Consider the following 144,179-nt stretch of genomic DNA (forward strand, 5'->3'; position numbering starts at 1 on the left):
TTGGGAGTTTTAGATGTTCAGCTTATTGTTGTTACAGAGGCTTTCCTTCCCAAGTAGCTGCTTATACATTCTTCACTAGTACACATGGAACATTCTCAAGAATTGACCACATACTGAGACACAGAGATAGCCTCAACAAATATATGAGGGTTGAAATCACACCAACCATATTCTTTGGTCATAATACTTTGAAGCAAGAAATCAACTGTAAAAAGAAAGTGGGAAGAACCACAAATACATGGAGATTAAGCAACATGATACTGAAGAATGACCTGCTCAGATAAGAGGCAAAAAGAGAGATCAAGAGATATATAGAAACAAATATCTCCATAAAAAATTAGATGAAGCAAAAAAAAGAGAGAGAGAAAAAAGGAAAGAATGACTGAGAAGCATTACACTTTTATATTTTGTTAGGGAGATAGTTTAAAATAATAGGAAAGTTTTACTTAAAAGAATAATGGGACATAAACAGGAACAACCTAAGCTTTCAGGAGTTTGTGCTTATACTGAGCAGGGTCCTGCTGCTCTAATAATAATGTTAAAGCAAAATCATTATATTTTAAGTCAATATTTGTTTAAAATAATAGGAAAGTTTTACTTAAAAGAATAATGGGACATAAACAGGAACAACCTAAGCTTTCAGGAGTTTGTGCTTATACTGAGCAGGGTCCTGCTGCTCTAATAATAATGTTAAAGCAAAATCATTATATTTTAAGTCAATATTTAATGAACGAATTATTTCAATGTTACTCGTTTTATTTATGATTTAATTAGTTCTTTTTTGTGTGTGAATATTATGGTTGTCCAGATTTAAGTAGTAAAAAAACCTTAGATTTTTGTTGCGAATCATTATAACTGTATGCAATGAATCATATCTTTTTTTCTGTACATCTTTTTGAAATATTATATCATTCTTCTTCCTCACAAGAAGTGAAGTTTATCTTACCACCTTCTTGAATCAAGACTTGCTTTATGACTTGCTTTGACCAGTAGAATGTGACAAATGTGATCCTGTACAATTTGGAGTCTAGACGTTTGGCCTAGGCTCCCATCGTCATGCTCTTAGAACTTTAAGACCCACATGCTGACAAAAAGCCTTGTCTACTCTACCAAGAATAAGAAGCCATGTGAATTGAGACTTCCTAGCCAACAGCCAGCACTAACTGCCAAACATGTGAGTGACGACAGTTACCTTGGATACTCCAACTCCGGTCAAGCTGTCAGATGACTATAGGTGCATGAGTGATCTCAGGTGAAACCATGAAAAACCAGAATGTTACAATACAGAATTTTAATAATAAAGTTTTCATTTTCAGTTCTGAGGTGGATTGTTACACAACAAAGGCTGACTGAAACAGAACTATCACCTCAAAGTGTTTTTGTATGGGGTTTAGACTGGTAGATATAGCATTGTAGATGCTATTATCAAATGAGGGATATAATGAATATCACTTCATGGTAGGGTCTCAAATACAATTTATTATATATATAAATTTAGGATGAGGCAATGAAATACAATGTGAATTTTTTATGTAACTCTATTCATTCAATCAATAGATATATATCACACACATTCTAAACACCAAATGCTATTCTAGGAGCTGGGACTATAATGTCAATAAGATAAGACATTGCCCTTGCCTTCATATAGTTTACAGTCTGAGGAAGAAAGGCAAATTAAACAAGTAGTTTCAAAAAGTTTGAGAAGAAAGTACAGGTTGCTGCTGACTAAACAATTTTAGAGCATTATGGAAGGCTTTCTAGAGGAAGTGATCTTTAAGCTGATGAATGAAAGAGTAGAAATTATGGCAGAGAGGGGATGTAGAAAGCAGTGGTGTGGGGTCAGAAGAGTAAAAATATGTTCCAACAGAAGTAATGTTATCCGTGAAGGCTCAGAGGTGAAAGCATGGTGCATTACAACGACCACAAAAATTTCTGTGTAGTATATAGAAAAGCATAAGACATCAAGTTTGGGAGTAGGACAGCAAGTAATAAAGCATTTGTAATTGTTGAGTTTGAAGATGAAAAATGACAAGATAAATTACGGATTTTAGATACTACACTGATAACTGAATGGAGAGAGATTTGACAGCGGCAAGAACTGAGCTGTTGTCATAGTTTAGGTGAGAAAAACTTAAATTAGGACAATGATAATAAAAACGGATAGATCCAGGTGGATTTAAGATTATTAAGTGATAGACTCTCTCGACTTATTTCTCTCTCTCTCTCTCTCTCTCTCTCTCTCTCTCTCTCACACACACACACACACACACACACACACACACACACACAGTAAGGAAGCAGGAGTTAAGGATTATTTTTAGATTTCTGGCTCAGGCATCTGAGTAGATGGATGAAATTATTCATAGAAACTGAACAGTAGGGATTAACTATGAGTTCAAAGTACTTTAAGTTTATCAAGTGTAATCACCCAGTAGCTAGCTAGATGTACTGGCTTGTAAATTGGCGAGAAGCCTAGGCTGGAAATACAGATTTGGGAGTCATCAGGAAATTTAGGTCCTGGAGGTAGCTGAGAGTGCACAAGAGAGTATGAGAACAAGCCTTGAGAAATACGTTTTCGTTTCAACAAATATTTGATACTAAGAACTACACACTATTTCTTTATGCCTTTCTACGTTATTCTCCACAATTTGTAGGACGTGGAGGTGGACAGAAGCATACAGATTTTTGACGGGCAGGATCAGAAGAGTTGCCATAGCTTTTATGGCAAATTGAGAAAGGATTACGGAGTATTTGGTGCCAGAGGAAAGCGAAATGACTTGGAGGTTGACATCTCTTGGAAAAGCAAGGTAAAGAACCGTTGCTTCTATGGGGACAGAAAGCAATTCTGCCGGCCTGCAGGATTTTGGGGCACGCGTTCCACTCGAATTTGTTGTCATGGAGATAGGGCGGCTATAAAGCGGACCAGTGAGACTATTTGAACACTAGCAGTCAAAAGACTGAAAAAAGGGAGATAATCTCAAAAGTTTAGTTTCCAGGGAAAGAACAGACAAGTAGGTTAAAAACACGCTGCATACCCCCAGCAGCGAAAGGGTGTGCCCGAGTTTAGGTCGGGCTTGTTTTCCCGTCCATTTATACACAAAGGGGAACTGGCCCCTCCTCGCCGGAAGCAGAACCTCTGCCCTCTGGGAGAATTACACATTCCTCCGCGCCGGAAGAGATCGTCCGTCTCGGTTCCGAGTACTTTCCCCCTATAGGAGAGAGCGTGGGACCGTCAAGGTGTGCCGCTTAAAGTCGTTGGCTAGCGCAGAGCTTTCACGGACAAGGATACAAGGAGCAACACTGGGTTGTTGGGAAAGAGGAAGAAAGAAGGTGGTACGACGAGGCTTCGCGGTGCCGCGGAGGGATTCTTGGTGTGGCGGAGGGATTTTAAAGCACTTTAACTTCCGGAAAGTCCGGGCCCTGTGAGGAAAAGCCCCGAAGGAAACAATAACAAACGAGAGAAGGAAGCGATTCTGGGGTTCCTGTGTTGAGCAGTTCTTGTCTGAGAAGATGAGCTTCGGCCCCTGTCAGGGAACGTGAAAGGTTTTGGTGGGCTTCAGCCGGCCTTTCTCTACCTGCTTTCCCCCACGGAACCCCCTCCCCCCCTCGCCCCCGGTATTGCCATGGCGGGCGTGGGGACAGGGGGCTACGCGGCAGAGTTTGTGCCACCCCCGGAGTGCCCAGTCTTCGAACCCAGCTGGGAGGAGTTCACAGACCCGCTCAGCTTTATTGGCCGCATCCGGCCTCTGGCAGAGAAAACCGGCATCTGCAAAATCCGACCGCCCAAGGTACCGGCATCTGAGGAGATAGGGAGGAGAGTGGGGGAGTCGATACACTTGGTTTAGCTTTACTTTTCCAGTTCTTCTCGCCTTCCATATTCACTCTGCTTCATTTCTCAACGACCAGAAGTCAAGTTTCTGGATGTTTTTGCCTCTGTTTCTTTTGCGGTATTCTGTAGTTTTGTCTGAATGCGAGAGTGGTGTCTCTGGGGCCTTTCCGCCTAGAACTTGGGAACTGATACTTTTTTTGGATTGTGGGCAAAGGGTAACAAAAGGCTTTAGGCTTTTCGTTGTCCGATAAGATGTTTGAAGTGTTATGGCATGACGAGTCCTACATTCATGTATAATCTTCATTGTTGTACGATAGTAGAAACTGCCCTCTGTCGGATATTTGTTTATCCCAGCTAGGATTTATTTTTCCTAGTAATGCGTAATTTGTTAAATATTTGCAGGCTTCATCTCAGGCCTAAGGTTTCTTAAACGGTAATCTGAACTCTAGTTGTTCCCTAGGATGGTATCACCAAACAAGAACCTCAGACTGATAATTGCAGCAGTGAGAAAATGTCCCGGGGGAAGACAAGGAGCAGCATTTATTTTTAAATTAGAGGCTTAGGAAGAATTTGTCAATGATGGAGAGAAAGAAAACGTTGAAATATTTTGATATAAGGAACCATGGATCAAAATTTACAAATCACATTTATTGCAAATAACTGGGTTTGCCTAGAAGTTAATTATAATTCTCAATCATTAAGGTAAGGAAGCAGATATTACCCCTTGTTTGGGGAAAATAGTGCCCCCAAGAGGTTGAGTGATTTGCTCAAGGTCAAAAGATTTCCCATTAGACCAGTGCTTTCCAAATGATGTTCCTGGTGCATCTGCACCACGGTCAACCCTATGCTTGTTAAAATGTAGATCCCTAGGCCTCATTCCCAGACCAGAATCAATTTCTGAATGTGGATATCTAGAATCTTCTTTTCTAGCAAGAGATCGTAGATTCCTGATGCACATTAAAGTTTGCGAACTACTGCCTTAATGCTTCCTAAAGGAACACCTTGTTTTATGTTTTATGTTTCACCCTTTAAAAAGCATTTGCTTCCACCAGACTACCTTACTGGTGTGTACCACAGTGAATAAAAAGAGGTTAGATGGGAAGGAGGAGCTAATTTAGGACCTATTAATTATTTAATATTCTTTGAAGCGCTAGTAGGTAAATAAAGTTTTGTTTTATAGAAGATGTCTGGATCATTTAAATACCTCATCAGATGCTTGATCTGGGGCAAGTGGCAAAGTAAATTTTGAACCTAGATCAATCTGTTTACTTCTGAAACCCAGACATACTACTCTGATTATGTTAGGTGAATCTGATTAAGATTATAGGCTATCATTTGGAGGCAGAGCACAAACAGATCATTGCTATGATGAGCGATGATATGTGTGTGTGTGTGTGTGTATATATATATATATATATATATATATATATATATAGCCATCTTCCAAAAGCTTCACTTAATTTTTTTCTATCAAAATAACCTAATATTGACAAAATCATAAGCACCACAGTTTTTTCTAAACCATATTTTCATCTGTTCTGTTGCCTTTATGAATTAGAAACTCCGTCCAAGGTTCCTTTTGGTAAACACACACACACACACACACACACACACACACACACACACGTTTTTTAATTACTTGAAAGAAGGTTGAAATAATATACCTTCTCTTTGTCACATTATTGAAAATTTAATTTCAATTAACTTAATTTCAGTATTGGTGACTTCTTTAGTTTCCAAGATAAGATAACTTTTTTTTTTGTTACTCTTCAAGTTTTTAATCAGATTTATTATTACTTAGGTCAAACCAAATTATGTTATCTAGAACCGTGTTTGAAATGTGCTATCTCTTTTCACTTACACCACATCTCCAATCTGGAAATTGTCCTTGTTTATAGGTTTGCTTATTTTGTGTGTGTGTGTGTTTTTTAAATATTTAAGTGCCCAGAAGCTGGGCTTTGAACAACATATTTATGTAATATAGACTGTAAAGTGCTGTGTCACATTATACATGAATGAAAAAAACAGTATTCAATTACATAAGTAGCTTAAAAATTTCTTTTTAATTTTTAATTATTCCTTTTTTGCTTCTTTCAAATTCTGTTAAACTTGGATATTTAGTAGACACTGTATTGAGATACATGAGCTCACTGTGTTCCACTTGAATAATTGGGGAAAGCATAATTGTGGGATGTAAATAATGGGACTGGTGAGATTTAAGTATTTATAGATAAAATAATTTTAATACGAAGAATATTGGAGATAAGTAATATTTTGTTATTAGAAATAATAGTATTAATCTTTTTATCTGTACAATAAAGAAGACTTGTTAGTTGTGTTATGATTTGTGACAACTTATCCACCTACCCCTTAAATTAAGGGAAAGAATAATGCATTCCTTGCTTATATAGCACTATGCTTAAAAAAAAATCTTTCTATTTAGGATTGGCAACCTCCATTCGCATGTGAAGTAAAAAGCTTTCGTTTCACTCCCAGAGTCCAGCGCCTGAATGAACTTGAGGTGAGTGTTACGTCCCCATTTCTGTCTCCTGATTTATTCTTTATGTCAGGCCTCCAGGAAGAGAACTTTGAGAAGTTCATGTACCAGGGCTCAGAGTTCATGTTAGTTAATATTGAATGCAAAGAAGTTTCTGATTTAAAAAAAAAAAAAAAATTATTTTTTCAAGTAGTTATTAGTTTTTTCACCTAATTGGGATTATGGGAAACTGTCTCTAGCCATATTTTTCATAGTAGAAATATCCAACTTAGAGACCTGGAATTCTTAAGTTGTACTTTCTTCAGCAGTTATTAGTCTACTAAAATTTTTTGTTAATGCTCTATTTCCTGTGGTCTTTGAAAAGTAGTGTTTTAAATTCTATCAAAAAACCTAGTTTTCAGAGGTGGGTTTTTTTTTTTTGGCTTTAACAGAACTTTTCCAAGACTGTTAATCTGATTTAAGATCTCTTTAAATATTGCTGATTCTCTATTCTCATTTACCAGATTTTCTTTCTCTTTTTTTATAATTCTACTTACATGAACTATCTTTTTAATTTGTCCATTAGAGTTGACGTTTCATATTTTATATTGGTTTCAGGTGTATAGTACAGTGATCAAACATTTATATGATCTATAAAGTGATTCCTGTGATAAGTCTGGAACCACCTGGCATCATACATAGTTATTATAATATCATTGACTATATACCTATGCTCTTCTTTACATCCCTGTGACAGTTTTGTAACTATCAATTTGTAATACCTTCACCTTTTTCACCCAGTCCCCCCCATGCCAGGCTTTCAGAAGATTCTTCAGTGTGGTAGAAAACTGTCAGATTACAAAAGAGAAATTTTAGCTGAGGCTTGTTTAACATGTCATGCTGAGGTTTTGTTTTGTTTTGTTTTGTTTTTATTTCCCTGATGCTCCTGAAACATTTTCTGAGATTTTAATACATATTTTTTTCTTTTAGTCTCCTGTAATTAGACACTTAAAGGATCTTAATATCAGTGAGGTAGAGAGTTGCTGTACCTTAAGTGTGCATATTATCTACAGATGAAATGGCAGACTTAGAATGCTTAGAAAGAGAATAATCTAATTTTCTGATTGGCTTAAAGTTAAGCCAGCTTCTCCCAAATTTCTTTGGTTGATAATATGAGAACCATTTATGTATATTAGAGTAACTTTTTTACTTTAATGAATAAAATTTATTAGAAATATTTTTGCTTTTTTATTATTAGCTTACTTTATAGAGCCGGACTAAGCAATAATGAAAAGTCTGAATTTCTTTAGAGATGAGTTAAGTAAAAACACGTTTATTTTCAACTGTAACATAGGTCTTATTTCTCATTTTTATATCTTAATAATTTTAGGCAATGACCAGAGTGAGACTGGACTTCTTGGATCAACTAGCAAAATTTTGGGAACTTCAAGGATCTACTTTGAAGATCCCTGTGGTGGAGAGAAAAATCTTGGATCTGTACGCTTTGAGCAAGGTGAGGCTTTTATTTGGTTTAGAAATTGGAGCAGAGGGTAGTAAATTTATAAAATTAGGAATTTCAAATAGATTTGATGGAAAACATCACTTTCTATGTAGGATTTGTTTGACAATGAAATGCAAGCATGAATAAATGGAAATGAGAGATCTCAACATTATTTAAAATAAACTATTCTATAATTTGTTTGGAGATTAATATTTAATGACTCAGATTAATAGGCTCTGTGATAGAGAATAATGCAAAAGAAATGACACCAACTTACTAATGTTCTAGTAGTTGTATATATAACTAATATTCTAGTGTTGAGCTTGTCATCTTTTTTCCCTATTTCTTAATTGTAAATTTAGTATACTAAGGAGATTCATGTTACTCAGCATTCTTATATATGGTGTCTTATCAGTTGTGTGAATACCTGTAAGTGGTGTTTATGGTTAACCAAAGCCAGCCTTATCCAGTAGAATGAATAATAGCTTGAAAACCTAATTGTGAAGTGTTTAGACTAATTTTTGACTATAGTTAGCTTAACTTTGTAACATTACATTCCCTACTGTGAAAAACTGACATGCACCAGGGTTTATAATACCTTGAAGACATGTTTTGTTACACAATAATAAAAGTATATGATGGTTCTAAATTGTGAGTGAAGACAGCTTGATTATTTGAGGATTTTGCAAAACAACTTATTTATGTAGCCTATCCTATGATTGATACAGTATTTTGAAATAAAAATTTCATATTTAAATTGCAGTTAGTTTTAGATGATTTCACTTTCAATGAAAAAAGAATAATTACATTTACGTTATTTTTTATGATTTAAAAATTAATGTCAGATCAGAATTCTCAAATTTTTGTTTTATACTGAACATTCTATAGGAAGTGTAATCTTATACTAAAATACAGTTCTAAGTTTGTTTTATCAGTCAGGTAGTGATGTGAATAAGTAAGCACTGTGCTGAGACTTACTCAGTTCATTTGTGTGATAATACCAAAAGGCAAATTATAATGAATTTGGGAGTTGGCTTTGAATCTTTTAGCGAACCATTTAGATAAAAAATTTGTTTCAAGTTTTTTTTTTTTTGACAATTAAAAGGTAAACATTAAGTTTATTCTGATGGTAAATTAGGTTGCATTCTTGGTTTTACAGAGTTGTAGGATTTCAAAATTAGGAAGGGGCTTTAGATGTATCCTAACTAGAATATATAGTTGTTCACAGTTCTATATAGTGTTTGTCATTTGGGCTGTTTATTTTGAAAAATCCAATTTTTTTGTGTGTATGCAAAGGGAAAATACTAATAAAGTATATCTTGTTTAAGTTGTTAGAGAATGTATTGCAGATATGTTGATTAAAGGTTAAGTTTCATTGTCCTGGGTTTTATTGCAGTCTTGTATTTAAGTCCCCAGGACATCCCTTTCCCTTAATCTTTGAGAATGCTTATAAAACTGAGATTTAAATGTAAAAGGCAGAAAATTTTTGACTTTGTAGGTACTTTGTTTATACTTTATAATACTTTTGTTCTCCAAATGTCATAGCTTGCCGCCTCTCACCACTTGAAGTTTTTTTCTTTACATTGAGGTGTAACTTAAGTTCAATGTACAAATTTTAAATGTACAGTTGGACAAATCTTTACACACACACTCCCTTCCTCCTTTCTTCTCTCCCTCCCAGAACCACTTAACAGATCAAGGTATAGAACATTTACAGCACTGTAGCAGGCTCCTTCATCTCCTTCCAGTCAGTATTTTTCCCCAAAAGTAACTACTATTCTGATGTCATTGGGTGACTATTTCATTAGCATGACATTTTACTTTCTAGCATGAGGTTCAGGCTGAAAACTGCAGAAAATATTGAGAATTCTGATATTTTTAGGTCATTAGGTATGCTTTTTAAAAAAGATTATTTTTGGCTGACAACTGATGAACATCTTTTGAGTTTGTTGTTATATATGTGCTGCCGAAGCGAGCACAGTTTGTTATTATAGACATAGTTTTGAAACACTGATTCTGTCTATTTAATGGGAAGTAAATTTTCAGCCTTTTGAGTCATTAAATTATCAATATGATGGGTTCCCATTTTGATTAAATCATTGTCTTGTTATTTTTGATAATAAGTGTTACTCGGAATGTCTATAATTTAATGGTGTTTTACATTAACAATTACTGTTAATCAGTGCAGGAAAGAACGTTCAATTCTTTCTAAAGAACTTCTTTCTAAAGAAGCCCTTAAGTTTCTTTTTTCTTTTTGGTCAAGTAGTACATTTTAAAGCGGCTTAAGATGAAAACCAGCATTCTCTCTTCTCCACCTCCTCATTTTCATTCCCACTTCTCAGAGCTAATAATTTTCAGTTCTTTTAGCTGTTTCTGTTTCTGATCTTTATATTTCCAAATATGTGTTTGTTACGCTATTTCTTCATTTTTCAGATTTAAATATACCGATATTCTACTACCGATATGAGAGGTGGGTGTAAGAAATCTAAATCCTCACATATTTCAGGTCCCCTACTCCATTATAGTGTAGTTAGATCAATTTTTTATTAATCAATATGATTCATGTGACTGTGTGAATACAAATATTATTTGTACCTGAGCCTTGTAGTGGTGCTATGATTGTTTCCTTATACCAATTTTTCTTTTTCTTGGAGTTAATAATCCCCCCTTTTTACTTTGTATATTTTCTTTATAACTATCAACATTTTATTTTCAGATTTTGTAGCAGAAGTATAAATCTCTCAGTATGCTTATACTCATCAGATAATCTGTCAGTTTTATTTTCTTGAAGCCATTCCTCTGGAATTCTCTTTCCTGGTGCAATCCAGACTGGTTGTTTCTTAAGGTCAGCTGTCAGCCTGGAACTTCCTTCCACTATTATCATTCTGGGAATTTTCTATGCCCCTCCTTGTTTTAAGTCTTTCTTTTACTTAGTTTATGCCTATTTTAGTGAAACGTTTTTCTGCTAGTTTCAGGAGCAAGAAGGTAAATGGGCTGTAAATTCTTTCTTTAAAAATATTCTAAGACTTTATTGGTAGTTTGATGGAGTTAAGTCTTAAATTGTAAATCATTTTTCTTAAGTATTTTGAAACCTTTTCTCCATATTCTGGTTTCTAGTGTTGCTGTTGAAAAGAAGGTTTCTGTATTATTGTTCTTTTGTATGTGACTTTCTTTTCCTTGAAGACAGGAGCCAGTCATTATTCCCAGTGGTTTCAGATTTCACAGTAATGTGCATTGGGGATATGTATTTATTTTTATTCAATATTTTTATTGCAGTTGATAATCTCTCTAATCTGAACTCATGTCTTTGAGTTCTTATAATTTTTCTCGTATTAGTCCTAGGACAGTTTCTTCAACATTTTTCTCTTAGAACTCTTATTAGTTGGATATTAGACTAATAGCCTGATGTTAGACCATTAGACTGATTAGACTATTAGACTGATCCTATATTTTACTACCTATTTCTTTCTCAGGGTAGAGTCCCTTCTTTTCAAACTCTCTTGTGAATAAACCTTCAGTCTTCTGCTGGAATAGGAAAGGGATAGTTGCCTGGCTCTGCTGGCTGGTGGTGGTCTAATTGCTTTTATAAATGTTTTCAGCCAATTCTGTTTTCTGTTTATTGCCATCCCTAATTTTAAAGGTACTGTGCTTACATTTCTTAAGCCTTTTCAAGTTCTATGTTGCAGAAGCTTCTCCTTGGCTTTCTTCTATTGCAGGTGCTTGGGTTGTTCATTTGTTTGTTTGTTTTTTGTATTTTTGCCTGCTAAGTTATCACTCATTTACCTGCTTTCTGTTGGTCTATCATCTTGGGAGTATGCCTTTGTGCTCCTTCACTGTTTTTTTTAGTGGAGTTTTGAGAGGGAGCTTTTAAGTATAATATTGCTACTACCTTGTTAAAATTGTCTCTTGCTAGCCAGACTTAGTTTGTTATTGGACTGAACTTTTGGCCTTGATTGACATTGCTCTTTGGTCAGATTTGATCAAAGGCCATTCTTCATCATGTGCAATTTAGGTGCATGCTGTGTATCTTTTTAAAGGGCATGGTTCTTAAGTGATATATTTCTAGTGACAGTGGTGTAATATATTACAGTATATTGCAGTGTTGGGAATAAATGGTTTATATTTTGAAATTAAGCGTGCTAATCTTTGAGTCTGTCAGCTGGAGTAAAACTAGTGTAAAGTTTATGTTTTTATAGTATTAGGCCCAGTTAGATTTATTAGAGTGTTGTATTCATGAAGCCAAAGTCACTGTTTTGATTTTTTTGTGAGATAGCTTTTATACCCGACTATGCTGGCTGTCATTTTCACAGCTGCATGCCAGTAATCATCAGAACTGGATGGGAAAAGCGTGACTAGATCCATGCAGATCCGTCAATACTAATGACATTTTAGCTTGAAGTGCTTTGAATACAAAACAGGCTATTATGTAATGGTGATAATTGTATTGGATAATAAAGAATACTGAGAGGGCTTCTGTTTCCCTTCTGACTTCCTTTACTACTCCTTCCCACTTGCTTTAGCCACATTGGCTTCCTTATCGTTCCTCAAATACTCTAGGCATGCTTCTTAGGGGCCTTGCTCTGGCTATTCCCTTTATATCTGCTTGGGTAAGTGCTTTACCTCCTTCATGTCTTTGCTCACATTTCACCTTTGTAATGAGGCTTTTTGTGATAGTTTACCCTCATTCTGTTACTTGCGAGGCCTTTTAACTGCTTTTTAAAATTTCTTCCACAGGATTTATCACTTCAAAATTTACATGTTATGTTTATTGCCTGTCTTATCCCACTAGAATGTAAGTTCCATGAGGGAAATTCGTTTTATTCACAGATGTATCTCAGGCACTTAGAACAATAGCTGACAGTGTAGAAGCACTGGAAGGATATGAAAGAAAGTTGTTTTAATTTATCCATTTGCTTCCAAATAGCCTTCTCTCTAAACCACCCTAATTGTGTCATCTTCTACACTACAAAATTTGAAAACTACATTTTTTTCTCTTTATGAATTTCTCCTGGTTAGCTCTTAACAGGATTTTCTCTGAGGGTATAAAAGGAGAAGCTAAAGAGTTAGAGATGTATACAAATCTTATGCATATGAACTCATGTGGAAACACATGAGTGGAAACACATGAGCACGAGAGTTGAAAATATTTTCTTCACTTATTTATAGCATGTTCACACCCCCCACCCCAATTTGTCCACACACAGACATTTATAATATAGCTAACATTGCTGTCCTGGTGCTTTTCATGTTTTATTTATTTCGTTTGTCTTCACAACAACCTCATAATTAGGTATAAGTACTATTATTATAATAATAGTGAGGAATCTGAGATGCAAATTGTATAACTTACCCAAGGTCATCCAACTATTAAATAGTGAAGCTAGGATTCGAACTCTTGCAGTCTGGCTCTATAGTACGTGCTTTTATTAGTCTTTATTAAACATGATAAAATATACACACCAAATTCACTCTTTTTAAGTGTATAGTTTGATGGTATTAAGTACATTCAAAATGTGCAACTATCACTAATATCAATTTTCAGGACTTTCTCCCTCCCTGTAGCCCCTGGTAAAACCTTTATTTGGCTTTCTTGATGATTTACTTACCCTAGGTATGTTGTATAAGTGGAATTGTGTAATATCCATTTGTGTTTGGTTTATATCACTTAGCATAATGTTTTCAAATTCATCCATGTTGTCACATGTATCATTTCATTCTTTTTTAGGGCTGAGTAACATTCTATGGTATGTGTATGCCATATTTTGTTTATCTGTTAATCTCTTGATGGACATTTGGGTTGTTTCTATCTTTTGGCTATTGCGAATAACGCTGCTCTGAACATTGATATGCAAGTATCTGTCTAAATCTTAGCTTTCAGTTCTTTTGGGTATACTATACTTAGCGGTGGGATTGCTGGATCATATGATAATTCTATGTTTAATTTTTCTCCTCTTTTGATGGAGTAAAATAGAGTAATGTATATTCGAAGAGGAAAATTTGCAAGTTCAAGTAACTATGTCACAGTTCTTTTTAATTGTTATCAGTGAAACTGAAAACTCCCTATATATTTTATTTTATTTATTTTATTTCATTTTTTGAAAAAAATAGAGTGTGAGAGATGTATAATATCAGCTTCTGGAAGATGTGGAGCTTAGATATTCTGTACAATGCCAGGTTTGATGTGAGGATTCAGCCAAATTGGCCAGCTTATTTCATCACTTCCTATCTTAATACATTCCAGTAAATCTATGACTATAATGTGATCTTTCTGTATCCTTCCTTTATAATCTTATGTAAAACTTTTACCTTTTTGAAAAATTATAGCCTCTTTTTCAAAATATCCTCTGACTCCATTGTTTACTTGACATTTTTGTTAAATTTTATGTTATTCGATACATTTTCTAATTTCAGGAATTATGTTTCTTTTGTACTATATAATTTAAATTTATTCCTCATGTCTATTTTTGATCCATATTCTTATATTTTGAGTTCCTTGAAGATAAAGAGTGCATATACATATTTAGCTTTCTTAAGGTGTATAATGTACAAAGTCTAAATTCATTACATGTTGTTAAATGCCAGGTTCATTTAAGGTAGGCACAATAACATTAATTAAATAATAGAGTTTAAAATTTCCAAAAATCACCATCTCATTCAATATTTTAAAATGTTTCAGATTCATCAGATGGTTGTTAAAAGGAAACTTGAGATCTAGGCCCAGAATAATTTTTGTATTAGCAGGTAAGATGTACAGTCAGAATACATGAATCTGCCTTCTTTCCCTTAATAATTTTTTCTTTCTTTTCAGATTGTTGGCAGCAAAGGTGGTTTTGAAATGGTCACCAAAGAGAAGAAATGGTCGAAAGTGGGTAGCCGCTTAGGATATCTACCAGGAAAAGGAACTGGGTCTCTTTTGAAGTCACATTATGAAAGAATTCTCTACCCATATGAGCTTTTCCAGTCTGGTGTCAGCCTTATGGTGAGATGCGTCATTTTTTTTTTTTTTTAGGAGTGGATAAATCCAGTTTGCCAAGTGTAAACTTTAGACTGTGTCCACCATAACAAGTAGCAATTGCCTATGCATAGTAAATTGAAAAAGAGTTCTCCACCTACCAGAATTTGGGGAAGCAAGGTGTAGTTTAAAAATCAACTATTTTTGGTTGTTTACAAGATAAAGGCTAATGGGAATGAAGAATGTTTTCTTATTTAAAATAAGTCCTTTTGCTTAAGCTTTTTGAAAAATTCCTTCTCTTGATTTCATGTATGTGTGTGTTTTATTAATAGCTTAAGTAAGGTATAATTTACATACTATAGAATTCACTTGTTATAGGTACACAGTTAACACTTTAATAAAAATCACACACCACAGTCTAGTTTTAGAACACTTCCATCAGCCCAAAAAGTTCTTTTGTGTTTGTTTATAGTTGATTCCTGCTCTTATCCCCAAACCTAGATGACAACTCATCTACTTTCTAGTTCCATAGTTTTGTCTTTTCTAGAAATTTCACATAGATGTAGTCATACCACATGATTTTGTATCCGGCTTCTTTCCCTTAGCTTAATGTTTTTAAGGCTCATCCATGTTTTAGTGCGTATTAGAACTTCATTCCTTTTAATGGCTGAATAATATTCTATTGAATGGATATACCACTTTGTTTATCCATTTACTAGTTGATGGACTGTTGGATTGTTTCCGGTTTAAGGCTATTGTGAATAATGCTATGAAATTCATGTACAAGTCTTTGTGTGGACATATGTTTTCATTTCTCTTGGGTAGATACCTAGGAGTGGAATTGCTGGGTTATATGGTAAGTTTATGTTTAACTTTTTAAGAAACTGCCAAACTGTTTTCCAAAGTGGCTGAACCATTTTACATTCCCACCAGTAATGTAGAGGCTTCCAGTTTCTCCACGTCTTTGCCAGCACTTGGTATTGTCAGTTATTTTGCTTATAGTCATTCTAGTGGGTGTAGTGGTATCTCATTGTGATTTTAATTTTCATTTCCTTAATGACTAATGGTGTTGTGCATCTTTTCATGTGCATATTAGCCATCATATATTTTACTTCATGAAGTGTTTCTTCAAATTGTTTTTATTAGGTTGTTTCTCATTTTATACTTGTTCTGAGAGTTCATTGTATATTCTCTATACAACTTCTTTATTGGAAAATGGTTTTACAGATATTTTCTCCTAGTCTGTGGTTGACCTTTTCATTTTTATAATGGTATCTATTTCAAGAGTAATTTATTGATTATTTTTCCCCTCTGTATTTATGGATTGTGTTTCTGTTGTCATAGCTAAGAAATCTTTTCCTAACTGAAGACGACAAAGATTTTTCTTCTTTGTTTTCATCTAGAAGTTTTATAGTTTTAGCTTTTATGTTTAGGTCTTTGATCCATTTTTAGGGTGTGTGTGTGTGTGTGTGTGTGTGTGTGTGTGTGTGTGTTTCAAAGTATATAATTTTTTAGGAAGGAGAACGGGGTAAATGAATATCCAGTTGTGCCAGCATCATTTGTTAAAAAGACTACCCTTTTCCTATTGATTTACTTTGGCACCTTTTTTGAAAATCAGTTGAATTTAAATATATAGGTTTATTTCTGGTCTCTGTTTTGTTGCCTAACTCCAATACTGTGCTGTCTTGAGTACTATAGCTTTGTAGTAAATTTTGATAGGCAGTAGTGTAAGTCTTCCAACTTTGTCCTTTTTTCAGAATTTCTAAATAATTTGCATTTCCACATAAATTTTAGAACCAGCTTCTCAATTTCTACAAAAGTTTGCTAAGATTTTGATGAGTATTTTCTTGCATCTGTAGATCAATTTGGTGGGAGAATTATCTAGTTTCCTATAGTATTTATTGGAATTTATTGGACATTTATTATTTTTTCTGAGTCTCAGATTTGATCTCTTATCAGTGAATGTGCTCTGTTTCTGTGCTCTGATTCTTTAGGGTGTACAAATGCCTAATTTAGATCTTAAGGAAAAAGTGGAGCCTGAGGTTCTTGGCACTGATGTCCAAACTTCCCCAGAGCCAGGCACAAGAATGAACATTGTGCCGAAGAGAACAAGACGTGTCAAGTCTCAGGTATCAATTTCCATGGGCCTTTTTTAGTAGGAATTTTAAGTGCATCGACTGTGTAGAACAGTTATTTGGTTATGGGAGATTGTTCACATACTGTTCTTTAAAACTTAAAGAGTTTCATTTGCTTTTGAGATTTTTGTTTACTTCAAGATGAATGGGGAAGAAATCGTAAAATTCAGTCTGATTTGATTTAGGAAACTTTTTGCAAATTTTGAAGTTTTTGGCAGAAATGACAAATCAGAGGGTGACCCTGGATGCTGTAGGGTCAGTTTCATAGATACGCTGATGAATTCTAGTATATTTTATTTTCATAGCAGGAGTTGAGCGGAGTTTTATATTTCACTTGTTATTCTTTTATAAACTATAGTATTAAGTTTCAATGCAATTTCTATAGTGTTCTTGCAACCTAAAATAATTTTAAAGCCTAATGAATGCATCAGAAGAAAATTGCCCTCATTTCTTTTTGTTCACTCCACCCCTTCCTATTCCCATTTCTTAGTAGCCCTCAAAATTGTATTTTTAAACGTTTTTGGTAAAGACTAAGTCTGTAAGCTGGGACAATGAGGTGCCCTTAGAACTCAGGTATGGTCCATTTAAATTAAGCATAAGAGTGGACTGAAAAAGCAACTTAACTGAATCCTGATCATTGACTTTAACATATTTAAAGAAACAATGTGTTAAAAGACTGGAAATGGTTTACATTGATAGTGGGAATCAGAGAAGGAACATAGTCCACTACAAGAAATACTGTATATGGTAAGGAGTCCTGTCACTGGAGAGGCAGGCTAGTATACTTTTATCTTGTTTTGCCTGAAAGGCAAAATTGCTTTCATGCCATGTCTCCTTTCCTGTTCTGAGTTTATGCTTCTTTAATAACCTTGTGATTAATAATTTAGCTTCTTAGGTACTTGAATAGCAGAGAGGTAGGTGTCTTAGATGGGAAATATGAATTTAATGGAAATTCATTGGAAAGTGATAGCCCCACTATAAATTGGTAAACTCCAGTTTAGTCATTAAGTGATTTTTATTACTGTAGTTGATCTCAGAAGTTCTGATCATCTTTAGGTATATGGTGACAATTCTATTTCAAGACTTGAGACACTTGAAGACTGGTCTCTTTGACGTGATGACTCAACTCTGAACAGTTGCCTGGGATGGCCCTGTTCATCTAATCAATTGCCAGCTTGTGATGAAACCCCTTTTGATGTTCTTCTAAAACCATGAAAATATCCTATTTATTTCTAATTACCTTTCTTGATAAAAGAATGAGGACTACATAGAGTGCTTTTACCCATTGTAATAATTGTCACTGGAGTCAGATTGGTTGATGTCAGGTAGAAACTAGAACCATTTCAGGATTTGCAATTAAGAATTTCTTAAATTTAAAGTTTGTTCTTAATTACTGTATTGCCAGTCTGCCTCATTCTTGGTTTTGTATTTCAGAAAGAAAGAAAAAGGCTTTCTGATAGAACATTTTGCCCCATACACAAAACCATTGGTATTCATTCTTGATCTCTGTGGGCAAAGTGTACCTTTCTCCAGGGATCATCTACTTCCATTCTTTCTGGTTTCTTCAGTGATTTTAATGTATCATTTATGAAATCTTTTTCTTCTACCTCCTTTGTTGGCTAAATCCCTTCGTCCCCCTGTCCCCCATATAAATGTGTTCAAGTTTCTATCATCTTCAAAACAAATAGACCTCTTTCTAGAAGTGCCTTACTCCTTGCTGCTTTTCTTGGACAAGTTTCTTGAAAAATAGTCTATATTGTTTCAGTTTTATCAATATTGTTTAGTTTTTGTACTCTGCAATCAGACTTTGAGCCAAATAGATTTGTTGAAACTGTACTGTCCAAGTTACCACTGAACTAGTAGTTGTCAAATGCTGGGGACCTCTTTTCTTATCCTACTTCATCTCGGGTTATATATACATTTAGTATAGTGTCTTATTTCCTTGAAATTTGATTAACTTGATTTTTTTTGGTGCGGCTTCTCTGACCCATCTTTTGGTTTTCCTCTTCACTCTCTGACCACTCCTCAGTCTTCTTTGTTATCTTGTCTCTGATCTTTACATGGTATTTTCAGTACTTTCCTATCTTCTCTTTCCCTAGTGATCTCATCTACCAAGTGATTTCACTTACTACCTATACACTGAGGACTCCTAAATATGTCTTGACATCCATGCTTCTTTTCTGTTCACAAGGGTGAGTGTGTGTGTGTGCATATATGTACTCCTTGGTGGCCACAGCTCAGGTTTGCTAAATTTAGTATGTCTCAAAGATCATTATCACCTTTTCTAAGTCTCTTTTTCTTTAATATTTTTTAGCTTGGTGACATTGACAAGTACAACCATCCAGTAATCCCTCAATCAAGAACCAAGTTATGAAAGTTATCTTACTCCCATTTCTTATCTCTGTCACATCACTTTCCATACTCTAATTGTTTTTTTCATCTGTGACCTTAGTAGAGTGAGTTCCTTGAAACTGGCATCACAGTTGGTCTATATCAAGAATTAATAAACCTTTAACACATTTATACATTAGAACAAAGCCCATAATGCCAATATGTCCCATTATTGGTGGCATTAAGTTTGAATCAGACTTCTCCCTTATAAAGTACTTATTCTCTTTATAATAAAGAGTAATCAGAGTAAACCATGAGACGGTATGAATAACCTGTTTTCCAGTTATGTGGTTTTAACATTGATTGGTGATCCTTGCCTGAATTAATTGTTATGTTGGTGGTTGCAAACTGGTGGTTTTCTAGGTCTGTCATTCCTTCTACCTTTATTAGCCTGTTTCTTTAAAGAACAACCCATACTTTTTCTTGAGCTATGTTTTTCATACAGTAGAATGTATACATCTTAAATGTATATTCGATGAATGTACATGACTGGAACTATGATTGACCCCCTCCCCCATTTTGGTAGCACTGTAGATCATGGTTTTTTGTTTTTTTGTTTTTTGAATACATGTCTTACAGTCTTTTATCCCCATTTTATATCTTTTTGATAATCAAATTTTTCAAATTCACCTAATGGGAACTCCTACAAGCTGGTTCATGATATTTTTTTTGACATGTTTTTGAGCACAAAAAGCTCTTTGGTTCTTATCCTGCCTTAGACCTGGAATAAGCCAATTCAAGGAATCCTGGTTCATTTTAGTGGGCATTGGTATTTAGAAACCAAGATCTGAGCACAAGGTATGCTTCTTCTTACTTGGATATCATTGTTTGTTAAGCCCTTTTAGTGGTCAGAGTTGGGAAATAAATTTTAAAAACATTATGACTTAATGTTTTGAGTTCATCCTAATAATTCCATTCTATTCCAGCATCACAAAATTCTTTTGGTTTATGTTTTAGTTCTCTTCCTAGCATTTTGTGTTGGGAACTTAATTCATTTATTTCTATACTTTTGTTTTAATTGACATGTTTAAGACTATGAAATTTTCTATGCTCATGGCTTTTATTCCAGAGATTCTGATATGTAGTCTTTTTACTATCTTTTTTGAAATAGTTAAAAAATTCCAGGTGGAAGGGCCTTTTGATTTTTATTTCGTTATTTATAGTTTTATTGCAGTACGATCAAGAATTTTGTTTTATTATTTCTGCTTTTTGGAACTTTATTGCTTGTCCAAAAAGATTTTACAGATTGAGTAAAATACTTTGACAAAGCACACACTGTATATTCACTATGTTAGCTTTTATTATTATTATGTACTTTGCTTTAGTAGTAGTAAAGAATGTGTAGTGTCATGTTTATCATGTAACTGTAGAGGTTGATAAGTATATCCAAATCAGTTTACTAATGCTTAAAGGTAAATTCTGAAATGCCATTTTGGTTGGATTGATTCTTATATAATCTTTTATCACTCTAGTCTGCATACATCAGCTGTTACATAGCCATAAAGTAGTCTGTATTTTATCGTAGTTTATTTTTATTCTTATCGACTAAGTGTATTTTAAATAGATTTCGATTATTGTTCTGCATTCAAATGTGGTTCATCTAAATTCAGGGTATAACAGTGGTGTCTATCAGGATGCTCTCATCTTCAAGTACTAGAATACCAAATGACAGTACCTTAAACATTAACAACAGTTTTCACAGCAGGACACATTTTTCACGTAAGATTTTGAGAGCTGAAGGTAGTTCTAAGATTGATACTGCTACTGCACATTGTCATCAAGGGCCCAGGCTTTTTCTATCTTTCTGCTTTGCTTCCTTCATTATGTGGATGATGTAGCTCCTAATTGCAGTGTGGCTGTTGCAGCGGCCAGTATCATGCTTTCACCAGACTTAATCTCCTAGCAGCAGTAGGGAAGGAGGTTGGGGCAAAAGGACTTATTCTTTGAGAAGCTTTCTCTTTTATTAGAAGGGGACAAGGATGACAGTCCCTAGCTAGGTCATCTCCAACAAAGTGAAATCGTATTGGCATAATCGGCTTAGAAAAATCATATTCATCTCTTGGGATGGGCATATTGCCATTAACTAGTTAGAAGTGGGTGTCTATTAAATAGTTAATGTTCATTAACTATTTAGAAGTGGAGATTTCTATTGAGTTATTACCTGTATTATACCAGTTATTACCAGTAGTGTCTTATTTCTGTACCAAACCTGATTTAGAACTGCGCTTTTTGAAAGTAGATTTTCTTTTGTGGAAAGGAATCTGAGTGTTACATAGTGCTTTGAGGAAGTGTGTTCAACTGCTGTAAAAAGACAGGGAGTGAAATTAGAAGAAATCAAATAATTTTTTTCTTCATTTTGAAGAGGATCTTAAACTTTTCTTTGGTAAGAAATGTATGAAGCAGAATAATTAGACTAATATGAGTTTTATTTTTTTTTTAGTCAGAGTCTGGAGAAGTGAATAGAAACACAGAACTGAAGAAACTTCGAATTTTTGGTGCTGGGCCTAAGGTCGTGGGCCTGGCAGTGGGAACAAAAGATAAAGAAGGTAAAAACTTATTTGGTCATGAAAAGAAATAAAGTACAACCATACGGTTTTAGCAAGATTCACATGATATTTGAATTGCAGTCTGCCTTGGGATTATAAACTTGTTACATGGTTCCTAGACAAGTCACCTATTTTTTATGGCAGATAGTCTTAAATATAAGGCATGCGGAGCCATATCATGTTGAATTTTTATAATATTTTGGAGGGGAGAAATTTTCCTCCTGCATGTCTAATATGCGACACAGACATTGTAATTTCTAAAGGCTAGTTTATGAAAGAATGGTGAAATTAATGGTTCTTACTTCGTGATCTAAAGCTTTAACTTATGAATTCAAAGTGAAATCAAGGGTTCCCTGACTTTTAGTATTAAAAGATAGTAGGGAGAGTTTACGACTTAAATACTAACTGTAAATTTGATTTTTTTTAATAATTGCCTTTATATATTATCATACTTCATTTAAATAAACTCTGTGTTTAGGGAAAGCCTAGTACTCTCAGCTTAGTATACTTGAAATTTTTTGTGAATAAAATTACTAATGTAAAGATTGAGTTCTACTTTTCTCTCTGTACATGTCAGTTTTAAAACTCAACAAGGATTGTGTTCGACATGTTTTCACTGTATAAGAAGTCATATTAACTATACATTTTATGATATCAGTAACTAAGTCATAATTTAGATTTTGGACTGAACTCTGGAGGATCAGATAATATTGTTCCATCACTCTAAAATGTGTGATAAGACTTAACTAAATACATTACAGTATTTATAATTACTCTTTAAGAATTATTTATTCTTGATAACTATTGTGTTGGCTGGCAATGATCTTAAAACTAGTCAAAGTAGTCACTGATGAGTACCGCATACAGTCAGTAAAGATTAGTAGTTAAGCTCTCTGGAGCTTGATTGCCTAGATTAGAATCCCAAATCTGCCACTGGCTGTGTGATTTTTGGCAAGTTATCTAACTTCTTTATACTTCAGATTCTTTATCTTCAGTGGGGGATAATAGTATATCTACCTCATAATGTTGTGAGGTACTAATTTAAATAATTTTAAATAGTGTCTGGTCCAGGTTAAGCTCTCAACATTAGTTTTTACTATTATTATATAACTATTTTTATTTTAAGATGAGGTCTCCCGAAGACGAAAAGTTACCAACAGGTCAGACGCATTTAACATGCAAATGAGACAACGGAAAGGAACTCTCTCTGTTAACTTTGTAAGTGTTTTGAGATGCGTTAGGAGGGAAAGGATTTATTTTTATTTAGTTCTGTACTTTTTATCTTGCTCTCATATCTTGGTATGCCATTTAGTTAATTCATTTGGTTAGGAGACTTGATGGTGAATCTAAAGTTGCAGATTTAGTTTATTTAATGTTAACCTTGCTTTGTCCCATATACATAGACTATTCCCCTAAATCATAGACCATATGATGAGAATGAATATGAATCTGTAAATCCTTGACCTGTATTTTAGTCAGTTCTAAGTATTTATTCTCTACCAAAGGGTGTTTGTACATAGGAAGGATGACATGGTATATTTTATATCTATAAATTGACTTTCAGGTACCCTAGATCTGTAGTCTTTCTATATTCTAATAACTTGTTATGCTCTTACTAACTTGCCTATAGAAGCTCTGAGGAAATTTAGGAAGTTTTATGAAAGGCAGCTTAAATATAGTTACTTAAAATAGATATTCAAGATTTAAGTTATATTTACTTTTTAGTATACGTTATTTCAATTAAGGAGTTCCTGGTAAAAATTAAAATTACTTATTACATAAAATAGACTTTTACTTTGTTTTTTAACAGGTTGATCTTTATGTTTGTATGTTTTGTGGTCGGGGAAATAATGAAGATAAATTGCTTTTGTGCGATGGATGCGACGACAGCTATCATACATTTTGCTTAATTCCCCCACTACCTGATGTGCCCAAAGGAGATTGGAGATGTCCTAAATGTGTTGCTGAGGTACAGTTTATGGATCCTCTAAAAACTAAGAACAGTTAACACATGCCTACACACATATAGTAAACACATTTCCAAAAGCTTCTTCCACTTTCTTTGTTATTCAATCTTTAGAATTTCCAGGGTTTTTTAAGAGTGATAGTGTATTGTGGCAGCCTGCCTTTCAAAGGTTCTTTTCCTGTTTCTGGTTTGACAATTCTTTCTGTTGCTGCAGATAAATGAGATTTTTGCTCAGAATGTTCGTATTCCTGGAAAACAAAAATGAAGAAAACCTGTTTTATTATTTTTTTTAATTAAAAAGAATAAAAATCAGACATGAAACTCTAAAGCTTAGGAGTTATGCATTCAGTTTTCATGCTACCAGATAAACTGATAGTATCTATTAATGCTTGCTTAAATTTTGATTTGATTGTATAAGTTATCCTTACTGAAAGATTATAATGATGTCATTGTCATGAAATGCCTCATGTGTTTACTTATTTTATCAAAATGTGATAGGACATTGAAGGGGAGGGAGTTGGCTGGGTGTATATAGATGTATTCAGAGGTCTTTGAATTAGTGCTATTCTCAAGGTTAGATGATTTAGAAGCAGTTCTATGCTAAAGGAGTATTCATGTAAAAGTATTGGTCGTGTGGTTGATAGTGTGGAAAAACCATTCTTCTAGCTTGCCCTAGCAATCCAGTGGATATGCCTTTATCCATTACCTCTGTTTCCTCCATGAACATTTATATTCTGCACAGCTACATTCCCTGATACATACCGAGAGTGATAGGCATACCTGGGTTTGATTCCAAGTGAGTCATCCTGTAGGTGTTTATTATGGTGGCAGAGCTTAATGCCAGCTCCAAAGTTTAAAAGTATCTTATTACCACCTTCCTATTGGAAAACTCTGAATAATGTAGTTGAGGTTCTAGAACATTATTTTCCGATTCTATATTGCAAGTAATTAATACTTGCTTTGCTGTCTAGGGTTGATTGGATTAGCTTCACCTAGGAAAATGATCAAAGAAGGTTGTACATGAGAGCCTTAACTCTTTGTTCAGTTTAGTTTTAGTGAGTTAATCTTAGATATTTTTTTCTTCCCAGGAATGTAACAAACCTCGAGAAGCCTTTGGATTTGAACAAGCTGTACGAGAATATACACTTCAGAGCTTTGGAGAGATGGCAGATAATTTTAAGTCTGATTATTTCAATATGCCAGTCCATGTGAGTATCTGTCTTTAGGTCAGTTTGGGGAAGTATGAAGACCAAAACTTTTGATTTGCTTTTAACTTAAAATAATTTGTAGAAAATGGCATGAAAAAGAAGATAGACCACCACATCTAAAGACTAGGAGCCTAGCATCTGTTTCTATTTCTTTCATACTCTAATGTGGCACTGTGCACTCTTCTGTTGAGAAATCTACTTGAATCTTTGAATTGCTTATTGGCCCTCTAGTAATCTTTTATAGAAGAGCATGAAGTACATGGCAGTTGCTGCTTTTGTTTAGTTGTTTATAGCATAAGATTTGCTTCTTTTCTTAGGAGATCTTGAGCTTTTAAACATTTATATCAAAAAATATGCCAAAGCTATTAAAATTAAGCCTTGATTTTTGTTTCCTTTTTCCACCTTGCTGTCCTAGGTCATCTTTATCCATTTTAGTTAGGAAGCTGCTTGCAGAAAAAGGCAGTGTAAATTCATTATGTTTTTCTGAACATCTAAGTTTTCTTTAGCTTTTTCCCATCCTCAGTGGAAATAGCTAAAACTCTGGTCTTTTCAGCTCTGGAAAAGGTGGTTTTCTTTTATCACTGGTTTATATTCACTTGACCTGGACATTGTGTTACAGTGAGTTATGTTTATATAGTGAGTTAGTAATATGTTATTTTTGTTTTCCTTGTGTAGATGGTTCCCACAGAACTAGTAGAAAAGGAATTCTGGAGGCTGGTGAGCAGCATTGAAGAAGATGTTATTGTAGAGTATGGAGCTGATATCTCCTCAAAAGACTTTGGAAGTGGATTTCCTGTAAAGGATGGTCGGAGAAAGATGCTGCCGGAAGAAGAGGTGCAGAACAGATAGTAGTATCTAAACTTCTGCTTACTCTCAAGCTGATTTAATCTTTGCATAGTAGAAAAGCTACCTTTCAACAATTATAAGGGAACAAGTTCATTTAAAATATTAAACATGTAGGATTTGGACATTATAAATAATCTTCAGTTTTAAAAAAGTCAAAGTACCATTAAAAATTATTTAACTTTGCATTTTAAAAATAATTAGTTTAAAACTTTGACCCCATTAAAAAATTTTTACCTACCTTTTTCTGTTTGAAAATCTAGAAGGAGATTTAAAATTTAAGAAAAAAATTACATTTCATTGATAAGTACCACAAGTTAGTTTCCTTTTCAACACCTGAGCAGGTAGGTTTTCAAATATATATTTAAACTGTAAAACATTATGAAGTCACATCACATAGGAGATGACCTCCACGTATAAAACTGAATTAAGATGATCAGTTCTTTGTCTCTTTAAGTTGGTCCTTGTCACTTTTTCTTTTCTCTATAATTAACAGTGATTAAAGTTTTATCTCCTATTAAAAGAGTTATACATGGTTTTAAAAACTATATAATGCAGAAGAATTATAATTAAAAGTATAGGCACTCCAGTTCTCTTAAGGTTACTGTTTGCACGATATATCTTTTCTCATTTTTTTACTTTGAACCTGTTTGTATCTTAGAATCCGAAGTGTTTCTCTTGTAGGTGGCATATGATTAGAACTTTATTTTGTTTGTTTTTAATCTAGTCTGCTGTCCTTCGATTGGAGTGTTTAGTTTGTTTACAGTTAATATAATATTTGATATGGTCGATTTATGTCGGCCATTTTACTATTTTCTGTCTCATGTCTTTGTTTTTTCTTTTTTATGGTTTTTTTTTGGTGTTAAGCAGATATTTTTTGTAATACCATTTTAATTCCTCTCTTTTTTTTTTTTTGGCTCTATATTTTTGAGTTATTTAGTGGTTCCAATAATTATAATATACATCTTTTCATTTTAAATAGCTTTTTGACAATGTACGTCTTTTAATTTACCATAGTCTACTTCATATTAATATTGACTTAATTCTGGTAAATATAGCAACATCAAAACAGTTTGTTTCCTCCTTTCTTTTGTGCATTGTCATGCATTGTGTCTACATAGTATATAAACACAACACAGCAATGTAATTATTGCTTTCATCCACCTTATTTTTTTTAATTAAGAGAAAAAAATGTGCTTTTTTATATATTTACCCACATATTTGCCATTTCTGCTGCTCTTCATTCTTATAGATCAAAGTTATCATTTAGGGTTCTTTTCTTTTCAGCTTGGAGGACTGCTTTTATGACTGAACATGACTATTCCAGTCTGCCCCTTTATAAGCCAGACCAATGTATTTTGTCTCTGTCATTTACCTTCAAACCTTATCTTTCCTTTAAAGCTCTACTCAGGTTCTTCCTTTTTATAAACTTTTCTTAGTAGTTCAAACCTGTGATGATTACTATTTTGTTGTCCAAAGAACTATGGAATTTACTCTTTTGTATTATCTTGTCTTGGAACTTTTCATCTAGATTCATTATTTTTCTCAGCCAGTGAGCTGACCAAACAGCTAAAAAAGATTTCAAGTAGTATTTTTTTGAAAGCCTCTTTAATTTAATTTTTAGGCCACATTTCGAGGGTAAGAATCATGCCTTATTTTTTATTGGAATTTATAGTTAAACCAATGTCAAACTTTCTTATTTTATCCTCTGTGACTCTTAATTACACTTTTATAGTTTTTCTTTCTCTGTGTTGCATTGTGGATGATATCCTCAAATCTGTCTAGTTCACAGATTCTTCAGTTTTGTCACTGGCTCTTTAACCTCTTACACTGAGAATTTTATTTTTAAACTCTTACAGAAAGTCATAAACATATAAAAGTAAATGTAATAATGCACTTCCCTTCCTCTCTCTCAGTACGGGGCATCCAGGTTCAACAGTTATCAACCTTTTCACAGAAGGCAGTTGGATTCTGTTTTCTGTTTTACATTTCAGTCGTTGTGATGTCACATGTCATATATCATCTGGAAAACTCACATTACGTTCCTGCAAGAATGATAGTGAAAAAGGCAAATAACATCTTAGAATTATTATGAAAATAGTTTGACTTTGTAAATCCCTTAAAATAGTTGGGCTTCCTAGATCCTGCTTTTGAGAGTTGCTCTCCACAAGGATGATAAGAACTTTAAGTCTCTACCTTATGTGGCTTTAGGAGTGGGTGTTTGAAACTCAGTGTCCATTGCTTATATTCAATTAGGAACCTCTATGAAAATTTAAGCAACTGCTTTCTTTGTTTCTGGAAACTGGGAATTTCCTTTTCTTTTTAGTTTATCTATGAAACAGATATTTTTGTTTTGTTATAATTTAATATTTCTAGATGAGTTTGTAGTGGAGGCAATGGCGGTGACTGAATCATCTCAGTTTTCAGTGTTGCAGTTTTAGGATTGTGTATTTTGTTATGTCCTCTATCTGGTACCATCCTTAAAATACAGTAATAGACATTTTTGGAAGTTATACTACTGGGGATAAAGTAGAAATATAATAGCAACCTATTAAAATTAGTCTCACTATTTTACTAGTAAGCGGGGAGGAGTAATAAAAAGCCTTGTTTAATATTGTAATAACTGTGTAGAGCCAGGGAGATACTAGACTAATCGGGGGAATCACTTCACAAATTATATAAATGTATAACCACTATGCTGTGTACATGAAACTAATATAAAATAATGTTGAATGTCAGCCGTAATTGAAACAAGAGAAGAGAAATAGATAACCTTTAAAAAAAGCCTTGTGTTACATGCTTCAGCATAAACCAGAGGGATCTTAAATAATTAAAGGGAAATCTAAATATCACCTAGACAGGAGATAGGATTAAATATTTAGGCATATCTACATGTAATAGTGAGCAAAGAGCACAAATTGTATGTGTAAATGTAAAACTTTTTACTTTTTTGAAACTCAAGATTCTATTAGGCAGTTGTCATTTCTGATCTCATTTACATTTTTTTTTCTTTATAGGAATATGCGCTTTCTGGTTGGAACTTGAATAACATGCCTGTCTTAGAGCAGTCCGTTCTTGCACATATTAATGTAGACATCTCTGGTATGAAAGTGCCATGGCTCTATGTGGGAATGTGTTTTTCTTCTTTTTGTTGGCATATTGAAGATCACTGGAGTTATTCCATCAATTACCTCCACTGGTATGTGCAAGTTTTGTTAATAGCATACATACTTAGTAACCTTTTAAAAGATGTAATAATATTTGGTGATATATTAGGGAGAGCTGAATTTAAGTATTTCCTATCCAAAAGTAGGATAATCTATTAAGGAGAGAAGTGTAGAGGTCAGAGGGTACATCTCAGATACCTGTCCTTTTAAAGTGTGCACATGCCCAGAACCTAAAGTTTTAGACCTAATGATACTTGTTAGGTATACATGAAAATTACTTTGGTATATCTTTTGATATGGAAGGTCGGCTATTCAAAGTTTATATACTTAAGATCTGACTAAACCTTCGGTATTCGAACTTTTCAAATGATTTTTTTTAATAACATTATCCCTAAAAACTCCTAAGTTACATGTGTATTCATTAAATTTCTTTTGCTGAATTCTTTTTGTATTTCACCCACAGTATTTATTTACTAACCCAGGATTGTGATCTTAAGTAAATGATATTTTTCTCTCTGTTTGGAAAATACAATTCAGATGACACTGTGCAGTGGGAAACTCTAGTGATTGTCCTTTTCTGCTTTATTGCTGTTCTGTGTAATATGATAGTTGCTAGTTACATGTGGCTATTTAAATTAGTCAAGGTAAAATAAAATTAAAAATTTACTTCTTCAGATGCACTAATCACATTTAGGTGCTTTAGTTTAGCATGTGTGACGCGGGTACCCTGTACTGTCCAGTGCAGATATGGAACATTATGTTCCGTATGTTTCTAATAGGCAATCAATTCTATAAGAGACAGTACTGCGAATTGTATTAGGATTAAGAAATTTAGCTATTCTATAAATAGCTTGATGAATTAAATCCATTTCCCAGGAGTACAACTTAATATAAATGAACTCTAGTGCACTAAAGTATATCAGTGATGCCAAGTTTTTGGTCCTTAAGATTTATAGATAGAACTCTATTCAAGGTTTCAACAATATCTAGCTGTGGTTTATTTCTTTGGATAGTAAAATTGTATGCAGTGAAGTTATATAAAGGTATTCTAGAGAATATTGATGTTTACTTTAATCATGTGAAGGTTATTAACTTGTCCAATGGACCTGTGTGAATCAAGGAAGTATGTCAGTATCCTTTTGAACAGTACATATTGATAGTGTCTTTCCCATTTGAAAATACTATTTACCAATCCACATGTTTTGAATTGCTTTTCTAATAGTGATAAGTATGTATTTATCCATATACTCTTAGCTTACCTCTTGTTATGAACAATAAATAGCACAGATTTACGAGATTATTGCCAGCATTCAGAACAGATCATCTGTGGCCATAGAACAAGACAAAGTTAACTAAATTATATGGATTTGAATCAGAGACTGCGACCTCATTGAAACTGTGCTCTACCTAGCTGAACAGTTATTTTTTTTTTGCCAGGGGGGAGCCAAAGACGTGGTATGGTGTGCCATCTCATGCTGCAGAACAGCTGGAGGAGGTGATGAGGGAGCTGGCCCCTGAGTTATTTGAATCCCAGCCTGATCTTCTACATCAGTTAGTCACCATCATGAACCCCAATGTGCTAATGGAGCATGGTGTGCCTGTGAGTCTTTTTGTGTCTCTCTTCAGTATTTTTAATTTAAAATTATTTTAGCTTTTGTTAGGTAGAGTCATAATATATGCTTTGTTTTGTAGCTAGAAGTAAAGATCATGTCCTCTTCTAGCTCAATTAGAGTATACTCTGAAGGGAACAACATTCGTTTAAAAAAGAGTGTTCTAAAGTATGAATCATACTTTATGTATAGCTGTATATTAAAATAGCTTTCGGTTTTCAGTGAACCATTATATCCTGGTTTTAACAAAAGTCTTATATTTATTATCCCTATTTAATCAGAGTTTAAGTATTTTAGGTGATAGTTCTAGTATATGTACTACTGAAGCGAGCATTAGGAGGTAGTTCTGATAACTAAAACTTACCTTTTTAGAATCTCATTTCATATAAACATTTCACAGCTTTTTATGTGAGATGATGAAGTAAACATGAATACATTTTCTACTTTTCAACTTAGTTTTGCAAATGTTTATTAAATTTAAGCTACTAACACCCGATAAAGTGTAAATTTAGTAAGTTTGTTACATGTAGTACATTACTAATAGTATTTTGTCTTTAAAGAATGAATTTATACTAGAATTTGGGACTTTTCAAAAGACATCATGTTATAAAACAAAGTGAGGTACAGGAAAACTGATTTTTGTGATATCTCCCTATTAAATATAAACTAATCAATTAGTTTCCAAAAAATTATTTAAGAGTAGGTGGAAGTTCCTTTCAGCCTTTACCTCTGTTTATACACAATAAAAAAAGGAATTAAAATTCTCTTAATTATAAAAATTTTATCAAGTTGGCAACCTAGTAGCTCAGTGAGAGTAACATTTTCTCTGAGAATTGTTTTTTGGTTGCTGATTCTAATCATGAATTATTATACCTTGTTATCAGTGACTATTTTGACAAGGGTGAAGTTCTGGCTGTTTCTTAAACCTAACATTCTAGTGTGTGTAGGTTAATGCTTTATTGTTTTCAGTTTTAGAAAATGTTTCTGAAACTGACTGATAAAATCTGTCTTCCTTTTTTGTTTTTTTTGTTTGTTTGTTTATTTGTTTTGTATCACTGTTCCCGATTTGCATTTAGGTGTACAGGACCAATCAGTGTGCTGGCGAGTTTGTTGTGACATTTCCTCGTGCCTATCATTCTGGATTTAATCAGGGCTACAACTTCGCTGAAGCTGTGAACTTCTGTACTGCTGACTGGGTCTGTTCTATAGCAAGTAGCTGTTGTACGTCTACTAACATCCCTGGAAAATGACTCTTAGTTGCCATATTTCCTTAGCTGGGGAGGGTAGGGTTCATGAATATATCTGTAGACACTGGAGTGGCTGTGGTAATTTAGAAAGTTCAGTTAGAGTTTCTATTGTAGTTTTTATTTGGAAGATTTCATAGTTGGTCTTATTCATTCATGATTTTCCTCATTCTGATTGAATTTTAAGTGGTTAGTTGATATTTTTTGCATTTTTCCTGAGAGAATATGGTTTCTCTTATCTTTACTTTCTCTGAGCACTTTAGATTTCATAAAGATAAACCAAATCTTTTCAAGGATTATTTCTACTATATTTCCACATATCTAGGTCTATGATTTTTATTTTAAAATACCTTTTCTTATTCCCTTCTATTGAACAATTAGGTGATATTATTACAATTAGGTGATTTTATTTTTCCTGTCATTTTATGTTTTCTATATTCCCTTTTTTACAAATTTATTTTAAAGAGCAACTAATATGGAGACCTCCATGGCTATACAGCTGTGTAAATGATAATGCCAGTGATTGCTATTTTGCTTTTGTATGCGGTAGTTATCAAAAAATGGTTAAAATTGTATTGGTTGTGAAAAGTCTGCAAATATATAATACATCCTTTTCCTTTAAGCCTTAAATTTTCTCTTAGTGATTTTTTTTTGTCACCTCAACATTTGGGGGGATATTTTCAAGTAATATTGGACCTTATGTTTTCTGTAGGCACCTTAATTTATTAAATTTTATGATTAACCATTTTTGTTTCCTTGCCTAATGAATGAAATAGTAAAACGAACAATCTTATTCGATCTAGTAATTTTAAACTTCTTTCGTATTAGGCTTAGGACACAGTAAGAAAAAGACTAAACTTAGGATGTTGCCTTGGGCTTGTGCTCTTTTTAAAAATTCAGCTAACATTTATTAAGTGTTTATGACTTACTTGCTCTTTGGCTAGGTGGGAAATGGAGATGATTAAGAGATGAGTTAGAGATGGTTTCTACCTTTATTGTGTTCCATGTTATTGATGTTTGACCCTGGACACTTTTTTCATTTATATATATATTTTTTTATTTTTCAATTACAGTCGACATTCAGTATTATTTTATATTAGTGTTAGGTATGCTGTACATCCTTGCACAGCTTTTTAAATTTCACTAGGTCTAAAATTTTTACTTGGTATGTAAAGATGCTAAGATTCACTTAACCTCAAACATGCGAAATGATACATGTGAAATCCTTTGATGTCCTTTAGGAGAATGGTCTGATAATAAATGAAAAATTATAGCAGCTTTACATCTGGACTAAAATGATGGTACTAACTTTTATAAGCCACAGTGGGTAATCAGCTCTGTTTTATGTGGTTTCCTTACATATCATAATAATTAGGGACAGCAAATCCCACAGTTTTGTTTTTCTCTTTCTTGGCCATGTGTTAAGGCTATATGAGAAATGTTTGAAGAGTATATAAGAATATATATAATATATAAGAATTAAATAAAAAAGCTATATGTCATTAATAGACAAATATTTGCTAACTGTAAGTTCAATGTATATATTTTCTTGGGAAAGATTGTTTCTTTGAAAGAATATGGAAATACTGCTTGATTCAGAGATAGTCTCATACTCTTGAACTGTGATTACTTTCTGAAAATGGAGGTGAATTCTGGAAGATTCTTAAAGGTCCATTTTCTTATGTTTTCTATTTTGTATTACAGTTTTCAAATACAAACAAAAACTCCTTTTACCCACCCATATTTTTCAACTAGAGTATAGGAAAAAAGTTGGAGAGTGTATGTGTGCGTGTGTTTAGTATAGCTAATGTTATCATTTGGTTTAAAGTTTGATAGTTAAAAGAAATTTTCAGAATTTATCTTAGAGTATATTTGTTGATTTATGAAAAGCAATTATTTAGTGATTTATTTCACTTAGGGAAAATAAAGTATATAATCTCATGATTTCACTTCGAATTCTCTGTAGGCCAGACTGGTTGCTTTGAAAGGAATTTCTAGTTGTAGAAATCTAAATCACCTTTCACTTTGGTCCTTATAAAAAATAAAATGTCAGCTATTGTGACTTAATTCCTTCTCTCTCTCTCTCCCTTTCTTCCTTTTCTTTTTTCACTTCTAATAACATTGTTCGTTTTGTTTTGTGGAAACTTCAGTGCTGAATATGTCCACTTAACCATTTATAGCCTGAATTTTTTTTTTTTTTCTATAAGGGTAGCCTTATGTTATGCTAATAAACTAAAAGAGTTTGCTACCTCATTTATGTAAACCAAGGAACTTGAACTTCTCGATGTACATAATGAGCAGAAAATCAGTAGCTTATGCCAGAAGCTTAGCATGTAAAAATTATGTGAATCTTCTGTGGGAAGGCTTTTGAAATTTCTGCTGGGCCATAGAGGTTTAATGTTTACAGTTACCTCATGTTCAAATAGAGTTTGTTATTCTGTCCTCTTTATAATAACAGTGAGGATCTGGAGGGTAAATAGTGGTTCTTTAATGGAATATGCTATAAAGCAAGTAATTTAATTTGAGAATCTTGTCCTTTTCAGTTGCCCATTGGACGTCAGTGTGTCAACCATTACCGACGGTTAAGGCGTCATTGTGTCTTTTCACATGAGGAACTCATTTTCAAAATGGCAGCAGATCCAGAATTATTAGATGTGGGGCTGGCTGCCATGGTATGCAAAGAATTGACTCTCATGACTGAAGAAGAGACACGATTAAGGGAGTCTGTTATACAAATGGTGAGTTGGCTGAACACATTTTCTATGTTTGATAATGCTTATGGAATATAAAAAATGGAACTTATGAAAGAATTCATTTTCATCTTTGATCCCTTTGGAAGTTGAACACAAAAATTACTAGTTTGGAAAAGGTTTCTTATATTTATACTTGCTGTTTTGGTTTATTCAAGTTGAAAAAGTTTTAAGAATATCGATATTATTGCTAAGATTTTATAAAATGGAATCCTATCTGATAGAATTTTTTAGGTATATATTTATTTTAAAAAAAATCCTACATATAGTATATCTTTAAATGAGAAATTTTAAATTCTTTTCTTCTGAACTTTGTAATTGACTGAAAGTTATATTTCTGGTGATTGCAGACTTTCACAGTGAATTAATCCCCCATGAATAGGAAGGACTGAATAACCAAGAGTTAAGATTTTGGATGCTGTGAATACACTCAACATTTATCACATTGAAAAGGGAAATATGTAGAAAATCTTTGTCTTCAGTCCATTCATCTTGGCCCATTCTCTCTAACCCTCCCTACATAGCTAACCTTGCTGGATTTGTACCATGCTCCTCGTGCTCTCTTATACAGCCTACTTTCTCTACTTAGACATTCTGTTCCTATTTTTTAAACAATTTTCTTGATATATAATTGACATACAATAAACAGTACGTTTATGGTATATAATTTAATGTCTGACTATGTATATATCCATGAAACCTTTGTCACAATCAAGATAATAACATATCACCTTCAGAAGTTTTCTTATGCCCCTTTGTAATCCTTCCCTCTTGTCCCATCCCACCCACCTCTCATCCCTTCCAGGAAAACACTAATACATATTCTTTAGTTTGCCTTTTTAAAAAGTGTTTTATCTGAATCAAATTATATAATTTATACTTTTTTGTCTGGTTTCTTTCACTTACCATACTTACTTGGAGATTGATCCATGTTGTTGCATATAGTCATTGTTCATTCCTTTTTATTGCCAAGTAGTGTTACATTGAATGGACATAACAGTTTATCCATTTTTGAATGGACATACCATAGTTTATCCATTTACTTGTGACTGTTATGAGTTTAACTGCTCTGAACATTTCTGTATAATATTTTATATCAATATATACTTTCATTTTTCTTGAGTAAATATTAGTCATGGAATGGCTGGGTTATATGATATGTGTATGTTTATTTTTTTTTTGTAAAAAGTGCCAAACTATATTCCAGAGTGGGAGTTCTATTTGTCCTACATTCTCACTGATATTTGTATGGTTCGTCTTTTTAACTTTAGATAGTCCAATAGGTTTGTAGTGGTATTTCATCGAAGTTTTAATTTTAATGACTCATGACATTGAGTGCCTTCTAGTGTACTTATTTGCTATCCGTGTATCTGGTAGAAGATTCTGTTCAAATCTTTTACACAGCTCTTAAAAATTGGATGGTTTTCTTATTACTAAATTTCGAGAGTTCTTTATATATTCTGAATATAAATTTTTTATCAGATAAGTGATTTGAAAGTATTTTCAGTTTGTGGCTTGTTTTTTCCACTTTTTAACAGTATCTTTTTGAAGAGCAGTTTTTAATTTTTATGAAATTCAGTTTATCAGTTTTTTCTTTTATGGCTCCTGTTTTTGGTTACATTTAAGAAATCTTTGCTTAATCCAAGATCACAAAGATTTTCTCTTATATTTTCCAGAAGTTTTATAGTTTAAGCTCTCATATTTAGGTATATGACATTTTTCAAGGTGATTTTTGTATATGGCATGAGGTATAAATCAAAAGTTTATTGTCTTGCATAGTATGTTACTTATAATTTCAAGTCCACATAGGAAAATTCTAACCCAAGAATTTAATAACCAAGAATAATTGATAGGTTGAGAAGATACTTTATTTTTGACATATCCCAAATGGTAGACTATAATAGGAGCCTGTTTTCCTCTAAAATCAGAATTTTCTTGAAAACATTTTCAATTAGGAAAATTTGTATGATCACAAAATTAGTTTCTGTGTATTTTTAAACAATTTGTTTTAAATAATGGGCTCTGTGTGTATTAAGCTAGATTTAAAGTGTCTTAAGAGAATGAATATAGGTTTACGTTTAGGAGAAATATGGTAGGCTAGTGATTTGCATCTGGAAAGTCAAACCAATCTAGTTTCACTACTCTTCTTATAGGCATAATTGGGGGGGGGGAGGGGGAAGTCTGTAACCAAAATATAAACTAGACACACTAGAAATGATCTAAGTATTATTATTACAAAATATTTAAAGCTGGTTATTTTTAAGAATTCAAGTTGACTTAGAAATAAGCATTTTTACTAAATGGTAAGATTTCTTTTTCAAATTGGCTAACCTGTGATAGCGACAAGAAAGAACAAGATATAAGTGAGTCTTTTAAAAAATTTTACTTTTTAGGATATATGACGATATGACTGGGGAGTTATTATTCTCATTTTGTATCCATATTCTCAAGTCTTGCTTTTATTACATATTTATTTGTTAACTTTTTGGATTTTGTTTTTAATAAGACTTAATTTTTTTAGATTTGTTTAAGTTTCAGTGCAAAATAAAGGGAAGGTACAAAGATTTTCCACATATCTCCTGCCCCTACACATATGTAGTCTCCTACATTATCAACATCCCCTACCAGAGCAGTATATTTGTTACTATTGATGTACTTTCATTTGACATATCGTAATCACCAAAGTTCATAATGGTTTACTTTTGGTGTTGTACTTTCTGTGGGTTTGGATGAATATTTAATGACGTGTATCCATCATTATGGTATCATACAGAGTATTCTCACTTCCCCAAAATCCTCCTGGCTTCCACCTATTTATGCCCCCCGCCCCACCACCAAATATTCCTCACCTCCAAAACCCTAACAAACACTAATCTTTTTACTGTGTTTACAGTTTTGCCTTTTCCAGAATGACATATAGTTGAAAAAGTGCAGTACGCACCCTTTTTAGATTGCTTTCTTTCACTTAGTAATATGCATTTAAGGGTCTTGCATGTCTTTTTGTGGCTCGATAGCCCATTTCTGGCACTGTCTGGATGTACCACACTTTATTTAACCATTTACCTACTGAAGGACATCTGGGTTGCTTCCAAGTTTTGGTGATTATAAATAAAGCTGTCATAAATATCTATGTGCAGGGTTTTTTTGTGTGTGTTTGTGTATGGACAAAATTTTTCAGCTCTTTTGGATAAATACCAAGGATCGCAATTGATTGCTGGATCGTATTGTAAGAGTATGTTTAGTTTTGTAAGTAACCGCCAAACTGTCTTCCAAAATGTCGATAACATTTTGCATTTTGTAATGATGAACATTTCTGTTGCTCCACATCTTTACTAGTATTGAGTGTTCTTAGTGTTTTGGATTTTGGCCATTCTAATAGGTGGGTAGTGGTATCTCATTTATGTTTTAATAGCCTTTCCCTGATGACATGTGATGTTGAGCATCTTTTCATTTGCTTATTTGCCATCAGTATGTCTTCTTTCTTTAGGTCTTTGGCCCAGTGTTTAATCGGGTTGTTTTATTATTGTTGAGTTTTAAGAGTTCTTTGTATGTTTCAAATAGTCCTATTTCAGATGTTTCTTTTGCAGATATTTTCTCCCGGTTTGTGGCTTTTTTCTTCCCATTTTCTTGACATTGATTTTTGCAAAGCAGAAGTTTTTAATTGTAATGACTGAAGTCCAGCTTATCGATTGTTTATTTTATGGGTTGTGCCTTATGGCCATACCTAAGGTCATCTAGGTTTTCTCCTATGTACTAGGAATTTTATAGTTTTGCCTTTAACATTTAGGTCTGTCATGCATGTTAAGTTGATTTTTGTGAAGATTGTAAGGTCTGCGTCTAGATTCATTTTTTTGTATGTGGATGTCAAGTTGTTCAGCACCATTTGTTGAAAAAAGACTTCTTTCTTTCATTGTTTTGCCTTTGCTCCTTTATGAAAGATCGGTTCATTATATTTATGTGGGTTTCTGTTGCATTCCAATGATTGATTCATCTTTTTTTGTCAATACCGCACTGCTTTGATTACTACTGTAACTTTATTGTAAGTCTTGAAGTCCTCTGACTTTGTTCTTCTTCAGTACTCGGTTATTAGTCTTTTGCCTCTTTGTGTGGCTTCAGGATCAGTTTGTCGATATCTATAAAATAACTTGCTGGGAGTTTGATGGGATTGCATTGAATGTATGAATTAAGTTGGGACAAATTGACATCTTGACAGTATTGAGTCTTTCTATCCATAAACATGGAATTTCTCTTTATTAAGTGTTCTTTGATTTTGTTTATGAGTTTTGTAGTTTTGTAGTTTTTCTCGTACAGTTTTTCTCCTTGTTAAGGTATCTAAATATTTCATTTTTGGGGGTACTAATGTAAATGGTAATGTGTTTTTAATTTCAGATTTCCCTTGTTTATTATGATATATAGGAAAGAGATTGACTTTTGTACATTAACTTTGTATCCTGCAACCTTGCTATAATTGCATGTAGAGGGTTTTTGTTGATTCTTACAGATTTCTACATAGAAGTTCTTGTCATTTGTGAGCAGAGATGGTTTTGTTTCTTCCTTCCCAGTTCGTATACCTTTTATTTCCTTTTTTTGTTTTAATGTGTTAACTAGGATTTCTAGTACAGTGATGAAAAAGAGTGGTAGGAGGGGACATTCCTTCCTTCTACCTGACTTAATGGGAAAGTTTCTCACCATTAAGTATAATGTTTACTTTAGGTGTTTGCAGATATTCTTTATTAAGTTAAAGAAGTTCCTCTCTATTTCTAGCTAGTTGAGAGTTTTTTTCAGGGATAGGTGTTGGATTTTGGCCTTTTTTTTTTTTTTTTTCTTGCATCTCTTGATACAATCATGTGGTTTTTCCTCTTTAGACTATTGATATAATAGAATATGTTGATTTCCAAATGTTGGACCAGCCTGTGTACCTGGGATGAATCCCATTTGATCATGGCATATAATTCTTTTTATATATTTTTGGGTTCAGTTTGCTAATATTTTGTTGAGGATTTTTGCATCTAATATTTCATGAGAGATATTGGTCTGTAGTTTCCTTTTCTTACAAATGCCTTTGTCTGGTTTTGATATGAGGATAATGCTGGCTTCAGAATGAGTTAAGTATTTCTTTTGCTTCTATCCTCTGAAAAAGATTGTAGAGAATTGGCATAATTTCTTTCATAAATATTTGGTGGAATTCAGTAGGAAACTCCTCTGGGTCTGGTGCTTTCTGTTTGGAAGGCTATTAATTATTGACTCAATTTTTTTAATAGACATAGTCCTATACAAATTACCTGTTTCTTCTCATTTGAATTTTGACAGCTTGAGTCTTTCGAAGAGTTGGTCCCTTTCATCTCTCTGGTATGCCATTTGTGCACATAGCATTTATAGTATTTCTTTATTATCTTTTTGATGTCCATGGGATCTGTAGTGATGTCCCTTCTTTCATTTCTCTTAGTGATTTTTGTCCTTTCTTTTTTTGCTCAGTTAACCTGGCTAGGGTCTTATTGATTTTATTGAATTTTTCAAAGAACTAGCTTTTGGTTTTATTGATTTTTCTCTGTTGAGTTCTTATTTTCAGTTTCATTGATTTTTGTTGCTCTAATTATAATTTCTATTTTTATTTTATTTTTTCTTATTTCTTTACTTCTGCTTATTTTGGATTTAATTTACTCTTCTTTTTCCAAGTTCCCTAAAGTTGAAACTTAGTTTATTTATTTTATATATGTTTATTTAAAATGGATTTTTTCCCCCATTTCCTGTAATCTTTCTTTTGAAGTTAGAAATTTAAATACCATTGGTAGAGACACAGTAAGTTTCTGAGGTCTAGTCTCATATTTCAGATTATATTGGTCATTATTAGAGCATTATTTTTCCTTTTCTATAAAAATTTGATTACATATTCTCTTAGTCTTATTTATGATTCTGTGATTAAATTTCTCTGGACTCTTTCCCTTTAAACTTACCTTCTTCTTGTGCCCTTGTTTCCAGACAGTTATCCCTGCCCTTTCTTTGCAGTATGCACTAGTCCTTCTCATCTTAGAAAAGTTTTCACTTTATCTTTTCCTAAAAAGCTTCATGAGTGGGTGTTCTCTAGACAGTGCCTTCATTTCCTCTTTATCCCCTTAGCACTGTCATCCTGAAACTTGAAGTTTGCTAGCGACAGATTTATTGCCAAGTCCAGTTGTTATTTGTCTTCTATCCCCATTACCTCTATATTGCACTATGTATTGCTTCCTTGATTGCTTTAACTCTTGCTCTACTGTTTCTTCAGTCTTTTTATTTATTTTTATTTTTAACAAAAGTTTATTCTTAACTGTCCAACAGTCTCCAGAACTTTATTCTAGCTATAGGTTGCAGCAGATGTTATGGCACGAAATCCAGATATTAAAACAGGAATGGAATTAAGTATCACCATTGCTCCAGGCACAGATTTCTTAATTCCACCTGTGGCTTTCCCGGCAGCCTTTACTTTTTAACTCCTTGAGTTTCTTCTGCTCCTCCTTTTGCTTCTCCTTGAATGCCTTACCTCCTTGTCCTGCTTCTTGGGCTTCTTCTTGCCACCTTCATGGCTAGATGCGGCGCCTGCCGCCCCTTCCCCAGATCCTGCCCTCTTCAGTGTTTGGTAACACCAGTCACTCCTAGTTATCATTTTCTTCACTTTTCTGAACAACCAGTGTTTGTAGGGTGCAGCCTTTCACCTTTTGTTGTTTTTCTTTTGTGCTACTTCTCAAAGAATTCTAAGCCTTCTTAGGATTTTAATTTATTTACTAGTATTGTGGTTTCATTTCTAAACCTCGATGTTTCCTGTTCTTTTATGCAAACACAGGAATTATTGCCATTTTGAGAGAGATTGTATGTCCATTCACCCATTTATAGTCTGCGTCTCCATGTGATTACTGAACATTTCTATTTAGATTTTTGTCCTCTCAGTTTCAGCATCTAAAATAGAATATTATCTCTTCTCCCTCAAACTTTTTATAAGCCACTTTTCTAATTGCCTACCTCAGTAAGTGCCAAGATTATTACATAAAAACCTAATGTGATCCTTGACTCATCCATCTCCTTCATAGTCATCTGTTATTTAGTTTTAAGTTTTTGTTATTTTGGCAATGTCTCTCATCGCTTTCTCTTCCTCCTTTTTTTTCTTTATTGCTATCATTCTGTTCCATTCCCTAATTTTCTCACCTGGATATTTTAAATAGCCTTTTAATTTGTATCTCTGACTCCCCCCGCCCCCATTCCTTTCTGATAATTTCTGATTTTTCAAAGTTCATTCTCAGTAACATGAGCTATAAAATATGTTAGAAAGCATTGTAAGGAAAAATTGTTCTGTGATAAAGTTTGGAAAATAGTGAGTTAAGAACAAACAAATAGGATTCTTTACTGTGGAACTTCTCTGATCCTTTGATAAGCTGATGTTCATTGCTAATATCTAAATTAGGAATGATTTAATACATAGCATTTTCTCAAAAAGAATGTATTTCTTTATTTTTCACAGACTCTTCAAGGACTAGTGGTCCTTGGAGTACACTTTGGAAATGGTATAAAATTTCTTAAAGCAGTAAGGACTTTCTTAGTTGATGTATTAGCATCTTCTGTTTTCTAGCTCTTCTGAAAATGTGTAAATTCTTAGAGTCTAAGAAATATCTGCAATGCATTTTGGAATCGTTTCTGTATGAAAATAATTTTTAAAGAAAATATTAAATGCTAAAGAGGAAATGGAAAGATATGAGAGTATAATGAGGAAACATCTAGATTAAACCAATATCAGAAACAAAATATATGTTGAAAGAATTGCATTGTGCCTGCCAGTGAATAAATGATCAGGTTCACATCTTAAGTGAAAAAAAATTTGTTCTTAATGGAATTAGGTTTATAAGTACCTTGCTCAAGTAAGTAGAAACTGTAAAGGGAGTACTTGCATATTAACTGGGAGTCTTTGTAAAATGCCACTTCAAATGATCTTATTTTCTTAAACTGGCAGTTGCATTTGATTAACTTTCTTTTTGATGCCTTGCTAAAGTATGTTTTGATTTGCATAGTTTTAGGTAATTTTATACTTCTTTAATCTTGCATATGTTTGTGCATATTAGAGTTATTTTCAGTGTTATTACTAATGTATCTGGTTCAAGGGTGTATCGTCCGTATGGACAAGAATTTTTTTTTTCTTTTAAAGATAGATAACACCAAATAAGACAAATACATGGCTTTAAGAATTATTTTATGGTAAACTGGCCAAGAAATAGAACTTTGTCAGCCACCCAAAAGTATCTCCCAGTTACAACTTCCCTATTTTGACCTTTATAGTAATAACTTCCTTACATTTTAATAATAGTTTTATCAGTCAAATGTGCCTTCTTAGACAAAGGTTTAATCTTGCCCATTTGAAAAAAATTAGTATTGATTATTTTTAGAAAGAATTTTGATGATGTGCCATTGTAACTCCCATGTTTATGTCTTAAGTCAGAGATTTACCTGTAGGAAAAAAATATGTAATATGTTCTTTGTTGCTTGAAAGACTAGAAAGACTTGATTTAATGACATAAATTGTATTTCAGGGTGTCCTTATGTCAGAAGAAGAAGTTTTTGAACTTGTTCCTGATGATGAGCGACAATGTTCAGCATGCAGAACCACCTGTTTTCTCTCTGCTCTCACATGTTCCTGTAATCCTGAGCGACTGGTGTGTCTCTACCATCCAACCGATCTCTGTCCCTGCCCCATGCAGAAGAAATGTCTTAGGTATCCAGAAGTTTCTTGTAAAAAAACTTTTATTACATTATTGTAAAACCAAGCATTAATGGTGCTCTTTGTAATTCCTTTTTCTGTGTCTGGGCTGGTAACTTCTTATCTCTCTGCCTCCCTACTTGAGAACTAGTTCTTTAAAGTTGGCCTTGAACTTGGCAACTAAAATTTGTTTATCAGTTGATTTCGTACATTCCTTATCTGTCTATTGAAACTCTGTGGACTTCTTCGATTTTCTCTTTATGTGTACCAAGACCCTGTTCTTCTGGCCATTGTACTTTTCTTAAGCGGATTGTACTTACATTTTAATTTATGTCAAAGTTGTTAGTTTTTGAATTTTTTTTCATTTTTTCTATTTTTTTAGATATCGCTATCCATTAGAGGACCTCCCTTCTCTGCTATTTGGTGTGAAAGTCAGGGCACAGTCCTATGATACCTGGGTCAGTCGTGTTACAGAAGCATTATCTGCCAACCTCAACCACAAGAAAGGTTAAATTTCCTCCTTTTGTTTGCATACACTGAAATTGTTGTCACTTTGAGAAAGGCCTTGTTTTAATGTGTTTTCCTCCATTAAGCAAAAATATTAGGCTTCATATGAGTTTTGAGACTAATGGTTTGGTTGCTTATAGTCTTAATTTTCTATTTGAGAATCTTTTTTTAAGTGAAAGAGTTGGTATAAAATGATAACTAACTTACAATAGATTTATATTTGGGGAGCTATCGTTCTCAATGGACTAACACTTAAAGGCTTATTGAAAAATAGAAATTGCCTTATCTGAGAGACATTGTCTATAAGGATTACGAATAAGCACCTGGTCACAAGTTTTTATTGCATTGGTGAGATTTTCACAGCTGTGGCATATTTTTGCTAATAAGTTGGTGGCTCACTTGAGAGAGGTTGCTGAAGATTTTTAAGTGACTTTTTATTTCTGTGGTCATAGTATATGGCTCTTTATTTATTTTTACAGATTTGATTGAATTACGAGTAATGCTGGAAGATGCAGAGGATAGGAAATACCCAGAGAATGATCTCTTTAGAAAACTCAGGGATGCTGTAAAAGAAGCTGAAACCTGTGCTTCTGTGGCTCAGCTGCTTCTGAGCAAAAAGCAAAAACACAGGTAAGATTAAGAAGAGTTGAATTCTTCAGTGTTTTTCTGTTTTTCTTTTTTTTTTTCCAGAGTAAAAGCCAAAATTTTAAATGGATTGTGAGGCTCTACATTGCAATCTTTGACCTCTTGTGACCTCTTCACCTTCAAATGTCCTAATCTTATCTTATTTATTGTCTATCTCCTTTTTTCATTCTCAACCCCACTAGAAAGTATGCTAAACTAGAATGTCAGGCATTTTTATCCTTTTTTTCATTGCTGTATTTTTTGTTCTTAGAACAGTGCCTGGAACATTGTAGGTATTCAGTAAATATTTGTAAATAAACATATAATACAGGCTGAAGGCAGGTGGCAGCAAAGAGTAACCTTGATGGATGCAGGGAAGCTGTTAATAAGGAGCATAGATGAATGTACCTTCGATTTAATGTAATTTATCTATGTTACATTTTCTGTGGTTTTTCATATTCATTTCAGCACATTTCTATAGCTGAATGGCTTTTTCTATAGCAATTCAGGTTGGGTTTTAAATTACTTTGTGCATTTTTTATCTACCATTTAAGTAGAAAGCGTTTCTTAGAGACATCGATCAGTGAATCTTCACCTGTCCTTAGATCACTGACTCCCTTAGAAAATCTGGTGAAAGTTTAGGGACCAGAAAAATGCACATGTAAAAAAAGTTGGGTTTTTTCTTTGTTTGTTTAGAAAAATATACATACAATAAAATTTTGAATCAATTTCAGAGGGTTTATTGTCTACTTAGCCAGATTAAGTGCCCTTATTCCTCATCTTAAGCATGTTGAGATAGAGGATTCTGTTTTATCAATGAACTTAAACATTTACTGTGAGGAATTTATTGAATGTTTAAAATATTTAATACTTGTAAGATTAGAAGAACTGTAACTTGGAGAATTGAATCTTTAATCATTAACTAAAGAGCTAAAAACCTAATTTGGAAGTGATCACCAGTGCACATAGAATCCTTCAACCACTAGTATTTTGGGATTTCTTGGTGAGAATTAAAGAGATTTAGAAGCCCCTTTGATATTAGAATGATCGTGAATTTTTCTTACTTATGCCTCAATATTATTTTACATCAGGCAGAGCCCAGATAGTGGGAGGACCCGGACCAAACTGACAGTGGAAGAATTGAAGGCCTTTGTCCAACAACTTTTTAGTCTTCCTTGTGTCATCAGCCAAGCTCGACAAGTAAAGGTGGAGTATTACATTCCTTTCTTGGTTAACATTTTATTGTAGTATGGGCTACGGTTTTGGGTAAACAATAGTGTGTCTAGACTAGTTTTTTGTTCTATTTGTTTGTTTTCTCCCATAAGCGCTGCTATGTAAAGTTTTTAAATAGATAGTAAGAATCTTTGGTTTCATTCTTAGCCTGTAATTCTCCCTTTAAAATTCTGGAATTAAGGTTTAGAACTCTCTTTTTCTATATTAATTTTAGATCAGAAGCTCCATTTGACTTAAATGTAATAGAAATGCAAGAAATTATTTTTGAAAACCTGAATGTATCAGTGAGTTATTAGTTCATTAGAAAGAAGGGAAGTAGTAGGAGATAAGATTAGGGCATTTGTCAGGGCCCTGATGGTTTAATGAATATGTAAAATTTCAAGTATATATCAAGTATATTAATCTGTATAGTTAGTAATCTTTTGATAGTTTATGGTGTGTTTTTGTGATTTGGTTGTAAGTAGGGTTTCTGAAATGATTTTTATCAAGGTTATCAACTGTATTTTTGTATTATTCTGTGTCATAAGAGCATTTTAATAGTTGACCGTATTTTCCTTCCTGAGAGATTTTCTTATCTAAACATCTATGGCACCACACTCTGGTTTTCTTATTCACAATTCCTTCTCTTTAGTCTTCTTTGCTGATTTTCTCTTTGGCTTGACTTGTAAGTGTTGGAGTATATTATGAGTCTCAGACCCTTTTTTTATTCTTGGTCCTGATATCTTCTTATTTGTCCAGTCACATTAAATAACACATATCCGTTGAGCCTCAAATCTCCAGCCCTAACTGCCTTTCTTCTTTTCTACAGATTTGAGTATCCAGTTGCTTACTTTACTTTTGCCTTTGACAGACTAAAAGGCATCTTAAAAGCCTTTTTAATGAATTAAAATTCTTGATCTATTTATTTCCTTTATACCCCACATCCAGTCTCTACACAAGTGTTACCATTATCTCCAAAATGTATCTCAAAGTAAACCATTTGTCATCAGCTTTGTTGCTTAAGCTATCCTCTAAACCACTAGGACCTGTCCTTTAGATTACTGCAACAGCCTCTTAACCGGTCTCCCTTCTACTCTTGTCCCTGACAGAATATTTTCATGTAGTAGCCAGAGTGAGCGTGTAAAATGTAAATCAAAGCATATCACGTCCATGTGGTTAGAAATCCTCCAGTGGTTTCCCAAAGCCATTAGAATGAAATCCAAACTCATAATCTACAAGGCACTATGTAATCAGACCTCTGCTAATTCTTAAACTTCATTTGTCCCTCATCGACTTTGGACCAAGATACCAAGCCCATTTCTGTTTAAAAGCATTTGCAGTATTATTTGCTCTGTTTAAACTACTCTTTTCTTAGCTCTTCATAAGGTTCCTATATTTACCTTCTCATTTTTGTTTTAGTTCATCCGTCTTCTGAACAACTGTTGCAAAATAACATGCCCCCCCCCCCCCCGATCATTTTCATTGTGTTGCCTTGTCTTATTTTCATAGCACTTAAACTAACATTTTATTCATGTATTCAGTGTTTGGCCACTTATATTGAAAAATATATATATTCCTTGAAGACAAGTTTTGCATGTTTTGTTCAGTGTTGTGTGCCTAGAACGGTTCCTGCATCTAAGTCATTAAATGTTTTTTAAATAATCATTTTTTAAAAGTAGGACTATGTAAGAAATTATAGAGAAGCATATTTATGCCCTTAATATCCTGTCTGTTTGGTGCTATGATGGTGAGATTATTAGATGGTCTAGGATTTGATAGTTTTGCATATCCAAACTGTTTGTTCTGTTGCCTGTCACATATGTCTATTACACACTCATATTGTATCTCTTAAATTTACTATTTATTTTTATTCTTTTGACCTTTTTAGAATCTGCTGGATGATGTGGAAGAGTTTCATGAACGTGCTCAAGAGGCCATGACAGATGAAACCCCAGATTCTTCTAAACTCCAGACGTTAATAGACCTGGGCTCTAGTCTTTATGTGGAGTTACCTGAATTAGCCCGACTAAAACAAGAGCTACAGCAGGCTCGATGGTTGGATGAAGTAAGACTGACTCTATCAGATCCACAACAAGTCACTTTGGATGTTATGAAGAAATTGATAGACTCCGGGGTAGGGTTGGCACCCCACCATGCTGTGGAGAAAGCAATGGCCGAACTACAAGAGCTCCTTACAGTGTCTGAGCGATGGGAAGAAAAGGCTAAGGTCTGCCTACAGGCAAGGTGAACACATTAATTGGTGACTGTTGCCTCTTAAATAACTAAGTCAGAGAGTAGAACCCAAGGAGGAACATAAGGGTCTATTCCATTAAATACTTAGTTAAATGTTTTCTGCCTTCCCTGACCAATCACTAAGTTATCAAATGAGTCTGCTTATAGACAGTTTCAAATGTTGTGTGCATAGTATATGCAGAGTACTTCGTTAGGTACTTTAAGTAATACAAAGTAGTATTTTGTTTAGAGCCTTGCATTACTAATATTATAGTTAGGAAGTAAGGAATGTAAAGCTCATTACAATATGTTATTAACTGAGAGTACAGAAAAGTGCAGTAGGAATTCAGAAGAGGAGAGATCATTGGATGGTCAAAAGAGAAGCTTGAGAGAAAAGTACAAACTTATGTAGAGTCTTGAAGAATGAGTAGAGTTGAGTAGAAGGGGAGGTAAGAGAAATATCATAAGCTTAATTTTAGGAATGACTAAAGTTAAATATACTTTATTGGAGTGGAAGATTTATGCAGGAAAGAAGTGAGATGGAAGAATCAGGCATGAAAATGTTAAGCTGCTGCATTAGCATTGACACCCAATGGTTTGAGAGATTTAAGTAAATCATCGTATTTGACTGTATGTCAACTAATTTGACTGTAATGTTTTATATTAGTCTTTTTTTCAACAGCTGAGATTTATATTTATGTACTTTTCTATTGCGAGAATGAGGAAATTGGAATAGTTAATTATTAAATAACAGCTCAAATTTAAAGCCTTTTGTACTTTATTCTAAAAGTCTCTATGTACTTAAGTATGTTGCCAGCCACTTATTTTAAATGGGTTTGGTAAGAAAAGTCTTAGATGATTTAATTAACATAGTTTAACCCCCCCAAGAAAACGCTCCATAGATACTGGATATTTTGCTTTCCAGATGCTGTGGAGAATGCATATTCATAGCTTTTCATCTCTAGAACATTCAAATTACTCTGTATCTTAAGGTTCATGACCATTCCAGGAGGTGGGAGCATATTAAATGGGAAAAACTAACTTTGGAATGCAAAATTATGATTTGGTATATTTGATTATGGTCTGCTGAATGAAATTTTGTTGGTAGTAATATGTGAAAACTTTTTCCCCTTATTATATTTAATTAGCCACCAAATATTGCTGATTTTTGTCTCCAAAATGTCTTTCATATCTATCTTCTTCAATTTTACTGACACTGACCTAGTTATAGTAGTTGTATATTTTCTCTTGGCCTTTACAATTAATAAGTATTTACAGAGCACCTACTTCATGCAAGGCACTAATTCTGAATTCTTTAGAGACAGTATGGGAGAAGAGAAAGCCCCTGCTCTAAAATAGAGCCAGCATTCTAGTGGGGAGAGACAAGTGAAGGAATTTGAGACATTTAGTGTTTGAATTTCATCTAACTTCTTGGCTCCATTTACCATCTTTATACTGATTAACTCTAAATTCTCATCTATAACATAGATTTTTTTTTGTAGATACCATCTGCCTGTTAGATAATTCCATTGGATGTCCTGTCAAATTCCCATATTCAAATCGGACCCACTAACTTCTTTTCATAATCTCTTCCTTTGTTCCTCTTTTTTTAAAAATTATGCCCTCTTTCACTCATTTGAACAAGCCAGTACTTTGGAAATTAACTTTGATTCCTGCCTTCTATTTTGTTACCCTCAAACTCAGTTTAACAACCAAGTCATATGATTATATTTCCTTAATGTTTCTCACTTCCATTCTTTTTCTCTGGACTGCTATTATATCTGACCTGGATCACAGCAGCAGCTTCTGTCTATGATCTTACCTCTTTCTAATCCACTGTCCTCACTGAACTAGTATTTTTAAAAAAAAATACAGGTGTGACTATTTGATGCCCTTGCTTAAAGCCCTTTACTGTTTCTCATTCCCTACATGGTGTATTTCAGATAACTTAACCTGATTATAAGGCCAGCTATAGTCTAGCCCCTTGCTTAAATATCTAGCCTATTCCTTGCCGTTCTTTCTCTTGGATTTTATGTTTCAAATGTAGTGATCCCCTCCCTCCACTGCCACCAGTTCCTCAAACACGCCATGTTCTTTCTTGTCCCTGGACTTTTGCACCTTTTGTTTTCTTGTGGAACAGTCTTCCTCTCTGCCTATTCCCTGTGGTGCAAGTCTACCACCCCTTTCCTTTCCCTTCCCCTGGCTCCAGTGTTGCTGTCTAACTCCTATTCCAAAAGGATAAGAAAGCTTAGAGGTCACTCCTGGGAATCCTTTCTTCACCTGCCAAAGTTAGTCAGGTAGTCCTAGTATACATCCTGATAGCAACTTTACTTTTCTATATCATTGCACTTAGCAGTGCTTCATAATTCCTTATTAATAATCCCTTTTCCCACAAGATTAAAAAATTTCATGAAGAATTCTGTTACTCTTGTGCATTAATAGACTCCAGGACCTAGCACAGTACCTAGCACATAGTAGGATGCATGAATGATGACAAAGCTTTCCTCATCCTTGGTAACTTCCTGTTGGTTACATAGAAAAATTCAAGGCCTCTTAATCTGTTTGCATCTTTCTTTCTTGCTAAATCCCCTTACTTCTTACTCTTACTTTATCCCCTCCAATCTTCACACCATCCTTCATCTTAAGCTGGACTACGAACTCATTTTTAAATGTTTGTTTTCGTTCATTTATATTCTTGTTTTTTTCCCCTTTAACCTTTCACTTGACAAAATCACACTTCTTTAAGGCCTAGTTCAGAGCCCTTCTCAGTCAGAATTAATCACTGCCTCCAATAGTAGTGAGCCTATAGTAATTTGTTCTCACTTACCAATGCAGTTTTTATTTTGTATTCTGATTGGTTGAGGATAAAGGTCCATGTTTATTCATATTTGTATAATTAGGTGTTAATGAATGTTAGTTGAATTAAATGTACATGATCAGTATTAGTGGATTTCTAGACTTGCTTTCTACATTGTTGTCTAATATGCATTTCTTGATAATTTCATATATTGTGGAGAACTAAAGTAGAGGCAATTTAGTGTCGTGAAATCAGCATGGGATCGGAGACATCAGTATTTCAGATGTGGCATTTACTACATTAAATGACAGGAGAAAATAATTGATCTTTAAGTTAAAGTTATCTGTAAAATGGAAATAAAGATAATAGCTATTTTGCCTCCCTTATAAGGATTGGGTAAGAATTAAATGTGGTCATGAATGTGAAAGTTCTCTACACATTCTAAAATGTTATGTAAATGTTGGTAGCAGTTTGGCTTTTCCTCATGTATCTGCCCTATTTTTGTGGTTTTTTTAGACCACGGCACAGCGTGGCAAGTTTAGAAAGCATTGTGAATGAAGCTAAGAACATTCCAGCCTTTCTGCCCAATGTTTTGTCCCTGAAAGAGGCCTTACAAAAGGCTCGTGAATGGACAACCAAAGTGGAAGCTATTCAGGTAAAGAGCCTTTTGAATTATCCTACCATTCAGATAATGCTATTTCACAGATAAATCCTTTAAGCCTTTAAGTTTTTAGAATAGAATAACCATAATAAAATAATTGCAGTACTTAAAATTGACTTGTTCTTCCACCTGATTTTATAATTCAAAATATTACCTATTTAAACATTATTTTTATGACAGAATTAGCTATTTATTTAACTCTTAGCAGTAGAGAGTTTATACTTTCTTATATTTGAATCTTTTGTCATGTGCACAAGTTACTTTTTAAACCAGAGGCAGAAAAAGAAAATGGAATTAACATTTACTGAATACCACAATATTCATGGTATTATTCTAGTTAGGAGTAGAAATGTAAGGGAAGGATGTAATGATGGGACCTTGGCCCTCAAAATAGCATATTCTCTAGTTGGAGAGAATAAAATAAGTGCCAGATAGAGATGAAAATATACTTGAATACATAAATTTTTTCTAAGTTATAAAAACCATTAAGCAACATTTATAGTATTCAGTGTATAAATTCTCTTTATTATAGAACATACTCAAAAAAAAAGGAAATTGACTCTCTTTTACTGAACTCTGCTGTACTAAGAAAGAACATATTCTAGATATTCTAGATGTCAAGTTCTAATGACTTCTTTTTTACTTTCTTTTCAGTTGACTTTTTCTGGAACCTGCTTAGCTGCCACTCTTTCTATGCTATTTTTTAAAAATTATCTCAGTTTTTACATGGTCAAGTCTTCTGTTTGTTTTGTCTTTGACCTATTTCAGGCAGTTAGTTGTCCTCAAAATGTCTGATAATCCTTAGTTGCCTGTTTATGATTGAAGGACTAAATCTACAAGTATAGGTAGCTGTCATGTGATTTGAAGGACTTTCTCCACCTTTCTATGGAAGGACTAACTTGTAGGCTCTAAGTAAGTGAATAGCTTCTGTTCTCAGGCAAACTCTTTGGGATACATAGCTTGAGAGCATTCTCTGTCTAGACTTTTTCAGAAAGTGTTTCATAGTTAAGTGGCTATAGTTGGGTATACGAGGTAGTAGTAGTAAATATGGTTATTTCATGATTTTATTCGTATCTGAGCTTTCTTTTCTCTTTTAATTAGCTATCTATTCTAACACCATAGTGATTTAATTATACCATTATGGTGTTTTAGGGCTAAAACCTTATTACTCTTTTTAAAAGTTTCTTGCCTCTTTATTTTTCCACATGTTTCAGTATAACTTTAAAATGAATTTGTAGGCAAATGACTCACTTCATACATGGGAAATAACCTTTTAATGGAATGTCAGTATTTCACATATAATACTGTACCTTTCCTTCATAGCCTCTGAATAACAGTGAACATTACAGAGATATATAGTTTCTTATAGGCATGCTTATGTGTTTTGTCTGCTAGGAAACTCATCCAGTCTAAGATATCACTCAGTTATTATCTTAAGGCTGCCAGCCCACTTCAGGTGTTCTTGCCAAGAACCTAGAAGGATTCTTTGTTAACCCTTTCACCTCCTGTAATGATTCAATTATTGAGTAAATTTAAAGTAATATATAAGCTCTAAAAACAGTAATGACTTCATTACATGGAAATACTGAAACGTTGTGACTTATAAGGAAAGTATTCATTCTCTGTGTTTATATAACAAAATGGAAGTGGTTATCAGAACTAAAATATGGCTTCGCAGTTGTTGAAAAAATTGTGAAAAGATTTTTAAATAGGCAAAAGAGATTACTGGATATCCTTTCATTGGAATATACTGGATGTCATCTAGTGGACTCTCCACAATTATCTGATTCTAGGAGTATATACCTTAGATTTCTTTTGATGAAGCTATTTTACAACTCTTGTCAATTATTAAAAAATGATGGTAATACAAATAGGAATTATATCCATAGAAGGCAATTAAATTTGTCTTTGGATTCAGAACAGTTGATTTCCACACTGTAGAAAAGATAATTGCATTGTTATATGATATTAATCATCTGTTTCCATCTATTAGCAAATTCCTTTCCTCATTCCTAATTGTGTATATATGTGTGTGTATATGCGTTTGTGTTTATAGATTGTTCTTTGAACTATTTTTTATATCTTACTGGTCCCTTCATTAATAAAATTAAAATCTTTGACAACATGAATTTATACAAATTTTTTAAAAGTAAATGTTTTGGGGTGACATTGGTTAATAACGTAAGTTTCAAGTGTACGTTTCTATAATACATTATCTGTATATTGCATTTATACAGCTTTAAAAAGGACATTGGTAGTTCTATTCAAGAGATACAATTAGGTTTAAAGAATAATATTTAATTTTAAAAAATCATTCTCAACTCTTTGTAAGGTCTTCTGCTAATAATTGCCAAATTCCATAAGAGAATGCAAATTGTTTGAGAATGTACTTTTGTTTTTCAGAGTGGTAGCAACTATGCTTACTTGGAACAGTTGGAGAGCTTATCTGCGAAAGGGCGCCCCATCCCTGTGCGTCTTGATGCATTGCCCCAAGTAGAATCACAGGTAGCAGCAGCGCGGGCATGGAGAGAACGGACTGGACGGACCTTTCTTAAGAAGAATTCTAGCCATACATTGTTACAGGTAAATAATAGTTTACATCAGAAGTTGATAACTTAACACCTATGGGTAGTAATATTATTGGTGAGAAGTGTTTTCATTTTATCTGGTCATGGTTATACAAGTAATTCCTATTAGGTAATAACAAATGTTGAACAGAAATCTGGAGCTTTAGGCCGACTTATTTCTAGTTCATCTTGTGCTGTGTCCAGAAAAAGCAACCAGCCTGGATCTTGTCTTTATTGTTAATGGACTCTGTCACTGACAGATCTTATTTCTCAGAAGCACAAATTTAAATACTTATAACCTTTTTCATTTGAGGATTTAAACATAGTTAAGAGCATAGGCTTTGTAATAAGATAGCTTCATGTTTGAGAACTGCCTCTCTAATTACTAACCCTTTGTCCTTGGGCAAATTATTTTCTTTCTAAACCTCAGTTTCATTTGTTTGTAAAATACAGATAATACTACCTACTTTAGAGGTCGTTGTAAGGATCAAATTAAATTAGATAATATGTGTAAAGTCCTTAAGAAAGTGCCTATGACCTGGTGAGTAAACAATAAATGGTTCCTTTTATTATTTTTAGTTTTAAGACTTTTTTTTTTTAAAACCAGAGCTCAATATTTCGTTTTATTTTTGTAGGTGCTAAGTCCCCGGACTGACATTGGTATATATGGAAGTGGCAAAAACAGAAGGAAAAAAGTAAAAGAACTAATAGAAAAAGAAAAAGAAAAGGATCTGGACTTTGAACCTCTGAGTGATCTAGAGGATGGATTGGAAGAAACCAGAGATACAGCCATGGTGGTAAGAAATTATATAATGCATCTTGAGTTTGCATGGTGAATACAAAATTCTGTGAAGGCATTAGCAAATTCACTGTTTCCATGTTTTTATCTGTTTTTATTGTATACTTTCCTTATCTTTGGCTTTATGATTACATATATTTCACATGTTTTTTAATATTTATATTCAAAATATATGAAAAGTTTACTAATCTCTTTCCTTTAAATTATCTTTTCCATGTCTGTTTATTGTTATTTTAATAGTTATCTAATATTCCATCAAATTGTCTATAATTTGCTGAACACTTTACTGATACTAAACATTTGGTTGTTACTAATGTTCACCATTACAGATACTAATGAAGTGAACTTTTCTGTATAGCCTTTCCTTTTTTCAAATTATTTACCTATTCTTGACGTTTAGGAATGAGATTACTGGGTTAGAATTTAATAGCATTTTATGATACTTAATATTATTGTACTTTTCAAAGGAATTGTATCAGCTTACTGATAATAGCTGCTATTTAAAATATCTCCCTTAATGTCATTCAACAGTATAGTGAGTGCTCAAGAAAATATTTATAGCTAATTATAATAATAATTTTTTTTTTTTAAGAGAGAGTAGGAGAAATGTGTTAAAATTATTAGGAGCCTGAGAAAGTAGAGAGAAAATAAAAATAAGTTCGGGCAATATGTAATAGTAGGGAATTGCATACATTATATAACTAGATATGGCTGTTTCTGCCTACAATGATCCTGTTTTGAGGCCAGTGGAAATGATTTCTCATTTGAGAGCCTGCCTAACAGGTCAATTTGCCAGACAAGTAGGACACAAAATTATTTCAAAATTGTTTCAAAGCTCTGAGAGTTAAAAAAAAAAAAACGCACTGACAGCATTTATGATAATTACATTTTGTTGGCTTTTACTTACTTTTTTGAAATGAGTTACAATTGGTTACAATCTTGGTAGAATTGGTTATTCTACTTCTACACAAGTTAGGCCTTCTAAAAAGAAATAAAATTGATTTATATAGAACTTGCCCCCAGGGAATGAACTACAGGGGGGTTCGAAACTAGTTTTTACTGAGTATTGACCTTGTACTAGACACCAAATTCGGCATTTTAATATGTTATCTTATTTAAAACAACGAAGTGAGGCTGGTATCTTCATTTTTCAGAAAACTGAGATTCAGAAAGTTCATGCCCCAGATCAGCAGCAATCAATAGGTATAAGAGCCAGGCTTTGTACCCAGGCTACTTGACTTTAAGGCATACTATCTTTCTACTGCACCCTACAGAAGGATTCAAAGTACTCTACCGATATAAATTGTCAAATATGGTAACACTTTGTCTATTTTACAGAGGAGGAATATTTGTAAGGAAACTGCCAGGCTGCCCCAACTTTTAGGAAATGAATGACAACTGATTTTTTTTTTAAAGACTGTACTTTGTCACCATGAGGCTACAACTTGGAGATAATCCTTTAGTCTTGAGGATTTGATGTTTTTGGAGTATTTTGCAGTGACCCCTTTTAATGAAATGTTTCTTATATACAGGTGGCAGTTTTCAAAGAACGGGAGCAAAAAGAGATTGAAGCCATGCATTCCCTCAGAGCAGCTAATCTAGCCAAGATGACAATGGTGGACCGCATAGAAGAAGTAAAATTTTGCATTTGCCGCAAGACAGCCAGCGGGTTTATGCTGCAGTGTGAGCTCTGCAAAGACTGGTTCCATAACAGCTGTGTTCCCCTGCCTAAATCAGGTTCCCAGAAAAAAGGATCTAGTTGGCAGGCTAAAGAAGTAAAATTCCTTTGCCCTCTTTGTATGCGGTCTCGAAGGCCAAGGCTAGAAACTATTCTATCACTCCTGGTATCCCTTCAGAAGTTGCCTGTACGGTTGCCTGAAGGAGAGGCCTTACAGTGTTTGACAGAACGTGCTATGAGTTGGCAAGATAGAGCACGGCAGGCCCTAGCCACAGATGAATTGTCCTCTGCCTTGGCCAAACTGTCTGTGTTGAGCCAGCGTATGGTGGAGCAGGCAGCTCGAGAAAAAACTGAAAAGATCATCAGTGCAGAACTCCAAAAAGCAGCTGCCAATCCTGACTTACAGGCAAGTTTAGGATTTTTACTCTTTTTCTATTTCATGTGTATAAACAGTAAATCAAATTTATCTTACCAGTTGATTCAGTTGATTAGGAAAACAACAGTGAATTGCCAGCAACTATATTTTTCATAATGTTTTCTTTCTACCTAAACCTATAGGATTTTCTTTGGATATATACCTGGGTCATTTTAATGAAATATTACCTGGAAATATCGTTCAGGTGGACCTTGGCATCATAATCACATGATTTGACCTATACTAACTTGTGAACTCTGTTCACCAGTTAGTTACTTTGCAAGTTCATTATATTTTGGTGGTCGTAATCACATATTACCCATATTTATTTAATATTATTTAGTATTCCTTTCTGTTCATCTTGAAATTGTTTATTTAGGGACACTTACCTAGTTTCCAGCAATCTGCTTTTAACCGAGTGGTGAGCAGTGTATCTTCTTCCCCTCGACAAACAATGGATTATGACGATGAAGAAACAGATTCTGATGAAGACATTCGGGAGACATATGGCTACGACATGAAGGTAATTACATGGCCAGGTTGTGTGGGTACATACCTGATCACTGGGTGTGTTTAAAAAATTACTGAACACTGATGTTTGAGGCCTGAGAGTGGAAGAGAAAGCTAGTCATCTATCTTGAATTTATGGTCATAGCATTTTTCAAAGCTCAAAAAAATACAGATTGATGAAATAATTTTTTTAAAGGATGGAATTTTAAAAATCTATTTCCCTCACCTTATAACTCCTTAAAGCTTAGAGAGATGAGCAAAATTAGGCATTGAAGTTCTAAAAGTTTTCGTGGCTGATTGCAGTATTTTTTTTTTGTGGAGCCGGGGTGTTAACCTCTGTGTCGTTAATATCTTTAGAATCCCATTCTGTCTGTGCTTTGAGTATGTGCTCTGGTCTCTCATCTGGATGGTGCTAGATTGAATGTCATATTCAGAGATGGGTTGTACTTGGGCCTGCAGTTTGAATTTGCAGTTACAGTTAGAATATATTATTTGCCCTCAATATGTTTATTTTGATGACACCACACTGGTGAGGAAGAAAAAGTTTTGGCAAGTTTGTTTGTTTTGGATTTTATTGGCTTTTTATTGTTATTTTGTGTCAGGCCCAAGTCCTTTGTCTTTTACCTAATAATATTATTTGTTGATCTTTTTAGAATCTATGCTTGGGCCCAGGGAGTTCATATTCTTATGTATGAAAAAAACTAGGGTACGATCTTTTCCATACCCCTTAACTATCTTTTCTCTGTCTTTTCAGCATGCAGATCAGGTAGGTAAGCTTATACAATCAGCATTAAAACTCCCAGGATATAAAATTAAAGCCATCCATCATAGATATTTGTAAATTATCTGTTGGAAAGTATTTTTCTCAGGATAAAAATGCATCCAGTTGTTCTAATGAAATAATTTTTAGTTATATGAAATAGAGAAAAGTTGAGACTTGAATTACCCTGTTAAAATATGGTTCTAAGCACCTTGCTTCTCTGAAGAAGGGACTATCTTTGTTTATGAAGTTATATAGCATGACCAGGAGCAGCTGAAAGGGAATGTAGCCCATGACTCATGTAAGTTAGTTAGCTAGTACTAGAATTGCTATTTGCCTTAGTTTAGAGGTTTCCAATACTTGGGTTATTTTTCTAGTGCATTAATATTCAATTACTCTAGAATTGCTGAACAGGATGGACTTTGCTCGGAAGCAGATTGGTATTCTATGAAAACAAAACATCACAAAGGATCAAACAGTGGTTTGATATGGTTGTATGGAGTAGTCCTTTTTTAAAAAGTTTATATGAGAGTCTTGGCCTACACTCTCTTCTTTGGTAGGGGTCTTGGAAGGGTAGAAAAATAAAGTTATGGCTTTTATAGTGATAGCAATGTATTTGACAGCTTAGAAGGGTGTAGGAATTGTGGCAAGACTTACAGTAATTCAAAGTTATCTTGATACAGGTATCTTTGCGGTAAAAAAAAAAAATTATGCTCTTAAGTGTTTTTTCATATAGCAAGCACTTATTATAATGAAAATTTTATTCACCAACTTATTTGCAATTGGTTTGGGGATGTTTCCCTTTTTATGATGTTTCCTGATTGCAGCCATAAATTCATCCTTAAAATAGTTTGAATTCAGTATCATTGCTTGAGAAAGAACACCCTACTGGTTGTCATTTGATCTTAGTTATCAAAGCTTTTTAAATGTTTAAAACAGCTGCTCTGTGCTTTGCATTGTTTGATTACTTCATTTTACATGTAATATCCTTTGATCACCTCACATACTCAGAGCAACAATTTAAGAAAATCACTTAAGAAAATATATATTTTAATGAAGGAAAGTCTGTCACAGGTCTTTTGTGATTGTGTCTGGGATACCTTTCAAATATTCATATGATTATTGCCTTTTAAGGTATATTGTTTACCTTTGCTGGAACTGTTCATCCATATTATAGTTTATATTTTGCAAATGCATTTATGTATAGAATTACATGTCAAAAAGGAAGGTATAAAACAATAGTAGCTATTGTCTCCTAAGAACTGTTTTTTTTTTTTTATCCCAGTAATTGCTTATTTTAGAGGAAGGCAAGTTAGGCACTTAGATTTCTCTTATTTCTTCTTCTCTACCCTTGGGTGGCTTGAGCTTTAGTGGAAATAGAGTAGATTTTATCTTAGACTTTAGTCTGACCTAATACCAGAGAGGATGGGAGAGAGAGATCTATATATAAAACACTTCTCACTAAGAGGCCATTCTGCCTTTCTTGCATGTTTGCCATTAGTGGGACTGAACTGCAATTTTCCTCCTTAGGAAGAATAAGCTTGCTGTTTATTAACTTTTTACTTTTAACCTATCTTTGTCTTTATATTTAAAATGTGTCTCTTGTAGCCGTAACAAGAGATAAAAAAGGACCCATTTTTGAGTGTTCAAACTCAAATACTGCTTTGAAGAGACATGTGCATCCATTTGTTCGTTGCAGCATCATTTGCAATAGCCAAGATATGGAGGCAACCTAGGTGCCCATCAGTAGGTGAATGGATAAAGAAGAGGTGGTACATATATATACAGTTGCCATAAAAAGGAATGAAATCCTACTATCTGCGACAACATGGATGGACCTAGAGGATACTGTGCTGAGTGGATTAAGTCAGAGAAGGACAAATGCCATATGATTTCAACTTAATGTGGAATTTAAAGAGCAAAACAAAATAAACAAAACAGAAACAAACTCATATATACAGGGAACATTTTGATGGTTGCCAAATGGGAAGGGGGTGGGGTGTTGAGTGCAGAAGGGGAAGGGATTTAGTACCAATTGGTAGTTACAAGTTATGGGGATTTAAAATATAGCATAAGGAAAAATAAAGTATAGCATAAGGAATATGGTCAGTAATATTATAATAACTATGTAAGATGTTAGGTAGGTACTAGATTTATTGGGTGATCACTTCGTAAGTTATATAAATGTCTAATCTTCACATTGTACACCTGAAACCAATGTATGTAGTATGCCAACTGTAATTGAAAAATAATATTAAAATAAAAACAAAATATTCTCTTGTAGGTGGTGTATAGTAAGATAGCATATGTAGTAGGGTCCTTGTCTGTATTCTACAAATGCATATATTTGTAAAATATATAATCGAGTCTTATTTTTTTTAGCATTTTATTATTAAAGTATACAGTACGTTAGTTAGACATTTATATAGTTTATGATATAAATTACTCTATCTTCTTTTTTACTCTATCTTCTCTCTGGTTTTACACAGTCATTACATTACTACTGACTGTATTCCCTATGCTATGCTCCTCATCCCTGTTACCATCTATCAACTACTTAGTTGTACTACTTTAACCCTTCATCCCTTTCTTCCATTCCCCCAAACCCCCTTCCTTCTGGCTGGTCACCAGATTGTCCTCTATATTTGTGAGTGTTTTAGATTAGTTTTTCTTTTTTTCCTTAAATTTTGCATATAAGCGAAATCATATGGTATGTATTTTTCTCTGACTTATTTCACTCAGCATAATTGTGTGTTTTTTAAAGTAGTATTTCAATCTCAGTCTTTTAGTCAGATGTGTTTAGTCCATTTGCACTTAATGATAATTGTTAACATGGCTGGATTTAAGTTGACCATCTTGCTATTTATTTTTTATTAAGCTTTTATTTTTTTTCGTTTCTTTGTTGCTCTTTTCTTGCCTTTTGGGTTAATTGAAATTTATTTTATTTGCTTCTTATTACATCTGTTTTTATTTATTTGCAGTGATTGCTCTAAGTCTAGCAATACATCTTTTAACTTAATTGAAGTCAGTATTGTACTTCTGTGCATTTCATACTTTGTCTTGGGAAAGTAATTTTTTAAAAACATTTTCTTTTACCTATTATTACTTTTCATCATTATTTTCTTATCACTGTTCTTTCAATTATGAAAGCTGAACAGAAAGTTCCCTGTACGAATTACTATGACATGGGTAGAGCCAAGGTCAGAAGAGACAGTTCCACTCAGTAAGAAGCATCTGAGAACTAAAGCAGGAAAATACAGGACTGCAATACTCTACTATCCGTTGCTTTTTAGGACAAATTCTTGAATAGGGAAGGAAGACTGTTCCTACTGCTATTCCTAAATTTTCAGTGACTAGCTTTGTCTTCTAGAATCCTCTTATAAAACCTTTTAAGTATTGTGTTTAATTAAGGATGGTCTTATGATAACAATAGATTTTCCTCTCATGCATCCTACAAAGATAATCAGGTGTTGGATTAGCCATTAAGCTATTGTCTCTCTTCTAACGCACTTTTATAATTTGCTTTGTGTTGCCGGGGCTGTGACTCTCCACCAGGGGATGGTAAACTTTTTCTGTAAAGTAATATATATGCATATTATATGTTATAATCTACATAATAATATAGGTTAATACATGTAATAATGTATAGTAAATATTTTAGGCTTTGAGTTCATCCGAACTGCATGCTTTTTTTTTTTTTTTTAACTCTAAGTAGCAGCAGCAGTTTTTTCCAGTTTCTAGTTGTTTTTTCATATCCCCAAAACCAACTGTATTATGTTCCAGTAGAGACAGCAGAACTAACTGGCCAGTGCTTCCTCCTCAGAGATCTGGATCTCAACTCTGCAGGGCCCCTCTTCTGAGTTTTTAGGTTCTAACAACCCCATTTTTTCCCTTTGTTACCTCAAGCCCTAGGGATGACAGTTCTTTTTGCAATTATCTTGGTGTTACCTCATTATTTCCCTTTTGCCTTTTCAAGTCTTTAATAAACATTTAACCAGTTCATTTTATTAAATTCTCCTTGTTGAAATACATGTGATTTCTGTCTTTCTGATTGCGCTCTGACCAATAAAGCTGTATATGTGAGTTTATGGAAACTAACCACAGGGGAGAATCATCTGAGACTTACTCAGAGCTGTCAGAATTGTGTAATTTGAATATTGTCAGTCCGGCTCTTCATTAAGAGCAATTGGTAAATAAGAGCAATTGATAAGCTTCTAGGTTAAAACTTTTAGAGAGAATTAAATGATTTATGTCCTTCATATGTCACATGTAAACCTTTCTTTTCCTCCTAAGTTTTTTTTTTTCCAAAGGGTCAGAGTTCTTTAAGTTGTGGGTATAGGAGTTTTTATGACTTGCAGACTGTAGAAGGTAAATTACTTAACGGTGATTTTCTTGCAGCTTTATTATCTCTGGATTATTTTTGAGCTTTACTCTCTCCCTTTTGGCTTGAAACTGATCAGTGCTGTTTTTTCCCCCTAAGAGACATTTTCTATCTAATTTAAATAAGATATTTAATAAGACATTTATCATATATTTAAATTTAAGGTTATATTTTTAGTGTGTTATGTTGGAAGTTTTTACCTGAAAACTTGCATTTAGATTCTTGTCATAGGATAAGTTAAATGGTTCTAATTCTGAATAACCCTCTTCGTTTCTTCTTCAGGACACAGCTAGTGTGAAGTCCTCCAGTAGTCTGGAACCCAATCTTTTTTGTGATGAAGAGATACCCATCAAGTCTGAGGAGGTGGTCACTCACATGTGGACAGCACCTTCATTCTGTGCAGAACATGCTTATTCTTCTGCTTCTAAGACTTGTTCTCAAGGTACTCTTTAAAACAGTATGGAGAAGATAAGCATGAAACCAGTGAGGAAAAACCCATTGTATTAATCAAGACTATGAATCCCTCTTAAATACAAATCTTTGCCATGAAACACTACTGGAACCTGAAAATGCAATTTCGGTTAGGAAAAGCCAGTCCCTGTTTGCATTGTGTGTCATTAGGTGATAATCTGAAAACCAACGTAGAATTATTGAATCCTAATTAGAAGAACTTCAGAGACCATCTAGTGCCATCTCTCATTTGTATAAAGTCCCTGATAAGTAATCATTTAGCCTCTATTTGTTCATTATCAGTTGTGGAGGAACTTGCTGTTTTTTAAAGAATGTTTATTCTGGTTTTGGAAAGCTTTGTTAAAAAGTCCTTCCTTTCCTTGGTAGGTAATAATTCTGTATGTTCACTTTTTTTCCTCAGTGCACTGCTTTAGGTCACACCTCTAGAAAATGGAGGGTATTTACCTATTCATAGTAAATTTCAGAATTTTATGGGATAGCATATTAGAATTGACCCTTGAAAGAATGCAGGGCTTAGGGGTGCCTACTCACCATGTGGTCGAAAATTCACATATAACTTAAGTCGTTCCTCTGCATACACAGATTCCCAGTCTTGGATCAAAAATACAGCTGACCCTTAAGGCAGATTTGAATTGCATAGGTCTCCTTATACATGGATTTTAAAAATCTGCCTTTAAGTGGACCCACAGAGTTATTCACATGTAAGTGGACCCAGACCTGGACAGTTCAAACCTGTCTTGTTCAGAGGTCATTAGAAAAATAACTCCTTATTTAGGGCAACTATATATGCTTATCTTTTGGCATCTTCTGAAAAGGAGAGAACATGGGTTAAGATATTTTTTCCTGTCCCCTCCAAGCATAAAGAATCAATAAGGATATTTAAAGATAAAGTATCAATAAGGAACCAGATTTTTATCTAAATCAATTTTTTAGAGTGGGCATTAGAAATCTAGATCTTTTTGATCTGTATTTGTTTCTAATTTTATTTTCCTGAACAAGCCCATTCCCATCTGATCTTGGAAGCTAAACAGGGTTGGGCCTAGTTAGTGCTTGGATAGGAGACCACTTATGAAGACCAGGTGCTGTAGGCATAAAAAAATAAAACATAACGGATTATAAACTGACCAGGTCCTTGCATTCTGTGAATTCAACCAAGGGTTGCCTTGCCTAAAAAATAAAAATAAATAAAAATAAATAATTTTATTTGCACTCTAATACTGATGCAGTGAATCTAGATATCTCAGTAAGTATTGGGAGAGGAGGAACCATTCCCCTAAATTTTTACTTTGAAAACATTGCATTTTCCCCATAGTTTTCATTTTTTGTTTTGTCATATATGTTTTTGGAAAGGTTCTAGTACACCAAGGAAACAACCTCGGAAGAGCCCTTTGGTGCCCCGAAGTTTGGAACCTCCAGTGCTGGAGTTGTCACCTGGAGCTAAAGCCCAGCTGGAAGAACTTATGATGGTTGGAGATCTCTTAGAAGTATCTCTGGATGAGACTCAACACATATGGCGGATTTTGCAGGCCACACACCCACCCTCTGAAGACAAATTTCTACATATCATGGAGGTAGGGATTTAAAGCTTACTTAAACATTAGTTGTAAAACTATTTAGAATGCCCAAGTTCCCAGATGTTGGCAAGAGGGGATGGCTGAGTGGGTATATTCTGGCTATCCTGCTTTTCCATTAAGTCAAAGTAGTTTTGCCTTATGGTTTTCTTTATTGAGGTGTTATATAATACTTAATTTGGAGGGGGAAAGACCATTTCTGCTAAATAGAAAGGGGAAAAATGAAAACCACCAGTTTTGAACAACTTCCTTAGCTCACATTCCCACTGTGGAAAGACCCAAAAGTTAGGCGGGGGAAAATACAGTGGTTGAGAAAGAGGCTTCCCAAGGAAGTGGTTAAATATAAGTGAAGAAGGAGAGTCCACATTCTTATATCACACTTCCGTAGCAGTTTATAATTTATGCAACGTTTTTATCTATGATTTCATTTGATCCTCACCATAATGCTCAAGGGGAGAAGGGAAAGAATAGGTGGGACAAATCTTTAGCTCTTTTGCATATGAAGAAATTAAATTTTGGAGAGGTAGAAACTTGCCTAAGGTCACACATCTAGTAAAAGCAGAAACACAGAGTATTGAGAGGTTAAATATCTTGTTTAAGATATTAGACATTTATTATGCAGTGGTTTTTTTGGATTCTGCAGGTTCTTAGGTCCCTGTCAAAGATTCTCTAGTCTCAAATCTGTGGAAAAATGAATTGTCAGGTGTTACTTTCTAAGTTACTATCATGCTTATGTTTTTCAGTATTTTTTTTATCTCCCCCTTGTTTTTTCTGATACATTTACTATTAAAATTTTTAAAGTTTATTATATTGGCACATAATAGCAATAATATTAAGCGAAAAGAAAAATTGTAAATTTTTTTGCATTGTTTCATCAGCTATTTTCTAGCCCTTGCCAAAGTCACTACATACCCTCTAATGAGAATGAATACAAGTTTTTATGTTTTGGTAACATTTTTAATAACTTCATAACCACCAATAATTTATTAATTGAGTTAATAACTTCAGCAGTGGTAAATGGAAGCAAAAAAGGTTATTACATAATTTAGTGTACATTTAGCTTTCTGTGTATACTTTCATCTTAATTAGACAGTGCTTACAGACTATTTTAACATGCTAATAATGAATTTTTTTGCCCCTTTTCCCTTTGCAAGCTAAAAATAAGTGAGCTGTTTCATTTCGGGCTTGCACTTATTTTCTACTGTTGATTTATATTCATCGAATATTATATTTTCTTCCTAAAATGTCTTAAGTGTCTTTAGACTATTGTGGTATTGTGTACACAATACAAAATTTTCCATTTTAACTCTTTTTAAATATGCAATTCAGTTTTGTTAATTACATTCACAGTGTTATGCATCGATCACAACTATCCATTTCCAGAATTTTTAAATATCCTAAACATAAACTCTGTACCCATTGAACAATAAATCCCATTTCCTCCATCCCCCAGTTCCTAGTAACCTCTTCTATACTTACTCTCTGTTTATGTATTTGTGTGTATCTATATTCAAGATATCTCATATAAAGAACAAAACTTTTTAAATATCTTGCTTTAAAATTGTTTCTAATTATATTTTTAAAGGATGACAGCATGGAAGAGAAACCATTAAAAATAAAAGGAAAGGACTCTTCAGAGAAGAAACGGAAACGGAAGCTAGAAAAAGTAGAACAACTTTTTGGAGAAGGAAAACAAAAGTCCAAGGAGTTGAAGAAAATGGATAAACCTAAAAAGAAGAAATTAAAATTAAGTGCAGAAAAATCAAAAGAGCTTAACAAATTGGCCAAGAAACTAGCAAAAGAAGAAGAAAGAAAGAAAAAGAAGGAAAAGGCTGCTGCAGCCAAAGTTGAACTTGTCAGAGAGAATACTGAGAAGAAGAGAGAGAAAAAAGTGCTGGACATCCCCTCAAAATATGACTGGTCAGGGGCAGAGGACTCTGATGATGAGAATGCTGTGTGTGCTGCACAAAACTGCCAAAGGCCCTGCAAAGACAAGGTGAGTTCTAACTAGGTGTAGTCAAGTGTGAGAGGATAAGAAGCAACAGTCGTGGAGACACGTGTTTGATAAATGATAGTCTGTTTTTGATCTAGGGTTCGGGGTTCCAACATAATATGTCTTCTATAGTTTCTGTAAACTGTTTCAAATTATGAGGCTCTTGGGTTAGTGTGCTTAGTAGAGGAAATATGTTTTAAAAATCACATACTTAGTGAACATAATGAGGCAAGAATAAAGAGAAGCTACGTGATAACCCTGGGCAGCAGTGCATTGTATATGCAGTTGGCATAACTGGATTCAGAATAGTCTGTGTCTTCTCTGTAGGGTGACTCAGAGAACTAAGTACCTTGTTAGTTAGCCACAGTGGCCTGAAAATATTCCTGGGCCAATATTCTAAGAGCTCTGGCAAATTGGATTAATATTTTTTCTAACAACCTAAAACTAAGGGGTTGCATCTTCCCTTTTGGTCTGTGTCTTATCCGCACTCAGGCCTCTGTCCACTTTCCTAAGTGGACTATGATTTTTTCAAATCCCTTATAAAAAATAAAGAAGACCTTTAAAGGTATAATATTAAATTTTCTAGCCCTAAATTTTAAGTATAGTAAACATATATAATGGCCATTCTATAGGTAATATTGACATTCTGAGAAAGAGGGATGGACTTTATGAAAAATGTCAGTTTATTAAATGACTAGGTATTTATTATGGTTTCCATAAAGATTGTTAGTAAATGCATAGATTTAATTTTATTATGCTCATTATACTACTTGGTATTTAGAATTTTAATAACTCCTCAGTTTGAATATGTAAACAGAATAAATATAATTGTATCATTATTCCTTTACTGCCCTCCTCAATCAAATACTTGTTAGAGCTTGAAGAGGTCACCTTGTGAGGGCTCTTAAGTTTACAAATGAACAAACCAGGACTCAGTGAAGATAAATGACGTGACTAAAGTCACAGCTAATTAGTGGCAAAACCAAAGGTAGAACCCTGGTTATCTGGCTCACAGACGAGGTTCTCTCTGTGAATATCCCTACCCCACCAGTAGTTAAGATATAAGTACAAAAACACATTCCAGAGCTTAATAACACATTTAAAATATGCTTATTACAGGTTTTTTATTCATTTTTGGAAAAACGAATATGTAATAAAACATAGATCCCATAGTCTAACTTTTCGAGGACAATAGCTATAAATATTTTTGTTTTCTTCCAATCTTTTTTCTAGTTATTTTATATTATCCTATCCATTCACTTTTGTTTATTTATTAAGCGTTTTTATATATTATAAACATTTTAAGTCATTTTAGTAGATACACTATATATGTGTGTGTTAAATTTGTATCTTTCATTTTGTATGCTCATCTAAATTTGTTTATTAAGGAGGCTGATGAAAGATTAACTATTTATGGGTACTGAAGTATTAGCATCTCAGTGTTGGCAGAGCTGTCTCTTCTTTAATTTTATGGCTGTTTCAGGACTGTCAGCAAAATATGTTTCTTTTTCAAGATTTATTATTATCCTTCTTACATTGTTTATATAAGCCATCGTGAGCCTTTACCTTCTCTTTTTTTCTTCCTTTTACTTAATACTCTTTCTCTACTAGCATTTTAAATATGGTTTAGTTCATCTATTATCCCTATTATTTTTCTGTAGCATATAAACACTATAGGCAGTTTTTTTCTCATCTGCTGTAAAATTGTTAACCTATGTCTTGCTTACTCTCAGCATTACGAGGATAGGTGAGATAATCTGTATGAAAGCACTTGTTAACCAAAAATGTAAGTGTTAAGATGTAATCGTTATTGTTAGATGAGCCCTGAGATTTGGTCCTAACATGATAGGTTAATTTTTTTTTTAATTTAGAAAGTTATCTACATTTTGATGGAGCAAAAGGTTTAACTGAGTATTCAGAGAAATGTCTGTTTTATTAAACTGTAAGACACATGCAGAGGTGAGCAATGTGTGCCTAAACCTGTCATTAGCTTATATAAAAGAAAGTGTTATATTTTTAAAATGTATTTAATTTGAAACAAGTTATTTCAGAATTTAAACATTTCTTTAACTCATTTCCTGCTTAGAAAGAAAAAGTGCTTGCTAGCGTTAATTTTACATAAACACATTCTTTGAAGCTGAAGCAAATCTTACTGGTTTTCAATGTGAAAATATAAAAACTGCTCTTGGAGTTATTTCTAAACAACTTGTCTCTAATCTTAATGTAACAGAAATATATAGATCATCAGTATTTAATAATTTTTTTCATGTAGTAAATTTCAAAGCATGGAACAGCACAAAGCAGAACATCTAGGATTTGACATTTTCATTGATCAAGAATTACTGTATTTTCTAAATGGAAATACCACTACTAAAAATAGAATACTATAAATAGAATTATGTCATTTGTTTCCAAAGACAATGGCTGTACTAGAGCTATGCAAAAATAGGAAGTAAAATACTAAGTAAGATACTTTGTGGCAAACTGAGCATAAGGTTAGGACTTATCCGCGAATTATCTCCCCGTGAAAGCTGTAGCCTCAGGTGCCACCAGCAAGTATTCTCAGTATTCTCGGAGCAAACAGGAAATAGGTTAAAAGCTTTGTCAAGAATTTTACGTTTTCGGCCATGCCACCCTGAATGTGCCTGATCTTGTCTGGTCTTGGAAGCTAAGCAGGGTAGGGTCTGGTTAGTACTTGGATGGGAAAACACCTAGGAAGACCAGGTTCTGTAGGCAAAAAAAAAAGAATTTTACAACCTCTTCATTTTAAGATATGTTTCGCTAAGCAAACCAAATCAGTGCATAGCATACATCTTCAGAACAAAATGATGACAAAAGAATGTTTTTTAGGGAAGTCTGTGTTCTTTAAAATATCATGCCACAAAAAATAATTTCTAGGGTTCGTTTATATTTAGATATATGTACTTTTACATTTTTCTAACCAATAATTACTATTACTTTTTCCCCAAAATGTGCAGATTAAGAAAACTTTGAAGGATTACTTATCCTCAATTTCAAGATGTTTTAAAAAGAGAAAGGCAAAATATTATTATCAGAATAATGTAAAAGATCTTTTAAAAAACGATCTCTCCCGTCATTGTCAAATTAACTCTAAGGTGACATTAACTTTAAAAATAATAACGAACTGTTTTTTAAAAATTAGTTTCAAGGTTCAGAATCTTTTTCTCCTTGAACTATCACCTTTCATTCAATCGTATTGGTACTAAAAGTAAAACAGTTTAACTCAAAGGACCACATTCTTTCTTCCTTTCTTTCTTTCTTTTTTCTACACTAGACAGAACTTTATTGATGCAGAGCTTTCTGGAAATGCGTGTGTGGGCCCCAGGGAAGGGCCTGTTTCAGCGCTCTGATGGGGGAAGCCTATATGTCAGAGTCTCCCTTGGGCAGGCCTGGCATAGGTTGGGATGGATCTTCCTAGCTCTGCTTCCACCCATCTGGTCAGGGGGAGAGTGTCAGGGAGGTAATGCTAATCCCCCTCTTTCATGATGTACATAGACCTCTCTTTGGCTCAGAGTGGAGGGAAAGGGTAGTGCTGGTGGTCATGGCACTGGCTGACACACCCCCACACACACACACACCCCCTCATCCACACACCCACTGTTCACAATACAGATTCTAATCAAAGGTAAGGGAGTTTGGGGAGTTCCCTTGGGGCAGGTGAAAAAGGCACTAGGACAAAGAGTTGTTCTCCTCCAACTCTCACTGTGAACTGGGAGAAGGGCAGGGGAGGAGCCCAGGGGGTGGCCAAAGAGCATATTCTTTCAAGCTAATATTTAAGTAACTTTTTTGGTATATTAACATTTAATCATCTTATTTATGAAAATAGGCTTTCCCTTTACCTTTTTAATCCTTTTCCTATGAGCTTTTCCTTACCCATTACTACCTACTTCCATAAGGCATCTGACACCATAAATGGAGATTAAGTTGATGAACTTCTGTCTCTCACTATTTGTCAGCCACTCTGATTTAAAAAAAGACTTTCATGAGGTGCTGTCTCAGCCAGACTCTTTGCATTATCATTGGCTTTGTCAGGTCATATCTCCTGTTAGCACAGATAATCAAAGATTGGATTGATTAAATGAGTGCAACACACAGGTACACACACAAATTGTGATATTGACATATGGTAACCAACTGTTCTAACTTGCCTGTAATTTTCCTAGGTTTAGCACTGTAATTCTGTTTCTTGGGAAACCTTTCAATCTTGGGCAGACTGGGAATGTTGGTCACTTAATCCTGAGAGCACCAAAAACATATCCACAAGGATTCTGAACATATGTTATGTTGTACTTCATTAAGCAAATTGTTTTAATTTTTCAGATCTGACTTTTCCAAAGAACCTTGGTACAAAAGAGATTGAATGCCAAAATAACAAAAGCTCATTTGGGTAACTAAACTAAGAATATCAATAAATCACCAGGCTTGCTTTCTTCCCAGTGCAGTAATATGCTCTAAGAAATGAACAAAATATATTATGCCAAATATTTTTTCTTAAGTGTAAATGTGAAACCATACAACAAAACAAGGAATGTCAAACTTAACATTATTTTCTCTATTTAATATATTTTTCTCTTTTAAACACACATTTCCCCAAATCCATACCCAGTAATCTATTTGTACTATAATGTGAAGTCTCTTACCAGTTAATATTTGAACAGCTCATAACTATAAACTTTTAAAATTATTTTTGTGATGATAAGTACATCTCCCAGAAGTAATGAAAGGGGAAATAGCTATTAGAACTTAATATATAGTTAGCCAATTCAGTGTTCTTTACTTTTCGGGCTGCTATGTAGTCTGTTGCCCATGTGTCAAAATCTTTTGAGGATTCAGTTGATATTCCAAACTTTAGTTTGCTTTATGAACCTGTAGGCCTTTTCAAACAACTGGAATTTGATTGTTAGTAGGTGAACATGATAAGAAGGTATTAGTAAGAGAAGGGCTATTTTTTCTCTGCTAGATTATCAGGGTAAATTGTTATATAATCTGTAGACTAAGATAGAATCTTGTGTCCAATGAATTTCTCAAAAAAAGTTATATACTCTTTTGGAACGGTTGGAGAGATAGGCCTAGGAATGGACCTCTAGCCAAAATCACAAAAGGGAAAATGTTATCTTTCTTATTCGAGACTGGTAGATTTAATTTTGAGAAACTGGAAGCCAGTAATTATAGTGCAGAATTGAGTTTTAAAGAATATGAGACCACTTTTCTTGGCAGCAAATACTGATTAATTGGTAACTTTCTTATCCTATGGATTAGCATGAATGGAGGCTGAGTGGGATTAAGAGGATTAGAGGTAGGAGTAGAGTTATCTTGGTTCAGGAATGGTATCGTAAACAGGATAATAGCTCAAATCTGGGCAACCCAAAGAAACACAATTTATCTTTCTAATTCCCTTTATCAGCTCCAAATAGCCAAAACACTTATCCTGAGTTTACCTACTATGAAATTAGCACTTTATAAATCTTCACTTGCTTGTAGTACCTTCATTTTGTTGCACAGAATTATGACCCTTTTCTTTCTCCAAACTATTTTACTACAATAGGAACATTTGATCAATTATTTTCTTTACTGTAGACTTCTGAAGCTTAATATTACTATATAACCAATTATAGGGAAAAAACCAATTCATTTTAGGAAGAAATTGTTAAGTTGCTCTGAATATACAGAAAGCAATTTCACAAAGTGCCAATGGTGTTTAAATTTAGAATATATAAGAAAAACAAAAAAAAATTTAAGAATTAAAGAAATTTAAGTTATATAAGGAGCTATATATTTTGGGGCTGATTAAAAATGTAGGCTTGTGGTTTGTACCCCCAAGATTTTCTGAGTCTGGGGGTTTGGGATGGGTCTCCGCTACAGTTTTAGCAGTTATTTCGAAGTGCAAAATGTTTCGTGTAAAGAACAATAATAAGTAGAGCCATGAAACTCTGATTTTAAAAAAAGTGCCTCCAGTATCCCAGGCAGTAACTAGATTATTTTGACAAATGATTTCTCCTACCCTTTATAATAACCTTAAAATTACTAACATGATAATTTTTTTCTAGTACATGGGAACTAATTTTGAAAACTACTCACTTTCCTTGAAATTCATTTATCTAGCCAAAACCTCCTCATCTGTTTTTTCTCATAAGCTGTACTGAGGTACTTACTTTATCCCTCATACTCTTTACTTTGCTCTAATATCTGGCAAAACTCATTGTTTTAAGTGGCTTCCTATGTTGCCAGTGAAATGGTCAACTTTTGTATTAGAGAGAGGAAGAGTAGCCTTTTTAAAGGTTCTCGTCTGCCATGACATCAGCTTTAATAACTACCACAATCAGCCACCACATATAAAAGCCAAAAATCACCTTATTTTTTAACTCCAGGCCCAAGGCTTAAAGTCTCCAAATGACAGTCTGTTTTTAGCCTCCTATAATCACAGTACTCTCTGAAGGGTCAGAGATTGCCTGGCATCTGCCACTGGCCTGTCAGTTATCCATACTTTAATTTTAAACCTCATAGTGATCTGTTGACCTGTGTCTTTGACTGTTTTAATTGGTTAATTTGTAAGATTTGACCTCTGATATTTGCTAACTTTTTATAGGGAGTTGTATTTGTAACGGAAGAAGAGAAGAATAAAAAATATTAGTTTTAAAAGTGGCCTATGTGACTGCTTTTCTAAAAAGGTATTTAATGTTCTTAGTACTTTGGCTTATCTCTTTGAAATAAAGCTAATACACAGGATTGCCTTCACATTGTTGTACTTTTCCTTTCTTGATTGATAATTGCATTGTCTTAGAGCCTAGAAATTGTTAATATTAGCTAAAACTACTTGGCTGCTATATTTTAGTTCTTTTTTGTCAAGTTTTTCTCAAACATGTTTCTGCCTCACAAGGAGCCCCAGGTATTTATGAGGTAATGGAGTACCTAAGAGGCCTAATTTTGTGGACATATTATGGTAAAATATAATTTGGGGGTATTAACTTCCCAGTTTCTTTCTTTAAAAAAGAACCCCATAAGAAGTCATTGTCTATCTCTGGACATCTCGATTGTTTGCTATAGTTTAAGCCAAGAAAGCTCTTTGGTTTGCTTTTATTTTAGGCTTAATGATTATGTAATTTAAACATTTCCCAATCTTGTCTCCTACAGGTAGACTGGGTGCAATGTGATGGTGGCTGTGATGAGTGGTTTCATCAAGTTTGTGTGGGTGTATCTCCAGAAATGGCTGAAAATGAAGATTACATCTGTATAAACTGTGCAAAGAAGCAGGGGCCAGATAGCCCAGGTCAAGCACCAGCTCCTTCCTTCATAATGAGCTACAAACTACCAATGGAGGATCTTAAGGAGACCAGTTAGCAGATGCTGGGTTAGTTTGGCATATGGGGGAAAATGGACCACATTGAGACCTTAGTTATCAAATTGAGTGGTTTTGATCCTCTCACAATGTTGCTTCCAAAGACGAATGGGCCTTCAGAGAAAGTCCTCTGTGTGTGGACTGTGTGATCTACATTCTCTAACAACACATCTGTGCAGAGGGTGTCTTCCTTGGTACAGCAGCCAATATTTCAATTCATGTTTCCTATGAGTATTGTTTGCTACATTAAGGCCAGACATTTGATTGAGCTCCGGGGTGGCTGGTTGGCATTAATACATTGGTGTGCCAGCAAGGCACCATAGGATGTGGCTTATGGCCAGTTGATATTAGTTAGAGGTTTACAGCCTAGGGGCAGCACCATCTGGAGGTGCTGATTACTTGTATATCGTTAGAATAGTTACAGAGGAGTTAGAGTACCACTTTCCCCCCACTGTTAGCTGGCATTTAATGCCCTACAGATACAACTAGGAGAGGAAGATGGCCAAAGTTAACTCCTATAGGAAGTCATGGGATAGTAGCACAGTCTATAGATCTCAGCTACGTGTGCTTGTTTGTACCAAGAAGAAAACCCCAAATGAGAGGCAGATCACCTTATCTTCTTGTGGAGGAAGATGTTTTCTGTCTAGTTCAGAGATATGACTAGATTGGATTCTGGGAAGAAGAGCTTTTCTTATTTCAAGACAGGGAGCCTTTTTTGGCTTAGAGAAGTCTTGCTGTCTTAGGTCTGCATTTTAGAGAAGAGCAGGTACATGGATCCAGACTTCTGCAAAAGACAAGACGAGTCAACATTTTACTGAGCCACAAAGATGCATGCTTTCCGGGGAAACCTTCATTCACAAGTATCAGATACCACCAGGCTTCAGGCATGGCCACGAGCAAGACCAGCAAATAACAGCTTTTTGCCTTGCAGCCCTGATGCCATGTCTGCTGTTTCCAGTAGTGGCAGTTTCTGATTGTGGCCCACAGCAGATGCGATTGAATAACACCATGGCTTCATCAGAGGATGTGGGGTCGTAGGACTTTTGGGTGATGAAGTTGTTTTAGTAAATGCATTTTTAAAAAAAGAAAAAAGGACTTGTTTTTACTTTTTTCTAAATGTCTCTGACTACTGACTGTTCTATAAATAGATTATTTTTCCTTTTTTAATATACATATATGAATATACAAATATATATATTTACTGTTACCAGCAGCATATGACAGAGTTTCAGCATCAGAAATCCATTTGGGGGCTTGCTTACTCTTTTTTGCTTTTTAATAAAGAAATCCCATTCCTTCCTTGTAGTACAAGGAATTAGCACTTCTCCATCCTAGCCTGACCAGATCTTCCATTTTGTTTTTGTTCAAATAAATAATTATATTTTCTTTGTGTGTTGGGACTTGTCCCTGTCTGTTGGGAAACTTGGTCTTACTATGTCTGTGATGACTGTGTTTTTTTTTTTTTGTTTTTGTATGCGAATGTTTGAAACTATGGTGCTGTGTCCTCTTCCTTCCTGTTGTGTTCTCTATTCTTGGTAAGATGTTAGGTAACCTGTATGGAAACTCTTATTAGAGGGGTACTAATTTTTTTTAAGGGGAAAAAAAACAAAAACAAACAAAAAAACAATGTATTGTCTTCACTATCCTGTGTTCCTTTAATTTTGTTTAAAAACCTGTGGTTTGACTTAAATTTATCAGTTTTACTTTTAAAGGAGGGGAGCAGAGTGGGCCTAAAGAATAGTTTGTTTCCTCTTTCTATTTTGCCCTAGTTTGTTTTAAAGAAATGTCTTCTAGTAACTAGAAGTGAAATGTACTGTCCAGTTACAGTTTGAGTGGGTATGAGATTTAACTCAAAAGGCCTATTACTTAAAAAAAAAAAAAAGTTTTCTATAAAATCCAATTCTGTAAGTGCTTTCTCTATGGTTTCTACTATTTTTTTGTCACTCTTCCCTTAATATTATATAAAATTTTGAGTGTTTTGACTTGTTTAGAGGTTCATAAGTGTTCCTGTGTGTGTTTTGAGAATCTCATGTCAGGTGTGTGTATGATTTAAAATTTCAATGGATATTGCAAGCTAACTTAATTTCATAATTTTTCATTTTGCCAAACTAAAGGTATTATTACTTAGTTAAGAATTTCATTTGGTTGATGTTACAGAAGAAAGCACAGTAATTTTTGCCTTTTGGTTTCTCTGTAAAAATCTTCAAATACATGTGGGTTAAAAATTGAATGCAGTTTTAAGTGATGGCTGTCTGGAATACATTAAAAAATATTCTGTTTTTCCTTTCTAGTCACCCAGTAGCTACTCAACAGTTGGTGTAGGGGCATGAGAATGCTGAGAAAGATGGCTAAGGTGCTTTGCTTGTAGAGTATGGTAGATGGATAGAAGTGGTTGTACAGAGAATACTTTATGTTCTTAATATGGCATTTGCCTTCTAGAGACCTGAGAGAAAAATGCAGGCAGTCTCCAACCATAAATAATAGTTTCTTGCTTTTCTTCTAACATTTTGAAACTTACATATGTAATTTAATTGATAATGTGATATTTCTGTATTTATTGGACAGTCACAGAGAAAAGATTTGGTCTGACTCTTGACTGTAGATTTAGACCAAGGCTGAGAAGAACAGGCGTGAGAAATTAGAAAAGAAAAATCAACATATACAAATCTATAATTTTGGAATTAATGGACTAAGATTCATCTATTTAAAGAAATGCTGATGCTCTAGTATAAAACATTGTTTTCAGTTAGAGGAAATTACTATTTACAGCTTACTCTGTTCTTCAGTATTGTAACATTTTATGTTAAGAGATGATTTTAAATGTTTCTTTTCCCTTCCTCAAAGTTGCAGTTCTTCACCTTGGTCTTCTAACTTACATGTTGTTTCAAACATATTTCATACCACTTTCATTATGAACTATTTTGGCAAAGTTTATAGAAAGAAAAATGAAAAAAAATAAAGGTAGGTCTTTGATAGTCTCAAAGGGTAGGTCACTGGAACTATGCAAACCCTCAAGTTTACAAGTACAACTAAAAGCACTGATAGTAGCTTTCTTGGGGGAAGAAAGGGCATTTTCTTGTCAAAAATGTTAATTTCACTTTCTCAGTTACTACAGCAAAGCCATGTTGAGACGTAGATGTTAGACTGCCTTGCTAAGTTGCTGCAAACCAGCTTTGCACTGCATGATTCAAATTTGTGCCTCAATAAAATTATAGATTACTGTAAAGCATACTTTAAATAATTGAAAAGGCAAACATTAAATCTATGGTTGCACGCAGTGTACTTTAATTAAAACACTTGCAAAGGCTAACAGACTTGTAAGATAAGAACAATTTTACTACCTTTGCTCACTTCTGTTCTTCTGTGCTTTTGTCTTTAGCAAGTATCCAAGAAACTGTTTTTCTTAATTTTTAGATTCTAGGTGAAATTCAGTGCACGTAAAAGAAACTCCCTGCTTGTCAGTATTTTAATTCTATAGTCATTTGTGTGAACATCAGCCAGTACTTAAAATAGGAGGATAAAAGGAAAAATTGAGAAAGACCTTCTTTTAAACGGTGGGATTATTCACTTTTCAAAGGAGAAAGTGACAGTTCGGAATGAGATTTGAAAATCATAAATTGTGGAGAAATTAAGCTGTTAAAGTCCCAGGATAACCAGGTTCAGTAAAGGTTTACATATGAACAGGTGTGTAAAAAATTGCTTTTGCAGTAGGTCCTTAAGTATAAATAAGTTTAAAAAGTAGGCAATCGATTCGCCACCACCACCCCCTCCCCCAACCACCACTATTTTGAATTGAAGCATATCGTAACTTATATGAGTATCAGCTGGTATTTACAGCATGAAAAGGAAAGAATGGATGTTAACTTATTTTGGAATTGCAGTCTTCTTGCCTTGGATCATATCCAGTCACCACTATGCAATGAATGATGTATACTGGGAAAGGTTAGGATGGGTTTTTAAAGATGTATCCTGCTTATTCTTTGTTTTGCAATATTCCAAGATGTCTAAACAGGAATGTCTGATAAATCTCAAGACCCTCTTTTGATTATTCCCTTACATATTTATTTACCTGTTAGTGAGACACTATAATATGGATTCTAATTTACCAGGGGTTTTTGATGGTGCCTTATGAAAAGTATAACCTGATTTCTGTTATTTGAGCATGTTTTGCATTCTTTTTGTTTTCTGAAAGAATATTAGATATGGTTATTTGCATAACTTCTAAAAAATAAAAAACATTTTTGTGTGTGCTCAGGTTTCCCCCTACTCCATCATTTACATTGGTGGCAACTCCAAGTGGTAACCAAATAAAGGTAAATTTTGGTGGTGATAATCCTGAGGACAACTTGCAAGTGTATGAGAGCCACTTCTAACCTGTACCAAAGCAGTTTCTGATAGTGCATTTGCTCTCCATAAAATAAAGAACTGGTCTCAAATAATTTGATCAGTAGTGTGATTGCTGAGAATAGTGTTTTCAAAAGTGAAGTGGAAAAGTGATTCCTGAAGATTTCATCTATTTTCAGCAAGAATCCAGTGATGACCATTGGACCTTTCTCCACCTGTGATTCTTGAGAAATTTATTCCTTTGCAGCAAACCAATAATAGAGAAAATGAGGAAATAAAGTTGAACCTTGAATGACAGGTTTGAACTGCACAGTCCCACTCAGATGTTTTTCAGAAAGTACTCTAAGTCTATTTTACTTAAGATTTTCTTAATATTTTATTTTCTCTAGCTTGCTTTATTGTAAGAATGTGATATGTAATACATATAAAATATGTGCTAATCAACTTTGTATTATCATTAAGTCTTCCAGTCAGCAGTAGGCCATTAGTACTTGGAGAATCAAAAGTTGTATGGATTTTCAGCTGCAGGAGGTTAGTGCCACTAACCACATTCAAGGGTTACCTGTACTTTCCTTTGGCTTCTTGATGCTTAAAACTAGTTCAAACTAACTTACGCCAGAGAAGGAAATAGCGCTTTTTTTCTCATTGTCAGGCTTACCAGGTCATACTGCCATTACTGAAAATGTTAAGGGTTGCTTGCAGTGAAATTGGCCTCAGACATGAAGTGTGTGGCTATTTATGTTTTGGGTAGAAAGATTGGGAAAGAGTAAAAATATCTGGTTATCTTTTAATTTGGAAAAGAATTTTCTTGCCAACAAAGACAACTGACATTTCATAAGGTGACACATTGCTTTGTTTTTAAAACTTGTGTGGGATCCTGCCAGTTTAGATCAACTACAGTGACCTTGGCACTGTAGTTGATACCAATAAATTGAAGATCCAGAATTTCTTCATGGAAAGCTTTACTAGTAATTGAGAAGTACACGATACAAGTAGAGAACAATACAAAGAATATAGTCACATACTATATTATGTAAATTATAGAGTGATTTTGGAATTTAATATTTCCATATAGTAAATTACTAGGCAAGGATTTCCCCTTTGTCTTTGGTGCTATGTTATGTATCTTGTTAATGGGAAAAAAAAGGCACCACATGAAGCTTTGAGAATGGCTTAGTGGTTCTGGCTGGTGCAGCTTATGTTAACAACCCTGATACGTAGTCAGGGACATAGAGATGAAATCAGAATTTCCTGTAGTTAAAACCAAACAAAACTTAAGAAGCCCAGATGAGGACTTCAGGGCTGCAAAAGGTAAAGAACGCTACAGTTAAGAATCAATCCACGTTTTAGTTCTATGTATAATTTTAGGTTAGTCACTTAGCTTTATTGAGTTTTGGTTCCCTATTAATGTATGGGTTTGTATGGATGCAAAGACATTTAAGGTACAGTTCTCCTTGAGGGTAAAACATAGATGATGATTTTTGTTTCTTAACTAAAACTTACAGAATTTAGAGTAAGATATAGAGAGATTGTGGACATGAAGTCCAAATTTCCCATTTAATAATGGAAAAATCTATTCAGTACTCCTGAGGAGGGTACTTACAGCCTATACTGAATAGTCTATTTTTAGAAAATTTAAGTGTTAGTCATTAACCCATTAGTCTTGCCTTCACTTGCATTTGAATTTTGCAGTTCATCAAGCACTTTACATATGCCCCAAGACTGATATCTTGCCATTCTTTTCAGTGCCAAACTCAGATACAGGGAGTATCACACATTTGACAGACCTTACTCTGCCATGCCCTCCTCCTGAATTGACCTAACCTGTGTAATTTTTTCCCCCACTCAAAGGCTCCTTCTTCCCTCTCCATACAAGGTTGCACTCTGTTGAAACGAATAGGCCATCTGGACACTTTAGTCTTTCTGGTGTCCTCTTCCTGTAACCTTGCCATCCTCTACTTCAGGCTAAGTTTATTGAGACCCAAAACAAATGATCACTAATATTCTTTTTGGAAATATGAACAATAATTTCAGCATATATAATCTTGGGTAATGCACAGTGCTTCTGTTTATTTTGTCATAGAAACATCACTCCAGAGCTCATTGGAACACTGAGGATGGTTTAATTCATTTTGCTTCTCATTCCTGTAACTCATTGTTGCCATCTAAAATAGAAGTCTGCCCAGTCATCAGTCCTCTCCTTATGATCCAATATGTTACCTATCCTCACTCACTTTCCCATTGCTGTCAATTCTTTGCATTATAAAGACTCACTTTACTATTCCTTATAAACAAACATTCCCACTTTTTCATTAACTGGAATTTGGCCCTCAGCCATACTTAGGTTTATTTCAAGTGGAAGGTGCTCATTTTCTCACTTTACTACTACAAAGTGTGAATTGGCGGAATATAGACCTATTGCCCCTCTATTCCTGATTTCCATTGTCATAATTTGAGGCCTTTGCTATTCAGCTGTACTATCAACTATGATCTCTGGTTATGCCTACATTCATTGAGGACTTCAATGGTTTATGGGCATCTCTACCCCCAGGCCTTCCATCATTCTGGGCCATGTTGACCATGGATGACCTTACCGTTTCTAGACCTCCACTTGGAGTAACATTTGTGTTACCAAACTAATTGCAAGGCCATAACTTGGAGACTGTCAAAAACTTATTTCTGAAATATTAGATTCTAAGATCATTTTTATACCACTCTGGTCTTTACTGTCTTGTCCTTTGATCTCATCCTTTCAGTGTATTTACTCTGACTTCAAAAACCTCCAGTTCCTTAATCATTTTTTGTCTTTTATTCTATCAGTTCACTCTGGCTTTACCCCCTTTCTTTGCCATTTGGCATAGACCTCATAGCTTATTACTCTGGCCCCGCAGAACCTTGTCCCTGGATCATTTTAGCCATCTGCATTCTTTGTTATTATGGGCTGCTGAATATTGCTGAGTTCACACCATTGATTGTTGGTAGCACCACAAATTGACTCGAGTTAGGCAAGCTCTCAAAGCAGTTTAGCAGCCCCAATGGTCCAACAACCTCTTCCATTCTTAAAGGCTATTTCAGACTTTTATCTCTTGTCATATCTCCTTCCTCCCACCTCTCTTCCCTCAGTAGAGGCCTACCTTCCTAACACAGAAGTTGAAGCTGACAGGAGAGCTCTAAACTTCCCTAGTCACATAGACCATCAGCATCCTCATCTGTCTCAGAAGAGGTGTCCTCTGACCAATACTGTGAATGCATAGATGAATGAACAAATCTAAATCTCGTCCCAACTCCTTAGAGAACTTTTTCCATCACTGAGCCCCTGTTTCTCCTCTCTTCCTTCGCATATAAACATGTTAGTGCTTCCTATATTAATAGTCTCCCTTGAACCTGTGTTCCCTCTCTTTTTCTTATTTCCTTGGTAGCAAAACACCATTGTTCTACTTTCAAATCACTCCTCAGTCTGCTATAATTGTGTGTGTGTGTGTGTGTGTGTGTGTGTGTGTGTGTGTGGTTTAAAACAACAAATTGCCTCAGTTCTAGAGGCTAAAAATCCAAAATAAGTTATTGGCAGGAACATGCTTCCTCTGAGACTCTGGTCCATTTCCAGTTGCCACTTTTCAGATGCTTCCCAAATCTTTCTCACCTGCCCATGCTTTCTTTGCTCTTCAATTAAGTGTCTGGTAAACATTTCCATTTGTATTTGTTTTAATTACTTCAAATTCATTGTGTCAAAAACCCACCCCCAAACCAGTTTCTCTCTTTTTATTCCCTATCCAAAAGAATAGCTATTGCCCAAGCCAAAATTCTGTGAATCATCCTATATTCTTTCTGACCACTTACTTCCTGTATACAATTAGATGATCACAAAATCCTTTAGATTCATCTCTTATCTTTTATCTATCTTCTTTGTCCCCATTTTTGTGTTAGTTGAAGCAGCCCTCCTCACATTTCACATGGATTTCTGTACTAGTCTTTAGTCTGGTCCATTTCTAGTTCATCTTTCAAATTATTACCAGAATTAATTATTTAAGGAGCCAATCTGTTCATTATATTTTCCTATAGAATCTGTCTTCTGTTTGTCTTCCTAGGCTCATCTGCTTCCACACATACCCTCGGTCAAACTGTGCTTCAGACACATAGATTTTCATTTCCTTACACATGCTATGTTCTTTAGGATGTTCTCCTAGCTCTTTCATTCCTCACAACTCCTTCCCCGACCCAGCACTGTGCAGTTTCATTAACTATTCATGTTCAGTAGAATCTGGTAAGATTGGGACAGAATTGAGATAAAGTGAACAGGGGTAGGGAGGAAATGGTATAGGTGATAGAGGCTTTGTTCATCCCTCCTGCAACCAAATCAAAGTTATGACAGAAACATGGAGTAAACGGCAAGTAAAGTCGCCTGGGATCTAGATGAACAGAAGCACTACAATTAGGGAGAGAAATAATCAGTCAACCTGCAATAGTAGAAGGTCGGAGGGGGTGAAGATGCGAGGCTGCCCAGTCCCCAGCAGCTGAGTGGGACAGAGGCCAGAGCAGTGGCAGTGGGTAGCTGCAGGCGCCTCTTAAGGGGACAGTGTCCATGAACGGATCATTGTGGTAATGGACCTGCTTGCTCTGAGCACCAGCGCCAGGTCAGCTGCACAGGTGGACACTGAGTTGTCGGAGTGAAGGGTGGAGACAAGGCTCTCTCCTGGGCAGAAGTGCTGGCGGTATCCATTGTTCCTCTATTGAGCCTTCCCTTCTCCCAGTGTTCGGGCCCAGCACCGCTATAGCTGAGAGGTCATCAAACTGGATAACACTTCCAGGAGCATCCTCTCTTAGGTGCCCTTGGTGAGCAGCACCTAGACTCATACTAATGGCAGCTGGCCTCTGTTTTGGGTGTGGTTTCTGGAGACAACAATAAGCACAGCATCTGCAGATTGCTTGCTGAATCTTAACAGGTAGCCCTGGAGGGGCACAGGCTGGGACTAAAACTGGCCTGCAACTGAACCCCTCTCAGGGCTGTGCCACTGGACACCTGCTACACAAAGCCACATGAATAAGACTGGGAGACCTAGGAGCTTTGCTTAGTATATAGAAACAGACACAGAAAGGCAGCCAAAATGGGAAGACAAAAGCAAAAACCTTATGAGAAAACAGAACAGAGATCCAGGAATAATGGAGTGAAGCAATCTAACAGATGCAGAGTTCAAAACACTGCTTATAAAGATGCTCAATGAACTTAGGGGAAGTGTAGATGAATTCAATAAGAACTTTAACAAAGAGAAAATATATAAAAATGGAAATGAAAAGTATAAAATGGAACCAGTCAGAAATGAAAAAATAATGATGGAAAACTTCCCTCACCCGGTAAAGGAAATAGACGTACAACCCTAGGAAGCCCAGAGAGTCCCAAAAACCAGGAAACCAGAGCCCCACACCAAGACACATAATTAAAATGCCAAAGTTTAATCCAAAGAGAGAAACTTAAAAGTAGCAAGAGAAAAGCACTTCGTTACCTACAAGGCAACTGAGTTCTTTCTGCAGGACAGAAGGGCTTGGCACAAAATATTCGGCATGATCTACAATCAAGAATAATTTATCCAGCAAAGCTACCATTTAGAGTTGAAGGACAGATAAAGAGCTTCCCAGATAAAAATAAGCTAAAGAAATTTATCGACACCAAACCAGTATCACAGGAAATGTTGGAGGGACTTCGTTAAAAAGAAAAAACATGTATTAAAAGCATGAATAAAGAATGATAATAACTACATTCCTATCAGCAAGTACCTCAAGTGAACAAGAATTAAGTGCTTCAACCAAAAGATAAAATGGCTGAATGAATAAGAAAACAAGACTTCTACATATGCTGCCTATGAGAGACGCACTTCATGTTAAAAGACACACACAGCTAAAAGGAAGGGGATGGAAAAAGATATTGCCTTGATGGACCCCAAGGGTATTGCACTGAATGAAATAAATCAGATGAAGAAAGACACATATCACATGATTTCACGTACATGTGGAATCCAAAGAAAATAAACAACAACAACAAAAACAGAAATAAACTCATAGATACGGAGAATTTTTTGAGGGCTACAAAATGGGAGGGGTGTTGGGCAGATTATGTAAAAGGGCAAAGGGGTTAAGAAGTACAAATGGATAATTACAAAATAGAGATATAAAGCGTAGCATAAGGAAAATAGTTAATAATGTAATAAATATGTAGGAGGAAGAGGGAGACTAGATTTAGTGGGGTGATCACTTTGTGAGTTATAAAGATTTCTAATCACTATGCCGTACAACTGAAACTAATATATTATTGTATGCCAACTATAATTGAAAATAAACCTCATTGAATTGTACATTGTAAATATGAGCAACTAATTGTCTACTATATTTCAATAAAGCTGGGGAAAAAAGTGGATAGATATTCAGCATCTAACAATTTGAAAGAAGCTACTACATACTCTTCACAAACATGTTTTCACACAGCCAGTACAGTACTAGCCACTGACCCAGTACAACCAAATGTACTGAAGTAGAAAAGATGCAACAAGAAAAAATAGCTACATTAGAAAGACTTCAACACTTTAGAAAAAGAACAGAACACTTTTAGCTTCTTCCCTTTAGGCCCTAAAACAACATCATACAGTCTGGATCTACCTATAGTCCTATATTGCTTCTAGAATATTTGTCAGGAGGGCAAAAATAAAATGACACTGGCCAGTACTGTTTGGATATTTAGGAAGGGGAGGGGGAGAAAATCAGTTTTCAGAATAAATTAGTCAGTTTCAGGCTCTTCAGCAGGATCTTTAGATTCTTTGTTCTTCTGCACTTCAATATCATGTCCTCTCATAAACACTTCAGTTTGGCAGCCATTTGTGTCTCTCAATCTCTTTGTTGGCTTCTGTTTTGTGGGTCAGTTTCTCTTCTGCCATTATATTAAAGTTGCTGTTTCCTTCTGTTGCTTTCTAACGCACTTATTTCATGTTCTCGTTTCTCAGCAAGCTGTTTCAAGACCTCCACTTCACAGGACTTGTGTCTTTCTTCTGCTGCTTCTAATTTCTTCTGAACATCCTCCAGGGAAAGAAAGATGCTTCTTCTTCGAAGGGGAAAGGGAATTCTGGGACAGATTCTTTTGATCAAGGGCTGAGAATTAGCTCAAAAGCCTGGCCTGAGGAATGTTTCTCCAGTTCTTTCACATGGATATCAGAAGAAGCCATGGTGAACAGAGGCAAGGAACTGGAAGTGTATTCTACACAGTCTACTGGCAAGGGAAGCCCTGCTCAGTCTGAGCTGTCTGGTCATACTCTAGCCCTTTCATTCTTGAGATGTCAGCTTAAATGCAATTTCTTCAGAGGCCCCCTTGTTCTCTTACAACAGTTTGTTCCACTCCTTATGGGACTTGACAATCTGTAATATATTCATAAGTACTATGAGGGCTGGTGCTTTAATTACTTTATCTCTTTACCTAGCAACTAGAACAATACCCTGCATTAGTAAACATTCAATAAACTTGAATGAATGCTGTTTCATGCCTTTGTTCCTCCCTATATATTATTGTCCCTCTCAATTTATTGTTTATGTTTGGACTGTCATGCCATCACTTATTCTTTTTCCTTACTATCTCCTCATTCTTGAAATTTCAGCTCATCCCCAAAGTTCTTCTCAGAATTCTTTCAGGTTACTCCTCCTAATCTGATTTAGTTGCTTTTTTATGGATCTCTGATACCAGATTATACAACAGTTCTTGAAGCGTGGTCTCTGGATTAGAGCAGCAGCATCAGCACCTAGGAATTGGTTAGAAATGAAAATTCTTGAGCCTTGCCCCAGACATCCTGTGGCACGGAACTACAGAGTTTGATGGCAGTATTGTTCGGGTATGCTACCCAAAAAAAGTCCTAGTGTCATGTTTGTTTTCATTGCAAAGAGGAAATACTTTGCTTATTTTCTGTGAGCATTGGGCAGCCTTTGAGCTTCTATAGAGGTTTTCTGGAGCCCAACTGACTCACTAGAGACTGAGTGACAGTCTTACTGTGGATACCATGCTCTGTTCCTCATCCATCTTCTGTACTCAGCACCAGGTGTTCACATCTGCAGGAATGAAGACTATTTCAAGCTCTTTTGCGCTATCTACATGTTGACATAACCAACACTAGGACTGATTAGTTAACATGCCCAAGGTTTGGTAAACTGGGGGCATTTGGTCTGTGCCTGACCTGTTGTAAAGAGAGGGTTAGTAAGGCAGCCCATAGTAGAAGCTTTAGAGAGTGAGGAAGTAGAGTAGATAGAAGCAGTTACTCTCCAGTCAGCTTTCTGGTTAATAAATGTAGACAATTATTAATAAAAGTGTGTGTGTGTGTGTGTGTGTGTGTGTGTGTGTGTGTGTGTTTTAGTGCGTATACATAAGATATGTGTCAATAGAGATAAAGTGGAAATAGTTTCTTGATCCATGATCTTGGGAAAAGCTGTCTATTTCATGGTGCCTTCTGCCTCTGGGGCCTGTGAATTTGCTCTTAAAATCTTTAAAGTCACCCTTTGTGACCTGCCTCCCAGTTGTCTTGAGAGGATGATAATCTGGGTCTATTTTGGCATGGTTTGCATGGATCCAGAAGGATTTTTATTTTGATGGCAGTGTAGGTAGTCAGCAGTACTTCATAAGTCCTTCACATTGAGGTGACAGTGCTGTGTTTTTTTCTAAAGACTTTGATGTATGCCCAGTCTCCTGGTCTAAAGGGATGGCGAGGCTCATCAGTCAGTGAGGGCCACACCTCTTTTACCGGTTGATGGTATGCTTCAAGTATAATAGTTAGTTCATGTATTCAGTTAGTCACTGTATCAAACAATTCACTTAACTTCCTGTAATGTTCACTCCATCCATGAGTGGAAGATTTAGAGATGCCAGTAGGCATCGGATGTTCGAAAACTATTTCAAAAGGGGTTAATCCATGACTCCTATTTGGAGTATTCCAGATCTTTAGTTGGGCCAAGGGCAAAGCTTCTGGCTATTTAAGTACAATTTCTTGACAGATTTTTCCTAGAGTCCTTTATGTAGATTTTTACGTTCCACTTTCCCTGATAATTGAGGATGGTATGGGGCATGAAATTTTAATGAGTACTCCAGAGCTTCTGCAAGCAAGTGTCTTATCTCTGCTGTGAAATGAATTCCTTGGTCTGACTCAATCAATAAAGGCATATCAAACTGGGAAATATCTCAGTTATTAATTTCTTCACCACTATAGTGGCATCAGCACATATAGAAGGATAGCATTGGGGCCATGCACTAAATATGCAGACAATTACCAAACAATGAGAATAGCCTAAAGCTGGAGACAAGTCTACAAAATCCATCCGGAGTGCTGTAGAGGGCAGTGTGGCCTAGGAGGACTTCCTGAGGTACATTGATTTCTCCTAGGAATTTGGTGGGATTTACAAGCAGTGCACTGGGAAATAATTTGGTCAGAAATTTCATGAATGCCGGGGCAAAACAAATTGTCTTTTAGTTGCTTAATTATTCCCAGTCTGCACACATGTCTCATCGGGTGGGAGATAAGTGCAAGCCAAAAAAGGTAAAAGGAGCTACAGGAAGTCCATTCGGCCTAACATATAATCCATCAGATAATTGTTTGGCACCCTTTCATGTCCATTTGTCTTTTTCAGACTGTGGGGCATTTGCCTTGCAGTTAATAACATCAGTAAGATATAAAACCAGGTTTACAAATCGGGAGAAGAATAAGGGGGTCTGTTTTAAGCAGCATATTTAGCAGCTCTGTCAGCCCTATTGTTTCCTAAAGATATGACATCAGTTTCCTTGTTGAACAGTTGGACAGTGAACAACAGGGAAGTGAATGGCTTGTAATAGGGCAGCAGTTATATGCCCATTAGCAATAGGAGTACCTGCAGAAGTTAAGAATCCATGGGATTTCCAAAGTGTGCCAACAGCATGACAGACTCCAAAGCCATATCTGAGTCTGTGTAAATAAAATAGTGGGAGTCTTTCTTTCAGCCAGTGCGTAAACTGTAGTAAGAGCTGAGTTTAGCAGCTTGGACTGATTTCATAGTGGGCAAAGAATATGCCTCAAGTGTTTCATGTGAGGAAACTGGCATAGCCAGTTATTATGTTTCCATGGAAATTTTGTTTACAGGAGCCATCGCAAAATAAAAGTAAGCCTGAGTTATCTAAAGGGATGTCTAAGAGATCGTTCTGTGGCTTTGAGGCCATTTCTGAAATTGTCTGGAGACAAATAGAAAGAGCTCTGAGTGGGCTTTGATTTATTTTCAGAGTCATATTTTTGCTTCTGTAAAGATTCAAGTTTCAGAGCAATAATTGTTGCCTGTAGTTCTTTTTTTCCTTCTGCTTTCCTGTAAACAATTCTGAAAGAATTGGGCGGAAGCTCCATTATCACAGTTAGCAATTGCCCCAACCAGCCAACCACGCTATTTTGGATTTGTTTTTTACATCAGGGAGAAAATTTCCCAGTAGAACAGACATTAAGAGGTTTCTGTACTCCGGGGCTTCCAGATTTAATGCTGCATGTTTTCGGAAAGTTTGTATAAAACATCCAATGAATGCTTTTGGAAGTTCTCCTTCTGAGTACATAATTCAACTTTTGGTCAATTAACTTTAGGATGAAAGGCCTCTAGAATCGCTACTATAAACTTTGAATATCAGCCCCTCAGCACAGCCATTTCTTGTCATTTGTAGTAGGGTCTGGGAGAGAGTCTGGCCATCTATTTCTCCTGTGACAGTACTACTCTCCTCATAACTACAGGATAATCAAGAGCTGGAAGAATACTCCATTACTAGCCGGTCAAGATCTCTCTGAGTGGGATTATGAATGGCCACCAATCTTTCTAACTCATCTCTAAATTTTGTTGGAGCCACTGAGAGTGGCGGTAAGAGGGTTTTATAATGTAAAAGATCAGCTGCTGTCAAAGGAATATAAATCCTTTGTGGTGGAGGCCCAGGCCCAGGATATGTTTGCAAGGAACGTTGCATATGGATGTCCAAGGCAGATAGGGCCTGTTGGTAAAGACCCGGGAAGTAAGAGGAATCATAAGGTACAGAAACATGAGCCTTCCTGTTCTTTTTGTCAGCTCCTACTAAGTTTACTTCCTGACTTTCAGCATTTATACAAGTGACCTGTATGTCTTTAGCTTGGAGGTCAAGTATGAGGGCCCTCTGTAGGTCTTCTAGAGAAAGGGAAGTTAAAATAGACAACTGAATGTTCTCTGGCGAAGTTGAAGTCTTAGGATCTTGCTGAGCTGATTGAGCTGGATTTTAAGATCAAGCACTCAAAGATCTAAACGATCTAGAGGGTCAGGGACAAGAAATTGGGGATAAATGGGAATAGAAAGGAGGAGAAGGGAGAGTTACATTAGATTTTGTTTTTAATTTTTGTTTTAAGTCTGACTTTTGTTCTTTCATTTTATCAAGAGATCCCTTAAGACTAGCCACTATACGTATGTATGTGTGTGTGTTTGTGTGTGTGTTTTTCATTCCATTTATCCTCCCATACATAGCAATAAGGCAGTTACTTGGAATGAGAATTTTCTAAAAAAATTTTCAAATAAAGTTTTTCAATTGAAAAGATCCATGGTCTGGTCACTGGTGAGTAGTGTCTTCCTTTATATATTTATTCCAATAGTGACTCAACCCAATAAGCCATTTTATGGAAAGACCCAGGGGTAAATTTCCAGGCTTAGCAAGAGGGCATAGGTGGTGAAGGTCCTATGGTCCCAAAGAGTTTCACTCCTCAAAATAGTCTCAGACAAAGCAACACAAAGAACAGAGATTCTTTCTAGGAGGATATGGATCAATAAAACCAAGAGTATGCTACCAAATTTACAAGAGTCACTAAAATCCAAAGAACTACTTCCACAAATATTTTCTCCTGCCAATCTAAATTTAGAAAGGGAAAAAAAAAAGATTCTCATCACTCTTGCTCCACTGAACCTCTGCAGACAGAGATCCTAGAGAGGCTGTCAATGGTAAAAAATCCTACCTTTTTTATGCTGCCTTAGATGTCCCAGGATCCCTTTGTCTGCAGCAGTTGTCAGGAGGAAACAGTTTTCCCAGACAACGAAAGCAGTTTCTCAGTTAACTAGTGAAGAATTTTACCAGTCAGTGAAGATCCTGCTCGCAGTGCCAAAAGTGTGAGGAGCCCCTTTCCTGAATCCTCTAGTTCTTTTTGGCTATCTGAATAATCAAATCAACAGGGGGGATGTTGACAAGATAAAATAGAATTTAATATTGTGCACCTGGAAACTCCATATACACAAGAGAGTCAGAGACCCCATATACATGAGAGGTTCAGAGGTAGAAAAGGGAGTTGAGGTATATAAGACATCTGAGCTGGGATAAGGTAGGCGCTTTGGGGGCTTCAGAAGGTCATTGCAGGATGATAAGAGCGGACCTTTAGTGAATAAAAGTTTTTCCTGCTCTGTAGGTCAAATGAAGTTATCTCTTCTGGGCAAAGCATTTAATTCAAATTCTTCTAGGTAGTTAAGAGTGGAGGAGGGGAAGAAGTTTCTCTTGAGCCTGAAGCTAAAATTACCTTTAGTTCAAAGTAATTCGCATACCACTAAGGAATAACTTGAGGTGGCTTGTTCTGAACCCCCACACTACAAAACGCAGCTGAGAGAGATCTGGTCAAGATGACAGGGTAGCTAAATGCCGTGCTTGCCTCCTCTCAAAACCACATCAAAATTACAACTAAACCACAGAACAGCCATAATGAGGAGTTGCCTGAAGTCTAGCTGAACAGAAGTTCTACAACTTGGGACATACGCAAGAGGCCACCTCGAGATTGGTAGGAGGAACAAAGACATAGAATGAGCTGGTTCCACACCTGTGTGTGGTGGTTAAATATTGGGAGAGATATCTTGGGTGCAGAGGTCCCCCCAGAGAAGTAAGGGGTCCCAGCCCAGGGTTCCAGTGTTGGAAAGAGAAGTCCTCACAAATTATAGCTGTGAAAACCAGCAGAGATTGTGCCTGAGTAAGACAAGGAATAGACGTTCCTCTTAAGGAGCCTGCATATGGACTTACTCACTGATGGACTCTCTTGCTCTGAGCTCCAGCACTGGGGTAGCAGCTTGAAAGGTGAGAGGGACATACAGGGAGGAACTGAATTGTTTGGCTTCAGGGCCAGAGCTAGAGGGGCAGCTTTTGCCCAGATAGAAAGTACTGGTAGAGGGCATTGTTCATTTGTTGAGCCCTCCCCCATCCCAGCCTGCATGCTGGCAGGTACCATATCTGAGTCTCCATCAATCTGACTAGCACTGTTTGCCATACCCTGATGATTCCCTGAGACCCCACCTCACCCAACTTTCAGGCCCGCCCAAGCTGTCTCCAGTGGCTTTTCCATACAAATGGCTTGTCTTGATCGTGCTGTGGACTTTCTTAAAATCTCTCAAAGGTCTACAAAACCCAAACAAGTAACATCTGGCCTTGGCATGTCCCATACCTTTTGCTGAGCAGCACCAAGCCCAACACTAGCAGCAGCTGAACTTGGTTTGTGGATTGGCCTCTCGAGGCACCTACAAGCCCAGTGTGGGTGGCAGCCATCTGCAAATTGCTTGGTGACTCCTGCCAGAAGGCCCCAGAGCCAGCACACCTGGTGGGTGGCATTAGATGGAGCTAGAGCACCACCTGGGGCTGTATCTGAGGATGAAATACCAAAGCACAGACTGGGAAGACACTAGATCCCTGCTAAAGTGAATCCTGCTCCATAGAGTGGGCCCCTCACCAACCAGTCCTCACAGCCAATCAGCCTGAGGATCAATCCCTCTTGCTGATGTGCATACAGCAACCAAGGCTCAACTACAACATGAGGGCAAACACAACCCACACAAAGACACACCTTGAGCACCTGGCTGAGGTGACCATGGAAGACTGTGCCACTGAGCCTCACAGGACACCTACTACTAAAGCTACTCTACTAAGACCAGGAGACTTAGGAGCTCTACCTAATACATAGAAACAAACACAGAAAGGCAGCCAAAATGGGAAGACAAAGAAACATGTCTCACATGAAAGAACAGAAAAAAGCTCCAGAAAAATAACTAAACAAAATAGAGATAAGTAATCTACCAGATGCAGAGTTCAAAACACTGGTTATAAGGATGTTGAATAAACGTAGGGGAAGAATAGATGAACTCAGTGAGAACTTTACCAAAAAGATAGAAAACATAAAAATAGAGACAGAAAACATAAACAAAAAAGTCAGAAATGAAGAATTCAATAACTGAAATGAAGAATACATTAGAGAGAATCGACAGTAGATTAGATGAAGAAGAGGATCAAATAAGTGATTGAGAAGAGAAGGTAGCAGAAAACACCCAATTAGAACAGCAATAAGAACACAGAATAAAAATAAATGATGATTGTTTAAGGGGACTCTGGGACAACATCAAACATAACAACATTCATATCAGAGGGGCACAAGAAGGAGATGAGTGAGAGAGGAATTGAAAATCTATCTTAACAAATAATGACAGAAAACTTTCCTAACTTGATGAAGAAAATAGATATACAAGCCCAGGAAATGCGGAGAGTCCCAAACAAAATGAATCCAAAGAGGCCCACACCAAGACACATCATAATTAAAATGACCAAGGTGAAAGACAAAGAGAGAATCTTAAAAGCATCAAGAGAAAAGCAATTAGTTACAACAAGGGAGCTCCCATAAGACTGTCAGACAATTTCTCAACAGAAACTTTGCAGGCCAGAAGGGATTGACACAAAATTCAAAGTGATGAAAAGCAAGGACCTACAATCTAGACTACTCTACTCAGTAAAGCTATCCTTTAGAATTGAAGGAGAGATAACGAGCTTCCCAGACAAGAAAAAACCAAAGGACTTCATCACTACCAAGCCAGCATTACAAGAAATGTTAAAAGGACTTTTTTAAGAAGAAAAAAATTAAAAATATGAATAATAAAATGGGAATGACTACATATCTATCAACAATTACTTTAAATGTAAATGGATTAAGCGCTCCAATCAAGATAGGTTGACTGAATTGATAAGAAAATAAGACACTTACATATGCTATCTACAAGAGACTCACTTCAGACTGAAACACACACACACTCACACACAGACTGAAAGTAAAGGGATGAAAAAAGATAGTTCATATAAAAGGAAACTAATAAACAAAAAGCTGGGGTAGCAATACTTATACCAGAACAAATACACTTTAAAACAAAGGCTATAACAACAGACAAAGAACTGAGTAATTCTACTTCTAGGTATTTATCCAAAAAACCCCCAAAACACTACTTGAAAAAGATACATGAATCCATATATTAATTGCAACATTATTTACAATAGCCAAAATATGAATGCAACCTGGATGTCCAACAATGGATGAATGTATAAAGAAGAGGTGGTACTATATTCAATGGAATATTAGTCATGAAAAAAGAATGAAATCTTGCCATCTGCAACAACATAGACCTAGAGGCTATCGTGCTGAGTGAAGTAAGACAGAGAAAGACAAATGCCATATGATTTTACTTACGTGTGGAATCTAAAGAACAAAATAAACAAACAATACAGAAACAAACTCATAGATACAGAGAACATTTTGATAGTTGCCAGATGGGAGAGGTTGGGGGGATGGGTGCAAAAGGGGAAGGGACTAATAAGTAAAAGTTGGCAATTACAAAATAGTCATGGGGATGTAAAGTATAACATAAAGAATATAATCAATAATATTGTAATAACTATGTACAATGTAAGATGAGTACTAGATTTATCAGAGTGATCATTTTCTAAGTTATATAAATGTTGTAGAAATCAACTGTAATTGAAAATTTTTAAAATTATTTAAAAATAGAAACAAAAAAAAAACCTGAGTCCCAATATCAAAGGGTTGTAGGTTGTGGTCCAAAGAGCAGATCATGAAAGAGGCAGCAGGAGGAGCAGAGCAGATTTGTTACCACATAGATTAGGTGCAGAACGCCTAATGAAAACCAGAATGGAGGGGCATGCTATTGGGTGAACCTCACTCTAGCAGGCCTGCCACAAGAGAGAGAGGAAATCCACTGTGGGTTATGGGAGAAGAATACCATGGGTACAAAGTAAAAGTGAGAAAAGAATGAATAGTGAGCTATTTATGTTCACATGGCACAAAATTAAACCGTACTCTATTATTTCTTTAAAGTAGCAGCATAGATTTCCAGAGCAGAAAGCCAGCAAGTATTCCTTTTGCATTCAGATTTAAAAGTGTCCGCAGACTGAAATTACTAAATAAGATAGTGTTTATGTTAACTTGGGAAGCTGTGATCAGGAGTGGGATGAATCTAGGTTTTGTAGGACCTGAAGTTTAGACACTAGTGGGAGCCTTCTCTATGAAAAATAGTGCAAAACTAAGAATTGAATAAACTAGGCACAGGGAATTGGAAGGTACCCATACAAACGAGGAACCCTGAAGCTTAACCTTTATTAACTTTATGGTATATCTGCCTTTGCTGGGTGAAGAAGAAGGATCTGGAGGCGACTGAATTCAAATCCACATTGTGTTACTTAGTAGCTTTGGAATTTTGGACAATTTACTTCTCTCTGAAGCCTTAGTTTCTTAACTATAACATAGGAATAAAACCAGTCTTTTCGGGTTGTCATCGAAGACTAAATAAGGGAATATATGTTAAAGTGCCTAGCTCACTGCCATAGCTACTAATATTGATGTCTTTACGTGGTGCTAAATTTTGGTAGGTATGGTTGTTGATAAAAAGATAATATTATTCTTTAGAGCTTGTTAAAAAAAGAAACGACAGGTCCAAAATGGAGTCACTTGTGCTAAGCCCCATGTCAGCAAACCAAGACTTAACACCTAACCTAATTGCCGTAGCCTTTCCCAGGAATGTGACTGACATTTAACCAATCTGAAATTACTTAATCAGCACTAGTGAGGTAATCTTCATATAGACCCCTGCCCTTGCCCTAAAGGAAGGTGACCCTGCCTGAAACAATCTACTCTTTGTTGGAAACTTCCTTTGTTCTCTACCCCTTTTTGCCTTTAAAAGCCTTCCATTTTGTACAGCTCTTGGGAGCTCCTTTCTACTTGCTGGATGGGATGCTGTCTGATTCATGAATTGTTCAATAAAGCCAATTAGAGCTTCAAACTTATTCAGCTGCATTTTTTTGAACAAGCTCTAATTCTTGGAGATTGAGGAAAATATCTTTAATTAATTTAAATGTTTCAAGTACCCACTATGTGGACTGAATACTCTGAGGTTTTTTTACACCATTCAGGAGATGATATTGCACTGTCTTAAAGAAGTTTCCATTCAAGTAGTGCTAGGTCTGGATTACAATCATTGACTGTGAAAACTGGAAAAATAATAATTTTTGAAATGACTACAGTTGCTGGGAGAAAGAATTATGGGCAGATCAAATAGAAGGAGAATGATCAGACTGACTTTTTTCCCCCTATTGCAGTCTGAAGTCAGCTGTAGAAAATTCCGAGCTGAAGTGAAACCTAGAGATCCAGAGTTAGTCTCTTATTTAACACATGAAATGCTGAGGCCTGGAAAGGTGAGAGGGATTGACCAATGTTTATGTGTCTGATTAGGGCCATATCCAGGACTAGAATTTTAGAGTTCTGCCTCCCTGGCTATCCATTTTTTTCCCCATCACATTGAGATTGGTACTTGCCTCGTTGTCTATTTATGTCCTTTTATTTTGCCTCCTCCCCTGCCCCATTGGTCATCAAGTAGACCACCCTATTCCAATAGTCATGATTTAGGCTTCTCTACCTCTTAGTCGGCTAGTGCCGAATTTTTTGATTGGTGGAAACCAAGAATTGTCGGCAATGCAGAGCTATTGTTGAAGCAAACACAACACTAGCCGGTTGAAGGAGGAATCCTGAGGAAGTTCTGGACTCTCTGCTTGATAAGGGATGTTAAGAACCTGGAGAGCATCCAAAGAGGAGTAATAAACACCATGGGTGGGGGGATAAATAAGAACTCTTTAGAAAGATGAAAGGATTTGTGATTATTTATCTTGGAGAGGGAAAGGCTGAGGGTGGCTTTCGAAAGAATTTCAAATACAAGACCAGCTGTAGTACCTCTTCCCTGAGGATAGAAAGAGAAATAAGATAACAGCAGTAAGAGCATTTAGGCTACAGAGGTTTTCAACTTTAGCTGCCCATTAGTCATTCGGGGAGCTCTTTTTTGTTTTTTTCCAAAGATTGAAATTGCTCTATTCAGGTGATGTCACCTGCCCTAATCCCTCGCCTCCGCCGTAGCTCTGGGCTATAGGGTCAGGGTGCTGGGTTGTGTGGAGAAATTCTCTGTTCATTCGGCGCCCCAGATCATTAACTGTGAATCAGCCAAGAGCTTCCTGTTGACACTAGTTACATAAATATTTCAAACTCTCCTGTCTGTACTCTGAAAATCAGACAAGAAATCAGAGAAACATAAATCAGAAGAAACTAGATACAATTGGAAAAGAGCTATAGTTAACTTTCTGGAGTTAAAGAGAAAAGGCATAATTTTCCTCCCTTCACAGGGAGGACAGAGTAGTGTTGGTGGGGGCGGGGGGTGGGGGTGAGGGCGGGGGCATTGTAAAACATAATCTGAGAGGAAAGAGCCTTCTAATTAGATTTTTTAAATATTCTTCAAGTCTAAAGAGACTTTCAGAGAAAGCAACATTTTTCTTGTCATTTCATTGCTCACTCCTTTCCCAAGAAGGTGGTGTTTAATCTCCTGGGCCAGTACTAGCCCCGATAAAGGCAGTGCTAGAACTGGTCTTGTTAGCATCTTTCCTGTGTCCTCCCCTCCCCGCCCGCCATGCCCCTGGAGTTAAAGGGCACCATGGCGGTACCATGGACTTTAGAATCCTATAAGCCTGAGTTCAAATTCTGGCCCTACCATTTTCTGATTATGTGATCTTAGGTAAGTCATTTAATTCTCCTGAAGCTGTGTTTTCTCATCTTTAAGAGGTTAATCTCTGTTTTATAAACTTGGTTTGAGGGTAAAATGAGATGGTGCATGTATAGCATTTAGCACAGTGCCTGGCACATTGAAGAGCTTAATAAACATTAGTAAAGGTAATGATCAATGTTATTAATATTCTTTGTCATAAGTTTTATTTCTTTAACACCTTGGGCTTATAGAATTTAAGCTAATTATTCTATCTAGGATAAGACACAGCACAAGAGAAATCTTTAAAGTTTTCAGTAACATCTACGGTTCCTGAGTGTAATGTCTCAGCACTTTTCACAGTAAGGTCAAGTGCTTGGGCTGCAATAGTCAGGGAGTGTTACTGAACTCAAAGGGTTCATGTTGCCTGCACGTGTCAAAGCCAGGAAAAACACAGACGGGAGTTTGCAACAAATAAAGTAAAAGTTTATTTAAGGAAATTGCGCCAAGCTTGGAGACACAGGTGAGCTAGTGCTCAAAGACCTGGCTCCCTGATGGCCTCTAGGCGATAGGTTATGTAAGAGAAAACTCATTAAGTAGTTAAGGGAGTTGGTGTCATAGGCTTTACTGATTGTTCAGGGCTGGGCAGTGGATCATTGCATCAGGTCCTGATGTCAGTCATGGCGTCCTTCTGTCTGGTTTCATGGGGATGCTGGTAGGGTCCTTCCACTTTCATAGTTGTGGAGCTGCAAGATGTTATCTTTAGTTTTACCGAAACTCTGTTTCTGTGGTCAACAGAACTTGTTCCTGAGGCTTCGTTCCTAAGACTGTTTGATGCTGACCTAAGGGCTTAATAATTAAGGGAGTAGTTGTGCAGTATGCAGAAGAATAAGGCAAGAAAAGAAGAAAGTGAGCCCAAGGCCAATTTGAATCAAAGAGAAATGGAAGAGAAAAGTCACTTTAAAAAAGTAAAAATTTTCATGGTTACAATTCCCCCTTTCTTTTGATCATTCCTCAGTCTTGAGGGAGAAGGGGCATTGACTACTTTGCCTGCTTTCCTCTGAAAAGGTAGAGTTTGAGGATTAAAGAAATAAAACTGTCTTGCATTCAATTGAAAATGTTATTTAGTTCCTGGTTTACATGAATATTCTGTATTACCATGATGTTTGTTTGTTTGTTTTTTTCTGGGAGCCCTGCCTTCAGTCCTGAAGATGAGATATTTAGTCGAAAACATACAGTCTCTAACAGAAAATATAATTTGAAAAAGATTATCAACATAATGTATCCCTATAATAACCCATGAAAGAGACCTCCCATTTCAGTGGGTAGCTAGGAAAATGTTGTCTAGTGGGTCTTTCTCACAACTTGGAGCTAAGCAGCCTTCTGCATGATTCTATTTATCTGAGTCTCAACTTACCCAGAGGTGTCAATGAAGGTATAGCATGTTAGCTACTGCATGGACTTGTTGTTTTGCCGTCAAGTAATTTAAAGCAATCCTATTGTCTAGAACCCATGTGCTGAGGACTCCAAGGTGATCTGTTGGAATCTTAGAACCTGAGCAGCATAGTGGGCCAAATGTTTGACTGTATAGGTTAAATGCCACAATATCAGGTAGTTAATAAGAGCTATGTCTATGAGAACAAATGAAAAGTGAAGGTTAATAATTACAGCAAATTATAAACCAGCTTCTGAATTTGTAAGGCTGTCAGTCAAGATTTCTAGATATAAGGCTGGAAACATCTTTTGTAGTTTGAAATGTCCTTGATGATGTTATCAGGTGCTAAGGTAAACTTTCTGCACGGCTTACCTAGCATCAGTCACTGAAATTTTTTTTAAACATGAGCTCTTGTGGCAGTTTTCTGAATTTTATATCAAGTTGTATCTTTAGCTTTCATGGCTTTGAAAAAAAAAAAAGCAGTTTCAGTTTACAATGATTGAAGGAAACTAGAAAAATTTAGAATCCAGTCCAATTTACGAGTGCAAAACAAAACAAAACCAAAAAGACAATAAACAGCACTAGAATTGAAAATTTACAAAGGTATATTATAATTGCTATTAAAACATATTTTTCTCTCTAATCAGCCCCATTTTTAACAAAGATAGCCAAATTAAGACTAATTTGTTGCAAAAACTTGTTTCAATAAACTTGGCTTGATCATTTGCATGAGTACAGCAAGAATATTAATTAATCACATAAAATACTTTTAATTCTTCTTTGCTAAAATCTTTCTTAAGAAATCTTCAGCCTGAACCTAAAAGGCTTTACAAGGCCAGAAAAGTCAAGGCAAGGACTTGCCATCAGAGGATGCCTGTAATACCTTTAGGTTTCAAGTGAGTTCCTCTCTTTTTTGAGGTCTCCAAAATGTCTTAGGGTTCCTGCATGCGCCAAGAGGTGACATTCTTTACTCACTTGGTAAGGCTGTTGAGAACCACATAGGCAAGATATCGGGTCACTATTTCCAAAGGCTCTTATTGGCATCCATAAGTCAATCTTAATTCCTTAAAGCTATCTGGTCATATTCAAGTCTATGCATTTCTCTCCCAAACATGATATTCCAGTTAAAGCCTTGGTAATAAAAACCAGTTTCCAATTATGTTCTGTTATAAAGAGAAAAGATCTAATTACAATACAATTGACAAAGAAATTTGTTTTTCTCTGCAACATAACATTTTAAGAAACCAACTAGAATTACAAATAAAAAAGATTATGTCAGGACATTGCAGATTCCTGAATATTACAATCTCCTAAAAATTCATTTTAGTAATAATATATGCATACAAATACAACGTAATTGTTATTTCTTTTTTTGACAAAGCCCCAAATGCAGCTGGCTGCTTTTACCATGTCAAAGGAAGCCCAGGAGGAGTGTGTTAAGTCCCCAGTCCCCTGTGAATGGCTCAAGTGGCCAGAGAGAGAAAGAGCAGTGCCTCTTTTCTACAAGGTCAGAAGGCTCTTGCAAAAGAGTTTGCTATGGTCACTGAGAAATTCAGTTTCGAAAGGTCAATTTAAAACAAGTAACCCTGACAAATAACATATCTCACTTGCATTCACACATTTCTCTGAAGAAGTCTATTCTGATATAGCAACATGAATGCCTGGACATAGGGGATCTCATCCTATTTTTCTTCTCGTTTACAAAATAGTTTCAGCTGTAAGATAATAGTGTAATTTAGAGATTCATTCTCTGGCCAGTGTTCCCCTGAATCTCTGGTTCTGCAAGACACAGCTCACAGGGCTACATTGGTGTATGCAAGTGGAATTCCCCATATTATTAAGGCCTATAACAAAGTAAGTATTCACTTCTAGCTTGAGCAATTTTAAATACGTCCTAGGATTAGATGTTTTTTTTTTATAAAGAGAACAAATAGTTACCAGATCTATTGGTAAACTTTGTATGCTTTTAAAGTTTGCCAGCACCAAGTCAGACACAACAGAGCAGACAACAGGAGGGGTTGGGTGGCCTAGACTTTCTGTTATGCCTTGGACCCTCAAAAGGGGCGAATGTGAGGTCTACTCAGTATGGTTGAGATAAGCAGAACAGCTACCTTGAGTTAGGCCAGGTCAATCTTCCAATGCCCACTCCTTCAAGGTCAGTTGAGTTGACCTCCCACTCTTCCTGTGAGACAACACACAGACTCAACGAGTAACAAATAGTTTTAAACAAACTAGCAAAAGAAACATAAAACTGTCTCCCTCTTTTGAGATCGACAAACTTGTTAAGATTTCTCAGGAATCACCTCCCTCTTTTGTTCCTCCAGTCCAGTAGAGGATTGTTTTCCTGGGGTCATCACCTGTGAAACCTTACTAGAGGACGTCTTCAATTTCCAAAACCAGACAAATTCCACATCCAGACTTTTTCGATTCCTTGTTTTTTACACTGCAAACAAAAGTGCCATAGGTCTGTAGCAGTGGGTCCCAGACTGCCATCCAGCTTCTGCCTTTGAGACACCTCATCTGGGGGCCTGGTGGAAAGCCCCAGGCTGGGAAGTCACCAAACCCACGGCAAAATCATTCCTTCGTAGCCGCCAAAAACTGTTACCAAACTCAAGGGGTTCCTTTTGCCTGCACGCATCAAAGCCAAACAAGACACAGACAGGACTTTGCAGCAAAGAAAGTAGAAGTTTTTTTAAAAAAATGGCACCAAGCCTGGAGACACAGGTGAGCTAGTGCCCAAAGACCTGGCTCCCTGATGGCCTCTAGGGGATAAGTTATGTAAGAGAAAACTCATTAATAGCTAAGGGAGTTGGAGTCCTGGGCTCTTCTGGTTGGCAGGGGCTGGGGTAGGAGGTAGTGGATCATTGCATCAGGTCCTGATGTTAGTTATGACATTGTTCTGTCTGGTTTCAAGAGGATGTTGGGAGGGTCGTTCTGCCTTCAAGGGTGTGGAGCTGCAAGATGTCGTCTTTACTTTGACCTAAACTCTATTTCTGTGGTCAACAGACCTGAGACTTTGTTCCTAAGATTGTTTGATGCTGACCTAAGGGCTTAATGATTAAGCGAGTGGTCATACAGTACACAGAATGATAAGAAAAGAAAAGAAGCAAGTGAGCCCAAGGCCAGTTTGAATCAAGAAGAAAGAGAAAAGAAAAAGTCATTTTAAAGAAATGAAGATTTGCACAGTTGCAGGAGAAAACCATATTTTTTTTTTAAAAAAAACCTTTTTATTTTAAATTAATTTTAGACCTACAGAAACATTGCAAAAATAGTAGCTTCCACATATTCTTCACCCAGCTTCCCCTAGTGTTAACATCTTAAATAACTATAGTGCAATTGTCAGAACCAAGAAATTAACATAGGCAGAATAGTATTAAACTAAAGACCTTATTCAAGTTTTACCAGTTTTTACATTAATATCCATTTTTTCTGCTCTAGCATCCTATCTAAGATCCTATCCAGGATCCTGTGTTAATTTTGCTTTTATTTTCCCTTAGTTTTTTGTAGCCTAGAAATATTCCTCAGCTTCCTTATCTCTCATTTTGGGTTTATCTTTTGTTTTCTCATGACAGCACTGTTTTTTTTGTTTGTTTTTTTTTTGTTTGTTTGTTTGTTTGTTTGGTGAGAACACCACAGAAATGTTTGTGTCCTCCTTAGTTTCTCCTTAGTGCATCATCTCACGAAGTTCATGATACAGATATTGATATTTCTTATTATCAATGATGTTTACCTTGGTGACTTGGTAAGGTGGTTTCTGCCTGGTTTCTCTAGTATGAAGTTGCTACCTTTCTCTTTGTAGTTAATAAGTATCTTGGGGGAGATACTTTTAGGTAATGTAAATTCTGTTCCTTCTCAAACTTTCACCCACTAATTGTAGTATTCATTGAACCTTATCTACAACAATTATTACAGTGGTGTTTGTCTAACAGGGATGGTCTATTTCTCTCTCCCCTTCTACATTTATTAATTGGAATTCTACTATACAGATAACCTGTCCTTTCTCCCTCATTTATTTAATTGATCGTTTATTTATATTAGCATAAATTCATGAATGTATGTTTTCTCTGGGTTATAATCCAGTACTATCATTACTCATTTTATTGCTCAAATTGTTCCAGTTTTAGAAACCATGATTTGTTGTTTAGTTTATTATTTCACTTACTCCTATCTTTCCTTTCAGTATGATATTTGAGAGGAGATCGAAAAGGTCAGCAGGCTTCTCAGCCCTGTGGTTAAACAGAATTATGCCTATTAATGTAGAGATCTCCGAAGGAGAGGAACCCACCACTTCCTTCGCCAACCCATTCCGATGTTGAAACTGATGTTGCTCAGAAATGTTTTTCGAATTGAATCATGCTCCTTCTAAAATTTATTTGATTTTATTCCATTTCTAGTAGAGACAAAAACTTACTGGGAGGCTACTTCTTGATATATTATTAGCATTTAGATATTCCTAGGGTTAGTTTGATAGAAACCAAGACCTCATCACCTGCTTTTTCTATGGTTCACTTTGTTTCATGCGTATGTTTGGGGAGCATAGTTGTCCTTACTAACAACCTCACGTGGGTCTTAAAACTTACATGGTCTCATGAATAAAAACTCCTGAATACTGATTCTAGTGTGGCCTTCTTCCAGGTTTTCTGACCCTGCACCCAGGAGACCAACGGATGATGGTGACATGAGGTAGACAGAAGGCTAGTCCGAGAAGTTGGGGTGAACTGTCACTAACAGTCTACCAGCGGTTCCCATACTTTTTAAAAGTTTGATCAATTTAGACAGGGCAAAAGACCTACCACATCCATTCCCATGTTATAGAGAAAAAGAAACTGGGTAAAAAAGAACTGGAGAGAAACAAAATAACAGTCAAAATGGTAATTTGGCGGCAGTTATATAAGAACAATAAGATCAACAGATAAAACTAAACATTCTTTTATACAAGAGCAGCAACTCAAAAGCAACTCAAGCTGACCCTAATCATGCCTAATGATCACTGAGTCTTTCCTGGAAACTGGGGCTTCCAACTGTTAGCATGTATGAGGACCGTGCAGCATTGCCAAACGCTGCATGGTATCCCAACTTCTTAGAATACTGAATTGGAGTCCTCAGTAAACTCCCGTTTTCTGGTAATTTTAGATTACAAGTGCTAGAGTTTCCAATGCTCAGTAGCTCAATTAATAGGTCATTAGTAAGTATCCCTCAACAATAAGTGAAAATGGAAATTTAATAGTATTGCTTATAAAAATGGACTTTTTTTGAATGAATTTACAGCCTCTCTCAGATGACTCTTTTGTTCTATTGCCTCACACAGTTAAATTGAATGGCTGGATGGTTAGAGGGGAGAGGAAAAGGGACAGCTGAAATAAAAGAATAATCATCTCCACCAGGCTCCGGAGGTATTATCCTGAAGTGCTTGCCTCATGCCCTGCTTCCTTGCCCTAGAGGTGGATGAGGGATGAGAGAAATAGAAGCTCCCTTAGACTCTGCTTTACCTTCCTTTCCACTCCTCTCGGGCCTTTCACACTCATTTTTCTTGTCCCATTGTCATCTACCCTCGCTCTCACTCCTACCCCTTGCCGTTCCTACTGTCTGGTCAAACCCCAGTCTTGCTTTGGGGTCTCTCCATCCCATCCTCTTCCCTGCTCACTGTGAATAATTCCTTAAAGATAAATACTAGCTACCTTTTGAGGGTTTGCTATGTATTAGGCCCTTTACATATAGTACGTATTATCTCCTGAAACCTCACACACGCTTCGCAAGGAATATTCTCCTCTTTTTATGGATGAGAAAACAAGACTCTCAGAAGTTGAACATTTTGCTCAAGGCCACAAACTGGAAGGTGACAGAAGCAAGACTCGGCCTTCGGCCCATCTGACTTCAAAGCCTGCGCAGCTTTCCACAGCACTGCGCTGCGGCCAGTGGCCGGAACCTTCTCCTGGTCCTCCTGCCTGACTCCGGCTGAATGAATGATTCTCTGCTCGCCACAGCTGCCTCCTTGGGCTCTTCGCGCGCTAAAACAAAATCCTCCGGACTATCTCCGCCTTCTCTTTGAAGCCAGCTCTTCACAGGCTTAGGGCTTTGCTTTGTTTTAAACACTGACACTTTCTTGTCTTTATTGGTTTTAAAATGTATTTAAAATTCAACTCCAGCACATTACTTAAAATCCCAACAGTACTGAAGCTTAAAAAGCAAAAGTGAATAATATCTTTTTACTTCATCTCCTAACCCCAACCCTACTCTCCAAACATAACTACTATGAACCATTTAGTGAATATTTTTTCCAGTATGTGTGTGTGTGTGTGTGTGTGTGTGAGCGTGTTTGTGTGTGTGCCCATGCGCACACGCTTAGGAAGTTTCTAAAATCTACGTATCTTTATTCCGTACCAAATGATAAACTGTAAAAAGGTAAGATAAATGTACTTTTAAATTAATCTACACAGCATCTGACCAAAGAAACCTATTCTTGACGGATTTATGGGAGCGCGTGAGTTGGAGAAAGGGGTGGAAGGTTGGATCCCTCTAGAAAGACCCAGAGGTCACCAAGAGGGAAGAGCTTGTGAGCTACAGGATGGAAAGCATGCCGCAGACAAGCTCACAAGCAACTGGCCCGACCTCCCAGGGTGTGCACACGCTCCCAGGGCTGTGAAATCACTCATGTGTGAGTTGTTTGGTGGGGAGGGAGAGGAGAGCGGGGAAGGCGGAGGCAAGAGGGGGGAATGTGGGCTGGGCCAAGTTTAGAATTACAAGTGTCACAGAGGAGTTGGAACCATACTTTAAATAGCCAGCACCTTCCCCTTCCCCCTTAGACAATTCTTCTCCCCCTGACTGGACTTCTGGCAGCAACTGCACTAAGGCTGGTAACATTTTCTTCTCTTTTTCTGTTTCTGGGTCTTAGACTACAGGTGATGGGATCCATAGTACTTACAACCAAAGGAATTTTTGATCCTCTCCTAGAAAATATGTTTCTGACATTTATGTATGCATATACAAAACTTACATGCTATTTGCTTTCTGAAACTTCAGTGGCCGTTGACTTAAGTGACAATATGATTTGGAGAAAGAGAACCCTAGATTGAGAGGAAAGACATTCGGGTTCAGTTCTAAGTAAATAAAGGCTTTCTTCTCCATGAAATGAGACAAGGTTGAAAAATTAAAAGGGTATAAAAATTTTGACAGGATCGAAAAAGAAATTTGAGTGCCTGTTACTCTTCTACATGCTTTCACATATATAAAACCTCATTTGATCCTTATAACTAAGTGTGTTCTATCATTCTCACTTTTACAGATCAGCAAACTAAGGCTCAAAGCAATTAATTAACTTCCCTGAAGTCAGGAAATGAGTGATATGGCACAAAGTAAAAATTTGAATCCTGGCTTGTCTGACTCTGTATCTTGCGTCCTTTCACCTGCACAAAGCTACCTCCGAGAAGTGGTATCCTAATGAGGCCAAGGGACCCAGATTAGGGCTACTGTCTCTTCTGGGGTCTGGGAGGATAAAGACGTGAAGGGAGATGATGTTCCATCATTGGAAGACATCCATCAGATGGTAAAGGGAGGCCCAGAATCAGCACAAGACATTAGGTAACCTTCTCTAAAGGGGAAAGTTTCTTGGAAGCAGCTGCTTGGGTTTCTCCTTCTAAATCCACAAACAATCTTTGGAGCCCATTCTCCAATTTGTCAAATAAGTGAAGACTTGTTTGATAAAGATCCCTGACTTTCTGGATCCCTCAGGTAACTCAGCGAGGCAGGCAGAGCTGCAGGAGAGTCTGTGCCCCAATGGAGCTCCTGCTGAGAAAGTTCTGTTAACATTAACTTCACTCAAGGTGTAGAAAAAAGTTTATCTGCCTACTTCTCCAGAAAAGACATCACTGTATAAAATCAAGGGTGAGTCCTTAGAGGATCCTTATATTAGATATGCCGATAAACCTAGGCAGCCGTGTAATTAAGGTGGTAATTGTAAGAGCAGGAGTGGAGTGGGTTCGAGTCCTGGCTGTGCATACTAGCCATATGGTAGCGAACGTGTTATTTAACCTCTCTGAGTTGCAGCCTCCTCATTTGCAGAACAGAGCTAATGCTGCTTACATCTCAGGGTTGTTATGCGGATTAAATGAAATAAATGTATGTAAAGTGCTTAGACTGCATAGTACATGCTCACTAAATGTGAGCCATATCCAATCTTATCCTCAACCCTAATAAGTATCTAGAATAGGGCAATGAAGGGTTTAGAACTGTTGCTCTTTATTTATAGAAGACAACTATTATTGTTGTCTTCTCTACAATAATAGTTTCCTGCATTTCTCATCACCAAAAAGGAAAAGAGCCCGCCCATAGTTCTTTCTCTTATGTCGATTTCAGAGAGAGAGAGGGAGTAGCTGGAAAGATCAGCTCGTCTTATTCAGAGCTCTTGGTCCCACTCGACCTCTCTCATTGTTTTGGAAGGATTTTTAAAAAATTAGTTTTTATTTTCATATTACAAAATAAAACATGTTCTTTGATAAAAATGTAGAAAATATAAATAAGAAAAATATTCCTATAATCAGCCACTGAGAGAAAAACATTTTGTGGAACATCCAAATCTTTCAATGCATATAAATGTGAAATCTGTTTTCAAGCATAATCATATTGAATGTCCTATTTTATAACTGTTTTCACTTTACACATTATGAATGCCTTTTCATTTCATTACATTTTCTTCTGCAATACAATTTTAATGATTATATAGTAGTCCATTGTATATGTGTGCCATAATTTATTAATCTATTTACCATTTTGAACACTTATGCACTTTCTAATTTTTTGTTGTTATGAACAGTGAACATCCTCAAGGCCAAATTTTTACCCACAGCCACAGCTATTTCCTTAGAGTAAATTCTTGCAATGAAAATTGGTGGTTTTGAGGATAATATAAAAATCTCATCCCTTCAATGGCCCCCAGATTACAGAACAGAGAAACTGAAGTGCATGCTAATACAGACAAGGCTAGTTGTCGGGTGGCAGGGAGAACTTAGACAACCTAAGATTTGTGTGAATGCTTCCATGTTCACAAACCCCAACCCAAGAGAACCTGCATAGTAGAAGGAACATCTGTTCTTCAGTATCAGTCTTTCTTTATGAAACAAGAAAGGAATATATATATTTCCAGCAGCTGTCACCCAGCCTTTACCAAATAAGAGACACTAAGGAGGACATGGTTCTACAGACAAAGAAGTAGAAATTCAGTCTCTGCCAGTACATTTATTCTATTGGGAATTGCTGGTGAAGAAGAGGGGAGGGCTTTCCTTCAAGAATTCCCAACAGTAATGGTGTGCCCTACTTGTTTTCCAGGTGGGATGGATAGCAGGGTCTTGCGCACAACCAGTAATGGAGAGACAAAGCCAGTGTACCCAGTCATGGAAAAGGCGGAGGAAGATGGCACCCTGGAACGAGGGCACTGGAACAACAAGATGGAGTTTGTGTTGTCCGTGGCCGGGGAGATCATTGGTCTAGGCAACGTCTGGAGGTTTCCCTATCTCTGCTACAAAAATGGGGGAGGTAAGAGCCACTACGCCACCCCCACCAACCCCTGGAAGGAGGATTTCTCCATCTCCTGCACTCACTGCCCCTCTGGAGAGTGCCATAGGCACATAGAATGCTGGAGTGGGAAGGACCCTTTCTTAGAAGTCATTAAGGACATTCCAGGAGTCTGAGACTGAGGCAGATCACATGACTTTCCCAGGGGCTTTCTAGTGTAGCATGGCATCATGGAAATACGAGTGCAGGCCTGGAACGAGAGGGATCTGTGGTTTGGATTCTGGCTCCGCTACTTATTCTTTGTATAATCTTGGATGAGTTGCTTGAGTCCTCAGAGCCTCAACTGCTGCTCCTGTAAATCAAGATAGTAATACCTACCTTTCAAGGTTGCTGTAAGGATTAGAGATAATGTGTGCAGAGTGCTTAATAAATGGTAGCTATGTTGAAGATGATGTTGATGCCCACTGTCCTGTGGTCTTGAGATTCCTTAGCTGTGGCTTTGTGTCTTCCTTCTATTCTACTGGCACCATGACCTTCCCTAAGCCACTCATTCCCCAACTTCCATCTGTGTCATAACCTTTGATACTAGTGGCTCTCCCTTTAAACATTTCCCACTGAAAATATGTGTCAGGGGAGCATTAACTCTCTTTACATTAACTCTAGTTCTTTACTGGCTTCTCGTTCTCCTCTATTCCTACCCCTTAGGGTAACTCCTCTACTCCCACAGTAGTGGTAGTGATCTTTCTACACTGACCCCCTTTCAGGGAATCCCAGATCACTAAGGGAAGCCTCAGAGGGGTTCCTCAGGTAGGGAAGGTTCTGACTGTGCAATGAATTGGGAAGATCTCCTTGGTAAAGCTTATAAGGGTTGGGCTCCCAGGTATGTATTTAAAGTGAGGCTAAAGTCTGGGTTGGAGGAAGGAGAAATGCGGATTGAGACATGGGAGGAAATGCTGAAGGAAGTGGTAACTGCATGTGCCACAAGGATTGGAGGGTACCCTAATACAGCACCTACCCTTATGCAGGAGAGTAGGAGCCTCCAAGTGCATTAAATCTAACATGAAGGGCATGAGTCTAACAATGATTTTGAAGGGAGAAAACCTACAATGCACAGTGGATTGGGAGGACTGGGAGAGAACACAGATAGATGCTCTGAGCCCATAGTCTTATTCTCAGGATTGTGGCCATTGGGGATTAGCTCTGGGATTGGAAGTTGCCTTGTATTTTCCCAGAGGGATGGGATCAGCTGGTATGTCCTTTCTCCCCATGCATTTCTGACCATAAATCTGAAATCATAGGACTTTGCTCAGTCTGCATTGTGAAGGAAGGAGGGAGGTCTTCCCACTTCTGACCTAGTGCTGGACACTCTGCATGCTTGTTTAGGAATTTAGGCCTGAGCCCCCTCCCTTCAGAGAACCGAGTGGAGGGCTGGGGCTGGTCGAAGGAAAAGGAGTCTGGGGGCTAAGCTGGGGGAAAAGGAGTCTGTATCAGGAACCTAGTAACCAGCTTAGCTCTTCACGTGGCAGAAAGCTTAGGTGGTGAGCAGCTTTCCCCAAGCCTCTCTGGAATGGGGTAAAGGTTGGCCTGGGAATTAGCAGGGATGTCACGAAGAGGCGGGAGAGAGCAGTTTCCAGGTCTAGTGCAAAACCAGTAGGCTGGAAAGGGGGAGGTGAAAGGCAGCAGTGACAGGAGCAGTGGAGGGTGTGGGGCTCACCCTGTGGAGGTGAGGTGGTCTAGCAGTGTTTGGTTCTGAGCTCTGCTTCAGGGCTCTGTGGTAAGTTCGTGCAGACCTAAGAGTGTGTGACTGTGCCTTGGGTGGAAAGGCGGGCCCGAGAAGAAAAGCATACCCGTGGCTCTTGGTTTTTCACATGGGTGCTTGCAGCAGAAGGTGAAAGCAGGAGGGTGGCTGCTGTGGCTCCTGGACAGAGCCTGCCGCCAGCACGTGGGTCACGGTTGATGGCAGATAGGTTTTAGGGGTCCTTGATTCAGTCACGTTCTCTTCATTTAGTACCTACACCACCACCCACAATCTCTTCTGTTGGTCAAGCACGGAGCCTTAGGACCCCTCTTCTCTTTCCTTGATGGACAACAACAGCTGGAGGGAAATGTTCTGAGGGGCTTTGAAGCTAGAGGCTGATGCCTGGGTTTTCTCCAGGGGCATGAGTCATCCAGGGCCACCAGGTGATTTATGGAAAGGCTCTTTTGCCAAGGTAAGGGGGACTAACCAAGAATGCGTATGGTCGTTAGGCACCCAGAAATGCCTCTTTTTCTGTTTTTCTGTTCGTGCCTGTGTGTTCCCAGTGGTTTAACCCTTCTGTCACCATTTAACTCCCCTCACCTCCCAAGCAAAACAAGCTCCTACGGAGAATGGGTCCTAATGCTTTATCTAGTCGTCTCCTTGTCTCTTTGTTGAAAAGAGATTGATGCCTCTTTATGACAGGACACTTTGCTGTCACTGTGGGGAAGTAGGGTGAAGGGAATGGAGGTCATTTAATTGGTTTGATCCTTTTCCTTCTAGTTCAGTGTTTTTATTTAAACCTGTGACCCTTAGACTGTAACTGGGCTCTCGGGGGATGAGAGAAATGTTCTGAGTAAGTTCTGGAGAAGGATGTTGGGGTGCTCCAGGGTGTACCATGCTCAGGTAATGTATGCTATCAATCTGCTTCTGGGCCCGTTCTCTTACTTCGTAGCTTTAAATAGCTGATTTTGTGCTTGAGGGGGAGGATAAGCTAGGGACTTTATTATTATTAATATTTGTTCAGTGGGGAGTTCAGGGATGAAAGTTTTTCCAAAGCATAATTTCAGTTTCAAACTAAAAATACCAGTGATGTCTTCTTTGGTTCCTTCCAGCTTTAGCATTTGGTAGATCCAGTCTGAAGTGAGCTCCAGAGCGAGACAAGGGTGGGAGCAAGATTACGATCAAAGAACAGGTAAACAGTTTGAAACAGGAGCACTTTGAAAACCAGAGTTGCTGAGAAACCGGTATAAAGAAGCCCACTTAAAATCAGAAGCAGCTAGTAGGCTTTTTAGAGAGATCTATGGGAGGGATGGCTGCCTCAGTCATCTCCTAGGTAAATATCCTCCCTGCCAATCCATCCCAAGCACCTGCCTCATCCTAATGACTTTCTAGAGTCTTCAATTGGCTTTTACTCTAATGACATGGGGAGTCATATCAGGGTTTTGAGCAGGAGTAGCATGATCTTATATTTTAAAATTATCTCTCTGACTGCTGTATTGAGAACTGATTATAGGGGAGTAAGGGCAGAAGCAGACCAAAAGGTTACAAATCCCAGAGTCATGCTTGATTCCCTTCTTTCTTTCATAACTCTTGGCTCTACCCACATGACCAGATCCTGGGTGCTTCAAAACACGGACCTTTCAGCTGGAAGTTCTCCAGCTCCCTGGACCCTGGCTGCCAGCAGATTGAGTTCCTTAACACCCAGAATACCTGGGACTGGTGACCTCACATGAGATATGCAGAAGCTGACACATCTCATCACCTTCACTGCTACCTCCAGCTCTAAGCGAACCAACAATTTAGCCTGAGCGATTCAAAGGAAGGCATTGCAGTTACTGAAATGTGCAAGGCCATGAGAGGAACAGATTTTAAGAGAAAAATAAGGAGCTGAGTTTTGGGAATGTCGAGTTGAGATACCTATTATATATCCAAGTGGAGATGTCAACTAGGCAATAGCACATGTGAGTCTAGCATCTGTGAGAGAGCCCTCGACTGGTTATGTAAATTTGAGAGTTATTAGATTTTGATTGCACAGGAGAGCGAGGACCTTTAAAGATCTGAGGGAAGAGGAATCAGCAAAAGAGACAGGAAGTGAGACCAGTAAAAGAGGATGAAAACCAAGAGAATGAAGTGGTTTAGAGGCAAGTGAAGCGATGCTGTCAGGAAGGAGGGGAAGATAACTACATGAAATGTAGATAGGTTAAGAAAGATGAGGAGCTGATTGTTGGTTTTAGCAGTATGGGAGTCACCAATGACCTTGTAAGAGCAGTTACAGTGGAGTGTGGGACAAAGACTGGTTGCAGTGGGTTCAAGATCATGGGGAAGAGAAGAATCAGAAATAGGAAATATGGGTTATTTGGGCAAAACTCAGGGATAGGTGAAGTTCATCCCTTCTTTCCATATTCTCCCTCCCGTGGGGGTGAGAGGATAAGCTGACATGAGTACTGCATAGTAATAATAGTGTGCCCCTTCAGCAGTAGTTGGAATGGGTCACGACTGGTGAAGTTGCTAAGAAGCTGCACATCTGAATTATTTCTCCAGCTCTCTAGCCTCCAATCTCTGGAGAGAAAAGCAAACGTGACCTTCCACCAGGGCCTGTCACACTAAAGCTCTAGCCATGGGAATGAGGAGATTCTGACTAACAGAAGAGGCATGATGAGGGGGAGATGGTAGGAGAGGGTTTTGGCAATACAGTGTGACTCTGTCAGGAGGGAATTTGAATTACTTACCTGCCAGTCTCAACTCAGACCAAAACAGATTATCGGCCAACAATTTTATACCTAATCTTTAAGTCCAGGTTGTGAAAACCAGGGTCAGAGGTCACCTGTGCCGAGAATCTTTGTATTTGCTGGTCTTAGACAACCAGCTAGAGCCCATCTGTCGTGTGAAGACCGGTGCTCCCTTCTGTCTTGCCCCCTTCCAGCCTTCTTCCCTTCTCATCTTCAGTCCCTGAACACTCAGACCCTGGGTGCTTCAGGAGACGGGCCTTTCAGCTGGAAGCTCTCCAGCTCCCTGAACCCTGGTTGCCAGCAGACTGAGTTCCTCAACGCCCAGAATGCCTGGGACTGGAGACTCCATGTGAGGCTACAACAGAATGTACTACAGCTGGACATCTCAGAACTAGGGGTCTTACAGGGTAAAGACTGTGGAGGAAGGGCAGAAACAAAATAAACCTCAGCTCTAGACTGCAGGGGGAGAGCTTAGGGGCACCTGTGTAAAGGGCATTAAATGACAAGTGGCATGGGGGAAAACGGTTCTCCTTGATGTTGTTTATAGACACTAAAGAACAAAGAGAAACAAGGAACACTTTCCTTCATATAAGGGTAAAGTTATTTTAGTAGTATGTGATAATTTGGTATCATTTTTAGTTAATTAGCTAATGCCCAGTATTGATCAGACTAGTGTTGATACAGCATATATTCATGCTCACTGCTGTGTTGCTCATGTGGACTGTCATCAGTTTATATCTTTAAAAATGTTACCTGGGACATTACAGGTGACACCACAGAGTGCACTTCTCTTGAGAAGGGTGACCAGCAGAATGATTACTTTCTAGGATGGACGTGTGCTCTCTCCCGTCCACAGGGAAGAATGCCAGGACATTTTAGAATCTGGGGAAGGAGAGGAACATGGTGGACATGGGGGAGCAGGTAACTGTGAACTCCATGGTTCTCCAGGACTAACTCTGTATTCTAATGGTGGTGACTGGGGAAGGGTGGGGAAAGAGGCAGAGCGCCCTACAGGACGCCCCATCTGCACTTGGGCTCCTCTTGAGCCCCACTTTTAGGGCCAGTGGCTCTGCCTGGCAGATATGGACCTTGTCTCTTGTGGCTGGCTGCCCAGGTGCTCGAGGAGGAAGAGGAGGAGGGGAGCAGAACTGATCACAGGACCTGCTGCTGTTAAATACTGAATTGGCTTGCTGGGAAACAGCAGGCGGCAGGAAGATGGGGAGGAGGGGCTTGTGCCAGGCTGCAAACTCTCTCCTCTCTCGCTCTCTCTCCTCTCTCTTTCTGCAATGTTTCCACCTCTGGGCAGTGACCAGTCATATCAGCTACTGGGTTATCTCGTCCCTAGTTTTTCCCTCATGCCCAACAAGTCTTGGGATGATTTGTGCACTTATTAGAATGAATTGCTTATGACCTTGATTTCTTTGCCCTTGTGGTAATTGTTTCCCTCAGCACCAGAATTGTAGATGCAGAGACTTGGAAGGTGGAGAACTGGAGAACGTTATTCCCCATGAACGTTTATTTGAAACAGTTTCGATAAGGTAGAATTGATTTACAATAAATTGTACATATTTAAAGTGCATAATTTGATAAGTTTTGACATATGTATACACCCTTGAAATCATTGCCACAGCCAAGATAATGAACATATCCATCACCCCAAATTCCCTCCCGTCCCTTTCTCCTACCTCTAACCTCAACCGCCCCATCCCAGTGCATCCACAGAACTGTTTTTTCCCTCAGCTTATTTTGATATGTTATTGATACATAATGTATGTAAATTTAACATGTACAGCATGATGACTTAATGCACATCTATATTGTGAAATGATTACAACAATATGGGTAGTTAACACCTCCATTCTCTCATGTAATTACCATTTTTTTGTGGCAATAACATTTAAAGTCTATTCTCTTAACGAGTTTAATACTGTACAATACAGTATAGTTCCCTGTAGTCATCATGCTATACGTTAGATCTCAAAAATTTATTCATCTTGTAGTTGGAAGTTTGTACCCTTGACCAGCATGTCTCCGTTTCTCCCAACCCCCAGCTTCCGGCAACCGCTATTCCACTCTGTAGTTCTATAGGTTTGGCTTTTTCTGATTCTGCCTGTAAGTGAGATTATATGGTATTTTGTCTTTACCTGACTTATTTCACTTAGGATAATGCCCTCGAGGCCCATCCATGTTGCCGTAAAAGGCAGGATTTCTTTAGTTTTTTGTGGTTGATTAATATTCCATTATATGTATCACAGTTTCTTTATATATATGCCACCTTTTCTTTTTCCATGCATCTATTGATGGCCATTTATCCCATGCCTGTTTTCTGTCACTCTACGTTAGTTTGAATTTCTTAAAATTCTATATAAATGGAATCATGCAATATACACTTTATCTGGCTTCTTTCACTCAACATAATTATTTTGACATTCATGTTTTTCATGTGTCAGTAGCGTATTCCTTGTTACTGCTGAACAGTATTTTATTACATGGGTCTATTACAAATTATTCATCTATTCTCTTGTTGAGGGGCATTTGGGTTGTTTCCAGGTTTTAGCTATTACAGATAAAATTGCTAAAAACATTTGTGTACAAGTCTTTGTATAAACAAATCTTTCATTTCCCTTGAGTAAATATACCTAGGAGTGGCATGACTGGGTTATCTGGTAAGTGCACTTTTAACTTTTTAAGAGCACTTTTCCAAAATGGTTGTACCATTTTATATTCCTGCCAGCAGTGTATGAGAGTGCCAATTTTTTCACTTTCTTGTCAGTACTTGGACAGTCTTTTTAATTGTAAATTTTCTAGTTGGCATGTAATAACATCTCAGTGTCATTTAAATTTATATTTCCCTAATGACTTATGATGTTGAGCATCTTTTCATGTGCTTCTTTACAACCCATTTACCTTCTTTAGTGAAAACCAAATCTTTTGACCATTTGAAAAAATGGTTGGTTGTTTTCTTACTATTCAATTTTGAGACTTCTTTATATGTCCTGGATACAAGTCCTTTATCAAATATGCATTTTGAAAATATTTTTCCTCATTCTGTCTTAAAATTTTTCCTCTTCCTAACAGTATTTTTGGAAGAGCAAAAGATTTAAACTTTGACAAAGTCCAGTTTAAACAATTTATTCTTTTATGAATCATGCTTTTGATGTCACATGAAAGGAAATCTACTTACCCAAGTCTCATATATTCTTCTAGAAGTTTTATAGTTTTAGGTTTTACAGTTAGGTCTAGGATTCATTTGGGGTTAACTTTTGTATATAATGAAGGTATGGATGAGAGTTTATTTTTGTGTGTGTGTGTATGAATACCCACTTCTTCCAGTGTCATTCATTGCAAGGCTATCTTTTCTTCAATGAATTGCCCTTATGCCTTTGTTCAAAATCAGTTATCCGTATACGTAGAGGCGTATTGCTGTGCTTTACTCTGTTTTATTGATTTATTTGTTTATTTTGATGCCTAAATCACACTGTCTTGATTACTGTAGCTGTATAATAATATGAAAATAAAAAAGAGTGAAGCCTAAAATTAACTCTTCTTCTTCAAAGTTGTTTGGGCATTTTATTTCTTTTGCATTTTCATATAAATTTTAGAATCAGTTAGTCAATTTCTTCTGGGATTTTGATTGGGATTGCAATGAATCTATAGATCAACATAGAAAACAGATTACATCTTAGTAATATTGAGTCTTCTGACTCATGAATAGAAGGGAGTTATGCTTCACTATTTATTTAGGTCTTCTTTATCTTCTCTCAGCAGTTTTGCAGTTGTGAGTGTATGTGTCTTTCACATCTTTCATCATATTTATTTCTAACTATTTTATATTTTTTATGCTATTACAAATGGAATTATTTCTTAAATTGTAATTCATAATTGTTTGTTGCTAGTATATGGAAATACGGTGGGTTTTTGTATGCTTATCTTGTATCCTGCAACCTTGCTAAACTGATTTATTGGTTCTAGTAGCTCTTTGGTACATATCAAAGTTTTTGTCTTTGCTTTTCCTTTTAAAAACATATTGAGATATGACCGACATATGAAAGGGTATGCATATTTAATGTACATGACTTGATGAGTTTGGAGGTAATATCTATCACCTCCAAAAATTTTCTTCTACCTTCTTAAATTTTTTTTTGATAAGAATTCTTAACATAGGCTTTACCTTCTTAGTAAGTTTTTAAGGAAACAATACAGTATTGTTAACTGTAGGCACTCTGGTTTACAGTAGATCTTTAGGACTTACTCATTTTGTGTAACACATCCCCTGTGACCAACACCCCCCTATTTCTTTTATCCTCAGCCCCTGATAACCACCATCTCACTCTGCTTCCACGAGTTCGACTGTTTTAGATTATAAAGCATTTTCTACCTAGACTATGATGTCATTTGAGAATAAAGCAGTTTTATTTCTTCTTTTCCAATATGAATAACATTTAATTGCTTTCTTGCCTTATAGTTTTGGGTAGAATCAATATTGATAGAAACAATGTTGAATAGAAGTGGTAAGAATAAACACTTTTGTCCTGCTCTTCATCTTAGGGGTTAAGCAGTCTCTCACCATTAAGCATAATGTTAACTGTGGGACTTTTTGTAGATATCAGATTGAGGAAGTTCCCTTCTATTCATCATTTGCTGAGAGTTTTTATCAGAAATGGCTGTTGGTTTATTAATATAATAAATTACATTAATTGATTTTTTAAAATGTTAAATCAACCTTGCATTCCTGGGATAAACCCCGGTATATAATGTCTTACCCTTTTTATATATTGTTGGATGTGATTAGGTAAAATTTTGTTTAGAATTTTTGTACCTATGTTCATATAAGATATTAGTCAATAGTTTTCTTGTAATATCTTTGTTTTAGAATGAGTTGGGAAGCATTCCTTTCTTTTAAATTTTCTGAAAGAGTTTATATAGAATTTGTGTTATTTCTTCCTTAAATGTTTAGAGAATTCACCAGTGAATTCATTTGGGCCTGGAGTTTTCTTTGTGGGAAGGTTTTTAACAACAACCAAAAAATTTTTCTTTAATAGAAATAGGGCTATTGATATTATTTATTTCTTTTTGTATAAGATTCAGTAGTTTGTATTTTTTAAGAAGTGTGCCCATTTAACCTAAATTGCTGCATTTATTGACATAAAGTCTTTCATGTATTTTCTTATTATTCTTTTAATAGCTATGGAATCTGTACTCATGATATGTCAAGTAGCTCATTTGTCATACAGGTAATTTGTGTCTCCTAGAAATTTATCAATTTTATTGATTATCTAAATGAATCAGCTTTTAGTTTCATTCATTTTCTCTATAGTTTTCCTGTTTTCTATTTCATTGATTTCCGCTCTGATTTTTTATTATTTCCTTTGACTTAATCTGGGTTTCGTTTGCTTTTATTTTTCTTTCTTAATGTGAAGCTGAAATAATTGTTTTGAGACTTTTATTTTACAATAAGATTTGCTGCTATAAATTCTCCTTCTAAGTACTTCTTTAGCAGCATCCCACAAATTTTGATATTTTGTGTTTTCATTTTATTTAATTTAAAATATTTTCTTATTTTTCTTTGGATTACCTCTTTGTTACATGGGTTATTCAGAAGTATGTTTCCTAATTTCTATTGGGAAATTTTCTAAGTGTATTTGTCTTATTGATTCATAATTTGGTCAGAAAACATACTTCATGTGACTTGAATCCTTTGAAACTTATTGAGACTTGTTTTGTGGCCTTGAATATGGTCTATTTTCGTACATATTCCAGGTACATTTGAAAATCATATATATTCTGCTGTTGTTGGATAGAGTGTTTTATAAATGTCAAGTAGGTCAAGTTGGTTGATATGGTTTTCAAATATGTTATATCCTTACTGATTTTCTGTCTATGTGTTTTATCAATTATTGAGAGGGAGATATTGAAATCTTTGACTTTAATTAGGAATTTAACTATTTTTTTTCCTGCAGTTCTATTGTTTTTGCTTTACATATTTTGAAGCCCTGCTACTCGGCAGGTATATATTTAGGATTGTTATGTCTTCATGATGAATCAACCTCTTTATCGCTATAAAATGCCTTTCTTCACCTCTGGTAATATTCTTTGCTCCAAAATCTACTTTGTGTGATATTAAGATAAACACTTCAGCTTTTGTTTTTTTGATGAGTATTAGCATGGCCTATCTTCTCTTTTACTTTTAACCTATTCATGTCTTCATATTTAATGTACTTTTTTTAAAGCAACATATAACTGTCTTGCAAGGTTTTTAAAAACCAATCTGACAAGCTCTATCTTTTATTTGAGATATTTAGACTGTTTACATTTAATGTAGTTATCCATATGGTTAAGTTTAAATTCATCATTTTACAATTTGTTTACTACCTGTCCTATTGGTCCTTGGCTTCCCTTTTCCTCTCTTGCCTTCTTTTGGATTAATTTAATATATTACTCCATTGTCAGCTTTTCTCCTTGTTGGTTTATTAGCATAATTTTGCTGTGTTAGTTTTGTGATTGTTTTAAATTTCGTAGTATGCTTCTTTAACTTATCACAGTGTACCGCCAAGTGATAGTATACCACTTTACATATCAAAACCTCACAAGCATACACTTCCATTTCTCTCCTCCTGACCTCTGTGCTCTTGTTGTTACACTATGTTTTCATACATTATAAACTCCACATTACAGTGTTATTTTGTTTAACCAGTCAATTATCTTTCAGAGATTTGAATCATAAGCAAAAGTTCTTATATGTTTACCTCTGTATGTAGTTATCATTTCCAGTGTTTGCCATTCCTTTGTGTAGATTTATATTTTTCTCTGGCATCATCATCTTATTCAGCCTGAAGGACTTTCTTTAACATCTCTTGTATTGCAGATCTGCTGGTGATGGATTCTTTCAGGTTTTACACGTCTTAAGAAACATTTGTTTCACTTTTGTTTTCGAACGGAATATTTATCAGATATAGAATTTTAGCCTGATAGTTTTTTTTTCCTTCAGTGTTTTAACAAATGTGCTTCCTCATCACCCTCCTCTCACTCGCATTGTTTCCAATGAGAAATTTGATGTCATCCTTATTTTTGTTTCTCTGTACATATGTCTTTTTTTTCCTTTTGGTTCCTCTTAAGATTTCTTCTTAAAACTCTTAATCATTGGCTTAAATAATTTGATTATGATGTCCCTTGTTCTAGTTTCTTTCAAGTTTTCTATGTAGGGGCTCAGTGAGCTTCTTGGATCTGTGGAGTTAGAGTTTCATCAAATTTGGAAAATTTTTAGCTGTTATTTCTTTAAAAAATTTTGACCCCGCTTTCTCTTTTTTCTCCTTCAGAGACTTCAATTACAAGTATATTAAGCTTCTTAAAGTTGTCAGCTCACTGGCACTATTTTTTAAAATAATTCTCATTTACCTCTGTTTTATTTTGGATAATTTCTACTTTTGTGGTTTGAGTTCACTAATCTTTTCTTCTGCTATGTCTAATTTGCCATTAATACCATCCAGTGTATTCTTCATCTCCTACATTGTGGTTTTTATTTCTAGAAGTTTGATTTGAAACTTTTCAATATCTTTCATGTTTCTGTCTAACTTTTTGAATATATGGAATACAATTATAATAACTATTTTAATGTCCTCATCTGCTTATTCTCACATCTGCAGATGGCTTTGATTGGTTGATTTATTTACTCATTATGAGTAACATTTTCCTGCTTCTTTGTTTTCCTGGTAGTTTTTGATTGGATGCCAGATTTGGTGATTTTTGCCTTACTGGTTGCTGAGTATTTTTCTATTTCTGTAAATATTCTTGAGCTTTTTTTCTGGGACCAGTGAAGTTATTTGATCCTTTTGGGGTTTGCTTTTATGATTTGTTAGGCAGAATCAGAACTGTGTTAAATCTAGGACTAATTATTCTGCACTACTGAGGAGATGCTTTCTATTCTCAATGCCCTTGAACCCTGAGATTATCTAGTCTAGCTGGTGGAAACAGGCACTCTTCCCAGGCTTATGTGAGTACCGTAATCTCAATCTTTTGAATGCTTTTTATTTTTTATTTTTATTTTTTATCCTTCTTACCTTGGGTAGTTTCTTCACACACAAGTGCTGACCAGTATTCAGTTAAAAGCTAGAAAGGGATTCTCTGCAGGTATTTGAATCTCCCTCTCTGTGAAGGTCTATCCTTGCGGGTACTCTGTGAACTCCCCTGTCCACTTTGACAGGTCCATGGTGGAGAAAATGCCCGTGTTTCTAGCACTGGTAAACTTGTCTCATCCAATGATTGTGAAAATAGAAGCAGAAAGAATTATTAAAGGGAAATCTGAATTCAGCCCGCTAAAAGTTTCTCTCTAACACTAAAAACAATTATTTTCTTGAAAATATTTATAGTCTGTGAGCTGTGTTAAAGCTTCTGTATATCCATTATTCAATGAACTTGTTATTGCTACAAGTTAGGTGTTATTTAGGCAATTATTGATGTTCAATGGGGAGCAAATCTTGGTAGGTATAGATTGAAACTTCAGAGTGAAAAAAAGGACTGGTTAGATCTAGGTAATTTGTTGACTCTTGATCTCTGCTATGGTTCCAGATATCTGGACAGATGTCCACCGCACTTTTTCATGTCCTCCACCCCTGGGATTCTGATGGGCAGTATGGGGTGGTAATGGATAAAGATGAATGTGGACCATGAGGAGACTAGTGCCAGGTAATGGACAGCCTGTTTCCCACCCACAGGTGCCTTTTTCATCCCCTACCTCATCTTCCTCTTTACCTGTGGTATTCCTGTCTTCCTTTTGGAGACAGCACTGGGCCAGTACACTAGCCAGGGCGGTGTCACAGCCTGGAGGAAGATCTGCCCCATCTTTGAGGGTGAGTAGCTATGTGCCTGATTCCTGGGTGTCTGCGCTTGGGGTTATAAACCTTATTTGGAATGACTGAGTGGTTTAGTAGCAGTGCTGACTGAGATAAGACTCTGTGTCATTATACTAAACCCTCCATTTATGGGCCCAGCACTGAGCTAATCGCCTAGTCCATCAGAGAATGGAGAAGATGGGGATGAGGAGGGGGCAAAAGCTTTAGGTTAAACAAGTAGAGTGCAAAGCTATTTTAGCTATATATTTTAAAAATATGCAACAATGATTCTGTAGTTTTGAAAACACTTAATTATAAAACATTTTAAAGGAGAATTTTAAGTCAGAAAAATATCATTAATAATTCTACCATCTTGAAACGATAGCTTTTAAAATTAGTGTTTATTTCAATATTTCTCTCGATGCAGGATTTTCTTAGGTTTCTATTTCGAAATAATTATATATTCACGAAAGTTGCAAAAATAGTACAGAGAGGTCACGTGTATCTTTCACCCAGTTTTACCAATGGTAACATCTTACACAACTATGGAACAATATCACAACTTGGAAACCAATGTTGGTACTATCCAGACCTTATTTCCATTTCACCAGTTTTCCTTGCACTCATTTGTGTCTGTGTAAGTATAATTCTGTGTAATTTTCTCACTGTGCGTGTGTAGATTTATGCAACCACCACCACGATCCACTTGGAGAACTGCTCCATCGCCACAAAGATCTCCGTCTTGCTACTCCTCCGTCGCCACATTGCCCCACCCCCAGCCTCTAGCAAGCACTAATTTGTTCTCTACCTTTATAATTTTGTCATTTTGAGGATGTTATGTAGATGGAAACACACAGTATAGAACCGTTTGAGATTGGCTTTTTCACTTAGCATGATACCCTTGAGATCCACCCAGCTTGTTCTTGTATCAATAGTTCATTCCTTTTTGTTGCTGAGTAGTATTCCATGGTATAGATGTATCACAATTTATTTAACCATTTACACACTGAAGAACATTTGGATTATTTCCAGTTTGGGGCTTTTATTTCATTCTTCCCTTCTCTGTATGTAGAGTTTACATATCTATTAATATAGAATATGCACAGTTTACATCCCTTTTTCAGTTAGTGTTGTTTTTCATTTTCTACAACAATCTTTTAATGATCACATAAATTTCTACCAAGTAAATATATCCTAATTTATTTAATAGTTCTTTGCTTTGGACTTAGTCTTATACATTTGAAAAAAAACTTCGAGTCAGTGATCTTTCAGAACTTAATAAAGATGACAGCTCACAGGAAGCCAGAAATAGGGCAGCAGAGGGCAGGGGGGAAAAGTCCCTTTCTGACTTAGGAAAGGCTGTTGGAGCAGGCAGCACACTCCTGCCTGCTGGGGAGGGAGAGAAGAGAGCCAGGAGCCTAGGCCCCAGCAGTTTCTGTTTTAGGACACTGACGGTGGAGCAGGGGTGGGTAATGTGTGAGAAATCTGCCACTGTCCCTAGCCCAATTCTGCCCCTCTCCCCATCCAGGCATCGGCTATGCCTCTCAGATGATCGTCATCCTCCTCAACATCTACTACATCATCGTTCTGGCCTGGGCCCTCTTCTACCTCTTTAGCAGCTTCACTATCGACCTCCCCTGGGGAAGCTGCCGCAATGAGTGGAATACAGGTAAGGTCATCTCCAGAGTTCATTTCCTCCTGCTGTTCTGCCACCTAAACCAGGGGTGGGATTGACACTATATCCCAGGCAACCAAATTCCCAACCATAACGTACTAGACATCTGCCAAGTGGGTTATGGAGATCTTACGTCAAAGATAAGAGCGAGATTTCACCAGCATCACAGGCAAAATGCCAAAGAATTTTAAAGTCTATTCAATTAATGTATTATGAATTCATGTATTATGAATAGAACTGACTATGTGGTTTACTATTTATTTATTCAGATTTGAAATATGATTAGTTGATACATGTATACATTGTTTGTTCATTTTTTTGTTTTTCATGTCTTCTCTCTGATACTATTTTAGGTCTTTCCAACTTACAATTTATCTGGATTTAACCAGAGAATAAGCAGTTTTGTATGTCATCAATAAAATTTATGATAGCAATTAATTTTCTCTCATCCTTGTAAGACTGCACGAGCCATCTATGGCAATAGAACTGCTGAGTCTAATGAATTGAAAGTAACGAAAAATTAAGAATACCTGGGGTAGTGCTGTCCAAAAGAACTTTGTGGTGATATACTGTCGAGAATGGTAGTCAACGTGGTGGTTTTTGAGAACTTGAAATGTGGCTAGTGTATGTGAAGAACTGAATTAAAAAAAATTTATTTAATTTTAATTAATTTAAAAGTAAAGGGCCATACACGGCTAGTGGCCACACTTGGGTGGTGCAGATAGAAAGCATATTGGACCTGTCCTGTTTGGGAACTCAGTGCTATTGTCTTGCTCTCACTGCCCAGATATCACTCAGGGCTTGTCAGGGCTTACCTGTGCCTTGATTAATTATTTTTGTTCGGTTAAATTACTCAGATCTAATCTGTAGTTTGGATCTTTTACTTAGCAAGGAGGCACATTTCTGCAATGTTTAGTATGGTGTTCAAGGCCCCTCTTGCCCTCAAACTTTATGCTCCCTTTCCAGGCATTCCCTGGAGGATCTCTGCCACCAGCTCCATTCCACCATTTTTCAAGTGAAAAGTCAAATCTTGGAGGTACCTCCCCTGACACCTCAAGATGTATTAGGTTCTTCTCAAATGTATCTGTCAGGACCTGCACTGACCCCTGGCCCTGCTGTGGCTCCTATGCTGGTTTTTGTCTGTTTGTCGGTCTGGTTTTCTCACAGGTCAGCAAGATCTCGAAGGCAGAAAGGGTGTCTTTATCTTTACAGCCTTCGTGCCTAGCACAGTGCTGCCTACATCACGATCATGCAAAAATATCTGTTGAATAAATCAAGTTTCAAAAATCTGTTTTATTCTAATATTTTCTTTATATGATATATTTTTCTTCTTCTTTTCCTCTCTCCCTCCCTCCTTCCTTCCTTCTTTTTTCTCTTACCCCCTACCTCTCTCCCTTGCTTGCTTCTTTCCTTTCATCTATGTGCACTGAAATCACCCTTGACAACCAGCTTTGTCAGGTGGTTGATTTACCCAGATGGTTGATTTATCCAGACCTCAGTGGAGTTCCTCTTGTAAAATTTCATGAAGTTCTAGTGGCTTTGGACTTTTGCTTCAGGGCATTGTTAGGTCCATCTGCCTTTAGGTTGATTGGGGGTGGTGGGTGTCTCTGAGACAATTCTGAGGCAAACTCAATACCCAAGTCTTCTGCTTATTGATATTTTGGACACTTCTCCTAATGAGTCTTGTTTTACTCCAAGCCTAGCATCTTTACTAGCATAGGAAGTCCCGCCCTGTCAAGATGAAACAACATTTTTCTGGGTGTGCTGTAGCTTCAAGGAAAGTGGTATGTCTAGTGAAAAGAGTGCTTGATTGGCATTCAATCATTCAACAGATATTACTGAGCTCCGACTATGCCAGGCTCTGTTCTAAGCACTGGGGATGATGTGGTAATGTATGAAGATGCAGGTCCCTGCTTGCATGGAGTTGTCATTCTAGTGACAGGAGACAGACCGTAAAATAAGTGAGAAATAACTACCATGTTAGAAGAAATACTGCAGAGAAAAATAAAACAGGGAGGAAGGATTAGGAGTTTTAGGGGTGAGGGGGCTGTAATTTTAAATGGGCTATCAAGGAAGGCCTCCCCGAGAAGTTGCCATCTGAGTAAGTGATGCTCTGAGGGAGGAGGGGGAGTGAGCCATTGGGGTGGCAGAGGGCAGACACTAGGTAGAAGAGACACCCAATCAAAGATCCTGGGGTGCCAGTGCTTTTAGCATCTGTGCCTGTGGCACCCAGGGAACAACAAAGAATTCATGTGGCCGGAGTGCTGAGTGGGGAGCAGTGGGAAATGAGGCTGGAGGGACAGGGTAGAAAATTAGGGCCTTGGGTGTGACTATAGGATTTTGGCTTTTTTCTCTGCGTGGGATAGGAAACCCATCGGAAGTTTTTAAACCGGGGCGTGACATAAAATGTGACTTAAATTTAAATAATATCTCTCTGACTGTATGGAGATTTGACTAGGGAGGCTAGAGTGGAAACTGGAAGCCAGTTGGTGGGGGCATGAGATGACGGTGACCTGCACCAGGGTGGTGGTAATGGTGATGGTGACAAGAAAAGTCAGATTCCAGATATTCTGAAGGTGGAATATACACAATTTGCTTGACCGGATTCTAGCCCTCCCTCAGTCACGTATAAACTAAGACAGGCCATTTCTAAGCAGACTTACTTCGTTATGTGTACAATGGGGAAAACATATGTCTTAAAATTTTCTCAGATTACTGTACTAATAAAATGTAAAAAACAGTGTGGAAACTCTTTGCGAAACTCCAAAGTCATGTACAGATAATTAGGAGCCACTACTTATAGAGCACTTCACAGAGATATTTGCATTTAATCCCCTATCGATCTTACAAATATATATTCTTATGTTCATTTTAGAGATGGGGCAAGTGAAGCTTAGGGAGTCAACAGTGAATGACCAGAGGGGCAGGATTCCAGCTAGAGTTTCTTGTGTCTGTACCTTTACCTGTACCTGTGTGCTTTAGCCGCTCAGCAGCATCACTTCCCTAGAAGGCATTCTTATTCCTGAAAGCTCATGAGTTTATACACAACAGTTACACAGAAATATTTATATGCTTCGGAGCAGACGGCATGCAGAGCATCTTTCCGGATGCCATGTGATCATGCTTTTAAAGAATATGTACCAAACATTTAAAAACCGACAAGTAAAAGTGTGTGAGAGAGGGTGGGGCGGGTTTGTTGAGGTCGTTATGTGCTTAAGAATGTATTGTATACACAACTTCAGCCCTTTTCCTTCCAGATACCTTACTTCCATTCTCTTAAAATTTCACCCCAAGTACTGGCTTATGATTTACTCTTGCTTCCTTCCCTGGGACCTATGCGTAGAACACTGTGTGGAGTTCCAGAGGATCAATGGCTCCCTGAATGTGACCTCTGAGAATGCCACCTCTCCTGTCATCGAGTTCTGGGAGTAAGTGAGCCTCATTCCCCATTCTAATGTGGGTTGTTTGCTTGAAAGAAGGGCACGGGGATGGTTCATGCAGCTGTGGCTCTCAGTGCAAGGGAAGAATCTCCATTTCCTTCTTCGGTGGCCTTGTCACCTAAGTGGCTTTTTTGCTATTGTGCCTATATTTGTGGCTAATGTAGAACTGGTTTCAGAGATGAGACTTTCACAGCTTTCCTCTGGTGTGCCTGCTTTCCCTCGCCCATGTGTCCATGCTCATGTCAGATAGTGTAAATGCATGTGTGCCCACGCTCCTAACCACACTCTTCTCTTCAGTTGCATGCGCACTTCCTCTCTCCCCAGTACTACTGTTCAACTTGGGCACGATTCCTAATATCAACATGTCCTAAAACTCTGGTTGAGAAAACATGTTTGTGCCTCCTTCTCCAGGTTACATTGATACTCAACCTCCCAGAGCAAACTTATCTGGGAATAGTTTATGTTTGCCTTCCTCTGTATGTACCCCCATCTCTGGGTAAAGAAGAGCCTCATGTTTTCGGGCAACAAGAGCTAACAAGCCTTTGGACAAGAGCCTGGAGGCATGGCTTGCTGCCCAAGACATGTGGGCTGCAAAAAGAAGGCCAGCAGCAAAAGTGGAGCCGGGCTCAAACTTCTCTCCCCAGGAGGCGGGTCCTGAAGATCTCTGATGGCATCCAGCACCTGGGGGCCCTGCGCTGGGAACTGGTTTTATGTCTCCTGCTTGCCTGGGTCATCTGCTACTTCTGCATCTGGAAGGGGGTCAAGTCCACGGGCAAGGTCCGTGTTGGAGAGCTGGTCAGCCCATCCCAGGACTCTCTGCCCTCACTAGGGTTTCAGTCACCCAAGAGTTTCCTGGGTGGTAGCCTAGTCAAGAATGGGAAGGAGGAAATGACCCAGTGAAAATTTTATGTGGTGCCCTTCTTTGATTCTGTGCCTCTCCTGGATCTAATTCCACGTCCTTTTGCTATTTGGGAAGATTGAGAGAGAGGGAGAGAAAGACAAGAAAGACACTTCCAGAGGAAGTTCATCTTGGAATATACCATATGTGTGGACACATTGCAAATTGAACACAGTTCACGGCTCCCTCGTTCATATAACACTTCTTTAGAAAAAGAGTTCCATTAAGGCTATTAGTCTCAAAACAATTCTCAGCCAACCTGAGAACTTGAGGGAACTCTTTGTCCTCGAGTGTATGAGGTGTTAGAAGGGCATTCTGAGTTCTTCTGGACTCTTGCCATGGAGGCCTCTGACAAGGCTTCCTTCCTAATCTGGTCGTCTGGTGGCACTAGGCTTGTAAGCTCTGCAAGGACAGGGATCATGTGTTACAGATCTTTTCACACCTGACAACCCTTGCCATAAATCTAAACATACTTGTTGGGAGAATGCCTAAGTTCATGCAATCACTCAACAAATATTTACTGGGTATGTGTTAGGGGGAGGATGAGTGCTTTAAGCTAGAAGGGGGAGGGAGAGGAGAGGTTGTGGCTCATGGCAGGGGAGAGGTGGAACTAAGCAGCGGCAGGGGTGAGGATGTAAGGGCAGAAGAGGAGCCACTTTGACCTCCTCTGTAGGTGGGGAGCTCCTGCCTCCAGCATCCCTGCAGGGTCTCCAGCCCCTGTTCCTCCTCAATGATGAGTTTCTTGTCTCTCATCTGCCCCTTGGTCAGGTGGTGTACTTCACAGCCACATTCCCTTACCTCATGCTGGTGGTCCTGTTAATTCGAGGGGTGACGCTGCCTGGGGCAGCCCAAGGAATTCAGTTTTATCTGTACCCAAACCTCACTCGTCTGCGGGATCCCCAGGTAAGAAGCCATAGACAAGTGCTATCATGTGGTCCTGAAGGCACTTGAATGTTGACCTTCTCTGTGCACTGGTGGGACATCCCTGCTTCTGGCTCAGCCCTAAGGGTTCCGTGGTGGTGGTGGTGGTGTGTGTGCGTGTGTGCGTGGGGGGGTGTTGCAGACGTCTGTTAGCAGCTGTTCGTGGTCCCCTTCCTTGGTTCACAGCTGCCAGGAAAGCCGGAGGGGGGCCCTACTAATGTTTCTCAGGGGCAGCAAATATGTCACTAACAGTCTTTACTCTCAGGCTGGTTCCATTCCTCCACATGTGCCCATCCTCTTTTTGAATTTTTTCACTTGGAGATCTCATTTCACACCTAGCTTCCTCTCTATTTCTTAAATCTCCACCAGCCCCTTTTGGTTTCTTCCCTGTGTCACATGGCCCATTCCTAGGCCCAGTTCCACAGCCCCTCCCAGGCCCTCCCAGCTGGGCTGGTGTTGAGTTTCGGTCAGTTGTCAAGAGGCCCTTCCTTGCCTCTTCACTCCCCTCAGCCAGCTTCTTTGTGGGTCGCCCTCTCTCTCCAAGAGAGGGGACCATGCTGTTAGAGGCGTTTGTAAAACGGGGCCTGAAATAAGAAGCCACTGCTTCTGACTGATTTCTTGCCTGCTCCTGTTTGGCAGCCATTTTGAAAGGGGGAAAAGCCAAAAGTTTTATTTTTTTCCAAGGGAAAATATTTTTTTAAATTTCACCCCCTGCTGTTGAGCTGGGTATCTTTATTAACCATTAAAATAATTCATTTACTTTTTTCTCCTCGTTCAAGTCATTTTAAAAAATCAATCAATTAATTAATTTTTAAAAATTAAGTTTATTGGGGTAACATTGGTTAATACAATTATATAATTTTCTGGCGTACATTATTATTTGATATCTGTGTATTCTATTGTGTGTTTACCACCCAAAGTCCAGTGTCATTCAGCTACCATATATTTGATTCCCTTTACCCACTTTGCCCTCCCTCTAAACCTTATATTTGACCCCCTTTACCCCATCTACCTCCCCCCTCCACCCCCACTCAACTAGTAACCACTAGTCTATAGTCCTCTGGTAACCACTAGTCTATCATCCATGTCCATGAGTCTCTGTTTGTCCTGTTCATTTGTTGCTTTTAGGTTTATATCCCACATATAAGTGATATCATGTTATTTTCAACTTTTTCTGTCTGGCTTATTTTGCTTAGCATGATTATTATCTCGAGGTCCATCCATGTGGTCGCAAATGGCAGTATTTCATCTCTTTTTATGGCCGAGTAATATTCCATTGTATGTATGTGCCATAGCTTCTTTATCCAGTCATCTATCGTAGGACACTTCAGTTAAAGCCAGAAGTTTTGATCCCTAAGATGTGTTACCCAGCTCCGTGCCCTGCCTCTTCCTCCCTGGGGAGATCCTCCCTTAGTGCTGGAGGAGGTTTTCTATGACAGAGGCCCTGACAAGACTTAGGGTGGGAGGAGCCCAGCACAGAGAAGATGACCAAGTGGATGGCTGTTCAAACATTTTAAAGAGTAAAGCACAAGCACAGTCTCTGGAATTGCTGACAGAGAGCAAGAGAAAAGGGAGCGGCACACACTTCCGCCATCCCTCTGAGGCTAGGGACTCAACTGACACAGAAGCAATAGCTCCTCCTTGTGCAGAATTTGGGGTGATGCAGAGCTCAATTAGTCCCAATTCTCCCAGCCGCCCTGGCAGAGTTATGACTTCTTCCATCTGGAGTTCCACAGGGACTGCCAGGCCTCCCCGTGGAGTCAAGTAGCCTTGAGTTCTGGGCATTTTTCAATGATCTTCTGATGGGACACAAGCTTATCCTTCCCCTCTCCTACTTCTTAAACATAACAGAGATACAGGTCGCAGCTGCATCATCTCCACGTGGGGCGCGAGAGCTGCAGGCAGGCTTTGGAGTCAAACTGTAGAGCCATAGCCTTTGGAGCTAAAAGGGCTCCAGAGATCACCTAGTGCAAACTCCTCATTGCACAGATGAGCCAACCGGGCCCAAGGTCACACAGCGAGTAAGTGGCAGGCCAAACAAAGTGTATTTTGATTTTGTGAATTGTAAGCTCTTGGCTTACCTGGAACCCAAGGGTCGTGAAAGAAAGTAGGTAGCAAGCAGAGGGTTGTGGGGCAGCAGAGTTGAAGGAAGGCTTTGAAGGATAGGTGTAGAGTCTGGCTTGGAGCACCTGTGCAACAGGGAGCCACTGTGGTTTGGGGGGAGAGGAGATGTGACCCAAGGTGCAGCTATGCTGCAAAGTACGCAATCATTTGCAGGTCAGGCTGGGAAGGAGGGACACGTTCAGGCCAAGAGACAGGCAGGTTGGCTGAGAGAGTGAAGGAGAAAGGGTCCAGTATTTCTGGAACTGATTTATGGCTTCTGTAATCAATGCCTTGTTTGTCCTGATCAGTGATTTATAGTCAACAGTTTTTGATTACTTACTACATCTCTGACATTAAGAGGTTTACACACATGGTTTCAGCTAATTCTCACAGCTGATCAATGAGATATCCTTATTTTACAGATAAGGAATTAAGGACTAGAGAACTTAAAGAACTTTCTATACTCGTACCTGTACCTGGAATCCAGGTCCAAATGATGACAAATTCCACATACTTTACGAAGTCTACCTCATAGCTCATTTGTTTAGCAGAATTTGTTAAGCATCTATTATGTGTCAGACCTATTCTAGGCAGAGTGCTCTATCTATCAATCATCTATCTATCATCTTCCATCAAATATAAAGAAAGCAGACCAGATAGCCTTCAACTCTGAGAGTTAATAAGGCCATAATTCTGTGTTTAGTTTACTGAAGGAGATAAGACATCTTAATCGAGTCTCGAGGATACCATCCTTCTAACCCCAGCCAGCTGTAGGGTGTGCAGGGAGCATATGTCTTCTAAGTCCTCTGAGGCTGTGGGGAGGGAGATGTTTCCAGAGCCAGACTTGGTCCTGAGCTTCTGAGATGCCTTATAAATGGCCTGGTCCTGGTCCCATGCTGAAGTGAGGCCTTTGTTGTCTGTGAGCAGAGCACGCCCCTGCCGGGCGAGGCTCCCTGCCAGAGCCCTAATTGATTGTAGTTGGCACTCCCCAGAAAGTATGATAATTCCAACTGGCATTTGCCTGGCACTTGAGCAAAGGTGTAAAATTCCTGCTACCCAACACAAAAACCAAAGACATCTCTCTGGCAAGCACTCAGTGTGGGAGCAGGGAGTCAGGCAGAGACAATGCTGGGTTATCTGGTTTCCTCTTCTCCTTTCGCCAGCCTTGCTGCGTGCCAGGAAGGCTGCTGCCTCTCCCGGTGTTCCCCGGGGCTTGTCTCTTTCGCATGGGGAAGGCCACTGGAGACTCAGGGTTCCACTGGTACAGTGTATGCTTTATTCTGGCACTTGTTTCTTTCCTTTTGACTGTTCTACTGTACTTTGTTAGGTTGATGAGGGCAGGGCTTGGAGGATAATGTGTCCAAAGAGCCTTTGTTGAAACTTTTAAATCTCTATGCTAAGCTATTCTAACTATTGATTAGAATGAGTCTTTTATACACACACACACACACACACACACACACACGTGTGTGCATATATGTGTGCATATATATTGTATATATATATGTATATATATTTTTATATATAAAAATATATATGTATGTATGTGTATATATACATATGTATGTGTATATATACACACATATACACATATATTTATATATAAATATATATGAAAATATATAAAAAATATGTGTGTGTATATATATACACACATATATATATTTTTTACATTGAAATCCATGGGACCTCGCCATTACCGTAAGGTGAGTTGCTTTTTTAAAATAAGCCAATGACAAACAGCAGCAGTAGCTGACACATTGATCATGTGCTTATTATTCACCAGGCGCTTTACTGAATGTATGACACGGTTTAATCTTTCCACCAACCCTGGGAGTTAGTTAGGTGTTAGCTTCATTTTACAGATGAAGAAACTGAAACTCAGAAAACTTAAGAAATTTGCCCCAAACCACAAAACTAGCATAGTGTGTGTGTGCGTGTGTGTGTGTGTGGTGGGTGCGGGGGGTGGGGGGGCGGGACTTGGGTCTTATCCCAAGTTGTCTTTTGGAGTCTGCTATCTTAATCACCATGATATTCATTTTCTAAAGAATATTAATTATTTGAGAGTCTTAAGGGCTGTTTTTTATTATTCCAGAATTATTTCAGGTGGGATAGGGAACTAATATTTATTTATGTTAAGCATTTTACATACATTATTTGTTATTATACCCATTTTCCTGAATAGAGAAGTAAGGTTCAGAGAAGTTAAGTGACTTTCCTAAGATCACACAGCTAGTAATTGATAGAGTTAGTGATTGAGCCCAGTTCATTTTGACTCCAAAGCCCAGGTTTTTTCCATTACATACTATTGCCTTTCTAAAAGGGGTTGGACTCAAAGTTGAAAGCACCCTTCCTGAACCTCCTAGAGGTCCCTCTCTTCTTCTATGCCCCAGAGGACTCTTTTTTTGCATATACCCACCAAGTGGTTTTCACACTTCTTTTATTCTTGGTCAGTCTTCTGCCCCAGCCAAAGACACCTTGGAGTTTTGTCCTAGAAACCAGGGCTCCCGGCATGGGCAGAGAGTCGGTCGCCTGTGGTGGGAACAGAACCGCTTGCCCTGCTTGTTCCTTCTTCTGACCTCATTCCTTTCCCCCATCCCAGCAGGCTTGCCCAGTCAGCAGCTGTGCAGAGAGCTGGGGTTTGCCAAGCTCCCAGTAAGGGGGATTCCAGTCAAAGGCACCATATCTGACCCTTGCACTCTGAACTCTCAGCCCTCCTGCTGTAATTTTCTTTGTTCTCATTAACCTCTTCTCCCAACTCAGTCTTAGTCTTTCCCCCGCAGGGTGAGGTGAACTGCCAAGTCATAATTTTTCTTCCCAAGCCCAAGTTTAGAAAGCTTCATAACCACAGGATTTGCACCCCCTGCCGGCATAGGGGCGGCCACAGACGTCTCTGCTGGCGCTGATGGTTTCCCTGGTAACGTGTGGGTCCATCCACATCCTGTGTACTGAGAAGCATGGGAGCAAACACCTTAGGCCTGGATGACTTGTTTGGGAGAGATCACCTGATCTTATTACTGCGTGATCCCTAGGCAGATAAGCATCGCTCCCAGCCCTACATCTCTGACCCTGGGTAAATCCTTGCTGTACAAGCTCAGAGCCGCTTGTAATCTACTGAGTGAGCAAGAACGAAATAGAACAGAGTGACCTTCAGACCAGAGGTCACTGAGTTTTCTTGAGATGACCATTTCACAGTATCTGGTGGGGGGAGGCGGGGAACAGAATTTTAGAATTAAAAAAAGGAGCAAATAGACCACGCAAGGCTTAGCCTCAAACTTTGTGGCATCACACTGAATTTTGCAAGCACCTTCCTTCTTGGCTGCAGGTTTTTTCTTTTCATTCCTACCCTTTCCTTTTTTCGCTTCTGAAATAAACCCTGATGCCTTCTCTCCTTTCCCGATATAATTTCCTCAAGTTTAAAAAAGTCCCCAGGTGTTTCCATCCTTTGTGCTATTTCTTGCTTGCCAGGCCCTTCTGGATCTGCCCCTGAGCCCTTTTCCCTGGGGGCAGCTCCAGCAGCGCAGAATACCTTGGGGATGGGAGTCACAGTGAGCAGAGGGGACAGGAGGCTAGAGACAGTCTCCTTTTTTCTTCACCATCCTTCCCTGCTCTTTCCCCATTCCTGCAGAAACAACTGTAACAAGAAGAGTGAGTGCTTCGATTGGGTCCCTAACGCCGGGGGCTGTAGGGCAGTGATTCTCACATCTAACTGCTCAGTAGGATCACCCATTAAGCTCTGAAAATAATACAGACTTCTGGGTTCTCCTTTAGCCCTAGAGATTCAGTATCTCAGCTGGGGATGTTGGCCGAGGAATCAATGTGATTCTGATGTAGTCAGCTTGTCAGCGAGTCCCCTGTATCCACTTTGGTGCGGTGAATCAGAGAACAAGAGAAAAGGAGGTTGAGGGTGGTGGTGATGGTTAGAGAGGCAGGGAGAGGCAGGTAAGGGACTGAGGAGCTTTGCACAGAAAGAAGCTGAGGCTCTGGTGTGTGGGGGCCTTGGGACACCGGTACTAGTGAAAAGAAAGCAGGGGCCTGTTTTGGGGCTACTGGGGGAGATCCAGGCAAAAGATAAGACATGGGGAACACGGAGATGTTGGGGTCCCTGCCTGTTGATGTCTCCGTCCATAGCTCAGTGCTCACTCGTAGAGCTCATATCCTCTGAAGGCAGGAGGTGCCTGGGAAAGTCTGTAACCCCAGGACCCCACCTCCTGCCTATCTGCAGGGTTGCTTAGTCTTGTTTGTCTTGATGTTCTTTCCCTTTGGGATGTTATTCTAGCTGTTAAATCTAAATCATAACATACACAGGCTTGGTCAGCAGCTGAGATAATAACGGTGACAACCATACCCTCTGTTTAGCTGAACTCTCCGCCCCTCCCCCAAGGAGTACAAAGTCCTTTACAGATGCATTTCTGTTCATCCTCTTGCTTTTTGTGAGCTGAGGATTACGCTTCCTGTTTTTCATAAAGCTTTGAGGCATGACGAGCAAAGCTACATGCCCACAATGGCACTGATAATAAGGACCCATTAGCCTAGAGATCCTGTGTCTGGATTCCTTCCAAACTGGTCACATCACCAGGAGAGCCCAGGACAGGAGAACATGGAGGCAGAACCAAGGCTTTGTTTCCATGATGAAAACCTGGTGCCCGCCTAGCTGCCTAGCTTACGTCTACAGCACCCTCCCACCTTCCCGTCTTCCTCCACCACGGGTCCTTTCGTCGTCGTCTTTGAATGCCTAGGCCACCCTAGTAGTGCCCGAGAAACCCTATCTGCGGGCCCAGGAAGTCAAGCCCATTGGGCCGGCAGGGTTGTAGGGGGGCCCCGCACAGCCTGAGAGCAGGGTTCACAGTGTCTGGCTCTCCTGCGTGCTCTCACAGAGCCCAGGTGCCCTGGCTTCCCTGGGGCGCAGCTTTCTTGCCTTTTCCCTGTGTAGGTGTGGATGGATGCGGGCACCCAGATCTTCTTCTCCTTCGCTATCTGTCTAGGGTGCCTGACGGCCCTGGGCAGCTACAACAAGTACCACAACAACTGCTACAGGTGACTTGGGGGAGTGGGGCCTGAGCCACAAACCCACATCTCTCTACTGTCCCTCCAGCCATGCAGGATCAGGGGTGATTGAGAGGGTGCACCAGCTCATGGATTCGCCCAGCCCCACCCTTCACCCCACTTTCCAATACTCCAGGGCTGCCAATTACTGAAAGGAGCCCAGCGCAGCATGGGCAAAGGGACTGCTTCCAAAAGAATGGGAGAGTTTGGGTTGGCTGGGAAACCAAGCGGGAGCCCGGCCTGGGTCCTGGCTAAGGTAGAGGTCAGTGGGCGCGGAGGCAAGCCCGAGACGCGAGTCGTCATGCCATGCAGTGGAGCCTCAGTCTTGCCCGCTTCGTGCATTTGCCCCAGCAAACGTGGATCCTTACGTGCTTCCCTGCACTCCTCGCCCAGCTCATGTCTCCTCCCCGTGGTTCCCTTGGCCTACCTGGTTCATATTAGAGAATGTAAGCCAATTTTAATATTAGCTGAAAATATCATATTATGCATTTTAGAATCAAAATTTAGGTGACTGAGAATTATCTGTTGCTTGGGATTTCCCAGGCCTATGTCCTCAACATTGGCACGCCACGCTGAATTGTGTCAGAGCGGTGGTGTTCCAAAGGTGAGGTTGCAGTATGGCGGGGAGGGGAGACTGTGTGGCAGTTTGTAATTTTCAGATTAATATTTTACCTTCTCAGAGCCTCATTCTTTTAGGACTACCTTGATTTATTTCAAGCGTAAGCTAATGGAGCAGGGAAAGCAGAACCGTCCCTTAAATGTTCATCTTAATTCTGTGAGGCAGCCCCTCTGGCCTGTCTGCCCTGAAGGGCAGGGCTCCCCTGGGGTTCCCATTGGCTCTGACCGGAGGCCCTGCAGCCCTTTTGACCCACCTGTTTCCACCTCCTCCACTCCCCACAGGGACTGCATGGCCCTCTGCTTCCTCAACAGTGGCACCAGCTTTGTGGCCGGGTTTGCCATCTTCTCCATCCTGGGCTTCATGTCCCAAGAGCAGGGGGTACCCATCTCTGAGGTGGCCGAGTCAGGTGAGTGTTGGGGAGGCTCAAGGCCATGGATTCTGTGAGTTTTAAACCTTTGCCAACTGGGTTCCAGAAGCGTTTCTATTGTCACCTTCACCGTAGGTGAGCTCTGGTCACCTTTCAGTGGATACACCCCAGGGAGACCTGGGGGAAGACTTAAAAACAGTAAATCCAGCTTCAAAGGGTGAATGGGTACAGTGATCACTTTTCTTCCCACCCCAGCCTGCGGTTCTTTACACTGGAGGTCACCAGTGTTATCAGGTTCATGTTTATCCCTCCAGAAATAGTTTAGGTGTACATGAGAAAGAAATACACACTCATATACACACACATATTCATTCATACTTAGGTACATACTACTATTTCTATTTCTCCCTCCCCCTTTTAAAAAACCAATTGATAACATACTATATATACTGTTTTGCATTTTGACTTATTCACTTTAAACTGTCTCAGAGTTTATGTTGGCAGATAGCATTTCTTCCTTTTTTAAGTGACTGCTTTTCTACCATGCAGTCTTGTTGTTGCTTCTTCTAAATAAAATCGAGAACTGGTCCTCTATCTGGGTAAGCTGTTTCTTTTGCTCTTCCCTATTCTTGGGGACCACCCACTTGCACTCCGAAACAAGACAATTTTTATCACAGCATTCACAAACCCACCCTTGTTACATAGAGTGCCAAGCACTGGGCAACTAACATTGCTGACCCTTATTAAAAATGATAATATTTTACTTTTATTAAGCACTTACTATATGCCAGGCACTGTGTGACGCATTCTGCCTGTACCACGCAAAGGAAAGCCGTGAGGTGAGTGCTGGTATCATCCCCATCTCACCAGTGCGGGGAGTGCACTTCGAGAGGTAAAGGACTGTCCAAGGTTAAAGGTCACAGGGTCACACCCTTTGTTTCAAAGGAAGCTTCCTATCGATGAACCCAGGTGCTGGCAGGTGACTCTGTTCCTACTATTTGAGCCAGCTGAGAGGAACATTAATTTATTTGAGAGGTTGTATGTCAGTCGTATTCTGAAATTAATGCCAGTTCACTCATAGGGTGATGGGAAAGGCTCTGGGTGTAGAGGTGCCAAACTGGTGGCCGTAGGCCCAGTCTAGTCTTGGAACCATTTTCTCTATAGAAACCACACAGTGATTATACCTTAGTTGTCGGGGACATGATGACTCCAGGTCTCATCAGGACCCACCACTCCCTCATTTTACACTGGATCAGCTTCACCTATGTACAGGGCCTGCCTGCCTGCCCCTGAACTTGTTTTAAGCTTGAAATCTCTGATTTGGGGCAAAAAATCTGGAGAACGAGATCAAAGGATTTGGAGTAGAGCTTACAGAAATGTGTGTGATATACCCCTTTCTGTTTTCCAAAGCCTTTTATACCCACAGCCTCTACGTTCTGTTTCTGCAAATGAGAATACAGCAGTGGTGGCTTGGAAGTTTAGGGACCAGGTAGAAGTTTGAGTGATTTCTCCTAGGTGAGGACAGTGGTGGTGATAATAACTTTGGGGTGAAGTTGCCTCTGGCTCCCATTATTCCCTGGCAGCACACTGGGATCACATGTGCCCCGGAGCTGGCCCACACACTGAGCCGTGTTCCTCTGCTTCCTGCCGTAGGTCCTGGCCTGGCTTTCATCGCCTACCCCCGGGCTGTGGTGATGCTGCCCTTCTCTCCTCTCTGGGCCTGCTGCTTCTTCTTCATGGTCGTTCTCCTGGGACTAGATAGCCAGGTATCAAGAGGTGGCCACACAGAGGCTAAAAGATGATGGGCGTTGGCGAGCTGGGGGAGGGGGAGCAGTGGACTTGATACCCTGAGGGACCTTAAAACAGTTGGGGACTGGGCGAATGTCAGATGTGGATGCCCTTCTAGGGACCAGGAAGAGCTTTGAAGCGTGGGCCCAGACCTAACTTGTAAAGACAGCTCTGGGGACTTGAGACGAGGGAGGCTGGCATAGCTGACCCTGGGAGCCATAAGCCAGAGCGAGTTGATGGAGCTTATTTTGGCAGCTCTCTTTCCCTCCAATTCTTTTGCCCTCTCATCCAGTTTGTGTGCGTAGAGAGCCTGGTGACGGCGCTGGTGGACATGTACCCACATGTGTTTCGTAAGAAGAATCGGAGGGAGGTCCTCATCCTTGGAGTGTCTGTCACCTCCTTCCTCCTCGGGCTGATCATGCTCACGGAGGTGAGGCTTCAGGGTGGGGATCGGGTGCAAAGGAGGAGCAAAGGTGGACAGCTGCCACCTGTCAGATGGAGCAGGCTGCCATGGTTTCTGGGCACTGGGACTCACTCCTTTCCCAACCACAGGAAGCCCAAAGTAGGCGGGTCCTTCCTCTCGCCTTTGGGCATTGACCACCTGCTTCTGGGGACAGGTGAGGGGTATTTTGGCTCCGCGGTAACCTAAAAAATATGGAAACGATGGTTGAGAAGTCTTGGATTAGGAAAAACTGCCTCTCCAGCAAGATTCCATAATTTCTCGGGCAGCTGCACCGAGTTCCAGGGATAAACTTCAAAGAGAGAAAGGGAGCCCTGGGGATGTGTGATGTCTCAAAGGAGAGGGAAGGAGATGGAGCTTCTCAGCTTGATAATACCAATGACAGATCCTATCCTGAGTTTTGCCAGAAAAGTACACATTATGTCTTAGATTTCTGAGTCAATCTCTAAATGTTCTCAGAGACAATCTAACAATAGCTATTTAGTTCATCTATCATTCGTCTGAAAACAATAATAAAAAGTAAAAGTAATTATTGCCTCGTATCTGCCTAGTGCCTTACAGCTTACAAATTACATTCTCTTTTAATATCTGTCTTTCGTGATCCTCACCAACTCTGTTCTGTGCCCTAAGGGTGTGAGGCTTGGGGGCATGGGGGAAATCTGTCTGTTTCTTCCGGATAAAGTGCTGTTTTTTTTGTCTCCTCCTGGGCAGGGTGGTATGTACGTGTTTCAGCTCTTTGATTACTATGCAGCCAGTGGCATGTGCCTCCTGTTCGTGGCAATCTTTGAGTCCCTCTGTGTAGCTTGGGTCTATGGTGAGTGACTGTCCCTAACCCCAGTGCTCACATCCACCCCAGGGCCCCTAGACAGAAGAGAGACATCCAACGCTCGCACCCACCTTTTCTTGAGATTTCCCCCCCTATCCAACCTCAAAAATCTCAGTAATCTTAAATTGCTACCATTGGAAGGACCCTCCCAGAGGTTGCCTTGCCTGCCCTCCTGATTATGGTTGCACCTAGACCACCTCAGGTGGACCCATATCCTGTCTTATCCAAACTTTTTTGGCCTGTAACAGTCTTGATAGTCAGAAGGTTGTTGCCTTTGCTGCCACTACCATTTATGCCTCTGAGTACTAGGGAAGAGTTCTCTCCCAGCAGTAATCTGTAAAGACAACCATGATGTCTTCTGTTTATTAGTCCTTACCCTTCCTGGTCTGCGTGGGTCCATCCTGATGCTCTGGATGCTAAAGAATGTCCTTTCTTTCCCTTCCTTCCTTCTCTTCATGGTAGGAGCTGGGCGCTTCTATGACAACATCGAAGATATGATTGGGTACAGGCCATGGCCTCTTATCAAATATTGTTGGCTCTTCCTCACACCAGCTGTGTGCACAGTAAGATAACCTTCAGGGAGGGGAGCCAGATGGTGGTGGCAGGAGACTAGGTGGGCTGTGAGCCCCAGAAGGGTCTTCTCCATGGGGATTGAACATCACTTTAGATTTTCATTCATCCTCCTGTTGTATTCTAGAAAGTGACATCAAGATAGAGTCTTCCTTTCCATTTCACAGAAGGATAAACTGAGGTCCAGCGCTATCAGACAGTCTGACTAACACCACAGTGGGAGTCTAATGTCACAGGCAGGACTGAAACCCAAGTGCATTGGGCTGCTCATAAAAACACCGATAAACCACAGCAACAGTGATAGCAACAGATACAAAAACACTTACCTTGTGCTTTACACATTTTAACCCATTTAATCCTCACAAGAACCCCACAAAGTAAGAATTACCATTATATTTATTTTACAGATGAAACTGAAGCCAAAGAGGTTAAGAAATTTGCCCAAGCTAGAAAGTGACAGAGAGCTAGGATTCAAGCCCAGGTGACTTGGCTCCAGAACCTGAGCCGTGAACCATGCTGTGCTGCTTCCTCTGGCTTATCATTTGTGTCCACAGTTCCCCTGAGTGCCCACTGTATGCAGGATGTAATAAAGCCTGACCCCTGCCCTTGAGGTACTCGCAGCGCCACCTGCTGGTGCAGGAAACTTAAACAACTGAAAGCACCGGCAGGCACACAATCTTGTCCTAATTGGGAGGCCAGCCACGTGGAGAAGTGCCCAGGGGCACAGGGGCCGTGGAGGGACAGGGTAGGTACCCTGAAAATACCTATTGGGGGTGTGGGATTTTGAGCAGAATGTGGCTGGAGGTTGGTTGGAGGCTGAGTGATCCACAAGAGCCTGGAAGAAAATCCAGGCTTGGAGCACGATTTCTGCCGGCTCCTCCACGTGGCACTGAGGGCACAGCGCCCCTGCTCTCCAGCCCCTTCTCTTCTGTTCTCGCCCTCAGGCCACCTTCCTCTTTTCCTTGATCAAGTACACTCCACTGACTTACAACAAGAAGTACACATACCCCTGGTGGGGGGACGCACTGGGCTGGCTCCTGGCTCTGTCCTCCATGGTCTGCATTCCCGCCTGGAGCTTCTACAAGCTCAGCGCCCTCAAAGGTTCCTTCAGAGAGGTAGAGAGTTAGCAGGGAGGGGGCCTTCAGAGGTGGAGGGCGGTCAGCGGTGCCTGCCAGGGTAGCAGCTGGTGCACAAGGTGCACAGGGTCGGCGAGTCTGGTGTGGGGATCAGGGAGGGACAGGGCGAGTCCTGACAAGTCTCATACGGAGACTGGAGCCAGTGGTGATTGTGGGCCTGGCACCTGGAGGGCGCGTTTCCATATGGGAGGAGGCAGGCAGACTTTGGTGATGCAGGAAGCTGGCTGACTCGCCCCCCACTCTACCTCATGGCAGCCACCTCAACTCTCTTCGCAGAGAATTCGCCAGCTTGTGTGCCCAGCTGAGGACCTGACCCAACGGGACCGAGCAGGACCCTCTGCCTCTGCTGCACCCAGGACAGCGCTTCTCAGGCCAACAGAACTGGAGTCTCACTGCTAGGGGGCAGACCCTTGGACACTGCCTGTAGGCCTGGCCTTGGGGACAGCCGCAGAAGAGGAGGGCAGACCAGTCCCTCTGTCCCTTAGGGGTAGATAAGACAAAGGGGATCCACCTTCTGAGCTGGCTGCTTCCCACCCCAACTTCCCTGCCCCAGGGGAGGCTAAACAGGTGTGAAATGCCAGTATCAAGAGGGCTGGTGGCTGGGCTGAGAGGTCCGTTTGGCTTCTGGGCCCTCTTACTTTCATTCCATTAAATCCAAGTTCTTCCCACTGACTGCTGGCAGTTCTGCCTTGTTCCTGCCCCTCTGTCTTGCTGCCTTGACTTTCTCTTCACTTTAAAGCTGTGGCTTAAGGTCCACCCCCTCCGCCTTCTTTTCTCCCCTCACTGAGTTCTTGTGGACCTTGAGTAGAGGGGATTGCCATGGGGAGAAGGGTGATGGGGCCCAGCTGAAAGCCTCTATCGTCGGACACTTGGACCAGGGGGGTCTGTCTCACCTCTGTCCATACTTCTCCTAGAGTCCTTTCACTCCTCCTTCGCTCTGTGGAATAGGAAAGGCAATGGAGGGAAGAATGAAGGAGGGGACCTGAGCCAGAGGAAAGAAGAGGAAAGAGTGGTTTGGCTTCTTCTGCCCATATTCCTCTTGCTGTGTCCTTGCCTGAACCCACCTGCCCAACTTGTGTCTGTGTGTGCCTGCCCAGGGCCTGGTGCAAGGGGCTTAAGAGAGGGACCGCAGTGGCCGCAGCCCAGAGGTGGCAGGCATCAACAGCACCGGGCGAGCGGGGCACTATCCTGGCTCAGCCAGCAGAGGGACCCCACTTCCTCAGGACCTCCTGGCTGGTGCTGGGAAGAGGATAGATGCTGGATGCGGCACTGCCGGACGCGGCCACGCGGGGGCGGCACTGCCCAGACCATGGGTTTCGTTATCAGAGCCCGCGCTGCGTGAACTCTTAGGGTTAGGCTGCAAGGAGGACCCAGGCTGGTCCCGTCCTACTTTGAGGTCAGTGGGCACGGCTTTGGCCCCGGAGGACCCCACGTGTGTGTTTCTGCAGCCTTACCTGAGTGGTGTGTGGATCTGGGGCTCAGGTATTTGTGTGCGTGAGTGTGTGTGGGTGCTTGTGTGTGTGTGTGTGTGTGTGTGTGTGTGTGTGTGTGTGTGTGTGTGTTTGTCTAAGTGGCTGAACTCACACGACTGTTCTCCCTGAACATATGGAGGCTTTGGTAACTGCCTGTGTCTCCACCTCTGTCCTGATGGCTTTCCTCCGGCGCTGTTCCAGGGGGGCTTCTGGTGGTTCCTAGAGCTTCAGATGAAGGGTGCAGGGCATTCCCTGGATGGTTTTCTCAGTTCTTTTTTTCATTTTTTCTTTTATAAGTTAGTTAGTGGGAAAATGTGCTGGAATCTTTGCCAGTCTTTAGATTTTGATTTTGTGCTGTTGTTAGAGCTTGCTAGAATTAGTGAAAGCAACCCTGCTGTCTGTTGGCCTTGGCCGCTCCTTCCTGGACAATGACTGGGTGGCCATGCCCCCTGTGTGCCAGCTCAGTCACAGGCCTAAAGTGGGAGCAATAAATCTGCTAGAGAAACATGCTGAGACTCGAGATACCACACACCTGGCATCTCCATCGATCTGACAATATTCCCGGAACACCTACTATGTAGTGCTGTGCTATGCTCATGACACATGAAGAGCGAAAATAGACACAGTTTTTTCAGCAACAAATTTTGACAAATGCTATGAAAGGAAAGAGCAAAGTGCTATAAGAAAGAATAACTGCGTTATAGAAGAAACCTGATGCTTTAGGTCAGGCTGTCTGGGAAGGCCATTCTGAGGGTTATTATCTGACTCACTCTCCATTCATCTGATCTAAGTTGCAAGAATCTGCTAGACCTAGGAAGGGATGTAGGCAGTTCAGTCATGGTGATTTGAATCCTGTTTAGGAGATTCATTAATAGTGGACTATAGTGTGAAAAGCATCCATTGGCCTAAGAATCAGGAGATATGGGTTCTAGTACTGACATGCCTCTAACTTGCTGTCCACCTTTGTGCAAGTTACTTGGAATTCAGGTCTTTGTTTTTTTCAGATGGAGATAATAACTGCACCCCGGCCACGCATAGGTTTGCTGTAGGGCTCAAATGAGGTAATGGGTGTGGGAGCCCTGAGGTCATTAAACCAGTTGGGGGTAGGTGGCCGAAGGGAATCTGCTCTAACAGCCCAGGGGGATGACAGGCAGAGACATGAGAGAGAAGCCTGTGTCCCCGAGGCGAAAGGGAGCCGGTATGTCCAGACTTGGTTTTAGCTAAGGGAGAAGTAGTTGGGGGCAGGGCATGCTCAGCCCCATCTGCTCTCTCCGCCTGGAAGTGCAGATATTGGAACCTGCAGTTCTCAGAGGAAGAAGACAAAGGAAGGGGAGCCCTCTCTTGTCTAGAGGCCACACCTGTTAGAATAGAAAGGCAGAGAGCCTTGGGGCGAGTGAGAGCTGAAGGGAGAAAGCAGAAGCCCGGGAGATTCGCAAACTGGGCCCTTGGACACAGGGAAGTAGCCAAGCAGGCACCAAGCTCGCCAGGCTGCCCTGGGGCCTCGAATTTCATATTTTGCGCCTGGCACATGTATCAGATCCATTCGTGTGGAC

The 144,179-nt window shown here is 37.7% G+C and overlaps 3 protein-coding genes and 2 pseudogenes across 10 annotated transcripts in view; 4 read left to right on the forward strand and 1 right to left on the reverse strand.

The window, feature by feature from the left end:
* Nucleotides 1-3,172: 3,172 nt before the first annotated feature.
* Nucleotides 3,173-78,122, forward strand: KDM5A (lysine demethylase 5A). The gene is made up of 28 exons (XM_036236303.1): nt 3,173-3,791; nt 6,276-6,353; nt 7,699-7,821; nt 14,618-14,788; nt 16,756-16,890; nt 21,728-21,833; nt 22,960-23,051; nt 23,644-23,802; nt 24,888-25,007; nt 25,683-25,841; nt 28,868-29,049; nt 30,455-30,617; nt 31,704-31,823; nt 34,415-34,609; nt 43,171-43,352; nt 43,720-43,844; nt 44,324-44,474; nt 45,560-45,674; nt 47,569-47,924; nt 51,226-51,364; nt 53,774-53,953; nt 54,573-54,734; nt 56,269-56,820; nt 57,209-57,352; nt 62,763-62,922; nt 64,302-64,522; nt 66,108-66,518; nt 73,668-78,122. Exons 1-28 carry the CDS (start codon nt 3,627-3,629, stop codon nt 73,872-73,874), a joined length of 5,073 nt encoding a protein of 1,690 aa, XP_036092196.1. The 5' UTR covers nt 3,173-3,626; the 3' UTR covers nt 73,875-78,122.
* On the forward strand, nt 69,133-69,251 carry LOC118614179 (annotated as a pseudogene).
* A 6,857-nt stretch (nt 78,123-84,979) lies between the features above and the next one.
* LOC107509858 lies at nt 84,980-85,421 on the reverse strand (annotated as a pseudogene).
* Nucleotides 85,422-105,268: 19,847 nt separating this feature from the next.
* On the forward strand, nt 105,269-144,047 carry SLC6A13 (solute carrier family 6 member 13). Of its 6 annotated transcripts, none has more exons than XR_001596663.2 (15): nt 105,269-105,353; nt 107,825-108,031; nt 121,189-121,323; nt 122,834-122,974; nt 126,324-126,408; nt 127,065-127,197; nt 128,087-128,221; nt 135,276-135,379; nt 136,289-136,413; nt 138,028-138,140; nt 138,455-138,592; nt 139,334-139,436; nt 139,911-140,011; nt 140,426-140,763; nt 140,963-141,045. XR_001596663.2 is itself a non-coding variant. In XM_016142584.2 (15 exons), the coding sequence occupies exons 2-15, from the start codon at nt 107,830-107,832 to the stop codon at nt 141,551-141,553; spliced, it is 1,809 nt and encodes a 602-aa protein (XP_015998070.1). In that variant the 5' UTR covers nt 105,269-105,353; nt 107,825-107,829; the 3' UTR covers nt 141,554-144,047. The 6 variants fall into 6 exon arrangements, 5 of the variants coding, with proteins under 5 accessions (XP_015998070.1, XP_015998104.1, XP_015998078.1 ...); XM_016142584.2 differs by lacking the exon at nt 140,426-140,763 and adding an exon at nt 141,431-144,047 and having other exon boundaries at nt 140,963-141,133; XM_016142592.2 differs by lacking the exon at nt 140,426-140,763 and adding an exon at nt 141,431-144,047 and having other exon boundaries at nt 105,272-105,357; nt 140,963-141,133.
* A 20-nt stretch (nt 144,048-144,067) lies between these two features.
* Nucleotides 144,068-144,179, forward strand: part of SLC6A12 (solute carrier family 6 member 12) — a 28,303-nt gene continuing 28,191 nt past the window's right edge. For all 3 annotated transcript variants that reach the window (XM_036237032.1, XM_036237036.1, XM_016142572.2), the window contains exon 1: nt 144,068-144,179. This exon is cut by the window's right edge and continues 2,761 nt beyond it. The gene's annotated coding sequence lies outside the window, so the exon portion shown is untranslated.

This window comes from Rousettus aegyptiacus, unplaced genomic scaffold (assembly GCF_014176215.1).
Source record: "Rousettus aegyptiacus isolate mRouAeg1 unplaced genomic scaffold, mRouAeg1.p scaffold_m13_p_2, whole genome shotgun sequence".
Lineage (NCBI taxonomy): Eukaryota > Metazoa > Chordata > Mammalia > Chiroptera > Pteropodidae > Rousettus > Rousettus aegyptiacus.

Bases quoted from the DNA above. Each gene is read 5' to 3' on its own strand.
- KDM5A (XM_036236303.1), top strand. From the start codon at position 3,627: ATGGCGGGCGTGGGGACAGGGGGCTACGCGGCAGAGTTTGTGCCACCC. The intron at 44,475-45,559 runs GTAAGATTAAGA...ATTTTACATCAG, and splicing joins AGCAAAAAGCAAAAACACAG to GCAGAGCCCAGATAGTGGGA. The intron at 45,675-47,568 runs GTGGAGTATTAC...TGACCTTTTTAG, and splicing joins GCCAAGCTCGACAAGTAAAG to AATCTGCTGGATGATGTGGA.
- SLC6A13 (XM_016142584.2), top strand. From the start codon at position 107,830: ATGGATAGCAGGGTCTTGCGCACAACCAGTAATGGAGAGACAAAGCCA. The intron at 108,032-121,188 runs GTAAGAGCCACT...TCCCACCCACAG, and splicing joins CTGCTACAAAAATGGGGGAG to GTGCCTTTTTCATCCCCTAC. The intron at 128,222-135,275 runs GTAAGAAGCCAT...TTCCCTGTGTAG, and splicing joins CTCGTCTGCGGGATCCCCAG to GTGTGGATGGATGCGGGCAC.